Here is a 144,179-nt window from a genome sequence, read left to right on the forward strand (position 1 = left end):
TTGCAAACGCTGGTCTGACGGCTTGCAAAATTGTAGCGGTGAATGGGCCTGGCCTGGACGCGAAGAGTGGGTTTGGGGCTGGCGCCGGGGTGCCTGCCTCTGCCAGGATTAGTCTCCGTTCTAATTGCTGCATCCTCTCCAAAATTTGGGTGGTTGCGTCGCCGGCGGGGCCCGCTCGGGTGCTCCGCGGAACTAACCCCCGCCCGGGAATGGGTAGATTGCCCTCAGTCCTTACTCTAGTCCTCGAGCGGTGGGTGCGCAGCGATGACTCCGCCTCCTGTTCCAACAGTTGTGGGACAGGGGGTGGTCCCATTCCCGCCAGCTCAGGTGGGTTTGGTGGTACCTGCATTTGCACGATGGGTCCTATACCAGCGGTAGGCCGGCTGTGTCTGGTGCTGTGTGAATGCTCACTTCGTGCGGGGTTGGCGTTTGCGTCCAGCGTCCGCCTTAGCTCGTCGAAACGTGTCATCAGTGTGGCCACCTGGTGTTGGGCTTCCGCCTTCTCCTTGCGTTCCTGCTCGCGTTCCCTGTTTGCTTTGTGGAGGTCCGCGAGCGCCAGCTCATACAAGGCGGTGAGGTCCTGACCTGGGGGACGGCTGCTGCTTGGATTTGTTTCACCGCCTGGGTTGACCGGGGTGTTGAATAGTGCGCGGTTGATGTTTACCGCTGGGTGGGCGGGTTGGGGAACGGCGGACTGGTCTGCCTGCTCTTCGACATTTCCCCCGCTGCCGTTAGTCATGGTAATTGTGATGGGATGACCTTCTGTTCAAGGATTCCCACAGACGGCGCCAATGTTAATGTCTAAAAGTCTAGCGGTAGCAGGACTTTAGCTAACGCTGATCCGATGGGCGGATCGATACTTGTGTTGTTGTAGTTCCCGTTACCTGTCAAGTGAAATACAAAGGGGCGTCAGAGGGAGACCGCGCTGGGCGGTCTTCAGCTCTCCGATGCCTAAGTTAGTCGATGTATTTATGTTGACAAAGTAACAGTAAGCAAGTATTGAATGCGTAATAAATGAGGAGAGAGGAGAGGACCTTTTATAGGTGAGGAAGAGGATGATCTTCTCCTTGTTTTCGATGTGGGACTGATGTGCTTCAGTTCCCAGTTTCAGTAGCTTCTGATGCTAACTTGACACGGCGCGTGGCGGCGCGTCTGCGGTGCTTTGGGGTTGCTCCGGGGCTCAGGCGGTAACCTGGCTAGCTGTCTTTACGCCAGTCACTTATATGGTGGGCGTTGGTACCCCTGGCGGTACAATGAGCGTGGCTCATTATAGCTAATTATGCTTGCAAATGCACATGTATGTACACAGAGTTGGTTTAAACATGAAGCAATCGATCGCCACCCTCAAGTTGTAATCCCATTCTGAATTGTCACTTACCTTTAGTTTTCGTTCATATTTACATTCTTATTACTACCCATTTCTTAAGTTTTGTTTTCCACATTTGTTAGAAACCATATACATGCTCACAATATATGCACACAATCATAAAAGGGATTAAGGCTTACCTTCAGCAATCACTGGCATGGATTCCATCTTATGCTGCAAACACGAACACTGAATATGGCCTTCTGTTACTTATCAACTTGCTTCTCAATGGACAGAACAATATGCAAAACGTCGGTAGTAATCAGGGACCAATTCATCTGTATATGTAGGAGACTTAACCCTCAAGAAGCTTCCCATTAAAGCTATCCATATCGGTTTAGGTTTCCTAGTTAGATTCTTAATGTAACACTTCATTGTAATCTTTCTTGCAGACTAAGAATAGGATTACTTACCTTAATGAATAGATACACTGCTTCATTAAGTTACAAGTATTGATTTACTGTTTGTATCCATGTTAAACTAGGATTGATATTAAGCTAATCATCAATTACTTTATGATGATATGTGTTATGTCCATATTTGATCTTACAATCTCCCCCTTGGACTCACACATATCATGCTCGATGATTTGCACCAGAGAACATCAAAACCTACTTAACTTACTGAAGTGCGCGCCAGATAACAAACTTAAATCGAAAATCCATTCCAACATGGTCAGATCACAGTTACTTATGCAGAGCAAGAAACAGTATACATTTTAACAAAAATGCAGAGTTTCAAAACCACAAACACAAGCTCCTGCAATCCACATATGTCAAACCAGAAGTGATACAATATATGTTAATGTGTATCAACAAGTAAACATATATTAGGTCCTACTTTATGTTTCTAAAACCAAAAACTCAAGCAAATTTACTGAACACTGATGGCTTAAAGATATTGCTTGAACCTTAACATCATGCTTCACAAGATTTTAGCCATCTGATAGCAAGTATAACTTTAAACACAAAATCGATAATTTTCAGAACATTCAACAAAAACTGCAGTAATAACCAAAATCTGAAAATACCTCAAAATTTATTAATAATAAAATCTGTCATTACAAACAAGTTCTGATAAACAAAATAAAAGATCACAACTAAAACACAAGAAGTCAAAAAACCTTAGAATTTTAAATGCTCCAATTGGACTAACTCTCTACTGAACCTAAGCATCTAAATTAGCTAAAATTCCAATGCTTGCTATATGTTTCTGGAATGCTGCTACTGACAATGCCTTGGTGAAAGGATCTGCTAGCTGTGAATTTGTGTCAATACTCAAAACAGCTATTTCACCATGCTTTACTCTTTCTCTAACACTATAATACTTTAGACCAATATGCTTGGAATTATTTGACCTTTTACTGTTCTTGCTAAAGAAAACTGCAGCCTCATTGTCACAATAAATTACAAGTGTTCCAGCCACAATGTGACTCAATACTTTGGTCTGCATGAGAAAATTCCTAATCCAAAGTCCTTCACACACAGTTTCATATACTGCAATAAATTCAGCTTGCATAGTAGAAGTTGAAACAAGTGTTTGTTTCATGGTTTTCTAAGCAATAGCACCTCCTGCAAGCAAGAACACATATCCACAAGTGGACTTCTTGGAGTCTGGATAATTCCCTGCAAAATCCGAGTCTGAGAATCCAATGAGTTTCAGATCCTCCACTTGCCTATAAACTAGCATGTGGTTCTTAGTTCTTTGCAGGTATCTCAACACTTTCTTCCCAGCTACCCAATGTTCATGGCCTGGATTAGATTGGAATCTTGACAAAATCCCTACTGCAAAAGACAAATCCGGCCTAGTGCAGACTTGTGCATACATGAGACTTCCTACAAGTCTGGCATAAGGCTTTGACTCCATATTTTCTTTCTCAACATCACTATTGGGACTTTGCTTCTTGGTTAACTTATCTCCTTTGGACATGGGAACTTCTCCAGCTGCACACTTCTCCATACCAAATCTCTTTAAAATTTTGGTAACATAATTCTGTTGAGACAAACCAAGTAGTCTCTGTGCCCTATCTCTTTTAATCTCAATACCTAGTACATAGGATGCTTCTCCTAAGTCTTTCATGTCAAAATTCCTTGACAGAAAACTCTTGGTATCTTTAAGCAATTTAATGTTACTGCTAGCCAAAAGTATATCATCCACATAGAGTACCAGAAAAATAAAATTGTTCCCAACAGTCTTCAAATAAACACACTCATCAACAAGATTTTCTGTAAATCCAAAAGTAGAAATCACAGAATCAAATTTCTTGTACCACTATCTAAAAGCTTGTTTTAGGCCATAAATTGATTTTCTTAACTTACACACTAAGTTTTCACTTCCAGCTTGTACAAACCCTTCTAGCTACCTCATATAAATCACTTCATCTAGTTCACCATTCAAGAAAGCTGTTTTAACATCCATCTGGTGCAGCTCCATATCAAAATGAGCCACCAAAGCCATGATTATCCTAAACGAGTCTTTTGTAGAAACTGGAGAAAAAGTCTCAGTAAAATCAATGCCCTCCTTCTATGTAAAACCTTTGGCAACTAATCTTGCTTTATGTCTCTCTACGTTGCCATTTGCATCTCTTTTGGTTTTGAAAACCCATTTACAACCTATAGGCTTCTGGTTGGGGTCAGGTTCAACTAATTCCCAAACTGCATTTTGACTCATGGAATTAATTTCTGCTTCCATTGCTTGCTGCCATTGATGAGATTCACTACTTTCAATGGCCTGATTAAATGTAGTTGGATCATTGTCATCTGCACAGTCCATTTCAATTTCTGCTTCTTGCAGATAAACAATGTAGTCACTCTCTTCCCCCCATAAGTTGGTTTTCTTGCTCTCTGTGATCTTCTAGGCTGAGCCACTGGAGGATGGTGAGGTTCAGTTACTTGACCAGTTACGTGGTCAGTTACTTGACCAGGGACAGTTACTTGGTCAGTTACATGGTCAGTGACATGGGCAGTGACTTGACCAGGCACAGTTACTTGGTCAATGACATGGGCAGTGACTTGATCAGTGACATGGTCAGTTACTTGGCCAGTTACTCGACCAGGTACAGTTACTTGGTCAGTGACATGGTCAGTTACGTGACCAGTGACATGATCAGTTACATCTTGTTCTAAAGGCAATGCTACACTTATATTCTCATCTGACACAATTTCCTCAAAATCTGAGGTTAAATCCTCAAGGTTTGTATTGTGAACTTTTTCACTTAGAAACTTTACTTGATGTGTTTCAAAAATTCTAGGTGAATGATGAGCTGAATATAATTTATAGCCTTTAGATTTATCTGGATAACCTATAAAATAACAACTAACAGTTTTGGGGTCAAGTTTATTCAAGCTTGGATTATAAATCCTAGCTTCTGCATGACTTCCCCAAACATGACAGTGATGAAGACTAGGTTTCCTGCCACACCAAAGCTCAAAAGCAGTATTTTCTATGGCTTTGCTAGGTGTCCTATTGCAAATATAATTTGCAGTTTTTAAAGCCTCACCCCACAGAAATTTAGGCAAACCAGTTGTACACATCATACATCTAACCATGTTCAAAAGAGTCCTATTCTTTCTCTCTGCAACACCATTCTGTTGTGGATTATAGGGTGTTGTGTATTGAGCTTTAATTCCATTGTCTTGCAAAAACAAGGCAAATTGACCCTTTTGTTGGCCGGATTCAGTGTACTTTCCATAGAACTCTCCCCCTCTATCTGACCTCACTGTTTTGATTTTCTTTTCCAGTTGATTTTTTACCTCAGACTTAAAGATTTGAAAGGCTTTCAATGCTTGTGCCTTTTCTGAAAGTAGATAAATATAACTGTATCTAGAAAAGTCATCAATGAATGTGATAAAATACACATTCCCACAGATAGTTTGATGCCTAAATGGTCCACATATATCAGTGTGTATGAGTTCTAATAAATTTTGGCTTCTATATGCAGTCTTCTTTCTAGTATTAGTTATTTTTCCCTTAAAGCATTCAACACAGTCTGTTAGATCAGAAAAATCAAGTTCATTTAGGATGTTGTTTTTCACCAAAATTTTCAGTCTCTCTTTTGAAACATGGCCGAGTCTTCTATGCCATAAAAATGTAGACTTTTCATTTAGTTTGGTTCTTTTAACACCTGTTAAAGTGTTAGTACTGTTTGTGTTATTTTCAACAAGTAAAATTTCTTGTTGAGCCATTGAACAATTTAACTGTAAATAATCATTCATAATAACACCAGAACCAATTTGAACAGAATTTTTAGAAATAAGAATTCCATTACTATCCATAACAAGTCTACAACCAGATTTTACTAAAAGAGAAACCGAAACCAAATTCCTTCTCATGGAAGGTACATAAAAAACATTGTCCAAAACTAACAATTTTCCTAATCCTAAATCGAGCTTTAGGGTTCCAATAGCCTTGACTGCCACTCTCATGCCATTGCCTACACACAGGTTCACTTCATCACTTTTTGGGATTCTCCTACTTATGAATCCCTGCAAAGAATTAGTAATATGAATAGGTGAGCCTGAATCTATCCACCAAGACTGTGGTTCAACATTTATAAGATTAATTTCTAAAGAAAAAACTGTATTAGAAAAAATCTTACCCTTTTTGGCTAACCAATTTTTATAGCCAGTGCAGTCCTTTTTCATGTGTCCTACTCTTTTGCAAAAGTAGTACTTGAACCTAAATGGCCTATTTTCCTTGGCCACTGCAGCTGTTGAACTCTTAGTTATGGCTTTGATAGGCTTGAGCTTATTTTGGGGCTTTTTCCTTTTAGGCTTCTCAATGAGGTTAATGGTTGTAGCAGGTTCCTTTTCTTCCTTGATCCTAGATTCTTCATCCACACAGATGGATATAAGTTCATCTAGAGTCCAGTTTCCCTTTTGAGAGTTGTAACTGGTCCTAAGATGACTAAAACTGTTAGGCAAGGAATGTAGTGCATAATGCACTACCTGCTCATCCCTAACCCCCATCAAGAGCTCCCTGAGTCTGCCATTTATATTGATCATCTTCATAATATGCTCTCTAACTCCCCCTGAACCCATGTACTTCAAATCATGAAACTCCTTGGTTAGCCTAGCAGCTTCTGCCTTTTCACTTTCTTTAAACTTAGCACCTATGAGTTCCAAAAAATCTGATGCTAGCTCAGGTTCTTCTATACTTCCTCTGACAGTCTTGGACATAGAGGTACGAATGAGGTTCTTAGCCATTCTATTGGATCTATGCCACTTCTTGTAAAGATCAGTTTCCTTCTTAGTGCTCTTTTCAGTTAACTCTTCAGGTTTGTCCTCAGTGAAGCAATAGTCTATGTTCTCATACATTCTCATATAGTTCTCTACAGAATCTAGCCAAGCTCTATAGTTGGTTCCAGTTAGCATCAAGACACTGTTCAAGTTCATGTAAGAGTTACCTAAGGAGCAAAACAAAAATTCGTGTGAGTTCTCAATTTGTAAAGAAAATAACTTTAAGTTTTCTGTGTTTTATTTAGCTTTAAGCAACCAAAACAAGAACATACAGAAAACCTAAACAATCCATACTTGCATTCATATCAGTCCATAACCAAAAATAATGTTAAGCAACACTTTTGAGCAGAAGCATAACATCCTGGAGTTCTTTATCAATATACCATGTTCAATGAAAACAAGTTATCCAAAGAAATTTATCCACATCTTTAGACAGAAGAAAAATTTCTAAGTATCCGTATTTATTTTCATCAAGCACGCATATTGCTGTTTTGTATTCTAAAACCATACTTGACCACTTCTTTGGAAGATAAAACTGAAGCATAGTTTTAAAACACAAAACACAATTTCAGTTTTGTTACTCGATCAATTACATGGTCAGTGACCTGACCAGTTACGTGGTTAGTGACCTGACCAGTTACGTGGTTAGTGACCTGACCAGTTACGTGGTTAGTGACCTGACCAGTTACGTGGTCAGTGACATGACCAGTTACATGGTCAGTGACCTGACCAGTTACATAGTCAGTGACCTGATCATTGTTTTCTGCCAATATCAATGAAGAATGCTTTGTGCATCATAATCACTTATGCCAACAGAAAACCACAAAACTCATGAGCTTTTAACTTTATATTCTACCCAGATTCATCCTTGTAAGAAAATTAAGCTCTCGTATCTATCAATTTTAATTGTGTAAACAAATTCTGGGAGATTTTTTGTTCTTCATGCAATTTTACACAATCACAGATACAATACCATATCATCAATCAATTCATCATGCATATTCAAGCACAATCAAAAGTGTTTCGATTCCAAGAAACCACAGAACAATCAAGAAATTGTAAATTTCATCCGGTCACCATCTACTCTAACCTAACGCACGCCGGGAATGCAACTAGTGTTCTTGAGCACAATCAAAATTCAATTATCATGCTATGAATCAAAATCAATTTCCATAGAAAAACCTGTTTTTGCTTTTTCCCCAATTTGCTGCTAAAAATCACAGCGGAAGCGTGAATTTGATAATTAACCAGATGCAGCAATCGACTTAAGTAACTTACTTTGATAAGTTACATGACCAGTTACATGGTCAGTGACTTGGTCAGTTACTTGACCCGCAAAGCAAAAAACTTTTTTTTTTTTTTTTTTTGTATTTGTTTTGCAAAACCCTAAAACGATTTTGATATATGTGAGCCTATGCTCTGATACCAATTGTTAGAAACCATATACATGCTCACAATATATGCACACAATCATAAAAGGGATTAAGGCTTACTTTCAGCAATCACTGGCATGGATTCCATCTTATGCTGCAAACACGAACATTGAATATGGCCTTCTGTTACTTACCAACTTGCTTCTCAATGGACAGAACAATATGCAAAACGTCGGTAGTAATCAGGGACCAATTCATCTGTATATGTAGGAGACTTAACCCTCAAGAAGCTTCCCATTAAAGCTATCCATATCGGTTTAGGTTTCCTAGTTAGATTCTTAATGTAACACTTCATTGTAATCTTTTTTGCAGACTAAAAATAGGATTACTTACCTTAATGAATAGATACACAGCTTCATTCAGTTACAAGTATTGATTTACTGTTTGTATCCATGTTAAACTAGGATTGATATTAAGCTAATCATCAATTACTTTATGATGATATGTGTTATGTCCATATTTGATCTTACAACATTTTCTGTGATACTTCGCCTTGAACATGTATTATTCTAACAATGTAGAAATAATATTTCAAGCCAACTCTGGTAATTATAGAAGTGGAAAAGTTAGGAGTTTGCTTATACTAGTACTATCCGTTTTACCATTCATTTTTCCATTGCTATCCGTTTTACAGTTGGTTTCACTGCTCTGTTACTAGTAAATACACTAATACACCAGTCAGTTATGTTTAACTTTCTGTAAGATTACAAAATATAAGCATCAATTACGAGGGACCTTTTGTTCAAAGAGGATCAACTATGATGAATGCTGCAATATCGATACAGTAAATTGGAACCGATGAAAGCAAAATTTTGGGAAATTAACATTACTTCAAGGTCTTGCTTTCCCTACAAAACATTTGAGGGCAACTATAATTTTATTTCCTGGATATAGTTTATTAATTGAACTTCGGATGACGGTTGGGTCATAGCTCAGTGGTAGAGAGCATTTGACTGCAAATCAAGAGGTCACCGGTTTGAACCCGGTTAGGCCCTTAATATTTTTGTGTTCTTTTTAACTATTTTTACAGCAATATCTCCTTTTTGGCAAAACTAAAATGGATTTACTTTAATATCTACAAATCATAATGCACGTACAAGGCATGTTCAAGATTGTCAAAGACTTATTCAAAGTCATTATGGACTAGATTTTGTTCACCAAAATGACTCCAGTTGTTGGAGAGGATGATTTGTGTGATAAGACTATTAAAATATTAAAAATATTTAACCCCAACTCTACCCTCGTATAAATATATGCAGAAAAAGCAAAATAAACATAAATAAATAGGGTTAATTGCACATAAGCCCATTTTTGAATATGTTTTTAGCCGTTGGTGGCCCTATTTTTTTTGCCCCCTTATAGTGCATTTTTTTTTTTAAAGAATTTTGTGAAGCACATGTACAAAGTTAATTTGGATTTGACTTTTTAACCAACTTGGATCGGGAAACCATAATTCACAAGGCATGTTCAAGAATGTCAAAAGCTTATTCAAAGTCAATATGGACTAGGTTTTTTTCACCAAAATGACTCAAGTTAATTGGTGGAGAGGAGGATTTGTGTGATTAGACTATATAAATACAAGAAAATCTCATTGTAAACACACACCCTTCACCTTATCTTCTCTCTTGTTCATCTGCCATCATCTTCTTCTTCTTCTTCTTCCTTTCCAATCTCTTTGAAAGCTAAAAGATGGCTATTGTACCCTTCACCTTCTCTTCTCTCTTGTTCATCACCATCATGCATGCTTGGAACTATGGCAACTGCATCATCCCACATTACGCAAAAGTTTGAAGAGTGGATGGCAAAGCATAACCGCGTCTACTCCAATAATTTAGAAAAGGAGAGGCGTTACAAAATTTTCAAGGAAAACTTTAAGCAAAGGCGAGCCAGGTATAACACTGAACCTAAGCTGAATATATTTGGTGATCAAACCGATGATGAACTCCCCAAAGGCTGCGTGAGACTACCCTTAGAACCACTGGAGATTTCCTACAATCCTATTTTCTATGATGAATTTGCTCCTGACAACAAAAATTGGGCATATGAAGGAGTTGTCACTGAAGTTAGACGCCAGCAGGGCGGTAAGAATTATAATTATGTCGCAACTACACAGCTTAAAAAATAAATGATCAGATAGACAAATAATTTCCACCCACAAAAATTTGTTTTGTTTCTTTTGTGCTTCTAATAAATTTATTTTCCCAAAGGAAAAAAAAAAATCAAATAGATAAATAGTTTTGAATTTACTCCTAACAGCTACTGACGTATATTTCTTCTGAATTTTTTTTTTCATCACATATATGCACGTGCAGATACTTGTTGGGCTTTTACAGCAGCAGCTGCAATCGAAGGAATTGTAAAAATTAAAAAAGGCGAATTAGTTACATTGTCTCCTCAACAAATTGTAGACTGTACTCTGGCCCGAGAAAAGTATAGAGAGCACTACGGACTCAAGGGCACAATTGGCGGTGGTCACCCAGAAGCGGGGTTTGAATATGCAGCGGACTATGGAATCAACCGAGAGATCACTTATCCATTCATCGGGCGGGACCAACCATGCAACGCCAAATTGGAAAGATATCCTTATACAAAGATAAGTGGTTACTTAGGCATACCTCCAAATGTTGAAAATCTTATGAAGAAATATGTGGCTAGCCAACCGATTGCAGCCGTAATGGAAATCACTAGGACATTCCATCGTTACATAGATGGTGTATACCAAGATGAATTTGGGGAATGTGGAAGGTTACCAATGAGAAACCGTAGCTATCACGCTGTTACAGTTGTTGGGTACGGGACAGATGAAGATGACATGGACTACTGGTTAGTGAAGAATTCTTGGGGCCCGGATTGGGGTGAAGAAGATGGATATTTTCGAATTCAAAGAAATGTGTATCGGCGATTTATAATGTGGTCTTACACTTGACATCAGAATCAGTAGTAAAAATTAACTTCCATATCGTGATTTATAATCGTGATTTATAATCGTAGCAAAAATTAACTTCCATATCAATTACGATATTTTATAATGTGGTCTTACACTTGACATCAGAAGTCCTAGAGATCTCAGAATCAAAAGCCCTGAAAATAGTTGGAACCAAAAACAAGAATTGGAACACCATTTGAAGTAGAAAGTTATGAGAAAAAGAAAAAAAGCTGAAGCTTAAAGCAAGGAAAATATTTTGCATTACATTATCAGCTTAAAAGGTTGTTGCAGCGCAATTCTTTTTTCTTTCTTTTTCCTTGAGGTGTTAAAAACATATCAAATGGTGTCCATTCTTAGAAGTTTAAATCAAGTCTGCTACTTAACCTCTCCAATAGAGAAAATCGGAATTCATGAGTCATGCTCCGACTGAAGCTACTCAGAATTTAGATTATAATCAATTTCAGCAACTATGTAACATTATACAAGCCAAACAACCATGTAGTAATGCAGAATATAGTTCTCATCTGAGATCCCTGATAATTTATTGCAACAGTAGCTGATATAACTGAAGTCCGAAAACCATTAAAATGGAGAACTGGTAGAAAAGACGTCCCTATTGAAATTTCACAGATCATAGGAAAACTTCCCCTACATTCACTTAACCATCTCAAACACATTCGTCATACACACTCCTTGTAGGAGTCCACCTAGTATGTAGCAATTGTATCAAAAGGTAGCTTTGTTGCTTTAAATACAGATTTCATTTTTATCAAGCTTGAAACCATGGAATGTGCACAACACGTACACCTTGTAGGAGTCCACCTAGTATGTAGCAATTGTACCAAAAGGTAGCTTTGTTGCTTTAAATACAGATTTCATTTTTATCAAGCTTGAAACCATGGAATGTGCACAGGGTAAATACACCTATTTGGCTCGTTTTAACAGCTAAAGAAAACATGGCCTGGGCATAAATACCAAACATCAGGCAAAGGCAGACTTGGTCATATTTCAGATCCAAAAACTACTAAACTTCAACTATCATCACACTAGTGAAACAGTACTCAGAAACTAAAATTGCAATCCACAATAAGAATTCTAGGTGTTAGGGCTTTCTCCTAATTAAGAGTCTAAACTACATATGTTGGCTACTGCTGTTGTGGTGACTCGATCAACTTGTCTGCATCAAAATACAAGGCATTACCAATTGCAAAGTTGTATTATTCATGTAAACTCTAATGATCAATAGATCAATTTGCAATCTGGGAAGTGCAATTCATTGGAAGGAGTACTAAACCTCCAAATGCATTATGATCTGGTTTAAACATCTCAAATCAAACGTCCTAAAAATTGCAAATCAAATGCCCATAGAATATGCATAAACCTAGGAATAAAAAAAATGAAGGAAAAAAAAATGCAGAAAGTTGGGAAGACAGTTGATAAATAGGCTTGAAGCAATGAAGTCCAGCAATTTAAGCTATTACATTCAACAATTGTTACATAGTCAGGTATCTACTCTACTGCTTCATTTCCCGCCTAACAGAACATTGTCATTCATAACTTCAGAATTTCTAAGCCAGTACTAATGCAGAATAGAATTCTTATCTCAAAAAAACTCTGCATTCAAGTACTAATGCAGAATAGACTATTTTATGCAGAAATAGTCTCTCAAATCTGAAAACCATCAAAACTACACACCAAGGGACTTATATCATGTACAATTTAATTTTAGAAATTTTAGAAAAAGCATACTGGGTTTCCTCCAGTATACTATGAAATTCCTAAACAGCAGTGTATAGTAGTCAATTTAATAAATTGGAATCTTAGAATAAAAATTCCATTAATACAGAACCTAATGCACCAGTTCCCCTTTCCATTATTCACTACTAGAGAAAACCCATTTGGAGACAAATCTTTTCGGGACGGACCAATTTTTCGTCTCCCAAACACATGATTAGAGACGAAAAAATTTGTTTTGTCCCTAAAAATTTTGTTTTCAAAACTCTCAATTTGACACTATTTAGAGGCAAATAAGTTTCAATTACAGACAAAAAAATATCTGTCCCAAAATTTAATTGGGGACGAAATTTAATTTTGTCTCCTATGCATTTTAGATTTTGTAAATAATTGGTAAAATTTAAGCGGTTAGTTCAGCTGAATTTCAAATTTTGGACGAAAAAAATTAGGAGCAAAAACTTTCGCCCCTAATTTTGTTTGCACTATTTTTTTTTTGTTTCTTTTTTAACTTTTCATCTGGGCGGGGTTTGGCAAAAATAAAGAGTGTGTAGCGACTGATTGTGATGGAAATGATCTAGTTTCAATCTCACATATAAATAGCCTCTCCATTTATTTTTCTTCTCCCCTAATCTACGTTCTTCGAACTATATGACAACCATTGCTTTGCGACTTCCCCATACGAACCTCTGAACACCAACACCTCCCAACAGCGGGGTCTCTGTTATACCATCCCTCTCATCTATCTCGCCTCTCTGATTTTCTATCTCCTCATTTAGTACCCTAAATCTCTAATTAGGGTTTTCAATGTTGCAGAATTTCATTCTTTTTTTAGCTTGGTATTGCTTAATTTTGTTTTTTGATGTTAGAGAGGCGACTAGAAGACAATTGCATTGCTGACTGCTACTAAGAACCTAAGAGAACTTTTTTGAAAGTCCGGATTCTAGATAATCTTATATGTGAAAAGAGATTAGTGTATTAGGATTCTTTTATATGAATATTAAGTAAAAATATATTAATCGACAACGGGGTGAATATGCTCATTCACCCTGGGGGTGAATCTAAGAATTGTTCATAGCGTATTAGGATTCTTTTATTTTAATTAATTAATTTATTAAAATAAAAAGGTTTGTTAGCCAAAATAAAGTTTTTTTTACGTAAATACCCCTTATAGAGATACTATGAAAATCATGTTAATGAAAAAAGATAAACAAGTAAAATTACAAATCACAAAAAAAAAAATAATCCTTTGATCTTGTATTAAAGGTATTGAGGATAGAAATCTCTTTTAGGCTAACCAAAAAAACAGATATTAGAGAAGAAGGCGAAAAAAAGAGCTCTGCTAGGGTTTTGTCTTCTTGCCGCCTTCGTCATCAAATGGAAAGATCCAAGGGGAGGATTCGATCAATTTTATTGCCAAGAACCGCAGTCTCTTTGATTTGTCATTGTCAATTAGGTACGCGCTCTGAGCCTTTTTACTTTATTTGGTTGCTGATAGGAGCATTTTAATGCGACGTTTTACTTGTTTTTCCCTGCATTTTCTGCGTCATTTCCTTAATAAAACCCTGTTTAGGAAAGTTTCCATTCTTTGATTGGGAAAGTTCCTATTTGTAGAAAGTTTCTATTCTTGTAGTTTCTATTTATCATTTTTAGTAAGTTTCCATTTTCGGTAGTTTCTATTTTTCATTTTTAGAAAGTTTCCCATTTTCAGTTTAGGAAAGTTTCTATTTTTCTTACTAGTTTCTATTTTCAGGACCTCCGAGCTAGAAAGTGGAAATGAACTCATAAATGGAAAGAGGAGCTTGCGAACTACAAGGGGAGCAAAGATGAAGAACAATGAGCCACAGAAATGAGCAGAAATGAAGAGAAGAAGTTTTCCTGGTCCAACCAGGAAACCCTGCGGAAAGGAGGAAAGCCCACCTATGAAGTTTCCAACGTTACTATGAAAAAGAAATGGAAAAATAAAGTGTTGTGACGTTGGAAGATGACATGGCATAGAAGTGACGCATGGAGGCCCAAAAACTATCAAGACTTGTTGGATTTTCGGCTAATTGGATAAAAGCCACAAAAGCCCATGGAACTAGGGTTTGTGACGCAAACCCTAGTCCTAAAGATGTTATGCCGTGAATTTGCAAGAGAGAAACAAGGAAGAGGCGTCCAAGAAAATCAAAAATTAAAAGGAGACTTTCTAGGGCTATTTTTTATGGAAATAAATCAAGGGATAAACCCTAGAAGACTCCTAGCCGTCCAAGCCAAGAGAAAAAGGAGGGATTGCCGTGCAAACCCTAGGGAATTCGGCCAAGGGATAATGAAGAAAGAAACTAGGGTTTTGCCGTGGGGAAAAATCAGAAAATAAAAGAGATTTCGTGGAGATTTCTTAGGGAGCTTTTAAAGGAAAGAGAATATGTGTTGAACACAAAAAGCTCTAAAAGGAGTCTAGATTCATCCCCCTTTAATCCCTAAATATATTGTTGCCGAAATTGGTGTATAAAATCAGAAATTATCTTTTTATTTCGGCAAGAATTATTTAGGGAATTAATATTGGAATTTTGTGATTGGTTGCACCACTTCATAGGGCTTATGTGGCAAGAATTCATTGGAGGAAAATATGTGGATAAAGCAAGCAATAGCCGTGAGCTTTTCTAGGGTTTTTGACGGCATGGAGACCTAGGGGACGTCCCCTATATAATCTCCCCTCTTCTCAACGTTTTGGAGTTCCCACTTTTGCGTTTACACTTTGAAAAAAATCAGAAAACTCTCTCTAGCCTAGCCGTGTTCTTCTCCATCCTCTAGGGCAACCACGAAGTTCAAGCAAGGCCAAGGAAGAAGAAGCCAAGCCGTGCACATCATCCATCCTCCACCTTGAAGATTGCTTTCGAAATTCAAGAGACCACATCATCACTTCATTCATCTCACCTTCATCACGGTGTAATCCGATTCTCCTTGTAACTTTGCTTTGTAATTTCGTTGGTTATGCCCTAGTTGACACACATGTTTGAACAAGTGTTGATTTCTGCAATTTTATGATTAATTGTTAATTTTCAGATTCATATATTGTGATTTATGGTTGCTTTTGTGTGAGTGTTTGATTAAATTTGCATGATAGAAATCTTTTGTATGATAATCTTGAATGGTTCGAAACATTTAGGGTTTTTATGTGAATGTTGCTACGAATTTGAGAACATGGATCAACTTTTTGGTTATGTGTTCTTGAATCGTTAAGTAGTAAAGGTTTTGTACAAAGACCGAATTTAATCAAAGAAGATTGCAATTAGGTGGACTTTTTCATACTAAGTTGCACATTCGAGTTGATAGTCTTTCTAGGTGCTTAATGCGTTAAACATGACATGATTGACTAGCTTTCTAGGGTTTGATTGCATGTTTGATAGGATTAGTCTAGGTGCTTTCGCTTAGGTTAATTAGCATTGAAAGTAAAATATGGGAAATTGTTTGCTTTTGAACGTTTCACATGATCAACTCCTCTTGCATGACTATGATGAACAATGATGAACTTGAATCAATTTTAATCATGAGTTTCGACTTTGATCCTTGTACTCACATCCCATTTGTGTTTTTATGTTTTTACATTTTAATTATGTAGTTAACTTAGTATTTATTTTCGGCAAAAGAAAAACCAAAATCTCCCCTATTTTCGTAAATAATGTTTATACTTGTGAATATCTTTGTGAATATTATACTTTGTTTTAATTTTAATTGTTTAATTGTTTGAAAATGACAGGTGTACCCTCAATCCCCGGAATAGAACGATCCCTACTTACTTTATACTACTAATGACATTTCAGGGTTAAATTGGTCGCTCAACAAAAGCGACATCAATTTTTGGCGCCGTTGCCGGGGATTGAAAAATCATTTGTTGCTTTGTGAATAATATGTGTTTTGTTTATTATTGTGACCAAAAAAAAAAAAAAAAAAAATTGCATTGTTAATTATTTTGTAATTGTCGAAAATTAGTTACTTAGGTTGTTGTTTATATTGTTGAATACGAATTTTTATTGTAAGTTGTAAATTAAAGAAGGAATAGGTGAAGTCGTGTTTATTAATATTGGCCTAAACCCCTTATTGGTACCTAGTCCAGGTCCCTTAAGGTTGAGGGCGGCCTTTATTAACATTCATTGAACTGTCTTCACACTTAGGACCTTTTATATCCAAGTAAGTATAGCCTATGTGGGATGGTGTCTAGGAAGGGGACAACGCTCATGACTGGTTCTTGAATTCAGAAGTGCGTGCAAATGAGCCTAAACCACAATGTGGGAGTAGCTCATGCCAAAATGGATTCTACCTCTCGTGGTCGCCCTCCCCTACCTGGCCATTTCAGTAAGGTTGCCCAAAGGATGTAGGAGGGACTTTGTGTCTAGACGAATATACTTGGGCCGCACGTCCTCTTGATTTACCGCTTAGAATTGAATTTGAAATCAATGATATATATAACAAATGAAAATATTGTGATTCACTAAGGTATATTGGATTAAACATAGTCTTGAAAAGGGTAGCTGTTTCAGTCCCATTGCACATCGAGACTCCCTGTTCCCGTACCTAAGTGTTGAAAATAATTGTAAAGAAAAAGAAAGAATGTAAATAATTGTACTTAATTTCGTGAAAAAAAAAAAAAAATGTGTGACGTTTGTTTGTTGTCTTGTTTGAAAGTTTTGTGTAAAATGTGTCTAATCTTGTAAACAAAAGAAAAGAATTAATTGTAAATATCGTTAAATTCTTGATTGTTATAAGTGTGTAAAATCGTATGAGTAGATAAGGGCCCTTTTGTTAATATTGGCCTTAACCCTTCATTAGTGCCTTTCTAAGGTCTTATGAGGTTGTGGGCGGCTTTTATTAGCATTTGGAGAACTGTCTAACACATGAGTTCTTTTCAAGCTGAGTAAGGGGCATATAGGTGGTGTCTTAGGTTGAGACCCTGGGTGATGGGTTCAAATTGGATCTCAGAGACACTATAGACTGTGCGTAAACCACAATGTGGGAGTAGCCAATAGGGGCCTAAACCTCAATGAGGGAGTAGCCTCCGTAGTGTCACCAAAATGAGTCCTCCCTCTCACTTATCTCTTAATCTGGCCATCTAGCCTTCTGAAACAAAGGAAAGCTACTTATGTCTAGGCGACTATCCCTAGATCGTATCTCACCAATGGTAGTGGTTTCTATTGGGCTCGACTTACAACTTGTAATCAATTAAGATATTAACTTTATTTTGTAAAGATAATAAGATACTTGAACATAACCTCCACTTGTAAATTGTGTTGTTTTGTACATTTTATACTTGTATAAACTTCTTACGTGGTTGATTTGTGAAAAGATTGTGGATAGTTTGTAATTTATACTTCTCTTTATACTTGTATAAATCATAAATAGTAAATTCGTGAATAGGAACTTGTGAATAGTGACTCGTGAATAGTAAAGTTGATGTATAAATCACTAATTTGTAATTAACTCACTTTATACTTTGCTAACTTCTTTGAATTTTGATGATGTTCAGGATTTCTATGAATGACCGAGCCTTTTGGACCCTCTACACTAAAGGAAATTGAAGCAAGGCTCGCTCGTTTGAAGGGTCCTTCACTCCTTGAGTTCACAAGCCCTTCTCCTTCAACATACAAAGAGTACACATTTAACGAGCAAGGGAAGAGGACCTACTGTTCTGAGGAGTCTACATCACCTACACCAAGTCCATCTCCTCCTTCACGTTCACCTTCACCTGTGGTTTCGTCCAACTCTACACCACCTTCACCACCACCTGAAGAAGTCGAAGAAGAGAGAATGGCATCTATTAGGGAACTCTCCACCGCAACTGTTGAAGGAGGACCCCCTACAGGCATAGTATACCCTGCCCCTGCAGCTGGAAGACAGGCAGAGTTCGAGCTTAAGAGTGGATTGTTGCACAAGCTCCCTATCTTCCATGGACTTAATATGGAGGATGCTAACAAGCACGTACGAGAATTCCAATCTGTTTGTGCAAACATGCAACCACAAGGAGCAGATGAGAACCTTCTTAAGATGAGAGCATTTCCATTCTCTCTAGCTGATAGAGCCAAGGATTGGCTATATGAACTTCCTGCAGGACGTATCACGTCATGGGAAACAATGAGAAAGGCCTTCTTGGAAAAATACTTCCCAGCTTCTAAGGTCATCACACTCAGAAAGAAGCTCAGTGGAATAGAGCAAGCTCATGATGAGTCCTATGCTGCCTACTACGAGAGGTTCAACTCCCTACTTGCACAATGTCCTCAACATCAAATGAAGGATGAGACCCTACTTACATGCTTTTACGAAGGACTCTTACCCTTGGAAAGGCAAATGTTGGATGCTGCAGCTGGTGGAGCTTTTGTGGATAAGTCACCTGCGGTTGGGAGGGAACTTATAGCTAATCGTGCCCTAAACTCCCAACAGTATGAGGGTGTGAGACAACCCACTCGTAGGGTAAATGAGGTGAGCACTAGTCCTGCCATTGCGGATCAATTGAGCAAACTCACCCTTCTTGTGAACAAGGTGGCGACTACTCAAGGCCATGGAGGACCCTCTGCTTGTGGGGTATGCTTTACTCAAGGACATCCTACGGATCAATGTCCTCAACTGAGTGAGAATGGTGGTTGGGAATCTGTGAATGCTATAGGAGGCTATCAAGGGAACCAAGGGGGTCCCCCACGTCCAAGGTATGATCCATATTCGAATACCTATAACCCTGGATGGAGGGACCACCCCAACTTCAAGTGGACCAACAATGAAAATGTTCAGAACCCTCTTGGTGGCAATTTCCAACGTCCTCAAGGACCTCCCTATCAAAGACCTTACATGCCTCCTCAACACAACGTAGGGAATTCCAATTCTCACTATGATAAGACGATAGAGGCATTGACTAATTCTACTCAGGCATTGACTAGTGCCACACAGACTTTGCTTCAAGGACAACAGACCAATGCCAAGGACATTGCAGAGCTCAAGAAGCAAATGGGACAAGTGGTGGACTTCATGACCAAGTTTCATGAGAGTGGTAAGCTTCCGAGCAACACAATTCCAAACCCAAAGGGAGGCTTTGAAGGTTCCACCAACTGAGGAGAAGAGGAAACCATGTCTAGGCTGAGAAGACGTTAAAACCAAGCGCTACTTGGGAGGCAACCCATGCAAATCAGATTTGCTTTCTTTATCCTTATCTTTTATTTTTCGTTTTTGCTTTTTGAATTTAGTATTATTTTCGTAAATTTCATCCCTATATGCTTAAGTGTTTCATTGCATGCTTTTAATTGATTACATTGAGGACAATGCAATACTTAAGTGTGGGGGAAGGGATTTATATTGAGTCATATATTGAAAAATACAAAAAAATTGAAAAATGTCAAAAATTTAAAAAATTTCGTTGCTTTTGTTTTTGTTTTGAGTCTTAGGATGCCCTTTCAACTGTCTAGGATGATTCTATATCTCTGAAATCATGACTAAAAGAGGATCACAAAATTGAGATGACTTTAAAATGGTATTCTTTGGTTAATTGAGATATATGAAAAATATATGCATGTGTAGTGGATATGGATTTCGTGACCTTGGTACAGAATATGAGCATGTTAGGATGAGTTTTGATTCATAAAAACCCATGTGAGATATTTGAGCCATGTCCCTTTTTCTTGGAGTGATGAATGAAAAATATATTCTTAATTTCTTGGCGATGTTTTGATGATCTCATTATTCTTTCATCTTGATTGACTACTTGCCATAGATTAAGTTTGATGGACTAGAGAATGCTAGAATTCACTCTTGTGCTTGTTGAAACGTTATATCAATACATGGCCCTGATTCTGGAAGGGATAGAGGCACCCTAGGAATTACCACCATTGCCAAATAAACTTGTGTCCCCATTCGTGCCCGTCGTGGGACTCCCCTAGAATAGCCCCTTTGAGCCTACATTAAGCCTTTTCGTTCATCACCCTAAAATCCTTAACCATGAAGCTTAGTATAGTTACAACCCTACCCTTTGTTCTAGAACTTAGTGGAGCTATCTTTTGAGACATACTACATGGGTTTGGTGCTAAGGATGAAAATTGAGAAGAGGTGAAAGTTCAAGTGTGGGGGTAGACTTGTCCATAAAAAAATATGTGAAAGCCGTGAAAAATGAAAAGAAAAAAAAAATTGTGTACGGCTAGAAAGAAAAGAAAGAAATAGTTATGGATTTTAGTCCCCCATACTAAGTGATTTCGGAGTTTACTTTGAAATGAAGGCCTATTAAAGAAAAATTTGGCCTTTGTCCATTCACTATAGTTCAGGGGAAGTTTACAATGAAGATTGGGCCCAACATGAAGATATTAGGCCCCTTTTATGTCACCTCTAGGGGAAGTGACGTTTTTGCAAGGCCTTGGTGGATTTCTTGAGGTCTCTACATCTACATATGCTCTACTAGGTTTTTAGGACACTTTGATAAATCCTTACCCTTCATTTCTTAAAACCTTGAGCCTTGGCCCCATTACAACCTTTAAGAAGACCTTCTTGATCCTTAAGATGGGACAGCCCTTGATGTGGAGATGAGTTACAAGAGTTGAACCTATGGCTTGGGTCCATCTGTGCAAGTAGTTGGTATCCTTCATGAGATCTTTAAAGAAAATTATACATGTGCTTTCGTTTCTTGAATTATGTGATATACTTGCTATCTTTCACATATACTTGAGTGTATAAGCTTTTAAGCATTGCCATGATCTGAGAGAAGAAAGAGTGGATATAACTTGTGAGGATTTGAATCATACTTGTTTGAAGCATGCTTAACAGAAACCATCACCATTGTGCCAACCAAGTCCTGCTTGTGTATATGTAACTTATGTGTTTTAATTAACTCTCGAATGCCTAAACATTTATTCTTGGTGAAGTGCTAATCTTGGTGTTGTGAAAGTAAGAGATTGCTGAGACAAAAAGTTGAAGGGCTATAGAGTCTTTGTATGTTTAGAGTCTTTAATTTCTGTTGAGTCTTAGTGTGATTTTGCTAAGGGACTAGCAAAAGCTAAGTGTGGGGGAATTTGATAGGAGCATTTTAATGCGACGTTTTACTTGTTTTTCCCTGCATTTTCTGCGTCATTTCCTTAATAAAACCCTGTTTAGGAAAGTTTCCATTCTTTGATTGGGAAAGTTCCTATTTGTAGAAAGTTTCTATTCTTGTAGTTTCTATTTATCATTTTTAGTAAGTTTCCATTTTCGGTAGTTTCTATTTTTCATTTTTAGAAAGTTTCCCATTTTCAGTTTAGGAAAGTTTCTATTTTTCTTACTAGTTTCTATTTTCAGGACCTCCGAGCTAGAAAGTGGAAATGAACTCATAAATGGAAAGAGGAGCTTGCGAACTACAAGGGGAGCAAAGATGAAGAACAATGAGCCACAGAAATGAGCAGAAATGAAGAGAAGAAGTTTTCCTGGTCCAACCAGGAAACCCTGCGGAAAGGAGGAAAGCCCACCTATGAAGTTTCCAACGTTACTATGAAAAAGAAATGGAAAAATAAAGTGTTGTGACGTTGGAAGATGACATGGCATAGAAGTGACGCATGGAGGCCCAAAAACTATCAAGACTTGTTGGATTTTCGGCTAATTGGATAAAAGCCACAAAAGCCCATGGAACTAGGGTTTGTGACGCAAACCCTAGTCCTAAAGATGTTATGCCGTGAATTTGCAAGAGAGAAACAAGGAAGAGGCGTCCAAGAAAATCAAAAATTAAAAGGAGACTTTCTAGGGCTATTTTTTATGGAAATAAATCAAGGGATAAACCCTAGAAGACTCCTAGCCGTCCAAGCCAAGAGAAAAAGGAGGGATTGCCGTGCAAACCCTAGGGAATTCGGCCAAGGGATAATGAAGAAAGAAACTAGGGTTTTGCCGTGGGGAAAAATCAGAAAATAAAAGAGATTTCGTGGAGATTTCTTAGGGAGCTTTTAAAGGAAAGAGAATATGTGTTGAACACAAAAAGCTCTAAAAGGAGTCTAGATTCATCCCCCTTTAATCCCTAAATATATTGTTGCCGAAATTGGTGTATAAAATCAGAAATTATCTTTTTATTTCGGCAAGAATTATTTAGGGAATTAATATTGGAATTTTGTGATTGGTTGCACCACTTCATAGGGCTTATGTGGCAAGAATTCATTGGAGGAAAATATGTGGATAAAGCAAGCAATAGCCGTGAGCTTTTCTAGGGTTTTTGACGGCATGGAGACCTAGGGGACGTCCCCTATATAATCTCCCCTCTTCTCAACGTTTTGGAGTTCCCACTTTTGCGTTTACACTTTGAAAAAAATCAGAAAACTCTCTCTAGCCTAGCCGTGTTCTTCTCCATCCTCTAGGGCAACCACGAAGTTCAAGCAAGGCCAAGGAAGAAGAAGCCAAGCCGTGCACATCATCCATCCTCCACCTTGAAGATTGCTTTCGAAATTCAAGAGACCACATCATCACTTCATTCATCTCACCTTCATCACGGTGTAATCCGATTCTCCTTGTAACTTTGCTTTGTAATTTCGTTGGTTATGCCCTAGTTGACACACATGTTTGAACAAGTGTTGATTTCTGCAATTTTATGATTAATTGTTAATTTTCAGATTCATATATTGTGATTTATGGTTGCTTTTGTGTGAGTGTTTGATTAAATTTGCATGATAGAAATCTTTTGTATGATAATCTTGAATGGTTCGAAACATTTAGGGTTTTTATGTGAATGTTGCTACGAATTTGAGAACATGGATCAACTTTTTGGTTATGTGTTCTTGAATCGTTAAGTAGTAAAGGTTTTGTACAAAGACCGAATTTAATCAAAGAAGATTGCAATTAGGTGGACTTTTTCATACTAAGTTGCACATTCGAGTTGATAGTCTTTCTAGGTGCTTAATGCGTTAAACATGACATGATTGACTAGCTTTCTAGGGTTTGATTGCATGTTTGATAGGATTAGTCTAGGTGCTTTCGCTTAGGTTAATTAGCATTGAAAGTAAAATATGGGAAATTGTTTGCTTTTGAACGTTTCACATGATCAACTCCTCTTGCATGACTATGATGAACAATGATGAACTTGAATCAATTTTAATCATGAGTTTCGACTTTGATCCTTGTACTCACATCCCATTTGTGTTTTTATGTTTTTACATTTTAATTATGTAGTTAACTTAGTATTTATTTTCGGCAAAAGAAAAACCAAAAATCTCCCCTATTTTCGTAAATAATGTTTATACTTGTGAATATCTTTGTGAATATTATACTTTGTTTTAATTTTAATTGTTTAATTGTTTGAAAATGACAGGTGTACCCTCAATCCCCGGAATAGAACGATCCCTACTTACTTTATACTACTAATGACATTTCAGGGTTAAATTGGTCGCTCAACAAAAGCGACATCAATTTTTGAAACTAGCAATTCACGCTTTCAATTGATAGTCAATTAATCTTACTTGATGGGTTAATTTCATCTTTCTCTGTTTATGGGTTCTATTTGGCTACTTTGATTAATGATGGGTTCTCCAGTTCTCCTTCAATATGGTGTTGTATGATATTGCGTTTGTGAGCAACTATTTTGCATTTTTGCATAATGATTTTGGCAAAACTATTTACTTTGTGGACTACTGTAATGCTGTTTTGAGTTATGGTATTAATTATTACTGTTTTCAATTCTTGACTAACCTTATTGATTGGTGTTTGAAGGAAGGTTGCTGGTTGCCCACATAACTATTCTATATTCTGGATTACCAACCCTAAGATGATCATGAAATTAACTCTAGTGGAATCTTTTTGTTGTGAAATAAGAAGTTTAATATTTGGGTTATAACAAGGCATTCTAGCTAGATATATATATATATATATTGTTCTATTCACGAGGCTAATACTAATAGTGCTTGGCTTATTACTTTTCTTTATTTGTTTCCTCATAAAGCTTATGATGTAACTGATCCCTCCTTCCATAGTCCTAGGAAGAAAGGCATAGACTATTTGTTACTAGTACAAATTAAATATTCTGATTTGAAAAGCTTAACTGCAGTTTGGTACTATACAAGTTATTTTTGCGGTGTCATTTAGATTTCGAAATGAAATTGCTTATAATAGCTGTTTTCTTTAATGGTCATTTGACATGAGAAAAAGCTTAACTTAGCTTTCTATTTGTGGCCCTTATGTATTTGCAGGTTAGAGTATCTGATATCTCAGAGTATCTTTTTTTTTTTTTGCTGTGATTGTAGACATCTTGGAGATAACTTAGGTAAGAATGCTTTAGGTGAATATAATGAGTGTTTCCTAGTAGTTATATAATGAGTATCTCCTACTTACTTTTTTCTTCCTTCTTCTCTATGTATTTTATGTTTCAGAATTACAGGAACTATTTGTCTTCTAAAACCTAGCATAATTATAAAATAAATATCTATTTTTGTATGGGATGTTTCATTGCAGGTAGCAAATTAGTGTTGCTTTAAGTCCTACTAACACATCAATTGTACAATGGAACGGTAGAGTTTTCATTTACAGGTTTTACTTTTTTATGGCATAATTTTTCTTTGTAATACATTTTATGGCATATCTTTGAATATATGAATGTGTTAGTTGGTATTTCACTATATGCATCCTAAGTTGTAAAAAAAATAGATAGATATAGTACGTTACTCAATTTTTTGTATTGATATTCATTCTTGATGTCCACTGTACATATTCTTCTTTAGATTAATATTGTGACAGTTATTAATACTTAGTGCATTATTTTCTTGTTTTTTATTGCTGGTTAGTAGGATGTTGACAAGAAGAGGAAATCATCAATGGCAAGTCAGCCACAACCAGACTCTCAGCCACGCACTATGGGGTAAAAGACAAATGGCAGAATGGGAGTTTTTATGTGATTAGTTATTTACGAGGAGAGGATTATCATGTATATTAGTTATTACCTGATATATAGCATAGCAGCAAACATTTGAACATATATATATTTGCATTTTTATAAACTCATGTTAGCTGGTGTAGTGGAAAAAAATTGATATTATGCCTTTGTTTATCACTAGCAGATTATCCATAATAATTGAATTTTTTTGTTAAAAAAAGTTCTATTTAATTTCCTCAAAAAATAAAAGTTCTATTTAATAGGCGACAAACTAGATTTGTTGCCTGTTATTATTCAATAATTTATTGAAAATTAAAATTAAATTTGAATAAATTTAAAATTTAAAAATAAAAGGAGACGGACTGAATTTTGTCCCCTATTCCTCTCATTGCGCTATTTATAGTTAACTTTCCCGCCAATCTCAGAAATTCAGGGATGAAATTTCATTGAATAGGGGACAATATTAATTTCTTCTCCAAATCCAATAGGAGACGGAATTTATCAGCCGTTGCCTTTAATAATTTGGGACGACCATTAGGAGACGACTTTTGCCACAAAACGGTTATGTCTCTAATTTTTTTGGGGGACGAATTCTCAACTTTTGGAGACAAACTGATTTTGTCCCTGAATGGGTTTTCTCTAGTAGTGATTGCTCCTTCTCTATTAACCACTTGACATTGAGTCTGAAAACTAAAATCTAAACCCTAAACATTACCACCAAGGGAACGACTTCTATAAACTCATACCACAAACTTTGACAGAACAAAAAATCTCGAATAATACAGAATGTATAATATGGGTATTATAGAAAAAGTTGCAAAAATAAAAAGGGTTAATAATGATGAGTAGAAACTACCTCAAACCCTATTCCTTTTGAACTAAAGCAAAGTTACTATCAACCATCAAGGTGCAACCGGATAGTAATTATGACACATGGTTCGAATTCTAGCTCTTCCAGAGTGGTAATAAAAAGGGATAGTAATGACTAAAAAAACTGCAAGCAAACCCTATTACATTTGAACTCAAGAAAAGTTATGTATTGACCATCAAGAAACAGGAAGATGTGATATCAAAAGAATCTAGAAGTTATTACGCAAATACAACAGGGAAAAACAAATCAGAACCCATTGTAATTCGAACGATAATTAAAGGAAACTTTCATCATCAAAATCATTTGATCTATAATATTCATGCCAACAAATAAAGAGTAAATGAGTAATAATAGAGCAACATTTTCTAGCAGGATACCTTGTAAAATTCCACATCCATTTTTCATTGCTACAATCTCATAAAATAACTAAACCTAGCCTGGAAAAGACAAGTCAGACCTATTGTCTATTATTTTCAGCTGCACTCTCTTCCTTGCCAAGGGCAACAACCGCCTTCTTCAAGATAGCTTCAGTTGGTTGGTGAGAGTTCTCCACTGCCTTTGAAATAGGTTTCCATTTTTCACCATGCTTTGGTTCTGCAGCAATGCATCTTTTCAGTACATCCTTCTGGTCCTCGTCAGTCCCATTCTGAAGTTCAAATTTGTAGTATAAAGCCCAGAAATCTCCAATATCTAGGGCAAGTGTCACTGCCCTGTTGAGCCAAGTCCTAGCCTTGTCAACCTTCCTGTAAAGCCATAATAACTTGGCCATAGCAGCAATGACATGGGGATCGTGATCACATTTCTTGAGAGCATCCATACTTTTGGTCTTCCTTTGGGGACGGGGTACCATCTCAATAGAAGCTGCCCACAAGATACCACTATTGGAACACTCCTGCAAGGCCTTTGCCATCAAAATATCAGCTTCCCTCTTATTACCATTCCTCAATTCAGCTCGAACAGCAGCAAGCCACAGTTCAGGATTCTGAGGATTTTTCTTCCTGGCCATCGAAAGAACTGCACGAGCTTTAGTCAGCCCATTCATCTTCTCTTCAAGATTTGCAAGAGAAAGCCAGAGTGGTATAGACTTGGAGCAGTGCTTAAGACCCGAGTCATAAGCCTCCTTGGCTTTTTCCAAATGGGTAAGCCATTCCTCTAGCTGTACAAGCATCAACCACAATTTAAAGAACGAAGGGAAGCCCTTCAATCCTTCAGCAAGCAACTTCCTCTCCTCATCGAGGTTCCCTAATTCTCTTTCAACTATTGCTGATTTCATCCATACTCTCTCTGTTCCTCCCCTTTCTCGGGCTTTGGCAAGAAGCATCCTAGCTCTCTCAGGTTCATGATTCTCAAATTCAAGCTTAAACGTAGCAATCCAAATTTCTTCAGAATTCGGAATGGCAGCATAAGCTTCTTGGAGGATTGCACGGGCAGCAAGGACGTCCCCAGCAAGCCACTTCTCCTTAGCACCCATAAGCCATAAGACTTCAGCCTGTAGTCGGTAGGTAACCGCTTTACGAAGCAGCGCATCTTGAGATTCCCTTGTCCCATGGCTCTTTTCAAGCTGTGCTGCTTTAAGCCATATGCTCTTCTTAGTCAAGAAGACAGTGAGTGCATGCGCATAGATAGCTCTGGCTGTTTCAATGACGTAGTCAGAATAGTAACCTAGGTTTACAAGCAATAAACCAAAACAAAGGGTTCTGGAGTCCACCAGAGATAAAAGAGAAAATTCTCTATTTGATTGATAAAAAGATAATAGATAGGTTCTGCAGCTGCTTATATATGAGAAAAGAAACCCTAGGGCAACTAACAATGAAACCCTAAAGCCCACGGGTAAAAATAAAACAAATCCAAAACAAACTAGGAAATCGAAAATTCTGAAAAACAGTCAATTGCAGTTTTGAGGCCCTAAACGACCCCGAAAGCCCGAAAAATTTGACACATCGTGGCATAGCAACGAATTTTGTTCCTAGCGTGATTCCCTTTCGGGAAAGCTATGGCACTCTCGAATCGGACACCAAATGCAAAAGTTGCAATAGTAACTTGGGTTTTCCTCCTTTTCCACGAATTAACTGTTCTTCGATTCCTCTCGCCAACCATTCTACATCAGTCTCCTCCACCTCCGAAGAAACCTCATCTTCACGAAACTCATGCAGGTCAGCAACATTAAAAGTGTTAGAAATGCCCATCGAATCTGGAAGTGCAGCAACATAAGCATTATCATTGATCTTCTTCACCACTTTAAAAGGACCATATTTTCTGAGTTTCAGCTTGTTGTAAGTACCAACAGGAAACCTCTCATTCCTCAGGAACACCATCACGTCATCACCCTCTTGGAACACTTTAACTCTTCAATGCCGGTCTGCTGCAGCTTTATACTTGGCATTAGTTTCTTCCAACTTGGCCTTAACTTCTTCTCTAACAGCCTGCACATCTCTAGCCATGACCTCAGCAGCAACACTAACACCAGGAACCTTAGGAAGCCTCACCAAATTAACCACATGTCGAGGAATAGCAGTGTAAACTAATGAGAATAGTGATTTCCCTGTTGCGTTATGCACAACATTGTTATAAGCAAACTCCACCTGTGGCAAAGCATAATCCCACTGTTTGGGTCGATCTCCACAAACACTCCTGACTATGTTGCCCAAAGTTCTGTTAGTAACCTCTATCTGCCCATCAGTTTGAGGATGAGCTGTGCTGCTACGGTTCAAAGCTATTCCAAACATCCTCCACAAAGTAATCCAGAAGTGACTAAGGAACTTCGTGTCTCTATCAGAAGTAATGGACTTGGGTACTCCATGCAAGCGAACCACCTCCTTGAAAAATAGTTTCGCTATATTGGAAGCATCAGCAGTCTTCCTACACGCTATAAAGTGCGCCATCTTGGAGAACCTGTCAACTACCATGAATACAGAATCCACACCTCTTTAGGTATGGGGTAATCCCAACACAAAGTCCATAGTAAGATCCTGCCAAATATCTTCAGGAACAGGTAAAGATAGATAAAGACCTGTATTTTGGGACTGATCCTTAGAGACCTGGCAGGTGTAGCACTTCCTCACAATAGCTCCTACATCCTTCTTCAACTATGGCCAGAAATACCTCTCCACAAGGCTAGCAATAGTTTTGTCTATGCCCAAGTGTCCACTCAAACCCCCTCCATGCAGATCTCTGATCAGTTTCTCCCTCAATGATGAACTAGGGATACATAGCCGATTGCCCTTAAATAAATAACCTTCATTCACATAAAAATCTGCAACTGCATTATTGCTACTGCACTTGGCCCAAATCTCCTTAAAATTAACATCTTCCTCATACAGCTCTTTCAAGAGATCAAACCCCACAATCTCCTGAGCTAAGTTGACCAGCAAGGAAGCCCTCCTACTCAAAGCATCTGCCACCCTATTAAGAGTACCAGATTTATGCTGAATCACAAAAGGAAATTTCTGCATAAAACTCACCCACCTTGCATGCATCTTATTCACAGTTTTTTTACTATTAAGGTACTTCAAGGCCTGATGATCGGTGAACAATACAAACTCTCATTGAATCAGGTAGTGCTCCCATTGCTTCAATGCCTGGAACACTGCATAAAATTCCTGATCATAAGTACTCCACTTCTGACGAGCTTCACTCAACTTTTCACTAAAGAATGCTACTGGTTTCTTCTCTTGTGACAACATAGCACCTACTCCCACGCCACTAGCATCACATTCCACCTCAAACACCTTGTCAAAATTAGGAAGAGCAAGAACTGGTGCAGTACAAAGTTTCTCGTTGATCAAAGCAAAGCTCTTCTCTTGTTCTTCTCCCCACTGGAATTTGCCTTTCTTCAAACACTCAGTAATAGGAGCAGTAATGGTACTGAAATTTCTTACAAATCTCCTGTAGAAAGTAGCTAAACCATGAAAGCTCCGCACCTCAAAAATTGTTTTTGGAGCAGGCCATTCTCTTATAGCTCGTACCTTCTCTTCATCAACCTGAATGTCTTCTTCTCCAACCACAAAACCTAGAAATAATAGCTTGTTGGTACAGAAAGTACACTTCCTCAGGTTAATGTACAATTTATTTTCCTGTAAAGCTCCCAAAACCAGCCTCAAATGTACCAGACGTTCTTCTTTGGTCCTGCTATAGATCAATATATCATCAAAATACACCACGACAAAAGAGCCAATAAAAGGACGAATAACCTGGTTCATAAGCCTCATAAAGGTGCTGGGTGCATTAGACAACCCGAATGGCATGACCATCCACTCGTATAAGCCATCCTTGCTCTTAAAAGCTGTCTTCCACTCATCTCCTGGCTTAATTCGAATCTGGTGGTAACCACTTCGATGATCTATCTTGGTAAACACCTTAGAACCCTCCAGCTCATCAAGCATGTCCTCCAAACGAGGAATAGGAAATCTGTACTTCACAGTTATCTTATTTATGACCCTGCTATCAACACACATCCGCCATTGATTGCCCTTCTTAGGAACAAGGAGGACTGGAACTGCACAAGGACTCATACTTTCACGAATGAACCCTTTTTTCAGCAAGTCTTCAATCTGCTCCCTCAAAATCTCATTCTCCTTGAGACTTTGCGGTAATGGGGCAGATTTGGTAAACTAGCTCCAGGCACCAAATCAATCTGATGCTGAATGTCCCTCATAGGTGGTAGCTCGTTGGGCAACTCATATGAAATCAGCTCTTCAAACTCTCCCAACATATTCTGCACTTCCTTAGGGATCACCATAACTTCCTTTTCTGCAGCCAACAACCCTTTAATCACCACTGGACAGAAAACTTCAGATTCTTTAAAAGCTTCCTCCATCTCAAATTCACTGCTAGACAAGGTCAGAAAACTCTCCCCTTTCTTTGCACTAGATTTCTCAAATTGGCACACAGGAGCCATATCAATTTTATGACTATTCCACATAAACATCATCCACATCATATTGCCAAGGTCGCCCAAATAAAATATGACAAGCATCCATATCAATAATATCACATAGAACGTCATCTTTATAATGCTTACCAATGGATACATGTACTTTGCAGGACTCAGCAACTCGAACCTGTGGACCTTTCTTGACCCACCCAAGGGAATAAGGTGCTTCATGAGGATGTGTAGGTAACTGCAAATATTCCACCAGCTTCTTGGCCACAAAATTTTCACAGCTCCCATTTTCCACAATCAAATTGCACACTTTGTTATTAATGGAACAAAGTGACCTGAAAATATTGCGTCGCTGCCTATCTTCTTTAGGAGATAATAAAACCCTCTGCAATACAATATTAACCTTTTCAGGAGACTCCTCCACCGCAAACTCAGCCCCGTCGTAATCATACTCACCTATAAGGGCAGCTTGCCTCCTCTCAGGACACACATTAGACCTATGCCCTGGTTTGTTGCATCTATAGCAAAGTTCTGTTGTAGGTCTAGCATAAGGATTATTAGGCTTTTTATTTGGGGCTCTATTTTGAACACCACTAGAATTGCTAGAACTGCCAGTCCCGTTAGAAGGAGGATTGGAAGCCCTAAAAGCACTTCCTGTATTCTGCTGTAAGGCTTTACCCTTGTCAGTTGAGGCATTTACCAAACCTGTGCTCCTTTGATAGTTATACCTCTGGAAAGATGAAGCTCGCGAAGGCTTCTCTAACAATTCTTCCTTCAATGCTAGGCTTGAAGCCTCTGCCATAGTCCACACAGTTTGTAACCCAATTTTCTCCTGAATGAAAGGTTTCAGCCCACTGATATAGCGAGCCATCTTCTGACCTTCTGTTTCTTCTAATTCATTATGCTCTGAATAGCGTAAGAACTTAGCAGTGTACTCAGCCACTGACCTAGTTCCCTGGACACATTCAATATACAACCTGTACAGAATCTGTTCATTATCATCTGGCAAGAATCTCTCCATCATCAGCTGTTTCATTCTTCGCCATGTTTTAACGCCCTGCTTCCTCTGCTTCTTTCGAGTATTCTGCAACTTATCCCACCGAACTGTAGCAGTACTCTTCAAACACCAGGCAACATGCTTAACCTGCTTGTGTTCAGGCACCTCCATAATCTCAAAGAATCTGTCCACCTGAAGTTGCCAATCCAGATAATCTTCCACACCCGAGTTGCCCGAAAAGAAAGGAATTTCGGCCTTGACTTTGTAATCTTGATCAACTTGTACTGGTTGTTCAGGTTGTACAATTTCTTCTTCAGAATCAGATTCTGAACTATTAACAACAACTTCACCACATGGAGCCCTAGCTAGCTCGCTGGCCTCCTTCCTCGCCTCTATTCGGATTGTTGTTGTTGTTGTTTCTTTCTCCCAACAGTCCATGAATTTCTCCAATCTGATTGTTCATGGTGTTGATGGCAGCGATAGACGTTGTTGTAAGAGAAGCGATAAGAGTATCAAGATCTGCTTTCGCAACTTCACCCATTGCTACCAAGGTAAATAGGAGAGACAGGGAAGACTTGCTCTGATACCACCTGATGCAGTCGGAATAGTAACCTAGGTTTACAAGCAATAAACCTAAACAAAGGGTTCTGGAGTCCACCAGAGATAAAAGAGAAAATTCTCTATTTGATTGATAAAAAGATAATAGATAGGTTTTGCAGCTGCTTATATATGAGAAAAGAAACCCTAGGGCGACTAACAATGAAACCCTAAAGCCCACGGGTAAAAATAAAACAAATCCAAAACAAACTAAGAAACCGAAAATTCTGAAAAACAGTCAATTGCAGTTTTGAGGCCCTAAACGACCCCGAAAGCCTGAAAAATCCCACACGTAGTGGCATAGCGACGAGTTTTGTTCCTGGCGCGATTCCCTTTTAGGAAAGCTATGGCACGCTCAAATCGGACACTAAATGCGAAAGTTGCAATAGTAACTTGGGTTTTCCTCCTTTTGCACGATCTAACTGTTCTTCGATTCCTCTCGCCAACCGTTCTACATCATTCAATGGAACCACGTTTCTTGCACTCCTCTGCATCAGCAACCCATGTCTTCTTCCTATCTTCTTCCTCCACACCAATCCCAATTGTGTTCCGAATAATGGCTTGGCAAGTTGCCACAGACCCTGCTCGCTCGGCAGCTTCAGCCTCCTTCATCCATGCTTCTCTATCAATCACCAACCCCTCTCTTTGCAAAGCCCTTATACTCTTTTCAATAATCTTCCTAACTGTTGATGTGTTCCCATTAGCTTTTTCCAACTTTGCTGCAGTAATACAAATGGCAGGCTCCTTCGAAAGCTTCTCGCGGGCCTTGTTAAGGACCTTCCTGGCATTTTCATAAGTTTCCAATCTCGCTAGTGCAAGCCACAACTCAATGTGCAAGGGACAACACTCCACAGCCCTTTGAAGCAAAAGTCTGGCATCCTCCTCATTTGCCAGCTCCACCATCGCCTTCCACAGCCTAATAGAATCAGGAATGTGTTCCAACCCTTTCCTCAACACCCTACTCTTATTCGAGTCATCATGCTCTAATTTCGCCGCCTGCATCCACAGCTTGACTGAATTGGGTATCGACTTGACTCTAGCAACAACCACAGCCTTGGTTCCATCAGGACTGGCAAGCCTACATGCCTCCAACCACACATCCTCACTCTTGGGACATTCCTCACACCCTTTCTGGATCAATTGCCTTGCTACCTGAATCTTCCCTGCCACTTCCTCCAACCTCGCAGCTACAATCCAACCAGGTGGATGCTTCAGATTAGTCTGTGTCACACTCTTTAACAACAATCTAGTCTTCTTTATATCTGAAATCTCCGCATCACTGGTGATCTTCATACTCTTAAGATTAGTGAGATATCCCTTAGGGTCCATAACTATCAACCCAGAAACAGAATCCGAAAGCATATCTAACTTCAAAGACAACACAGTACTTCTACCATCCCCCACTGCAGTCAAATATGTAACCGGCGTTTGCGACCACGGCGTCTCTGTACCAGTCGCGGCCCTACTCTTGGGGTCCAATGCAGTAACATGCTCTTGTTCCTGCCTAGCCTTCTCGAAGAAAGTATCTGGCACCGGCACAAAGCTCTCAAACTTCCTCTTCTTATTCTTGGCTGAGTAATCCCCAATGTCCGGTATGCGATCGCATTCCTCAGCCGTAACTGTATACAGCTGCCTCTTGAGATTCGCAAACTGCTTTGTGATTTTCGGATTCGAAACTCTGTACTTCTCAATCTCTTGTTTCAACCTAGCCTCTCTCCTATCCTTTCTCCTCGAGTCCATTCTCTGCTCAATGGCTTCCCACACCCCATCGGCCTCTTTATCCTCGTCGCCATACTCCGCCGACGCGAACAAACTGACGTCGTTTCCTTTGAACTCATAGAATTTCTGATTCTCATCGTAACCCTTCTCCTCGCCGTGGTCTTCCTCCGGCTTCCCGCGCTCGCAGCCCACCCCAGGCGGGGTCGCCCCACCGATAGTGGTCGCCTACAGATGGGGCAAGTTGGGAGCGGCACGGGCAGATCTGATATCGGACCGCGTGGTGAATCTGGTGGCGCCACGGCCGAGGCAGACGACATAATTGGCGGGAGGCTTGGAGTTGAGGAAGTCGAGGCGGGGTTTGGAACGGCGAGGGGTTGGGTGCCGCCGAATAAAGGGATGTGGAGGGTTAGGGTAAAGAAGGGGGAGATGCCGAGGTTGGAGAGGAGGGTGGAGTCGGTTTGGGTTAGGATTTGGAGGCTTTGGGAGATGAAGAGGCGCTGGTGGGAGATGGGGATGTGGGAAGTTTGCTGGATTTGGAGCTTAAGGGTGGTGGTTTTTGGGTTGAGATTCAGGTTTAGGGTTCTGTGGTTCGGAGATGTGATGAACACCATTTTTGTGCTCTCTCTCTCTCTGATCCTCAGCGAGGGAGAAAACTAGGGTTTGAGAATTGAGAGGGAACAGTTTTTATCGTCTTTGTTCAGTCGGTTCTCGCTTTTTTTTTTGTTCATTTTTTTTTATCAAATATTTTTTTATTAAATAGGAGTCTTCATTAGAAAAACAACTAGTCCGAAATATAACTAGTGGAACCTCCGTGTATATTTGAAATTATTATATGAAAAAATAAATAGATATGAAAAGGTTTATAAGAAGAGTTATTCATTTCTTCTCTGCAGAAGGAACGCTTGGGTCTTTAGATTCAATGACACATCAAAATTGAAAGTTTTGTAATGAAATTGAAATAAAAAAACACAATCAACTCTGAGAGGCATGAATATAGATAAAAACACAATTTACAATCTAACAGTTTTCGGCTCTGAAATTTCAATATCTGAAGTACTATAAATTTTTTGCTCCGATTGAGTTTTATTACTTCATGTTCAAATGTGATGTTGTACTTTGTCGTTTAAATTAGATCTTCATGGCGGTAAAATGAGGAGGAGTTTACAATGGTCAGTGCAGTGAGATTTGTGGAACTAATCATACTTTTACGCCTATCCTCATAAAAGCTGTTCCTAGAAAAAATGATGGTTCTCGAGTATCTAATCAATTAATCCCCAAAACTAGCGAAGCTTAAGCGGAAATGCAGGAGTAGGGTGAACTGTGAAGCGTTGGGAGAAGCCATTAAAATGAAGGTATCACTCTCTCGAACACTCAATTTGTGAACTACGAGAGGAACGCATAAGCCCTTTTGAGGCAGGGGAGAGTATGAAATGAGCCTCGGCTACGAAGGTCGAACCCAAAACACTTTGTGCTTTCAATCTCATAATGTTCAAAGTCCTAACCCAATTCCAAAGTCCCTGTCGATATCATCATCCCCGGATAGCTTCAACTGTATCAATGGAAGAAGTCATATTCCACAAAGAGCTCGAGTTCTAACCCGAAACATCACGCTTCTTCTATGGGTATATAGCAGGGCCGGTCCTGAGATTCTAAAGGTCTGAGGGGAAGAATTAAAATGTGGCCCCCTATATATATATATATATATATACATACTAGTCTGCGAAAAATTTTAATTGTAAAAAAAAAGAAAAGTTATTTACAAAAGAAATAGATTCAATGAGTAGTTATTGCAGAGAGAAAAGTGAGGGTTGTGGAATCATTTCTTTTCAATTTTCTTAATAAAATCTATTTTATAATTGTCCTATTTATCCTTGTGCTTTAATTTATTGTCAAATTTTTTTAATCGTTTAGGGTTAAATCTTTCAAAATTTTCAGTTTTGAGTAACAGAGTCTTTTCTCTTAATAATAGTGTGTGTGTGTGTGTATATATATATATATATATATATATATATGCACACGCCAAATAACAATATAAAATCATGTATTTTGAATAAAAGTAAATATGAAATTTTAAGTATATAAATATTTATTCCTACATAAATTTCAGAAATAAAAAACTAGTTAAACATAAGTGATTGAAAAAGGAGAGAAAAAAAAAACATATGTGATATAGGAAAAAAAAACTGAATGGGTGAGCAAGCTTTCGATTTGGGCCCAAGAATTGACATTGATTTAAGTCACTTAAATGATTGAAAAATAGATAGAAAAAGTAAAGAGGGAGACTCGAACCTCCGTATGCTAAGGTCACTCCCGCTGGAGCAACACTTCTTTCGGTGTCAATAAAAGCAAAACATCTTTATATACCTATTATGTATCATATATACAGAACTTCCGAGGCCCCCCGGAGCCGGTGGCCTGAGGCGGCAGCCCTCAGGGCCGGCCCTGGTATATAGGATGCGATTGCAATGTCCAGATAGACATATTTAGTGTGCGCATGTTAATTTAAGCCATGATGAGTTGCTGCAACGAGCAAAAGTTTCAGCAATTCTTTTGACTAATGATCACAAAAACTCGTTCATTCTTTTCCTCATTCGATATCCTTAAACACCTCATCCCCTAACGTAAAAGAAACTAAATACAGTAATCAACAGCAAACCGAGTATAAATTAACATTTTCTCAAACTCAATGTGCAGTCAATGACAAGGATTTGATGATTTCTCTTCACGATCTAAAATGTTATGAACATAACAAGTCAAATGGGAATACCTACCATAACATATGCTCGCAAGAAATTCTCCATATAGTAAGCAATGGACACCGAGATATAAAATATACATCCTTAACTGGTTGGTGTCTTCCTCTGCTTCACTTCCAGAAAAACTCCTTTTATTCCCACGGTTAGTACCAGTAGACTGAGTAAGAACTTCACATTCACTTGAATATTTTGAAGTGTCAAGCCAGCAAAAATCTATAGGATTCTTACATAGTCCCAGATAGCGGCAACCTTGAACCAGAAAATACCAAACTTTTTGTGTTAAGTTAGTGACACAATCAAGAAACTCCCTCGATGCATGTTCAAAATCTGCATGCTTCACTGGATCATGAAATGAATAAGTTTCGAATTTATCCATCAATGAGCACTTTGGACATTTGTATTTTGCAATACGGTATAGTTCCAAGTGGTCTGACACGGGCAAATCCCATCTGTTTATCTCACTCCAGAGTGAGCTCTTAGCAAGATTTAGCAAGGAATCCCCAGCGATCGTCCAGAAATGTGCAACATTTACAACTAGGGAAGATTCAGAGTTAAAGAGATGGTGAGCTGCGCCTGCGAGCAACAATGAGTATGCTGCGCTTGTCCTGCTCAAGCCAAAAGCTTTCATTACATGATTGCCTATTGACTCCATTGAAGAAGATAAAGTTAATAGGTCATCTGCAAGGATTTTATATGCTGAAGCCAATGTGGTGTACGCATTTAGAGAGAGGTGATGCAATGGGTTCAACCAGTAAGTCAACTCTGATTTTTCTTCATTTCCCTCTTGCTGGTTATCAGAAAGACCTTGTGTGAGTACCTGCTCAAGCCTCTGACAAGAAGATTCAGGATTACCAATTGACAGATAGTCAGCTATAGCATCATCAATGTAATCAGTCAATCTTTCAGTTGCCTTGTCTCTATTGAAGCTAATATCTGAACTCAATCTGGAAGAGTTGAAATTGACTGCATAGATATCCTGGAGGATTGCAAATGAACGTTAATACTCGTTCAAGATATCCAATTTTGCAAATGAAGTTGCGAGAGGTATAATGGGAAAAAAAGAAGAAAAGAATTGTTAAGATTGTAGTTCTTGGTTCAAAGTTGAAGAGGTGCTTTTCTTCAAAGATACTGGATCGTTTGTACACACACACACACACACACACTAAAGTACTAGTAGCAAGAAATTTCTAAAAATTATACCATAAGGTCTTTCCAAATAGTAATGAATGAAATTAGGGAAGAATGCCAAACAGACTTTTAAGAATCAGCAAGTACAAAAAATATTAATAAGATATGAGGAACATAGGACATTTCAATGATGTAAATCTTCACTTTACAGGGCCACTGCCACAGATATGGAACTCATAGACGTGTTTAGATCTTTGAAAAGACCGTGGATGGATCACGCTTAGATTAGTAAAATAACATTACATCCATAAATAATATAGAACCAAAAGATTACTAGGTTTTTCAGCACGCAGACAACCTGGTTGCAGAATGGTGGAATCATCAAAGACTGAAACAATACAAAGGAACAAAGCAGGCTCACTGCTGATAGTTAAAAGAATAAAAAATAAAAAAAAATGAGGGCATGCATGAAATGATCTGGACTATATAAATTGATAAATAAGTGTTACAACATTTGATTATGAAGTATTAAACCGATGCACATAACTAAAAACAGTAACAAAAAAGATATAGATCATTAGCAGTTGCAAGTACAACCTTATATTTAAACCCGGTAGTTTAGAAAAAGTACACAAAGACCAATAAGATTTCATACCTCCAAAGCACGGTCAACATAAGTTAAGGGTGATGCACTACATCTCTTACATGAGCACACAAACCGATACCTTGACCATAATTCAGACTGCCTCATAGCCTGGAATTAATACAAGAAAGATATAGGATCATAATGAAATACCTCATTAATCAAATGAAGAACATAAACATGACACGAATTCAGCCACTGAGAAAGGGTTCCTGTAAGCCTCGTAATGAAATGAAGCCTTGGACAGGGTTCTTAAACATAGAATGTCAGCAGCTGATTCTCATATCATTATTTGCCAATAAGTGATCTAACATAAGATTGAGTTGATGATGGGTGGAGAATCATGGATACCTTTGGTTGCAACAAGTCAGTGTATGTAATAGTGACTTCCTCCCCCCTACTGATTTTCTTGATGCTCCTAACTATCACTCTTGGACCACATTTCCCGCATTCTACATTCGAAAATAAGCTTAAGTTCAAATTCGAAATTCGTAATCTAAAAAATCAAATAAAACGAATCGAAATTGAGGACCATAATACCTTTTGTTAACAAATTCTTGGTACAAACACCACTCTCAATCTGCAACAAACGTGGATGTCAAAACTCGTAATTTTATTGCACTATAAAATGAAGAACAAGTAAATATATGGTAACTTATGACGTTACTTGGCCGGCGGGGACAATACGCAGCCGCGTCTCGGCGCACTGCGGCGGTGACGGCGAGGACAGCAGAAAGCGGTAGCAGGCATTGGGAGAACAGCTGTGGTTGATCCAAGAGAAGCAGGAGTCGTACACTGCAATTCCGAGGGTGCGGCCGGTGTTATCCTGGACCTCGACGGCGTTGGTCAGGACCAGGCACAGCACAGCCTCCTCCAAAACGGCGTCGTCGTCCTGAGCGTCCCGCATTGTCCTGGCGAGAAACATAGCCCTGGCGCCGTCGCGAATTCTGAGGTCACCGTCGTGGCCAATGAGTCTAAGGCGGTTGGTCAGGAGGCCGGAGATGCGGGGAAGAGCCGGGGGAGAGGTGGCGGGAAGGGAGTGGAGGAGGCGGAGGGCGGCGCGGAGGTCGGAGGAGTCGCCGTGGGGGTAGGTGGAGGGGTGGGAATGGAGGAGGCGGAGAAGGCGAGGCTCGGCGCTGGAGAGGTGGAGGGGAGAATCGGAGGCGGAGCAGAGTGGGGAGCAGTAGTGGACATGGTGGGAATTGTTGGGAAAGGGAGGGGTATGGAGAGGAGGAAAAGGTTGAGGAGGGAGGGGAGAGAAGCAGGAAGAGCAGTGAGAGGAGAGAAGGGAGTCGTGGAGAGCGAAAGAGAGAGGAGGGAGTGATGGGGTTAAGTCTTGTCCTACTTCTATCTCCTCTTCGGCTCTCATCTCCATCTCCATGAGCAGCTACAGTAAATACCCCCCTGCAAATTTAAGCTTTTTAAATTTTTTTTTTTTTTTTTTACCATTTAATTTATGCAGCAAATGCGATATAATTTTTTTTTTTTGGAATAGAATATTTTATTACCAGAGGTTAATCCTCAAAGGTAAATATACAACGGATATAAGTATGGTAGAAGATCATTGTGGTTCATCTACACAAACATGAAGTTGGGAATCATAAGCGCATTCCTACAAATGTCGTGGTGCACTGCCCAAACAATCATGTAAAATAAAATACATATACCCTAATATATTGAAGAAGTGGAAAAGGGTCCTCACTTCTCCTAAAAATTCTAAAAAGGTGAATTATGATACCAAACAAATTTGGATTTATCCAAAAGAGTTTGGAACTTGCATGAATAACCGTCAAAACCAGAGTGCAACTAGCTGTCTTCAAGTAGAACTGCCTCTAATTTGAAATGCAACCATGGATAGGTAATCGATCTTATCCCAAAAGACTCGTAGCAATCTAACTGCTTTGGCTTCCGCAGCCCACAAGATACTCCAAACACAGAACCAACCAAAAGCAACATGAAAATAAACACAAAGAATCATTAGAATCAGTGGAGCAAGAAAAAAACTAAATCAAATAGTAACCATAAAATATATAAATCAGAATTCAATGCCAAGAACCACAATTTGATCATGTATCATTAAATAATAGAGCTTATAGCACTCCTTCTGAACGTGGAACAAAGGCCATGCTACGACAACCACACCTACAAAATCTGATGAAATTCATGAACTAGTCGTACAAAACAACAGAGAACATATAGCCTGACGGCAAAGAAATGAGATACCCCAGAAACACAATTTGATCCCTTCAAATGAAAAAGTTGAGATGCTGAAATTAAAGCATCAAATACCAAGAAAATTATGCAAGAAATTAACTAAAGAAATAAAGAAGACAATAATCCCAAATGGTTGTGCATAACACCACAAAGAGTGCCAAGGCACGAATCCAAGACACTATCAAAACAGAACCAGGGATTAAAGAGGCCGGTCACAACTCACAATCCACAACTAGTAGAACAAAACTTGATAAACAGGTACCAAGTTGAACTACAAGAATTACCTGCTATGACATTCCAAAGAAACCTCAAATTCCAAATGACAAAATCAATGAGAAACCTGATCATTCAATTTTGGAGACGATAAACCACAGATTTGGACAAATGGTCAACAAACAGGTTGAAAGACTGTACGTTAATGTCCTTCAGCTGCTTAATTCCATATGGACCAAACTTGGTTGAGAACTACATCCAAATGGCTCCAAATCAAAATCACCATGGATATCGGAGCTAAAATTTGACAATGATCAAAGTTAATGGCGATTTGACGATGGTGGTGAGCCGTAAATGCGATATTCTAAGTTCGACTCATTAACAAATTGTTATATATAATAAATATTAAATAAAATCATGAAAGAAAATAAATATATTTTTGGTGAACAAGAAAATAAATCTATTATATCAAGCAAATTGTTGGGAATGATGGTTAAATTTTTGAAACTCCTATTATGTCCTTTATTGATTGAATTGTTTAAAAAATAAAAATGATATTACAAGGCTAAAATAGTAAATAAACAAAATCAGTTTTTTCTTTTCAAGAAATTACAAACAAAAAATAAGGAAAAAAAAAACCCCACGTTTGTAACTGTCAGTGGTAATTTGCTGCGTTTAATTTTTTTTTTCAAAGATTCCCACAGATGGCGCCAATTTTAGTGCTCAAGATTCATGGTGTTGTTGAATCTTGTTAATGCTAACACAGGTCTGAAGTCTCAGCTGATTTAGAGAGGGAATGCAATAGTGTCACCTATCAAGTAAATTACCCTAGCGTCAAGAGTGAGACCTCGGTTGGCGCTCTTCATTCCTCTGATGCCTAAGTCAATGAATGTATTTATGTTAACAGAGTAACGTTAGGTTAGTAATAAATGTGTGTCTTAATAGAGAGAGAGAGAGAGAGAGAGACCTTTTATAGCCGAGTGGAAGGAGGAGTTCCATTTTGTCTTTGATGTGGGACTTATATGCATCAGTTTTCAGCTTTTGGACCCTCCTGAGTGGTCATGTTTTTGACACTCGTGAGGACTCATCATGAAGTTTTCAGGCCTGAACTTGACTCAAGCTACAGTCCTACTTCCTGTGTTGCCAGAGGTAACACTGGTAAGGCTTTTGGACGTTCAGAGGTTGCTCCAAGTCCTAGCTGTATTATATTAAGCAAATTCTTACTTCGCATGGTTAAATATTTGAAACTCCTATTATGTCCTTTGTTAATTGAATTGTTTAGAAAATAAAAATTATATTAGAAGGCTAAAATATAAATAAATCAAACCAATTATTTTCCCAAGAAATGATAGACAAAAGATAAGGAATGATAATCGAACGAGTTAACGTCCTAATTGGATGGTAATCGAACGAAATGATCTATTGGATGAGAACTGATAGTGCATGGGTGTTTTTGATGAAATTAGAAGTTCATGGACTGAATCGATTTTGCACCTAAAGTACGAGGTAGTAACCAATATTTAGCCCTTAAAAATTTAAATGAAGTATTGGTTTGGAAATTTAGTATTTTGGTTACCTTATAGTTTATCGTTCTAGGAAATATTTTGGTTATGGAATTCAATTTTTGGGGATATTATTTAAAATTTAAAAATATTCGTTATTATAAACGGATCAGATTAGAGAATCGCGTATCTATTAATTCGCCAGATACGAATTTAAATTGAGCTATTAACTATCCGTCGAGTTATCGGATCGGGCCAATTTTTTTTTAATTTTTTTTTATAAGTTTTTTTTTTTTTTTGAAATACGGCTGCCCTTAGGCCATGATCATTGATGAAGGGAGATGCTCCTCTCCTAAGCTTCTTATCTACCTTAACCTGCCTAAGCTTTTAATGGAAAATTGATGCGTGTATAAAGGCAAATCTAAAGGCTGATATTGATTTGCCCACTATACTTTCAATCCTTCCTCTATACTTTCAATCTCTATTCGCGACCAAGTCTGAAACTCTTCACTAAAGACTTTCTTCGCATCCACAGCCACCTCTGGTGACGGCACCAACGGGCTTTATCAATGCCTCGAAGACCTCTCCCCTTCCTAGTGCAACACCTGCATAAGCAAGATTTCCCCTTTAGTCAGCCAACTCTGCTGAAAACCTCCACCGACCAATTAGCCCTCTGCTTTTCCCTCTCTTATCATTCATTTCTCCTCCTCTAATAAATCAGGGGATCTTGGATAGAACTAAAGGTTGGTAGAATTGAAGATTTCAAGCAAATTTCCTTCCATGAGAGAGAGAAGATCTGGAAACTGTGGCAAAGAAGAAGTCAAGAAACCGGGTGTATTTGTTGAACTTGTATCTTAACATTTCACCAAATTAATGATCAACGGGCAATGATAGAGGGCCTCAATGAGGCCTAAGATTTATGGCCTCAAATCCTGTGTGTCATGCCATGTAAGCAAATACAAATTTTATTTTCAATTCCACATAATATATCTTGCCACATCATACTATTACAACACCAACTTTGCCCTTTTATATTTCCTTTTAAGGTGTTAGAGGGTGAATCAATTATATTAATGAATTTAATTAAGTGACGAAAAAAAACAAGCTATTAATTATGTATTAATTTAAGAGATATGTCTACAAAGACCAATACTTTTCTACTTAACATCAAGGGTCGTTAAAATCAAGTAGAGCCGCCTCCCTTTCTCTCTACTAGGGTTAGGGTTAGGGTTCTTTGCTTCTCTCTTTCAGTGTAACCATGAGTTCCGTTGATGCCATGGCCGCAAGGCTAGCTTCATCTCTCGCAATTGCTGAAGGAAAGAAACAGATTGACCTCCGTCCTACGCAAGGTCAGGGTTTGCGTCAGTCGGAGGTTTTCATGGTGGGGAAGTTGCTCACTGCTCTGGATTATAAGATCCGATCCTTCCTTGGGATGTTCCGCAATGCATGGCGGATCAATGGATCCTTGCGTGTGGAGGAGACGGATAGTCAGAGGGTTCTTTTCATTTTGTCTGATCCTTCGGATCGAGTTCGTATCTGGAAGGGCGCCCCATGGGGGTACAATCATGCACTAGTGGCGCTGGCATGTTATGATGGTGTGACGCCCGTGGAAAAGGTTCCTCTGACCATGGCCTCATATTGGATAACACTGCAAGGTATTCCTCCTGCGTTTCGGTCTGAAAGAGTGATGACTATGATTGGTTACACACTTGGGGATTTTCAGGAGATCGATAAGACGGGGAAGAAGGCCGGAAAGCTCCGCATTCGGGTGGAAATCCCGCTGAACAAGCTGATACCATTTAAAAGATGGTATTGGGTGGAAGACGAGGTTGAATTCCTCTGCAAATTCAAGTATGACAGACTGTTTGGCTGATGCTCCATCTGTGGATTGGTGACACATGTAGGCTTGCCTTGCTCGGGGCCGGCGTTGGAGGAAGATGATGACGGGGCTTAGAGGACGGTGTTGGGATCGCAAAGTGCACCTGCACCGCCAGTGACTTTGATTGGAGGTATGCAGATGCAGCCGGGAGCTTCAGCTTCGAGTTCGGGGACGAAAGGAGGCAGCAACTCACTTTTGAATGCTCGGGTTTTGATTCATGGAAAAACCCTAGTTTTTAAGACCCCTATCCCTCAGCCGGTTGTGGAACCTCCTCTGAGCTCTTTCTTGACCAAACCTCGACGACAAGTGGTGATCAGAGAGCTCCAGGAAACTGCTATGACACCGGAGAGAATAACCGGTAAGTGTAGAGGTCGATCTGAGGAGGGCGTGACTATCTCCCCCAAGAAGTTAAAGCTTAGCTTGGCTGTAGGCAAGCGTAATCTGCATTTGGAGCCGGAAAACCTAGGGTTGGTATCATTGCCGGAGGAGGGCAAGTCTAGTAGTGGAAAGAGGAAGCGAGGTCGTCCGGTTGGTAGTAGGAATAAGCTGCCATCTGGGGAGAAGAAAAAGCAAGGTGCAGCAAATGAGGCTGGGCAAGTGCAGAAGACTCCCAAGACGAATAAGGTGAAGACTACATCTGCTGGTATGAGCTCCAACTCAAAAGGGAAGGAGCTAGTTATTTACTAATTTTATTTCAGTTGGGTATGAGCCTGTGTGAGATGGGACAAGATTCTATGAGTCTTCTATGACATTTCTAGTTTTTCAGTTTGTACCACAATTGCGTGATTGGCAAACTAGGGCTAGTTGAATGATTTCCTTTCCGTAGGAGGCGAGGTTTGTCTTTTTCTTATTTAGGCTCGCTTAAATGTGAGCGTCCCAGAGATTCTTAAGAGTTTGCTTTGATTTAGATAGGTAGTTCGGATTTTCTTGCCGGATGGCTTATGTAAACTTTGTAGACTTTAGCTTTTGGCTGTTGATCTAATGCATTCAACTTCTATTTCAAAAAAAAAAAAAAAAAGACCAATACTTTTCTACATTTAATTAAATTCTTTTCTATAATTTTTCTTTCCAAATAGCATTAATATATTGAATTAGGTGTCAAAAAATAGGCATTAACTTTTCTTTCCAAATATTGATTAATTTCGCCAAAAAAAATAGCACTAATAAATTGAATTGGGAAAATACGTGTTTCTAAATTAAGAGGTAAGAAAAAAATTTCATGTTAGTAGTAGTCATTAATTATCATCCACAACCTAAATATAAGACAAAAAACAAACAAAAAATAATTAATTCAAATATAGTGTTTAAACCCTAGATAAATAGAAAAAAAATGAACAAAAGAATATATATAATCATACAAATATGTACTTTTCACTAGGGCTGTCAATGGGTTGTGTTAAGTTGGGTTCGTGTCGGGTCAAGATATTTGTCGTGTCGTAAAATACAAACCCAAACCCAACCCATTTAATAATCGTGTCAAAAATTTAAACTCAAACCCAACCTACTTATTAAACGGGTTACCTGTTTCCAACCCGCTTAACCCATTTAACAAATATATCTGTTGTGTTAGATAAAATGACCTAATTTAAGGGTTAACAATGCGACCCGTTTAACTAAAAAAATGCATAAATTGATTAAATTCACTAAAAACTCTACAAGATGAAGAATATAAGTAATTATATATATTTATAAATAATTAAATCCAATAATTATAAACCAAAATATTTCAAACTGTCTAATCCTATGATCAAATACTTCAAACATCCAAAATTTCAAGAAGAAGTATAGCATAATCGGGTTATACGGGTTCACTTCGAGTTGGCGGGTTGACCCGTGGCCGACCCATTTATTAAATGGGTCATGGCGGGTTGACCCACGGCTGACCCGCTTTTTAATCGTGCGGGTTCAACCCGCTTTATTTCGTGCGGGTTTCGAGTCGTGTTATCGGGTCATGTCAGAATTGACAGCCCTACTTTTCACATTATATTTTTAAAATTTACATGAACCCAATAAAGGTTGAATTCATATACATGTGTTATGCAAATCTATTAATCGAATGTATGTGCAAATCTATTGACTGAATTACATGAAATTTTTTTATTCATGATTGAAGAAAAAAAAATTGTTGTTTAAATCTAAGCATGAGTGTAATGAAAAGAAAAAATGAAGGAAAAAAAAAACCAAAATAATTTTTTCTTTTTAGAAGAAAGCTAAAATAACTTGGAGTCATTAGATTATGGAAGGATAAGATGGTCTTTTTCTTAAGAATTACATGACATGATTTGACACTTAAGTGATGTATGTAGGTGACATGACATAACACATAAAATTGAGGCCACAAATCTTAAGCCTCATTGAGGCCGCAAATTATTTTCCATGATCAACAATCACATGCCGCATGAAATATGAAAGGTTGGTAGGAGTTAAGGATCTAATTATCATGAATAAAATCTTTAGTCCAGAATTAATTATCTTATTTAATTAAGGCTATAGGTATTTGGTATGCGTTCGTATTTACTATGTGGTCAAATTAAGCCTAACATGATTGAATCTGACCAATAATGCGTTCTACCTAACACGATTGAATCTGACCAATAATGCATTCTACCTAACATAACCCATATCTTTATTGTACAAAGTCGAGTCTGGCGGCCCCTTAGGCCTATCATCACATGTGGACGTCGATCGACCTAATTACCAAGTAATGATATATACATCACATATGTATGAAAACAGTTCTTACTCTTAGCTACTTTGATCGGTCTCCCCTTCTTTCCACTACAAGTCGATCAATTTCTGATGGCTGAAGCACTCATTTCCGTTCTCCTAGAACAATTGGCTTCAATCACCCGTCAACAGGTACAACTACAAGTGAAATTGGTAGTTGATGTTAAGAAAGAAGTTGAAAATCTCTGCCACAATTTCCAAGCTATAGAAGCCGTGCTCAAAGATGCAGAGGAGAGGCAAGTGAAGGAGGCTTCTGTTAAATTATGGCTGGATGATTTAAAGGATGTGTCCAACGAGATGGAGGACGTGATGGATGATTGGAACACTGAAATTCTGAGGCTACAAATTGAGAAACAAGAGAAAGCAGCGGGAAATGCTCTTGAAACGACTAAGAAGAAGGTATGTCTATGCATTCCTACTACTTTCTTTTGTTTTGGCCAAGTTAGTAGAGTTATTTTTCGTCGCGACATTGCTCAAAAGATTAAAGATCTCAGTGAAAGGTTAGCAACAATTGCTAATATGAGGCAAAATTTTAACTTTCAGTACACAAAAAGTGGTATTGAACATATTGAGCGACAAAAGACCACTTCTTTTGTCGATCAAACATTTGGTCGGGTAGATGAAAAAATTTCTTGGTGGGCATGTTGTTGAGTGAGAGTAATCTTGAAGGGCAAAACCTCACTGTCATCCCAATTGTAGGGATGGGTGGAATTGGTAAAACAACCCTTTCGCAACTAGCATATAATGACGAAAAAGTGAAGGCTAATTTCACAAAAAGAATATGGGTTTGTGTCTCAGACCCATTTGATGAGCTCAACATAGCCAAAGCCATCATTGGAGCCCTTGATGGAAATGTCAATTCCATTTCGAATGACCTAGAAGCTTTCTTCCAATGTGTGCACAAGTCTATCGAGGGGAAAAAGTTTCTCCTTGTCTTAGATGATGTGTGGAACCAAGACTATAGGAAGTGGGAAAATTTGAAGCTACCTTTACATAATGGTGCTGTAGGTAGTAAAATAATAGTCACTACACGAAAAGAAGAAGTAGCTAGGATGATGGGAGCACCCGATAACACAATCAATTTGAAGGTGTTAAGTGAAGAAAATTGTTGGTCACTGTTCACTAGAATTGCCTTTACCAACAGAAACCAAGATGATTGTCAAATTTTGGAACCTATTGGTAAGGAAATTGTAAAGAAGTGCAAAGGGTTGCCACTTATTGCCAAGACTTTAGGTGGTCTCATGCGTTGTAAGAAAACAAAGAAAGAATGGCAAGATGTTTTGAATAGTGAGATATGGGAGTTAGACATAGTGGAGCAACAAGTTTTCCAACCGTTGTTACTAAGTTATTATGATTTAACTTCAATAATCAAGCGTTGTCTCTTATATTGTGTTACCTTCCCAAAAAATCATATAATTGAAAAAGAAATTTTGATTGAGTTGTGGATGTCACAAGGTTTTCTTGGTTCATTTGGGAACAAAGAAAAGACAATGATAAACATTGGAGAATCATATTTCGATAACTTGGTAATGCGATTTTTCTTCCAAAATTTGAAGAAAGATGAATTTGGAGATATTGAACATTGCCAAATGCATGATATTGTGCACGACTTTCTCCAATATTTAACCAAAAATGAATGTTTAATCGTTGAGAAAAAAGGTGCTGAGGAGAGAATAGAATTTCCAGCAGACAATAAGCTCCGTCATTTGACCATAATGTTTGCACCGATAGGACGTTTTACCCTTTCTTTTGACCATTGCCAACGTCTGCGGACCATTACAACATTTAATTGTAAAATTACAAGTTTTACGCGAGAGTTGATTTTACAATTAAAATGCGTGAGGACGTTGAATTTGAGTGACAACTATATTGAAGAAATTCCGGACGAGGTTGGCGGGTTGGTGCACTTGAGGTATTTGGATTTATCTCGTAATCGGAAGCTGAAGAAATTACCTGATAGTTTGTGTAATTTAGTCAATTTGCAAACCTTGCGAGTTGATTGGTGCATTAGCCTTGAAAAGTTCCCCGAGGCCATGGGAAAGTTGACCAGCTTGCAGCATCTTCATGCTAATCTTGGTTTTTGCGACATTGATAAACTACTGAAGCTGCCCAAATCAATTGCGATGTTGAAAAGTCTACGGACGCTAGATGTTGAACCTGTGTTATTAATTGAAGGTGAAGGTGAAGGTGGAGATGAAGAACGATTGAGGTTAAATGATTTGAGAGACATGGACGAGCTTCAGGGGAAACTTTGGATCGTATTAAAGGGCAAATTGAAAGATAGTGCGGCGTGTGATGTGGAGAATGGCCTATTGGTGAATAAGAAACACCTTCTTCATTTGAAACTAGGGTTCGCCTGTGAAAGCGAGGGCAACCAGAGTACCATCGAGGAAGCAGTATTGAATGTCTTACAACCAAATTCAAATCTTGAATCCTTATGGATCAGAGGTTACGATGGCAGAACCCTGTACCCCAGTTGGACCTCCTCTTTAATTAACTTGAAAAGCCTAACCTTCTCTTGGTGCTTGGTTTGTAACTATGTGCCTCTTTCGGTTTTGGGCAACTTGGGGTCCCTTGAGAGACTCAGATTTGATGTCATGCCACAAGTGAAAAAGGTTGGATTTGAGTACTCACTTGATCATCAAGTTATATTGTTCCCCAATCTGAAACAGCTCGAGTTCGCTGAAATGCCGGAGTGGGAAGAATGGGATTATCATGAGAATGATGCTACTTCATCGTCACCAACTTTTTTCATGCCACGCCTTTCTACTTTATCCATTGAATGGTGCTATAAGCTGAAGACATTGCCAGACTTCCTTACAAGGAAGACGCCGCTGCTTCAGAAGTTGATCATCAACGATTGTCCCATTGTCTCCAAAAGTTGCAAAGACAGGCAAGGCCCGGTGTGTTCCAAGATTTCTCACATCCCAAACATCCATATTGAATGGAAAACTATACAAAAAGATGGAGTTTGGATCAAACAGTAGGATTGATCAACAATGTCATCCATCCAATTCCTTGGTACGTAATTAGTTCACCAATGTTTTTTTTTTTTTTGTTAATTTCCAATTTTCACAATGATCTACTGCACACACACTATGCCAAAAAACGAATTAGACGACAGTTTTTAACTGTCGTCTGATAGTGAAAATTGATGTTGTTAATACTCCTGTCATCTGATGCAGGTATCAGACGACATCGTGAAACTATTGTCTGAATCCAATTTGGACAAGCACCGACATTAATATGCATGTTGTCTGAATACCATAAAGGACGACATACAGTATTCTGTTGTGCAAGTCATATTAAGTCGACAGCAATCTCATGGAAAGTAACTTTTGAAGCAAAGTTTGACAAGATCAGTTGTGTAGAAACTGTTGTCCCTTAAATGTTCTACATCAATTTTTTGAGATATGGCAGTTGTGTGAATTGAAGCAAAACAACGTAAGCTTGTAAAAAGCATTGTGTGTTTGGGTTTGATACTACAGAACATGGTACTTTATTATTGTGTTTTTTCTAGTTGGGCAATTAAAATTGTTTGAAAAGTATTGTAGTTAGACTGTTCATACAACAGTTTTTGAATACCATTTTATAATGTTCCATTGTCAAACAAATGTTAGAAAATAGTTTTCATTTGGAATGAAATGATTACGAAAGAGAGCCGCAAGACATATTATGCACCTAGCATTTAGCCAAAACTAATTGACCAACATTCAAAAACATATCCATTGATTAAACCTTCAAAACCTATTCATTCCATCATCACCCCAACATTAACATACTAACCCTACCTAAACATAAAGCCCAAAAACATCAAGCCAGAAACATATTGTACTAGTCCACTTCCTTGTCTTCATCAACTTCCAAACTCTATACCATTCCTTCCTCTTCCTTCTCAGCAAACAATATATCCAAAGTAGAACCCAACACCAAACATGCTAACATCAGCTCCAGCAGCCTAGACTTCCATCAATTCCTTGGTGCTAGACCTTGCAATGGCACCAAGGTTATTGACCAAATCTGAAAACACAAATAGAGCAAACTCATTAAGTACCATATATAACATCGATTTCAATATTGCAATACAGAAAAAGGGCAACTAAATGGTACATCATTTTGCTTCCCTGTACCCTTTCTTTTTAGTGTCATTTGTCTTTGATTCTAGATTGAAGAAGGCTCTGAAACCTCATAAAAGCTAGTACCTAACTCGACAAAACACATAATTTACTCACTAAGCTCTGAAACCATATTCAATGGTGTATCAGGTTTAAAATTTGAAGGGTTATAGGGCTCTGCCTTTTGGCTGAAGTTGGAAGCAGAAATTTCTGTGACCGACTTCAGAATTCAGAAATTCATAACTAATTCCAGCAAAATTTCATTTTGGGGTAATTCTAGTTCTAAATGACTCTTTAAGATGTGTACTAAAGAACTTTAGAAGAAGCCAAGATCAAATTCCCAGTAGATCAGTACAGTTTGACAAAAGAAAATGACTGGGTCGAAATTCCAGAAATATGAAAATGGCTAAAATCCCTTTCTTTGGTGAAATAGATGCTTACTTTCAAGAATGTCTTCATATGTGACATTGGCATATATGAGATGTGCATTCATGCTGTCACTAGGATCTTCCATTATGGCTCTAAAAACCTAAGAAAAATAACTATAAAAGCATATGTGGAGCTATGTGCAAAGCTCAGACTCCATCATACCTGGAACATTGGAGTGATGCCAGTGCCTCCAGCTAGCATCTGAAAAGCTCTAACTTGGTTAGGCTGATACTTGAATCGACCCTAGAGGCATATATTTAAACACTATTAAGTGTTGGTAATGACATATAGGCAGACCCAACACTGAAACCAATCCAACAACATACTATTCGTAAAGTGCATATTATATTTAAAACATTAATATAAATATCAGTTTTCTGCAATTAGCTATGTTAAATGCCTTTACAAAATGGAAAGAGCAAGCTTATCGCTCCATATATAAAGGACACAAAACTCAATTCTGCATCAAGGGCAATCTGGATATACACACAGTTTACCATCATAGAGGTAATGCTATAGCTGAGAAGATACTTACCCATAGTTGAGGAGATTCATGCTGGTAATGTTTGGTATTGGGCCAACCGACTGATTGTTAGACAAGTACTTGAACAGATGATCAATAGGTTACATTACTAAATTGGATTTCAAACATACGAAGGTACAATTTAACTTTGGATTGTCTCGCTCTTCAATGCTAAACAAAGACAAGGAAAGAAAACTAGATCAGTCCATATTGGTTTCATAAATGACAGAACATAGCCTCTGAACCCTCGGTGATCCACATTCTTTTGCACGAGAACAGCCTGCAAGAATAAGCAAGTAATACGTAAGAGAGAGGGGAAAAAAAAGGATGTGATACTCATCATTTGTTGAATGAGATTAGTTCACATTGAAGCTAAAACTCTACATATAGGCATAAACATGCGAACCAAAAGATAGACCAATGATTTATATAGTCTACTAAAACGCAGCTAATATCATCAATGTAGGGTTGCCATCCCATGTAGCTAGAAAAGGTTTCTATTGATGAGTAATATCATTGACTAACCAAAACTGAGCGCAAGTCATAACATAGCATACCAAAATTATCAGATCATACCACACTGAGCACTATCATTAACTAACCAAAACTGATGCAATTTCATAATCTTGTATTGCCAGTATTGGTATCAGATACATAATTTCATCTTCAACAGTATTCATTGGCATTTCAAAATTAAACAGATACACAAGTAAAATATCAAAGCTTTCTGAATGATTACTGAAAATTGAAAGCAATTGAGACTTAATCTTCCAATCCTAATTAAAAGAAACATTAAGCCAAATATTCCAGTTTCTCAGCAGCTAAATAGAGATTGAGCTCAACCCCGATTCGATGCAGATAAAAAAAAAATTTCAACTTGAACCTGAGACAATGAAAGGCGGTGGCGAGAGTCTACCTCTTTGAATAAGTTGCAATGAACCTGAAGCCAACTCCAGTTGGAAGAGGTCACAGAGAAAGCGAGATTGGTGATGTACGAGACCGCTGGTGGACCTACGCGAGACAGCTTTCGATCCTTGGATCGTGAGATAGCTTATCAGTTCTTGATCTTGGGGAGAAGAAGAAGAAGAAGAAGAACCGCAGATCACTATCACAATGAAGAAGAAGAAGAAGAACAAGGAGAGAGAGAACCGCAGATCGCTTTCTCCGATTTTCTATCTGTTTATGTAATTGATGACCGGAGTTGATGGTTTTGTGATTCAGGAGATGGAGAAGCCGCTAAGGAGAGAGATCGGAGATCTGAAAACGGAGGTTGTGAGGGAGCATCTGAGGAGCAAGAGGATCAGGCTCTGTGGATTGATGGAGCTCTTTCTTGAGGTTGCGGTGCTTTTCGTTCTTTGTGGTTTCTTGTTCACGATCAATAAATGGGTGGTTTCTTGAAGGTCCGGCGTTTGTGTGTGTGTGTGTGTGAGAGAGAGAGAGAGAGAGAGCGCGTTGGGGAGCTGGGCATCCGAGAGAAGATAGAGAGGTTTAGTCTGAACATCTATTTTTGCTTTCCCAAAATAAAACGATTAGTTTTGTGAAAAGCCTGGAGTTTAAATTTTGGTCAAAAAATGGGCGGGCAAAGTCGAAACAGGGAGTCAAAAAATTTGAGTTTTGGCCAAGTGTGGAACTCAGACAACATAAATTTATAGTCATTGTCTAAAGTAGAGTTACACAACAGAATAAAGCAGCAAAAAATAACTATTGTCTGAATTAGATTGGTCAGACAACATCAAAATACCACAATTATCTGAATAGTAATTGCACAACAATCAATGTAATAACTGTTGTCTGAAAAAACTCACTCAGACAACATCAAAATATAACCATTGTCTGAATGAAAATTGAACAACAGCAATGTAATAACTGTTGACTGAATCGAAAATTTGGACAATAGAATAATTCTTGCTGTCGTCTGATTATATCAGACGACAGTTAAAAATTTCGCTGTTGTTGGAAATGTGTCGTCTGATTCGTTTTTTTGGCATAGTGGCATAACTTGATATCCTCTACATCTTGATCAATGAATTAAAAAGCGCACCTCCTGAGGCTCAAAAAGCAGAAATCATGCCTGAAATTGAGTGTGTTTTGATGGTTAGGCGACGAGGCGGATGAGGCGGTTGAGGCATCGACCAAGCGTGAAAAGTGACGCCAAAGGCGTCAAAGGCGCAGGCCCAGCAACAAAAGAAAAATGATGTCGTTTTGAAACAGATCATGTTTTAAAGCCTTTAGGTCGCAGCTGTTCTGCTGTGAGTATTGGAGAGCCCATTTCAGCCCCCTCTCTTACAAGAGGCAGCAAGTTCGATCCCTAACCCAGAGTTCGATTTAGGAGTACGATTTCGATTCGCAGCAGTCAATTTGAACTTTGAAGGTATTATTGGAGTTCGATTTGCAGTAGGCCATTTGAAGGAATTGGAGTTCAATTCGCAGCTGTCCATTTGAAGGTATGATTCCAATTGATTCCGTTATAAATCATGAAAATAGTATCTGCGTTTGAGTTGTTCCCAGGGCGGATTCAGGTGGTGGCGAGTTTGTGCAGTTGCCCAACCTCGAATTTTTTAGATAGTTAAAAAGTTTAAGGCTGTGAAATCCATTCAATCTGTAAAAATGGCAGAACTGGGCAGCTGCCTCCATACGACGTCGTATATCTATCTGTAATATATTACATGTAATGTTTATTCACGATTGCATATTCACACCCCCAGCTTTTCTGTTTTGTATTTGATTTTTTTTTTTTTTTTTATATCTGTTCTCTAACATCAAGAAGCAACTCTTGCTAGGTTTTTCACCGGATGATGCATTTCCATTAGGAGCTCCGTGTGTATGGTAATGCATCAGAATTGCCTTTGTTCTCTTTTTTATATCTGTTACCATTTCTTTATTTCCTCTTCCTTGCAAGTGGCCATGGGTAGGGGCCTTTATCAATGCATTTAGGCTTCTTCTTTTTTATCTAATCTAGTGGCCGTGTGTATGGTAATGCATCAGAATTGTTTCTTGTGCTAATAGGCCAAGTAGTATATGATTGTCTCGAGTTAATTGTTTTTGAACAAATCCAAATAGGGCAACTATCATTCGTCGAAAGCTAGAAATGACCATTACATATCCTCCCTCTACCATCAAGGGGTAGATAAAGAGTTTGTGGTAGTAGCACAGTGATACATAGATTAGGTCCAATCATTTGACAGTTTCATGCTCCGAAAGGAAGCCTATAAACTATTAACTACTACATAGTATATAGACCGAGTAAACTAGACTCAATGACACTCACTAAAAAAAATAGAAGCATAGGTCCCTAACAAAGTAGGGAATTATTTTAATCAAAGACTAAATTAAAAGAGGGTCTAGACCAAAATCCAGCCCAACTAGCAGCCCAGCAGCCAAAAACTTAAAGGCCAACTGGGGCATCCACCAAAGAAAGTCCACACAAGCCCATCAGCAAGGTCAAGGTCTAGTCCACCTGCTTGTCCCCTCCCCGTCGTACGAAACAGCCAGGCAGAGCTTCGTCCACTGCATGCCGCCACGATCTGCGCCACCTCGATCCCTGCCGCCACAACCACGGCCCAAACCTCCGCGAAATCAAACCATCACGGCCCATGCTAGCACAGAAAACCAATCCCCAATCAGGTCTTTGACCCGCACACGACCACCTAGTCAGATCTGCAGCGCCGCCAACCAAAAACCTTCATTAAGGATCAATCGCCTGTCCTGTTTGCACAACCCTCCGCCTCGCACCAGCTCAGCCAAAACCAGCCAACAAGCCCCCAGCAGCACCTCCTTCGGCGGAACCCCACAAGCAATAGCGGTCAAAACCCATCCGACAGCAGACCTCAGGATGTCAGCGCAGCCGGAGGCCATCCCAGACGCCAGGGGGCCGCCGGACGAGCTCGAAATCGCACCCAGAAAAAACCGGCTTTTAGGGTTTAGAGAGAGAAAAAAGAACGAGTGAATGTCTTGAGTTAATTGTTATGACAACATAATTGTTTACAATTGTATAATACTAATTGTATAATATTCGTACCATATTCCACAGTAATTGAGTGTTAATTGATATGCTGCCCGAACTAGTCATGCTTTGATTTTTGGCAGATTGGATGATTTTGTGTAGGACTAAATATTGTTTAGTCATTGAGTTTTTGACCATAAAACACTTCAATCCCTGACCTTCTAATTTCACACGTTTAGTCGCTGTACTTCAAAATTTCAGACCAATAGATCCTTGCCGTCTAAAAGTCGTGGCGAAATATCTAGTATGCCCTCAGTTTTTTTTTTTTATAATAAATTTATTCCTTTCTCTTTTTTTATTTATTCTTTTTCTTTATTTTATTCTTTTTTTCAAATAGAAGGAAAGAAAGGAAAAAAAAACAGAACAAAAATAAACAGAAAGAAAGAAAGGGACAATAAATAATTAATTAATAAAAAAAAAAGAACTGAGGGCATAATAGACATTTCCCTGCGACTTTTAGACGGCAAGGACCTATTGATCGGAAATTTTGAAGTACAAGGACTAAACGTGTGAAATTAGAAGGTCAGGGACTGAAGTGTTTTATGGTAAAAAGCTCAAGGACTAAACAATATTTAGTCCTTTTGTGTAATAGCAATTGTATATTATATGTAATTAATAGGATGCTATGTTTAGTGCAGGTAACAATTGTTTTTCATCTTTGGTCTTTCAACTTTAGATCTTTGATTTCATTTTGTGTTGGTGATTTTGTTGAATCATATGGAGATGAGAGCTGTAGGGGAGATAGGAACTAGGACAAGACTTAACCCTTGTTGATCAAAACCCTTATTGTTGGTACCCTTCTTGAAAGTATCCATATACACGAAGAGATCCGTCAGACCGCAGTATAAGGCGATCTTAGGAGTCTTGGCGTAGGCTAGTCTTCTCGTCTGTAAGATTTTGTAAGCAAATGGGCCAAGGCGTGAGGAAAATAATGTGTTTGCCGCTGGCACTAGGGGCGACTGCCTCTGCTCGTAGCAATCTCTCTTCCAATTCTAGCATTTTATCCAGAATTAAGGATGTTGCATCAACAGTAGGTCGAGGTTGAGCCTAGTTGATGATGGGGGACAGTTGCTGGAGCGGTGGGATCTAGTTGGTTGCCATCATGCATTGCCCAACACTGAAGGAGTTGATGTTAGGGTGTGAATTAGCTACTTGCTTGTTGATTTTCCTTGGGCGCAATGCTCTTCCAAGTCCTTCAAGTTTAGAAGGCTGAGTGAAACGCCCATGTGCACTACTCGGTTTGCTGGAATTGCGCCAACCTTCGGTGTTATGCCATCTCTGACTCTTATGCCTTCATCTTGCCCTGCGCTATGTGAATATGCACTTCTCGGGGGGTGGATGCTCTTCCAAAGCCTTCTTTAGTTCGTCAAACTTTGCCAGCAACTTAGTAACCTAATGTTGGGACAATGTCTTTTCTTTGAGCTGCTGTTCACTCTCCCTGTTGGAGCAGTACAGGTCCGCCAATGCCATTTCTAGATTGGCTTTGAGATCCTAACTAGAGATTCGCTGCCGGCTTTTGCTAGGGTCGTTCTCCACTACGAAATAGGGTATTATCTGGAGTGATGATTTGACGTTGAGCATTAGGGTTTTGCAGAGTTTCAAACTCTAGCGCGTGCTACGAACGCCTAAGGGTGGGCCGGTTCAGGGTTGGTGCGCTGTTTTGACTTATCGGTTGCATCGTGAGTGGCCTTTTGATCAAAGATTCCCACAGACGGTGCCAATGTTAATGCTCAAGATTCATGGTGTTATTGAATCTTGTTAATGCTAACACGGGTCTGAAGTCTCAGCTAATTTAGAGAGGGAATGCAATAGTGTCACCTATCAAGTAAATTACACTAACGTCAAGAGTGAGACCGCGGTTGGCGCTCTTCTTTCCTCTGATGCCTAAGTCAATGAATGTATTTATGTTAACAGAGTAATGTTAATAGAGTAATGTTAGTAATAAATGTGTGTCTTAATAGAGAGAGAGAGAGAGAGAGAGAGAGAGAGAGAGAGAAAGGAACCTTTTATAGCCGAGTGGAAGGAAGAGTTCCATTTTGTCTTTGATGTGCATCAGTTTTCAGCTTTTGGACCCTCCTGAGTGGTCATGTTTTTGACACGCGTGACGAAGCATCATGTAGTTTTCAGGCCTGAGCTTGACTCAAGCTACAATCCTACTTCCTGTGTTGCTAGAGGTAACAATGGTAAGGCTTTTGGACGTCGGAGGTTGCTCCAAGTCCTAGCTGAGTATGGTTGGCAACATGGTACATGTACATTGTCCATGTATAATATATCGGTCACTCAAAAAAGAGATATATCAATAAATATTTCAAACATTGTTCACAACTATAATCACAATCAAAGCTTAGTTTAATCTGTAAGTCACACCTATAACACAATTTGTATTTGCTTCCTTATCAAAATATACTAGCCTCTTGGCATGCACTCCTTCCCCTCATCTCTATTTTCTGCAATGACCCAAATGATCTCACTATGAGAGGGATTTCCTAAAGGAGGATCAGAAAAAAAGTGTGTTCAAATCAGCATTAATTACTTATTAGGTAGTGTATAATCATATTAAAAACGAGCGTGCAGAAGGTCTGCGCTCATGCGTGCATAGTATTTTGTTTTATATTGTTTTACATGTGTAGTTGTAATTTTGTTACCATTAATACATCATATTTGACCATAGTTAATAGTCTGTTTTCGTATCTCTTTACACACATTGACAGACGATAGACGATCACAGACTTATGTTATACGACTTTCGCTGTGAAATTAGCATTACATCATATGCAGCTTGTTTCAATTCATTTGCTTATGGGGGATATATTAGCCCTTAAGCTATAAATCCATAATAACTCTAAGTACCTTCCCTACTCATTGTCAATGTCAATTTCTTAATTACTACCGCTAACAGTACTTTAGTTGGTTAGTGGTCCGTCTTTTCATCTATGTGTGTGAAGACATACCATCAAATATTCCTCATAGAAAATGTCGAAAAGAAAGACAATGTACCTCCTTCTCTATAGCATCTACTCCGTCAAGTAGAGAGAATTCAATAATATCTTTCACAATTAAATTGTAACATCTCAAACACTTTTAATTTCTCAAACTACCAAAAACAAAATCAAGGCCAGCCCTCAATTAACTTTGCAAATACTTGATCCTCCTGAGATCTTCATTTTAACTTTGTGTTTGGCCTTTCACTCAGACCACTGCACCATTGGCTATATGCTTGAGCCTTTCTCGTCATATTCAACTCCGAATAAGAAAGGAGAAGAGACACATAACAGCTTATTTGTTATTAAAAGAAGCAAACCAGCAAAATAGTAAAGGAAAAAATAGTCGAGCAAAATAAAAATTTATTCAATAAACTAATCATAGAGAAAGAATAAATAACTTACAAAACCAAACTCAATGAACCTTATGCTTCAGTTTCAATAAGTTCCTAGGATAACTGGATTCATATTTGAATTGATATCACTACTTGCATGGAGGAAAACTCCACCCTAGCAGCCTCTTTACCTATTGCAGTCGACATTGGGAACAAAGCCAGTGACTGAGCCTGCCTCCTTCTGAATGACTGAAAGTGGAAAACTAGTTTTCAAACTTCCCACAGGTGGGATATCATTCAAAACCAGATCCAACAAAATAGGGTTTAGACTTCATGAAACCATTAGTTGTCAACGTTGCATGGCCTCCCTTTCCAACGAGCAAAGCCTCTGCACCATTCCCAGAGGAACCCGATTCAAGTTCCATGCGAACCAAATCGGTGCTACCCATCCCCAAACCTTTGTCTGTCACAGAAGGACCATCCTCTATCCCCGAGGTAAAAGATAATCCTGCCATGGCCATCGTCGGTGGCTTCGCCTGAACCTCCTCCTTCTCTTTGATCAATAACTTATCATAACCTAGGGCATCATGGAAGAACAGTCCACATTCATGACAAAATCCCTTAACTTTCTCATAGATGAAAGTTAACTCTGGTCTCACAATTGGAGAAAACTCAAAAACCTTCTAGACACGAATTTGGCGGCGAACATCAATATTTTGAGTCTTCGTTCTTCTTCTTTCCTTTTCAAAGCATTCTGATCCACCCCCATCACCATTCCTAGTGACGCACCCACCATAGCCAGAGCCGTCTTATTTCTCAGAGCAAAAGGAAGACCCTTCACGACTACCTGTTGGAGTTTGAATAGAGATCTGTCTCAAAGGGATCAGTCTAAGATTTTCTTCCTCACTCAGATCCGTCTCAAGGGGAGGTACCTCTCCAAGATCTGTCTAGAAGAGATTTCTCCATCTCAAAGGGATATTACCTCTCCAAGATCTGACTGGAGGAGATTTCACCTCACTTGAATCTTCCTCAAAGAGATTTCTTCTCACTTAGATTTAGCTCAAGGAGATTTCCAAACGCTGCTGGATATCTAAGTCAGTTATATTAGAGTTTGAATAGAATTTCAGTTTTTGTAATTTGGAATCAAAAGGACAAGTCTGATCAACTTACCTTTTGAGTTTGAACTAAAGAGGCTATTGAAAGGATAAGTCTAAACAACTTACCTCTTCAATTTAAACTGAAGTAGTGTCTCAAACTTTATATAAACCCAACAGGCCTTCCTCTCCACAAAACACAACAACGTATTTCCTTTTGAAAGAACGTATTTCCTTCATTTCTTTTAGAGAGAAAAAACACTGAGTACGTTTGCTAGAATTCAAGGTCTGGTGCTAGGCTCTTGGATTATCGATAGTTGTATCCTGGTAGTCAAAAGCCTAACGAACTACAAGCACTGAGTATGGGTGAAATTCTGTCTAAAGGACATTGCCAATTTGCAAGCCTCTATCAAATCACAAGGCAGTTCTCTTGCAATTACAATTCCTTTATCTCAAATACATGTTGTGTATTGTAATCTATATACTATTATATACATTATTGCTATAATTACTTATATATATTGTAGAAGCGTATTTTCAATTCATTGATACAAATCCAACAATCTTTAGACAGAATGTATGGATCAAGTATCAGTGAATGGCGTCAAAACTCATGTTGAAAAACCAGAAAAATTCAAGGGCGTGGACTTTAAACGCTGGCAACAAAAAATGTTGTTTTATCTGACAACATTGAACCTTGCTCATGTTGTGAAGGAAGAAGTTCCAAAGGCAGAATGAGATGACGTGACTGCAGAACAATTGAATGCAATTGATGCCTGGAAACATTGTGAGTTTCTCTGCAGGAACTATATTCTCAATGGTCTGGATGATACTTTGTATGATGTATATAGGTCATACACCACTGCAAAGGAACTTTGGAATTCTTTGAAGAAAAAATACAAAGTTGATGACGCAGTTTCAAAGAAGTTCATTATTGGAAAATTTCTGAACTATAAGATGGTGGACAACAAGACTGTTGTTAGTCAAGTTGATGAACTCCAAATCATTCATGAACTTCATGCTGAAGGTATGGTGATTAATGAAAGCTTTCAAGTTGGTTCTGTTATAGAAAAATTACCACCTTCTTGGAAGGATTTCAAAGTGCATTTGAAGCACAAGAAGAGTGAAATAACCATGGAGGATCTGGTTTTGAAACTACGAGTTCAAGAAGACCACCTGAAAAGTGAGAAGCAGCCCGATGGATCTGTCATCGAAGCTAAAGCAAATATGGTTGAGGGAGAAACTTCTAAACTAAAATTCAAAGGCAATAAACATGTTGTCAAATACGCAACAAAAACTAAGAATTTCAAGAAAATTAAAGGTGGTTGCTGGGTGTGTGGAAAGCCTGGACACAAGGCACAAGAATGTCGTCACAAGAAAAATGCGCCTACTGCCATTAGGAATAACTACAACAACAACAACCAAGCAAATGTGGCTGTGGCTGTGGCTATGGAGGATTTTGTGGCTGTTGTTTCTGAAGTCAACTTGGTGAATGACAATAAGGACTGGTTGATTGATACCGGTGCGACAAGGCACATTTGTGGAGATAGAAATCTGTTTACCACCTATCAACCACTTGATGGTGAGGAGCAATTGTTCATGGGAAATGCATCTGCATCAAGTGTTGCTGGAAAGGGTAATGTGGTTTTGACATTCAATTCTGGAAAAAAAACTCACTCTAACTGAGGTGTTACTTGTTCCTGAAATTAGGAAGAATCTTGTGTCTGGTCCTTTGTTGAGCAACAAAGGATTTAAGCTTGTTTTTTAATCTGACAAGTTCGTTCTCACTAAGGGAGGAACTTTTGTAGGAAAGGGCTACCTGGCAGAGGTGCTCTTCAAACTCAATCTATATGTATATGATGTTGCTAATAATAATATATATAATGCTTCTACTTACTTGCTCGAGTCTTCTAATTTATCGCATGCTAGATTAGGACATGTTAACTTTCGTTCTTTACATAGAATGATTAATCTTGGTTTGCTGCCAAAATGCACAATAGATGCTGCACATAAATGTGAAACTTGCACAGAATCAAAATTTGCAAGGCAAACTTTTATATCACTTTTTGGTAGATCAAATGAGGTGTTGGGATTGATTCATAGTGATTTATGTGACTTTAAATCCACACCAACTCGTGGGGAAAAGAACTATTACGTTACTTTCATAGACGATTGCAGTAAGTACTGCTATGTTTATCTAATACATAGCAAAGATGAAGCTTTGAATATGTTTAAGACATATAAAGCTGAAGTTGAGAATCAACTCGATAAGAAAATTAAAATTCTACAATCAGATAGAGGAGGTGAATATGAGTCCAACGCATTTGCAGAATTTTGCTCCTTACATGGCATTATTCATCAAACAACTATACCATATTCCCTGCAACAAAATGGAGTTGCTGAAAGAAAGAACAGAACATTTAAAGATATGATAAACTCCATGTTAAATAGCTCTGGACTTCCTCACAATTTGTGGGGTGAAGCATTACTTACTGCTAATGCAATCTTGAATAAAATCCCACATAAGGGAACCAACAAGTCTCCATATGAAATATGGAAAGGAAGAATACCTACGTATAAAACATTAAAAGTGTGGGGGTGCCTTGCTAAGGTTCAAATTCCTTTTCCAAAGAGGAGCAAATTATTAGGACCAAAAACAATTGATTGTGTGTTTATTGGATTTGCCAATAATAGTGCAACATATAGATTCGTAGTATTTAAATCAGAAGTGACTGATATATATGTAAATACTATTATAGAATCTGTGGATGCAGAGTTTTTTGATCGAAGATATATTTCCATACAAAACTAGAGTATCTTCAAATAAAAGGAAACATGATTCAAGTCATATTGATAACGCTACATCATCTGGTGTCCAAGGAAATGACCTGGAACCAAATGCTATCAATAATGACGATTAAGAATCAGACTTGGAACCAAGAAGGAGTAAGAGAATCAAAATTTCCAAGGACTTTGGACCCGAATTTCTCACTTATATAATTGAGTTGGAACCACAAACATACAAAGATGCAATGACATCTCCAGATGCTCCTTTTTGGAAGGAAGCAATTAATAGTGAAGTTGAATCCATTTTGCAAAACAACACTTGGAATTGGTTGACTTACCTCCTGGTAATAAACCAATTGGATATAAATGGATTTTCAAAAAGAAATTGAAACCAAATGGTACCATAGACAAGTATAAAGCTCGTCTAGTTGCAAAAGGATATCGTCAAAAAGAAGGGTTGGATTTCTTTGACATTTATTCACCGGTCACAAGAATTACATCTATAAGGATGCTAATTGCAATTGCATCGGTGTACAATCTGGAAGTTCACCAAATGGATGTGAAGACTGCATTTTTAAATGGTGAATTAGATGAAGAAATATATATGGAACAACCGGAAGGGTTTGTGGTAAAATGTCAAGAAAAGAAGATTTGTAGACTTGTTAAATCCTTATATGGACTTAAACAAACTCCCAAACAATGGCATGAAAAGTTTGATCACACAATGACTACACATGCTTTTAAGATCAATGCATGTGACAAATGTGTTTACATAAAATTTTTTAAAAATTCTTGTGTCATTATATGTTTATATGTAGATGACATGCTCATCTTGCAATCCAACTTAGATGTCATAAATTCCACAAAGAAAATGTTGAACTTTAAGTTTGATATGGAAGATATGGGAAGAGCTGATGTGATTCTTGGCATTCGCATTCAAAGGAGTGCAAATGGATATGTTTTAACTCAATCCCACTATTGGAAAAAGTACTCAAGAAATTTGGTCACTTTGATAGCAATCCTGCCGTAACTCCTTTTGATGCCAATTGCAAGTTAAAGAAAAATGTTGGTGAAGGTGTATCACAATTGGAGTATTCCCAAGTAATTTGGATGTTTAATGTACATTATGAATAGTATTAGGCCGGATATAGCTTATTCCATAAGTAGGCTTAGTAGATACATCAACAATCCTGGAAAAGATCATTGGGAGACTTTAATAAGAGTACTAAGGTACTTAAAGTATACCATTGATTATGGGTTGCACTACATAAGATACCCTCCTGTATTGGAACGCTATATTGATGCTAATTGGATTTCAGATTGCAATGAATCTAAATCCACAAGTAGATATGTCTTCACTCTAGGAGGAGCAATAGTATCTTGGAAATCATCAAAGCAAACTTGTATAGCACGATCTACAATGGAATATGAATTTATAGCCTTAGATAAAGCTGGAGAAGAAGCAGAATGGCTTCACAATTTCTTAGATAATATTCCATTGTGGCCTAAGCCTCTTACAGCTATTTACATACATTGTGACTACATGTCAGAAATAGCTAGAGCAAAAAGCCATATATATAATGGTAAATCGAGGCACATAAGACGTAGGCATAATACAATTAAGGAAATGCTCAAAAATGGAACTATTTCCGTTGACTATGTTAAATCAAAAGAGAATATTGCAAATCCTCTTACAAAGGGTATACCTAGAGAGCAAGTAAAGTATACATCGAAGGGAATGGGTTTAAAGCCAATTCAATGAATCAAACTTGGCGGAAACCTAACCTAGTTGATTGGAGATCCCATGGTCTAGGTTCAATAGGCAAACTAGTTGAGTGAGATTCAAAACTTTGAACACACAACATAACTCATTCCTAAGATGGAAAAGTGTGTTACCTGTGACGAAGTGAAAGATTGAATTCAATATTCTTAATGACACTAATATGTTACATTTCAAGAGGAATACAGCAGGATATTCATAAATTAGGTGTCACCTATACGAGAGTAAATGTGGGGTTGCATTTATGAGAATTACATGATTAAATTCTCTAAAGCTCTCATGAATCCGGGATTTGTTCAGGACCAAAAAGAACACAAACGTATGAACTTAAAAGTGTCGGAAGTGATACGTGTGATGCTTGTTGTCTTGGCCTACTGCAACGGCGAATAGTTCAAGATTTTATATCCACTGCGTCACCAAGTATGTCCGATAAGTATTCACTAAGGTAGGTTCAAGTCCAAAAGACACCTCTCCTGATGCGTATCAATTCCAAGTTTCTCTCAAAATATTTCATCATTAGTACAATTCTACCATATTTCCTTATTTTCATCTTTCTATTCAAATGGGGGGGGACTATTGGAGTTTGAATAAAGATTTGTCTCAAAGGGATCCGTCTAAGATTTTCTACCTGAATCGGATCCGTCTCAAGGGGAAGTACCTCTCCAAGATCTATCTAGAAGAGATTTCTCCGTCTCAAAGGGATATTACCTCTCCAAGATCTGACTGAAGGAGATTTCACCTCATTTGAATCTTCCTCAAAGAGATTTCTTCTCACTCGGATTTAGCTCAAAGAGATTTCCAAACGCTGCTGGATATAACGTTGCTGGATATCTAAGTTAGTTATATTAGAGTTTGAATAGAGTTTCTGTTATTGTAATTTGAAATCAAAAGGACAATGATCAACTTACCTTTTGAGTTTGAACTAAAGAGGTTATTGAAAGGATAAGTCTAAACAACTTACCTTTTCAATTTAAACTGAAGTGGTGTCTCAAACTCTATATAAACCCAACAGGCCTTCCTTTCCACACAACACAACAACGTATTTCCTTATGAAAGAACGTATTTCCTTCCTTTCTTTCAGAGAGAAAAAACACTGAGTACGTTTGCCAGAATTTAAGGTCTGGTGCTAGGCTCTTGGATTATTGATAGTTGTATCCTGGTGGTCAGAAGCCTAACGAACTACAAGCACTAAGTAGGGGTGAAATTCTGTCTAAAGGACATTGCCAATCTGCAAGGCTCTATCGAATCACAATTTAATTCTCTTGCAATTACAATTCCTTTATCTCAGATACATGTTGTGTATTGTAATCTATATACTATTGTATACATTATTGCTGTAATTACGTGTGTATATATATATATATATATATATATATATATTGTAGAAGCATATTTTCAATTCATTGATATAAATCTAACACTACCCAGATCTCCATCATATTCAGCGGCACTTCCTCCACAAGACTAAATCTGTCGTATTCTCCCACCACCAAGATGGTATTACGATAGAACCAAAAGCCTCCATGCAAAATTCGATTACGGACAGCCTCATTCTCAAATTGAAACACAAACCGATCCCCTACATCCTGAACGGTAAGACCCGATCTAAGATGTCAGATAGTGGGGATGGTACCTTTGAATCCCGAAATCTTTGCTTTCGGCGCCACCAATCGACCAACCATATACCAAAGGCCATCCTGAAATGCATCAGCCCTTGCAGCCCCCAACGCAACCAGGGTCAAATCTGCATGGATCAGTGCCGCCTCAGTTTCATGCCCAATATCCGCCATCGAATAGAGACAGGTCAGATGGAGAAAGATGAGTTTTTGAAGTTTTTATCGATGTAGAGTTACAACGAGAAACCCTAGTAGAAACGGCTAGGTCAAGAAAAATAATATCGCAATGGGAATTTTTGCTAGTTTAATCTTTTGACTTCATCTCAACCTCTATATATAGTGACTGACTGACATATAATATATATATATATATATATATAGAAAAATTATCTTATATTTCTCCTGTTTTGGTGAAATTTCTCCGATATCATTAAATTATCCTCATGTCAGATTTTTGAGATATATTCTAATAAAATAAAGAAATATAAGTAAATTTGACAAGAGAAAAAAAAATCAAATGTAACTTAATTATTCACAGATAAACATCTATGACGAGGTTTTTTTTTTTTTTTTTTTTTTTTCTAATAATAAGAGAGAGAGAGAAGAGGAATGATCCTCTCTATCAATCCATGAGCTAAAAGGAAAAAAGAATACAAAGGAGGGGGACCAAAAACCAAAACCTCCCAATCTAAAATACATGCATAATGAATTTTTTTTTAAAAAAAACATGCATAATGAAAGTCTAGCTAGTTAACGAAAATGAAATTGAGGAAGACCCAACTGATCATTCCTATAATGCAAAAGGATAAATGGAGGAGGTGAATCCCACCACACCATTCCAGAAGAAGATGAGCTATAGTTTGATAAAAGCCTAAAACATTTGCAACTCTATTCTCTTTAGGGAAGATGTGAGAAGACCGAAATTCATCATAGAGATTTTGAACAAACAATTATTCCACTGAATCGAAGATTCCACCGCACAAGAAAAGGATTACGAAAATAATGATGGCTTAAGGACGATTTCTAGTCAGGGATGACTTAATAGATCCCCTTAAACGAGACTTGGGTGAGAAGAAATTCTCTCAAGGCAAATCGAAGTGAGAAGAAAATCCCCTCAAACTGAATTTGGGTGAGTAGTAATTCCCTCAAGGTGAATCTGGTGAGAAAAAAATTCCTCAATGTGAATCTGAGTGAGGGGAAATCATGATAAAGCAATTTCAGTTAAAGAAAACAAATCTGATTGAACTATGTTTCAAAAATTAAGTCACGCACCTTATCTTTCTCAATTATATGAACTGACCTCAATAATATAAAAGTTTCACAAAGAAAGAGAGACATGATGGATGTTTCCAACATTGAAAATTTTTGTATGAGTTGCCAGCATTGCTTATATTATTGTAAGTTGTCACCTGTATTCATTTTCTCTTCCTGAGAGCTCCTTACAATAAACCCTAGTGAATTGGGTTGTCCAGATGTACCATTTCAGCACTAAACCCATCCTGAATGAAAATTCCTTTCTTTAGTTTCAAAGAACCCAAAATAATATTTTCATTTGGAATTTCAACTCTCATTTGCTACTTGGTGATTACTTTCACACCTCATTTATTCGTTTAATCATTTAGTTGGTGATTACTCATTTTATCATCATCAGGATCAAGCTTGCAAGATCGATCAATCTCTGCCGTCTGATCAAGCTCCAGATTTGTTGTGCACCGCTGATCTTCAAACCTTGATTTTTCACTCCACACACAAAATCGTCCTTCAAGGCGGGTATGGGCGTGATCTAGAGGAGGAGGAGATTCCAGAACTGGGAAGGATCGGTCGAGGAGTCGCTAGAAATGGAAAATCTAACCCGGTTAATCCGTTGCCATTGTTTCGGCTTTCGATCTCTGTTTGAGGCGCTCTACCGGTGAAACTACTGCCAGGGATCGACGGAGGAGGGTTGGACAAGTCGATCTGGGCCGGGTTCGCAGTTGTACGGCGCCTAAAAATGGCGATGGGTCAGGGATGGGTCGGCTGGACTTTGTCGGGTCTGAGGAGAGAGAACATAGAGAAGTTGGGAGAGGAAAATGGAAAAACAGGAAATTCTGGGATTTATGAAAAAAATTCTGAATTTTTCCTATTTATAGAATTTTCCCCAATCTTCAATTGCAAATAACTTTCTCACACAAACTCCGATTGACGCGTACCGCATGTCCACGAACTTGTATTGACGCGCTCTACGACTTTTGTGAAAGAAGTTTTTGGAGAATCCCAACGTATAAAAAGTCAACATTTTGAACAAACAATTATTCCACTGAATCGAAGATTCCACCGCACAAGAAAAGGATTACGAAAATAATGATGGCTTAAGGACGATTTCTAGTCAGGGATGACTTAATAGATCCCTTAAACGAGACTTGGGTGAGAAGAAATTCTCTCAAGGCAAATCGAAGTGAGAAGAAAATCCCCTCAAACTGAATTTGGGTGAGTAGTAATTCCCTCAAGGTGAATCTGGTGAGAAAAAAATTCCTCAATGTGAATCTGAGTGAGGGGAAATCATGATAAAGCAATTTCAGTTAAAGAAAACAAATCTGATTGAACTATGTTTCAAAAATTAAGTCACGCACCTTATCTTTCTCAATTATATGAACTGACCTCAATAATATAAAAGTTTCACAAAGAAAGAGAGACATGATGGATGTTTCCAACATTGAAAATTTTTGTATGAGTTGCCAGCATTGCTTATATTATTGTAAGTTGTCACCTGTATTCATTTTCTCTTCCTGAGAGCTCCTTACAATAAACCCTAGTGAATTGGGTTGTCCAGATGTACCATTTCAGCACTAAACCCATCCTGAATGAAAATTCCTTTCTTTAGTTTCAAAGAACCCAAAATAATATTTTCATTTGGAATTTCAACTCTCATTTGCTACTTGGTGATTACTTTCACACCTCATTTATTCGTTTAATCATTTAGTTGGTGATTACTCATTTTATCATCATCAGGATCAAGCTTGCAAGATCGATCAATCTCTGCCGTCTGATCAAGCTCCAGATTTGTTGTGCACCGCTGATCTTCAAACCTTGATTTTTCACTCCACACACAAAATCGTCCTTCAAGGCGGGTATGGGCGTGATCTAGAGGAGGAGGAGATTCCAGAACTGGGAAGGATCGGTCGAGGAGTCGCTAGAAATGGAAAATCTAACCCGGTTAATCCGTTGCCATTGTTTCGGCTTTCGATCTCTGTTTGAGGCGCTCTACCGGTGAAACTACTGCCAGGGATCGACGGAGGAGGGTTGGACAAGTCGATCTGGGCCGGGTTCGCAGTTGTACGGCGCCTAAAAATGGCGATGGGTCAGGGATGGGTCGGCTGGACTTTGTCGGGTCTGAGGAGAGAGAACATAGAGAAGTTGGGAGAGGAAAATGGAAAAACAGGAAATTCTGGGATTTATGAAAAAAATTCTGAATTTTTCCTATTTATAGAATTTTCCCCAATCTTCAATTGCAAATAACTTTCTCACACAAACTCCGATTGACGCGTACCGCATGTCCACGAACTTGTATTGACGCGCTCTACGACTTTTGTGAAAGAAGTTTTTGGAGAATCCCAACGTATAAAAAGTCAACATTTTGAACAAACAATTATTCCACTGAATCGAAGATTCCACCGCACAAGAAAAGGATTACGAAATAATGATGGCTTAAGGACGATTTCTAGTCAGGGATGACTTAATAGATCCCTTAAACGAGACTTGGGTGAGAAGAAATTCTCTCAAGGCAAATCGAAGTGAGAAGAAAATCCCCTCAAACTGAATTTGGGTGAGTAGTAATTCCTCAAGGTGAATCTGGTGAGAAAAAAATTCCTCAATGTGAATCTGAGTGAGGGGAAATCATGATAAAGCAATTTCAGTTAAAGAAAACAAATCTGATTGAACTATGTTTCAAAAATTAAGTCACGCACCTTATCTTTCTCAATTATATGAACTGACCTCAATAATATAAAAGTTTCACAAAGAAAGAGAGACATGATGGATGTTTCCAACATTGAAAATTTTTGTATGAGTTGCCAGATTGCTTATATTATTGTAAGTTGTCACTGTATTCATTTTCTTCCTGAGAGTCTTAAATAAACCTAGTGAATGGGTTGTCCAGATGTACCATTTCAGCACTAACCCATCCTGAATGAAATTCCTTTCTTTAGTTTCAAAGAACCCAAATAATATTTTCATTTGGAATTTCAACTCTCATTTGCTACTTGGTGATTACTTTCACACCTCATTTATTCGTTTAATCATTTAGTTGGTGATTACTCATTTTATCATCATCAGGATCAAGCTTGCAAGATCGATCAATCTCTGCCGTCTGATCAAGCTCCAGATTTGTTGTGCACCGCTGATCTTCAAACCTTGATTTTTCACTCCACACACAAAATCGTCCTTCAAGGCGGGTATGGGCGTGATCTAGAGGAGGAGGAGATTCCAGAACTGGGAAGGATCGGTCGAGGAGTCGCTAGAAATGGAAAATCTAACCCTGTTTCGGCTTTCGATCTCTGTTTGAGGCGCTCTACCGGTGAACTATGCAGGGATCGACGGAGGAGGGTTGGACAAGTCGATCTGGGCCGGGTTCGCAGTTGTACGGCGCTAAAAATGGCGTGGTCAGGGATGGTCGGCTGGATTTGTCGGGTCTGAGGAAGAGAACATAGAGAATTGGAGGGAAATGGAAAACAGGAATTCTGGATTTATGAAAAAATTCTGATTTTTCCTATTTATAGAATTTCCCAATTTAATTGAATAATTTCTCAACAAATCGATTGACGCGTACCGCATGTCAACTGTATTGACGGTCTACGACTATCAAAAACGATTTACTCAATAACCAATAGCCTTCACACGAACAAAAAATTTCAGAAAACGATTCCTCTCAAGACATTTGTGATTATTTGATATTTGATCCTGTGAAACTCGATAGTGGGGAAATTCCTAAAACAGCAATTCAGTTACGAAACAATTATTCTGATACATTTTTCTCAGATAATTTGTAGTACTATATATTTTCATTATTGTGAATCGTGAAATAATATATAATATTAAAAAATAATGAGAAGATATTTCAACTTGAAAAATCAAATCAGATTCATATACGGCATTCCAAGATAAATTGCGTATTCTCCCACCCAGATGTATACGATAGACCAAAGCCTCCATGAATTCGATTACGACAGTTCTCAATGAAACAAACCGATACATCTGAAGGTCGATCTTGTCAGATTGATGTATTTGAATCCAAATCTTTGCTTTGGTGCACAATCGACAACATTTACCAACCATCCTGAATGATAGTTTGCACCAGCAACCAGGTCAAATCTGCATGGATCATGCGCTCATTTCATGCCAATATCCGCCATCGATAGACAGGTCAGATGGAGAAGATGATTTTGAGTTTTATCGATGTGAGTTCAACGAGAAACCCTAGTGAAACGGCTAGGTCAAGAAAAAATATATGCAATGGAATTTTGCTAGTTAATCTTTTGACTTCATCTCAACCTTTATATAGTGATGACTGACATATAATATAATATATTATAATTAGAAAATTATCTATATTCTCCTGTTTGGTGAAATTCTCCGATATCATAAATATCCTCATGTCAGATTTTGAGATATATTCTAATAAAAAAGAAAATAAGTAAATTGAAAGAGAAAAAAAAAATCAAATTAACTTAATTATCACAGAAAACATCTATGACGAGGTTTTTTTTTTTTTTTTTTTTTTTTCTAATAATAAAGAGAGAGAGAAGAGGAATTCCTCTCTATCAATCCATGAGCTAAAAGAAAAAGAATACAAAGGAGGGGACCAAAAACAAAACTCCAATCTAAAATACATGTATGAATTTTTTTTAAAAAAACATGCATAATGAAAGTCTAGCTAGTTAACGAAATGAAATTGAGGAAGACCCAACTGTCATTCCTATAATGCAAAGGATAATGGAGGAGGTGATCCCACACACCATTCAGAGAATTTATGAGAATCCCAAGAAAAAAAAAAAAATGAACAAACAATTATTCCACTGAATCGAAGATTCCACCGCACAAGAAAAGGATTACGAAAATAATGATGGCTTAAGGACGATTTCTAGTCAGGGATGACTTAATAGATCCCTTAAACGAGACTTGGGTGAGAAGAAATTCTCTCAAGGCAAATCGAAGTGAGAAGAAAATCCCCTCAAACTGAATTTGGGTGAGTAGTAATTCCCTCAAGGTGAATCTGGTGAGAAAAAAATTCCTCAATGTGAATCTGAGTGAGGGGAAATCATGATAAAGCAATTTCAGTTAAAGAAAACAAATCTGATTGAACTATGTTTCAAAAATTAAGTCACGCACCTTATCTTTCTCAATTATATGAACTGACCTCAATAATATAAAAGTTTCACAAAGAAAGAGAGACATGATGGATGTTTCCAACATTGAAAATTTTTGTATGAGTTGCCAGCATTGCTTATATTATTGTAAGTTGTCACCTGTATTCATTTTCTCTTCCTGAGAGCTCCTTACAATAAACCCTAGTGAATTGGGTTGTCCAGATGTACCATTTCAGCACTAAACCCATCCTGAATGAAAATTCCTTTCTTTAGTTTCAAAGAACCCAAAATAATATTTTCATTTGGAATTTCAACTCTCATTTGCTACTTGGTGATTACTTTCACACCTCATTTATTCGTTTAATCATTTAGTTGGTGATTACTCATTTTATCATCATCAGGATCAAGCTTGCAAGATCGATCAATCTCTGCCGTCTGATCAAGCTCCAGATTTGTTGTGCACCGCTGATCTTCAAACCTTGATTTTTCACTCCACACACAAAATCGTCCTTCAAGGCGGGTATGGGCGTGATCTAGAGGAGGAGGAGATTCCAGAACTGGGAAGGATCGGTCGAGGAGTCGCTAGAAATGGAAAATCTAACCCGGTTAATCCGTTGCCATTGTTTCGGCTTTCGATCTCTGTTTGAGGCGCTCTACCGGTGAAACTACTGCCAGGGATCGACGGAGGAGGGTTGGACAAGTCGATCTGGGCCGGGTTCGCAGTTGTACGGCGCCTAAAAATGGCGATGGGTCAGGGATGGGTCGGCTGGACTTTGTCGGGTCTGAGGAGAGAGAACATAGAGAAGTTGGGAGAGGAAAATGGAAAAACAGGAAATTCTGGGATTTATGAAAAAATTCTGAATTTTTCCTATTTATAGAATTTTCCCCAATCTTCAATTGCAAATAACTTTCTCACACAAACTCCGATTGACGCGTACCGCATGTCCACGAACTTGTATTGACGCGCTCTACGACTTTTGTGAAAGAAGTTTTTGGAGAATCCCAACGTATAAAAAGTCAACATTTTGAACAAACAATTATTCCACTGAATCGAAGATTCCACCGCACAAGAAAAGGATTACGAAAATAATGATGGCTTAAGGACGATTTCTAGTCAGGGATGACTTAATAGATCCCCTTAAACGAGACTTGGGTGAGAAGAAATTCTCTCAAGGCAAATCGAAGTGAGAAGAAAATCCCCTCAAACTGAATTTGGGTGAGTAGTAATTCCCTCAAGGTGAATCTGGTGAGAAAAAAATTCCTCAATGTGAATCTGAGTGAGGGGAAATCATGATAAAGCAATTTCAGTTAAAGAAAACAAATCTGATTGAACTATGTTTCAAAAATTAAGTCACGCACCTTATCTTTCTCAATTATATGAACTGACCTCAATAATATAAAAGTTTCACAAAGAAAGAGAGACATGATGGATGTTTCCAACATTGAAAATTTTTGTATGAGTTGCCAGCATTGCTTATATTATTGTAAGTTGTCACCTGTATTCATTTTCTCTTCCTGAGAGCTCCTTACAATAAACCCTAGTGAATTGGGTTGTCCAGATGTACCATTTCAGCACTAAACCCATCCTGAATGAAAATTCCTTTCTTTAGTTTCAAAGAACCCAAAATAATATTTTCATTTGGAATTTCAACTCTCATTTGCTACTTGGTGATTACTTTCACACCTCATTTATTCGTTTAATCATTTAGTTGGTGATTACTCATTTTATCATCATCAGGATCAAGCTTGCAAGATCGATCAATCTCTGCCGTCTGATCAAGCTCCAGATTTGTTGTGCACCGCTGATCTTCAAACCTTGATTTTTCACTCCACACACAAAATCGTCCTTCAAGGCGGGTATGGGCGTGATCTAGAGGAGGAGGAGATTCCAGAACTGGGAAGGATCGGTCGAGGAGTCGCTAGAAATGGAAAATCTAACCCGGTTAATCCGTTGCCATTGTTTCGGCTTTCGATCTCTGTTTGAGGCGCTCTACCGGTGAAACTACTGCCAGGGATCGACGGAGGAGGGTTGGACAAGTCGATCTGGGCCGGGTTCGCAGTTGTACGGCGCCTAAAAATGGCGATGGGTCAGGGATGGGTCGGCTGGACTTTGTCGGGTCTGAGGAGAGAGAACATAGAGAAGTTGGGAGAGGAAAATGGAAAAACAGGAAATTCTGGGATTTATGAAAAAAATTCTGAATTTTTCCTATTTATAGAATTTTCCCCAATCTTCAATTGCAAATAACTTTCTCACACAAACTCCGATTGACGCGTACCGCATGTCCACGAACTTGTATTGACGCGCTCTACGACTTTTGTGAAAGAAGTTTTTGGAGAATCCCAACGTATAAAAAGTCAACATTTTGAACAAACAATTATTCCACTGAATCGAAGATTCCACCGCACAAGAAAAGGATTACGAAAATAATGATGGCTTAAGGACGATTTCTAGTCAGGGATGACTTAATAGATCCCCTTAAACGAGACTTGGGTGAGAAGAAATTCTCTCAAGGCAAATCGAAGTGAGAAGAAAATCCCCTCAAACTGAATTTGGGTGAGTAGTAATTCCCTCAAGGTGAATCTGGTGAGAAAAAAATTCCTCAATGTGAATCTGAGTGAGGGGAAATCATGATAAAGCAATTTCAGTTAAAGAAAACAAATCTGATTGAACTATGTTTCAAAAATTAAGTCACGCACCTTATCTTTCTCAATTATATGAACTGACCTCAATAATATAAAAGTTTCACAAAGAAAGAGAGACATGATGGATGTTTCCAACATTGAAAATTTTTGTATGAGTTGCCAGCATTGCTTATATTATTGTAAGTTGTCACCTGTATTCATTTTCTCTTCCTGAGAGCTCCTTACAATAAACCCTAGTGAATTGGGTTGTCCAGATGTACCATTTCAGCACTAAACCCATCCTGAATGAAAATTCCTTTCTTTAGTTTCAAAGAACCCAAAATAATATTTTCATTTGGAATTTCAACTCTCATTTGCTACTTGGTGATTACTTTCACACCTCATTTATTCGTTTAATCATTTAGTTGGTGATTACTCATTTTATCATCATCAGGATCAAGCTTGCAAGATCGATCAATCTCTGCCGTCTGATCAAGCTCCAGATTTGTTGTGCACCGCTGATCTTCAAACCTTGATTTTTCACTCCACACACAAAATCGTCCTTCAAGGCGGGTATGGGCGTGATCTAGAGGAGGAGGAGATTCCAGAACTGGGAAGGATCGGTCGAGGAGTCGCTAGAAATGGAAAATCTAACCCGGTTAATCCGTTGCCATTGTTTCGGCTTTCGATCTCTGTTTGAGGCGCTCTACCGGTGAAACTACTGCCAGGGATCGACGGAGGAGGGTTGGACAAGTCGATCTGGGCCGGGTTCGCAGTTGTACGGCGCCTAAAAATGGCGATGGGTCAGGGATGGGTCGGCTGGACTTTGTCGGGTCTGAGGAGAGAGAACATAGAGAAGTTGGGAGAGGAAAATGGAAAAACAGGAAATTCTGGGATTTATGAAAAAAATTCTGAATTTTTCCTATTTATAGAATTTTCCCCAATCTTCAATTGCAAATAACTTTCTCACACAAACTCCGATTGACGCGTACCGCATGTCCACGAACTTGTATTGACGCGCTCTACGACTTTTGTGAAAGAAGTTTTTGGAGAATCCCAACGTATAAAAAGTCAACATTTTGAACAAACAATTATTCCACTGAATCGAAGATTCCACCGCACAAGAAAAGGATTACGAAAATAATGATGGCTTAAGGACGATTTCTAGTCAGGGATGACTTAATAGATCCCCTTAAACGAGACTTGGGTGAGAAGAAATTCTCTCAAGGCAAATCGAAGTGAGAAGAAAATCCCCTCAAACTGAATTTGGGTGAGTAGTAATTCCCTCAAGGTGAATCTGGTGAGAAAAAAATTCCTCAATGTGAATCTGAGTGAGGGGAAATCATGATAAAGCAATTTCAGTTAAAGAAAACAAATCTGATTGAACTATGTTTCAAAAATTAAGTCACGCACCTTATCTTTCTCAATTATATGAACTGACCTCAATAATATAAAAGTTTCACAAAGAAAGAGAGACATGATGGATGTTTCCAACATTGAAAATTTTTGTATGAGTTGCCAGCATTGCTTATATTATTGTAAGTTGTCACCTGTATTCATTTTCTCTTCCTGAGAGCTCCTTACAATAAACCCTAGTGAATTGGGTTGTCCAGATGTACCATTTCAGCACTAAACCCATCCTGAATGAAAATTCCTTTCTTTAGTTTCAAAGAACCCAAAATAATATTTTCATTTGGAATTTCAACTCTCATTTGCTACTTGGTGATTACTTTCACACCTCATTTATTCGTTTAATCATTTAGTTGGTGATTACTCATTTTATCATCATCAGGATCAAGCTTGCAAGATCGATCAATCTCTGCCGTCTGATCAAGCTCCAGATTTGTTGTGCACCGCTGATCTTCAAACCTTGATTTTTCACTCCACACACAAAATCGTCCTTCAAGGCGGGTATGGGCGTGATCTAGAGGAGGAGGAGATTCCAGAACTGGGAAGGATCGGTCGAGGAGTCGCTAGAAATGGAAAATCTAACCCGGTTAATCCGTTGCCATTGTTTCGGCTTTCGATCTCTGTTTGAGGCGCTCTACCGGTGAAACTACTGCCAGGGATCGACGGAGGAGGGTTGGACAAGTCGATCTGGGCCGGGTTCGCAGTTGTACGGCGCCTAAAAATGGCGATGGGTCAGGGATGGGTCGGCTGGACTTTGTCGGGTCTGAGGAGAGAGAACATAGAGAAGTTGGGAGAGGAAAATGGAAAAACAGGAAATTCTGGGATTTATGAAAAAAATTCTGAATTTTTCCTATTTATAGAATTTTCCCCAATCTTCAATTGCAAATAACTTTCTCACACAAACTCCGATTGACGCGTACCGCATGTCCACGAACTTGTATTGACGCGCTCTACGACTTTTGTGAAAGAAGTTTTTGGAGAATCCCAACGTATAAAAAGTCAACATTTTGAACAAACAATTATTCCACTGAATCGAAGATTCCACCGCACAAGAAAAGGATTACGAAAATAATGATGGCTTAAGGACGATTTCTAGTCAGGGATGACTTAATAGATCCCCTTAAACGAGACTTGGGTGAGAAGAAATTCTCTCAAGGCAAATCGAAGTGAGAAGAAAATCCCCTCAAACTGAATTTGGGTGAGTAGTAATTCCCTCAAGGTGAATCTGGTGAGAAAAAAATTCCTCAATGTGAATCTGAGTGAGGGGAAATCATGATAAAGCAATTTCAGTTAAAGAAAACAAATCTGATTGAACTATGTTTCAAAAATTAAGTCACGCACCTTATCTTTCTCAATTATATGAACTGACCTCAATAATATAAAAGTTTCACAAAGAAAGAGAGACATGATGGATGTTTCCAACATTGAAAATTTTTGTATGAGTTGCCAGCATTGCTTATATTATTGTAAGTTGTCACCTGTATTCATTTTCTCTTCCTGAGAGCTCCTTACAATAAACCCTAGTGAATTGGGTTGTCCAGATGTACCATTTCAGCACTAAACCCATCCTGAATGAAAATTCCTTTCTTTAGTTTCAAAGAACCCAAAATAATATTTTCATTTGGAATTTCAACTCTCATTTGCTACTTGGTGATTACTTTCACACCTCATTTATTCGTTTAATCATTTAGTTGGTGATTACTCATTTTATCATCATCAGGATCAAGCTTGCAAGATCGATCAATCTCTGCCGTCTGATCAAGCTCCAGATTTGTTGTGCACCGCTGATCTTCAAACCTTGATTTTTCACTCCACACACAAAATCGTCCTTCAAGGCGGGTATGGGCGTGATCTAGAGGAGGAGGAGATTCCAGAACTGGGAAGGATCGGTCGAGGAGTCGCTAGAAATGGAAAATCTAACCCGGTTAATCCGTTGCCATTGTTTCGTGATCTCTGTTTGAGGCGCTCTACCGGTGAAACTACTGCCAGGGATCGACGGAGGAGGGTTGGACAAGTCGATCTGGGCCGGGTTCGCAGTTGTACGGCGCCTAAAAATGGCGATGGGTCAGGGATGGGTCGGCTGGACTTTGTCGGGTCTGAGGAGAGAGAACATAGAGAAGTTGGGAGAGGAAAATGGAAAAACAGGAAATTCTGGGATTTATGAAAAAAATTCTGAATTTTTCCTATTTATAGAATTTTCCCCAATCTTCAATTGCAAATAACTTTCTCACACAAACTCCGATTGACGCGTACCGCATGTCCACGAACTTGTATTGACGCGCTCTACGACTTTTGTGAAAGAAGTTTTTGGAGAATCCCAACGTATAAAAAGTCAACATTTTGAACAAACAATTATTCCACTGAATCGAAGATTCCACCGCACAAGAAAAGGATTACGAAAATAATGATGGCTTAAGGACGATTTCTAGTCAGGGATGACTTAATAGATCCCCTTAAACGAGACTTGGGTGAGAAGAAATTCTCTCAAGGCAAATCGAAGTGAGAAGAAAATCCCCTCAAACTGAATTTGGGTGAGTAGTAATTCCCTCAAGGTGAATCTGGTGAGAAAAAAATTCCTCAATGTGAATCTGAGTGAGGGGAAATCATGATAAAGCAATTTCAGTTAAAGAAAACAAATCTGATTGAACTATGTTTCAAAAATTAAGTCACGCACCTTATCTTTCTCAATTATATGAACTGACCTCAATAATATAAAAGTTTCACAAAGAAAGAGAGACATGATGGATGTTTCCAACATTGAAAATTTTTGTATGAGTTGCCAGCATTGCTTATATTATTGTAAGTTGTCACCTGTATTCATTTTCTCTTCCTGAGAGCTCCTTACAATAAACCCTAGTGAATTGGGTTGTCCAGATGTACCATTTCAGCACTAAACCCATCCTGAATGAAAATTCCTTTCTTTAGTTTCAAAGAACCCAAAATAATATTTTCATTTGGAATTTCAACTCTCATTTGCTACTTGGTGATTACTTTCACACCTCATTTATTCGTTTAATCATTTAGTTGGTGATTACTCATTTTATCATCATCAGGATCAAGCTTGCAAGATCGATCAATCTCTGCCGTCTGATCAAGCTCCAGATTTGTTGTGCACCGCTGATCTTCAAACCTTGATTTTTCACTCCACACACAAAATCGTCCTTCAAGGCGGGTATGGGCGTGATCTAGAGGAGGAGGAGATTCCAGAACTGGGAAGGATCGGTCGAGGAGTCGCTAGAAATGGAAAATCTAACCCGGTTAATCCGTTGCCATTGTTTCGGCTTTCGATCTCTGTTTGAGGCGCTCTACCGGTGAAACTACTGCCAGGGATCGACGGAGGAGGGTTGGACAAGTCGATCTGGGCCGGGTTCGCAGTTGTACGGCGCCTAAAAATGGCGATGGGTCAGGGATGGGTCGGCTGGACTTTGTCGGGTCTGAGGAGAGAGAACATAGAGAAGTTGGGAGAGGAAAATGGAAAAACAGGAAATTCTGGGATTTATGAAAAAAATTCTGAATTTTTCCTATTTATAGAATTTTCCCCAATCTTCAATTGCAAATAACTTTCTCACACAAACTCCGATTGACGCGTACCGCATGTCCACGAACTTGTATTGACGCGCTCTACGACTTTTGTGAAAGAAGTTTTTGGAGAATCCCAACGTATAAAAAGTCAACATTTTGAACAAACAATTATTCCACTGAATCGAAGATTCCACCGCACAAGAAAAGGATTACGAAAATAATGATGGCTTAAGGACGATTTCTAGTCAGGGATGACTTAATAGATCCCCTTAAACGAGACTTGGGTGAGAAGAAATTCTCTCAAGGCAAATCGAAGTGAGAAGAAAATCCCCTCAAACTGAATTTGGGTGAGTAGTAATTCCCTCAAGGTGAATCTGGTGAGAAAAAAATTCCTCAATGTGAATCTGAGTGAGGGGAAATCATGATAAAGCAATTTCAGTTAAAGAAAACAAATCTGATTGAACTATGTTTCAAAAATTAAGTCACGCACCTTATCTTTCTCAATTATATGAACTGACCTCAATAATATAAAAGTTTCACAAAGAAAGAGAGACATGATGGATGTTTCCAACATTGAAAATTTTTGTATGAGTTGCCAGCATTGCTTATATTATTGTAAGTTGTCACCTGTATTCATTTTCTCTTCCTGAGAGCTCCTTACAATAAACCCTAGTGAATTGGGTTGTCCAGATGTACCATTTCAGCACTAAACCCATCCTGAATGAAAATTCCTTTCTTTAGTTTCAAAGAACCCAAAATAATATTTTCATTTGGAATTTCAACTCTCATTTGCTACTTGGTGATTACTTTCACACCTCATTTATTCGTTTAATCATTTAGTTGGTGATTACTCATTTTATCATCATCAGGATCAAGCTTGCAAGATCGATCAATCTCTGCCGTCTGATCAAGCTCCAGATTTGTTGTGCACCGCTGATCTTCAAACCTTGATTTTTCACTCCACACACAAAATCGTCCTTCAAGGCGGGTATGGGCGTGATCTAGAGGAGGAGGAGATTCCAGAACTGGGAAGGATCGGTCGAGGAGTCGCTAGAAATGGAAAATCTAACCCGGTTAATCCGTTGCCATTGTTTCGGCTTTCGATCTCTGTTTGAGGCGCTCTACCGGTGAAACTACTGCCAGGGATCGACGGAGGAGGGTTGGACAAGTCGATCTGGGCCGGGTTCGCAGTTGTACGGCGCCTAAAAATGGCGATGGGTCAGGGATGGGTCGGCTGGACTTTGTCGGGTCTGAGGAGAGAGAACATAGAGAAGTTGGGAGAGGAAAATGGAAAAACAGGAAATTCTGGGATTTATGAAAAAAATTCTGAATTTTTCCTATTTATAGAATTTTCCCCAATCTTCAATTGCAAATAACTTTCTCACACAAACTCCGATTGACGCGTACCGCATGTCCACGAACTTGTATTGACGCGCTCTACGACTTTTGTGAAAGAAGTTTTTGGAGAATCCCAACGTATAAAAAGTCAACATTTTGAACAAACAATTATTCCACTGAATCGAAGATTCCACCGCACAAGAAAAGGATTACGAAAATAATGATGGCTTAAGGACGATTTCTAGTCAGGGATGACTTAATAGATCCCCTTAAACGAGACTTGGGTGAGAAGAAATTCTCTCAAGGCAAATCGAAGTGAGAAGAAAATCCCCTCAAACTGAATTTGGGTGAGTAGTAATTCCCTCAAGGTGAATCTGGTGAGAAAAAAATTCCTCAATGTGAATCTGAGTGAGGGGAAATCATGATAAAGCAATTTCAGTTAAAGAAAACAAATCTGATTGAACTATGTTTCAAAAATTAAGTCACGCACCTTATCTTTCTCAATTATATGAACTGACCTCAATAATATAAAAGTTTCACAAAGAAAGAGAGACATGATGGATGTTTCCAACATTGAAAATTTTTGTATGAGTTGCCAGCATTGCTTATATTATTGTAAGTTGTCACCTGTATTCATTTTCTCTTCCTGAGAGCTCCTTACAATAAACCCTAGTGAATTGGGTTGTCCAGATGTACCATTTCAGCACTAAACCCATCCTGAATGAAAATTCCTTTCTTTAGTTTCAAAGAACCCAAAATAATATTTTCATTTGGAATTTCAACTCTCATTTGCTACTTGGTGATTACTTTCACACCTCATTTATTCGTTTAATCATTTAGTTGGTGATTACTCATTTTATCATCATCAGGATCAAGCTTGCAAGATCGATCAATCTCTGCCGTCTGATCAAGCTCCAGATTTGTTGTGCACCGCTGATCTTCAAACCTTGATTTTTCACTCCACACACAAAATCGTCCTTCAAGGCGGGTATGGGCGTGATCTAGAGGAGGAGGAGATTCCAGAACTGGGAAGGATCGGTCGAGGAGTCGCTAGAAATGGAAAATCTAACCCGGTTAATCCGTTGCCATTGTTTCGGCTTTCGATCTCTGTTTGAGGCGCTCTACCGGTGAAACTACTGCCAGGGATCGACGGAGGAGGGTTGGACAAGTCGATCTGGGCCGGGTTCGCAGTTGTACGGCGCCTAAAAATGGCGATGGGTCAGGGATGGGTCGGCTGGACTTTGTCGGGTCTGAGGAGAGAGAACATAGAGAAGTTGGGAGAGGAAAATGGAAAAACAGGAAATTCTGGGATTTATGAAAAAAATTCTGAATTTTTCCTATTTATAGAATTTTCCCCAATCTTCAATTGCAAATAACTTTCTCACACAAACTCCGATTGACGCGTACCGCATGTCCACGAACTTGTATTGACGCGCTCTACGACTTTTGTGAAAGAAGTTTTTGGAGAATCCCAACGTATAAAAAGTCAACATTTGTCCCCCCCCCCCCCCCCCCCGGTTCTCTTTTTTGAAAGAAGTTTTGTTATTGAGTATGAGTAACGTCGTACATAAGGGCATCCAGTATCAAATCTGGAGCGTTTACAAACCACTCAAGTTAAACATTTGGTTCAAAGCTAAAACCTGCCAACCTATGAGCTACAACATTAGCTTGTCTAGGGGCAAATGTAATACAAAGATCAACACTGGAGTCCAGTGGACTTTTAACATCAGCTATCAAGGCTCGCAAAGGAGATAAATCACAACTCAACAAGTTAAGGGCCTGTACAGCCATCAAGCAGTCAGTTTCCACCATAGCGTTAGTAACATCCATGGCTTGTAGCAGTTCTAAACCATTCCTTAAGGCCAACAACTCAGCATGTAATGGAGAGCTTACAAAGTTCATTCAACGCAAAAAGGCAGCAAGAAACTGACCTTGAGCATTGCGGAGAACTCCACTTGTACTCCAAATTGTACATTAGGTAGAAAAGCACCATCCGCATTCAATTTCAAAGTCTCTCCCGTAGGGGCTATCCACAGTTTATTGGCATTTTACCGAGCAGATATGGACTTATGGAGAGGTTTATTAGCCTGCAAATATTCCTCATATCAGGCCATAGATGATGCCACTAAACTCCGACTAGTTTGAGATCGATTCCTCCAGAATTTATCATTCCGGTATTTCCAAAAGCTCCATAACAAAATCAACAGCTTATCAAATACACTAGTAGAGAGAATAGAAGCTCGGTCTAAAAGCCACTCCTTCCAAGACAGGGAGGATGATGGTAAGGAGAATGGAGGAGCACCCAGAATATCTTTGGCAATACTACATTCTCGAAATATATGTTCAAGAGTTTCCACGGATTCAGAGCAAACATGACAGTTTAATTCACCTGAATAGCCTTTAGATGTCAATGCAGTTTGATTAGGAAGCAAGTTGTGAGCAGCTCTCCAACCGAAAATGGCCACTTTGTTTAGAACATTGGCTCTCCACAAAGCATTCCAAAGCTGTGCATAAGGATCACCAAGAGAAGTTGAAGCAAACACATTACCAATAGAAAAGTCACGAGCAATGACATAGGCTGATCGAAAAGAAACCACGTTTATCCAGTTTCCATGCAGCTCTATCAATCCCCACACTTCTGCTCAATGGAATAGACAAAACCTGGATCAGGATCAAAGCAAGCATGAACAGTAGGGATATCCCAGGTATAGTCCTGCATGTTAATCAAATCAGAGACCAATTCAAACACTATATCTGTCGGTTTCTCTAGGGAATGAAATGATACATTAGGTATCCAATCATCCTCCGAGATCTTCACCAACCTACCATTGCCAATCCTCCAAAATAAACTAGCTTGTAACACCGAACGAGCTTCTATTATACTTCTCCATGAATAAGATGGTCTGTCATCCATGTCAGCAGTAAGAAAAGAGCCCCATGGATGATACACAGCTTTAAAAACCAGTGCAACTAGTGAATCTGGGTTTGAGAGAAGCCGCCAACCTTGTTTAGCTAGCATAGCCAAATTATGAGTATGGAGATTCTTAAACCCCATGCCACCAGCATCTTTAGGGATACACATCCTTTCCTAGGACTGCCAATGTATCTTCCTCTTCTCATCTATACTTCCCCAAAAAAATTGAGAACAAAGTTGTTGAAGGTCATCGCACAAAGACTTGGGTAGTAAGTAGTAGTTCATAACATAATTAGGTAGAGTTTGAGCCACAACTTTTATTAATAACTCCTTACCACCTGTATTGAGGATCCTGGATCGCCACCTGATTAGCTTTTTGGTAAGTCATTCTTTCAGATAAGCAAAAATAGCCTTCTTATTGTGACCTACATGAATGGGAAGCCCCAAGTAAAAGCCATGTTCCTTGACGCATGTCACACCAAGAATCGAAGAAAGATGATTTCTAACTTCTCGGCTGACATTACCACTAAAAACAACGCTGGACTTTTGCAAATTGATCATATGTCTGAAAGCCCTAGCATAGATAGCTAACAAGTTCTTGAAAGCTTGACATTCTCTAACAGAAGCTTCCCCGAAAAGAAAGTTATCATCAGCTAAGAGTAAGTGATGAATTACAGCAGCAGTTGGTGACAATAGTAAGCCTTTGATGGTACCATTCTGAACAGAAGAAGAAATTAATGAGGAAAGACCTTCCGCGCACAAAATAAAGAGGTAAGGTGACAAAGGGTCACCCTACCGAATACTTCGTGTTGGAAAAATGAAGCCCATTGGGTTGCCATTCATAAGAATAGAATAATTGACCGATTTAATAGTAGCTAGCACAAGATCGACCCATTTTCTACAAAATCCAAGTTTGAGTAAAACTGCTTCCACATACTACCATTCTAACCTATCATAGGCTTTTGAGATATCAAGTTTCAAGGAGAAGAAGCCCTCTGACTGCCTTTTAAGTTTCTTCATGAAGTGTGCTACTTTTGTAGCCATTAAAGTATTATCTGAGATGAGTCTTCCGAGAACAAAGGCACTTTGGAGTGGAGAGACAATCTGAGGAAGAATTCTTTTCAACCTGTTAGCCAAAACCTTAGAGGCAATCTTGTACACAACATTGCATAGTGCAATGGGTCTTAAATCAGATGGTAACTTTGGCTCTTTGATTTTCAGAATAAGCGTCAAATGAGTGAAATTAGATTCCTGAGCAGCCTGACCTGTAAGAAGCACTACCCTAACAGCCATGCAAACATCATGTCCAACAACATTCCAGAATTTCTGAAAAAAAAAAAAAATGAAAAAAAAAAAGGAGAAATACCATCAGGATCGGGAGATTTTGAAGGATGCATTTGGAATAACGCTTTCTTTATTTCAGAATCTATATAAGGAGCTAAGAGATCAACATTCATCTCATCAGTAATTTTGGTTTGCATGGAGTCAAGAATAAGAGCCTGGGCCTCACTATCCACATGCTCAGAGTGAAAGATATTATCATAGTAATTAATAAGAATGTCAGCCACCTCATTAGGTTGAGATGTCCACTGCCCACGGTCATTAACCAAACCCTTCACTCTGTTCCGACATCACCGATTAGATGCTCTTCTATGAAAGAAAGAGGTGTTATGATCACCTTCTCGTAGCCATTGAATCTGGGATTGTTGACTCCAATACGTCTCGTTAAGGGAGAGTAACTCATTCAATCTAAACTGTAGTGCCTTCTGTTCCTCAAAGTGAGTTACCTCATAATCCTTGCTCATAAGATCATCTAATTTTCCCTGAATGAGCTTCATCCCAGTTTGACGCTGTTGGAATACACCAGAATGCCAACGTTGTAAAAGATCACCAGTATGCTTGATTTTCCGACCAACTTGATCCATGAGATCACCAGTTACTGGAATCATCCAACCTTGTGCGATCACATTATCACAACCAGAATGCTTCAACGACATCTCTTCAAAGTGGAATCGCTTTGGGGTCCTAATTGAGGAGACCAGTTCTGGATTCACTTCAATGAGAAGAGGACAGTGATCTGATCTGCTCAAGGGCAACGTAATAACTCTAGAGAAGGGATATAATTCCCTCCAATGCACGTTCTGAAAAGCCCGATCAAGCCTCTCTTTGGTGAATCGATTGGACCAAGTATATCGAGAACCAACAAATCCCATATCCATCAGATAACAGTCCACCAAGGCCTGCCGAAAACAGTTCATCTGAGCTGCATTCCTTGGTAGACCGCCAGACTTGTCTACAAGGCAGAGAATCTCATTGAAGTCCCCTGCTACAATCCAAGGCATGTTAACCTGGGCTGCTAGGGTTCGCAGAAAGTTCCGGGTAGTCATACGATCTGCAGTAGCAACTACTCCATACACCCCTGTAAATCGAAAAACTCCTTCTGAACCAATAGTACCAACTTCAACATCAATATGATTAGAGGAGTAGTTCCAGAGTCGCACTAGGATTTCATTGCGCCAGAAAAGAGCGAGACCACGACAATCGTCACTACAAGGGGAACAGATGACGCCACCGAATCCCAGATTTCTCTTGACATCAGAAAGAAGGTCTGGTGAAGCTAGCGTTTCGGAAAGGAAGATAATACCCGGGTTGCGCTGGAGAACAAGATTGACAAGGGCACCCTGAGTCTCGGTGTTGTTGAGGCCCCTACAGTTCCAAATGAGGATCTTGAAGGGCAACATGGAGGAAGGATGACAGAGATTGTCATTTGAAGGAAGATCAGAAGAGTCGATCTAGGGTTTGCTAGGGTTTACTAGGGTCAAGAGGGAAACTCTCTCTCAGATTATTTTTTTACCACATTTGGAGTGTTTTGAAGTGTTCTTGCGGCCCCCTTAAAACTATAATTTTCGAATAAATATTCATTGGAAACACTTCCGCCTTATCCATGAACCACGAAATCGTCCAACAACCACTAATTAAATTCTGAAAAATCTTCCAAAAATAATAATGAATTTCCCGGGTACTATAGGGAAGGAGAATCTAATTTAAGTTTTTGCACTTTGCTTATTTATATGCAAATGCTTGGTCATAGTATAGTAGACTGGCTTATAGTGAGCATTGGATGTCTAACGAGTAGACCCATCCCTATGTACCACATTTTCATGTTATGTTTGTAGATGACAGCGAAATGGTATGTAATGACCATTCTAACTTAAGATCAATGAAATACTAAAAAAAAAAAAAAGGGAGGTAGCCATAATATTTGATCTTACCGTCAGTTCAACATCCAATTCAAAATTTTCAAATTTTAAAGAGGATTAATTCTTGTTTACCTATCTGAACTTTCACTCATTCTTCATGTTAGTCTCTGAACTTCTAATTTCATCAAGATTACCCCTGAACTCCCAATTTTCATCAACCGTGTCCAATTTTCAAAGCTCCATCCAATTTGAATGTTAAGTGATGATGTCGCAGGAGATGGAATTGCTAAATTCCTATACTACCCCTTGTCAAACCTAAATGAGAAAAAAAATGAAAAAAAAAAATCCTTTAATTTTCTCTGTTTCACCAACCATGTCCAAGTCGCACAATCTTATGTACATATACAATTGCACAACCTTCAATTTGGAGTCCCGCTTCCTTATCCGCTGCCTCACGTAGACTCGATTCAAACGACCATAGTTTCAAAACACAAATTCTCAATGGCCAAATTTTAGAATTCCACCCAGTTCTTGTTGTCGTCAACACAACTTCTCGATTTAAACAACAGGAGAGATAATTGTCGGAAATTGGCAACAGAACTTCAAAATCACCACATTTCACCAAAGCACATTGCTCGAACAAACCCAACAAAAGACTTTCTGCAAATCTAGTATCTAAGAGCCAAATCATGTTCTATGATCCATAAGTCATCGGAAATTAACCAAGCAAAGTCGGAGAATCACCATGAATAGTGAAACTCTTTTTTTTTTTTGAGAAAAACCATGAATAGTGAAACTCGAAAGAACAAAATATCCCAAAATTGCAATTCCTTGAATCTTAACCAAAACTGTAAATTGATTATACCATCTTGTAGAGCTCGACAAGGCGATGAAGTTTGATACCGAGTTCGAAGCCTAGAGTCACCGGAAAACATGGAAAATCACCGGGAAACTCAAAAAAGTTCTCTTCTTCGATTCTCCCTCAAAACTTGTTATTTGGACAAACGAACACCATGGATTAGTTGGCGAGGATGATAGGAAGCTTCTGACACCAGTGAGCCGCCACGATTTCACCGGAATCGAAAAACCCATCGGTGAACCCAGAAATATTTCGGGCTTCGATTTCTCTCACCAGAGCTTGTATGAAGAAAAAGAGACCACAAGGAGGACGGTGACGTCAAGACGACGCCAACACCACCTGTCCGCCTTCGATTCGTGGCCAGAGTACGGAGAAATGGTCGAGTCTCCGTCACGGGTATTCGGGTCGGTGGAGACTCGGTATGGGCTTCGACCTCATGTAGCCCGCCTCGCCATTTTGGGTTTGAAGTTTTTCGGTGAGGGAATGGAGGGAGGTGAAATGAAAATTGAGGTTAGATCAGGTCAAAGAGGAGAGAGAAGACGTCGGAGTGGGATTGAAGGAAGAAGAAGAAATATTTTTTGTTCAGATTTTTTTTTTGTCTTGAAATACCATTTTAGTGCTTACAGTGGGCCCTGAATGTCAGATTTAACTTCCAAATTGGATGGAACTTAAGAAATTAGACACGGCTAATGAAAATTGAGAGTTCAGGGGTGTTGTTGATGAAACTAGTTCAGAGACTAACATGAAAAATGAGTGAAAGTTTAGATAGGCAAACTGGAATTAATCATTTTAAAGATCAAATCTTATGGATTTTGAAATTTAGTCTAAGCCATGGGCAAAGTATCATATATAGGTTTAGGACTGCTTTTGTATTCCTAATGGGTGTAAGCATCATAGACTTGATTAGAAAACAAATTTAGTTTGGAATGACATTAATTGGATGGTGGAGGAGGCACTGCTCATAGTCGACCAGTCCGGTATTGATAGCAGTAGCTCCTATTTCACCTGCTGCTAGAGAACAAAACTGAGGATAAACATGCAGTTCAAAATTATAAAAACATGTATGACAAGTTCAAGAACAGTTTAAACAAGACAAAAACATTTATTTTTTTATTTTTGGTTATAAAGAATCTCTGTTACTTACACTGATGGCCAAATTAATAATACCCTTGGTGTTTGTACAGTTTGGTCATGAAGAAGCTTGAAATAGAATTAGAAATGGAGCGGATTTACATTTATGTATCGCTAGTATGCTGGCAAATTTCCCATGGAAGGAAGGCATATTTGTGCAATGAGAAATGTCATACAAACCCGGAAAGTCTTCTTCCTCTTGACCCTTTTTGAACCGTAAATAGGATTCCTGTAGGAAAGGAAAGGGCATAGACAATTATTTATTTGATAAGTATATAACACACACACACACACTATAATACAGATCATTATAAGTATTCTACGGCTCATCTTTTAGGCGCATCTCTGTTTGTCTTCTTCATGTTTTTCCACCATCATTTCCCATAATTGAATCTTTTATCCGTAAAACACTTGAATAGGCCAAGTTGGCAGCCCTAACTAAATAGGGTTTGGGGCTCCATGAATAAAATTTACAGACAAAACAAAGGTGCCTAAAGTCATCTCTACATAATCCTCCAACACTACGATTGTAGTCTTGTCTGTTTTTGGTTTGCTGGGTTAGTCAACTATTATTACTGTAAGTGTTTTTAGAATGCATATTCAACTATGAGCCATGACAATAAAATTTAAAAATAGTGGTGATGAAGAGATTTTCATATATCTATTTCTAGGAAAAATGATATTAATACCGACACATAAAATAACAATCACAATATGGCTTTAGTGAATGAGGTACAAACCCCGCAGAACGTGAGAGAGGAAAACAACCCTAGTTTTCAAAACCCTAGCTTGGACATGGATGCTGTGTACGCCTGGCGGTCTCGTTGGGGTTGGCAGATGGCCGTAAGCTGGCGGATCTCAGGCCATCGATCGAAGGGGGAAGGACTGTGTAGGTCGCAGACTATTTTGGTTTGAAAATTGTTGACTGCTCGTGCTTTTAACAAGTAATCTTTCATGGGCATGTTCCGGCGAGCTAGCATGGAGGCTCAATGACCGGTATACGGCCCAGGCGCACGGAGACCGGTTTCTCTTCACTCTAACGAACCCTTTTGACCGTAACCGCATTCTCCGGGGCGAGCCGTGGGGCTTTGATCGAGCACCAGTGGTCTTGGCTCCTTATGATGGAATCGGGGATCTGATGCATGTACCATTATCTTCTTTGGAGCTTTGGATCAAGGTGAGGGGCCTTCCACCGGCATACCATTCTGATCAGTGTTTGAGGCAGCTTGGAAGTGCCCTAGGTCGGTTTATACAGAAAAATACTACCGAGTTCGATGCTGGTCGGATCTGGATTAGGGTTGAGGTTGACTTGCTACAACCGATGGTGCTCCATCGGAGTTTCACGTGGATGATGGGATAGCGGTGGATCTGGATTTCTTATTTGAAAACCTTTATGGGAGATGTTCAGAGTGTGGTATTTTGACTCATGTTGGCTTGCCTTGTGTTGGACCACCATTACCGGCAGTTTTGAACAATGCAGCGCCATCGGCGAGGCGAAACCTGGAACGCGTCTTGACTCTGGTAGAAGCGACATCGACTCTAGGGCAAGATCTGGTGTTTGGAGCCCAAGCTCAAAGTTCAGAACAGTCGAGGTTAGCAAGGTTTGCAAGTTTACATGTGCATAAACCTAAACCCCGACGTGAAATTCAGATTTGTGCTAGGCGTGCAAAGAAGAATGCTGATAAATAGGGAACAGCAGGGGGTTGGGGTTGCACCGAAAACTGGAGAGCAATAGGGGGTTGTGGTTTTGCAGGAGACCGGGCTACTTAGGAGGTTGTACTGCCAGTAGGGAAAGACCTTGTCCCAGTTGCGGATAGAGTGGCTCAAGCAATTGAAGCTAATAAGGTGTTGGATGCCGTGGATAGCATGTCCCTGGAGGAGTCTGCTGCTGCAGGGACAGAGCAGGTTCTGAAGCCGGTGATTTATTGCCGCCGGAAAAGGGTCGATGACGATGGAGTGTCGCCCAAGAAACCGAGGTTGAGTTTGGCTGTGGGAAGAACAAACATGGATGTTGATTCCATAGGCTTGACTACTTTATTGAAAAAGGTGTTGGAGACGGCGAGGAAAAGAGGCAGACCAAGAGGAGCCAAGAATAAGGCTAAGACTGAGGGTAAGGTTGTAAAAAAGTCCTAAAAGAAGAAAGCAAAGTCTTCAAGGAAGACAGAGAAGCTGGTTAATGGCCTACCGCCTACCCCAGTTTAGCATGCCAACTGAGGGTACTAGCTCTACTCCTGCCAAGGGAAAGGAGCTTTCTGTTGCTTAGTTTTCTTGCTTTAGTTAGAATAATGTCTATGAGACTTTGTAGAAATACTTAATTCCAATGTACCATAATTGCGTTCTCAGCGTTTGAAATTGGTAAGAAATAGTGCCTACGAGGTGAGGTGTTTTTGTTAGTATAGACTACTCTGACCTATCAATGTCTAAACAGAGTAGTCAAATTTCTTTTGTACTATTTCTCATCTATGAATTAGGGTCATAGGATTGGTATGAACTCTTTTTTTTTTTTTTTTTAAAAGATATACCGACACGTATATAAATACTGTGTCAGATGACTCATTAAGAGCAATATCTATAAGGTTCTCGTTCGAGTAAAGTAGGTATATAACTAGAAAAAAAAAATCATCATTAAGATAATTAAGGTCTTCGTTAGAGTAAAGTATCATAAGTAAGTCTTAAAAATGATAATTGTAGTAGATTTTCATATTTAATTACATGTATAATATATATATATATATATATATATATATTACTTTTCTATGTGTCTTGCTGCTTTCATCCTTCAAACCCCTCACCCTCTGGTTAATATTTTTAACTTCTAATTTTTTATTTATTTTTCCCCTTGATGATGTTTGTTTATGTCTTGCTATAACCCAACATTTTTAATGTATAACTTGTTTGACAATCAAAATAATGGAGTGTAGTTAGTAAGAAATATATATATTTTAATTTTTAGACATCGGTGCATGACTTAATTAAACTTCAAGCTTACGAAATATGAGCCTGTACCTCACTAACAATTTGCATGATTTTTGGTACATATGTGGCAGAAGATAATTGAATATTCTGATTTATTTTGGTGAATATACTCCTTGCTCCTCATAATGCAGATTATTGAACACAAATTATAAATGATGATCCATGCATGGTCGACTATCTGGCACAACCTTTGAATGCAATGCATATGTACAGTAATTACAGAATCACAGCCTTTGAAAATGATTTGATCATTTGCACAATAAAGGTCCTTATAATACTTACTTTGTTTTTCTAGTTTCATCTTCATTTTACTTGATAACAACACATCATACTACAAGAATAAGAATAATAAGATATGAAGAAAACGAGAGAAATGAAAGAAAAAAAAACTAATGACTCTCTCTCTCTCTCTCTCTCTCTTTTCTAACAACTCCTACCAACGCCCCCTTCATATGGAGTTGCCGATCAAGGAGGCGATGCTAGTTGTTGTCCTGGCAAAGGTTTCGCTACCCTTTAGCAGTAGCCCTTTTGTGGCTTTTGGTCTTTTTTTTATTCCTTCTTTGCACCAATCTCATCAGAGGAGTTGCGATTCCACTTGCTACTGATGTGGTCTATCATTGTGACGATGCAATTAGGGTTTGATCCTTAGATCATCCTTTGTTGGAAGATTGGGGTGGAGACTTTCTAACTCATCGTGCACTATATCAATGGTTTACATGCAGCGGTGATAAAAAGATCTCACTTCATTCATCTTTAAGAGATTCAAGTGGAGGTTTACGACCTAAATTGGGTTGTAGAGTTTGATCACGGCGATACCAAGTCTATAACTATAGACAAGGAGGAGATCACGGTCAGCTAGTTAGGATGTGGCCAATGGTGGCAGTGCCTTCAAATGGGATTGTGCTAGAACTAGAACTGGTGAGGCGATTCCTTTCTCAAAAAAGATATCACTACTAGAAAAACAGGGTCTTTCACACGGATGCTATTGTCACAGAGCTTCACACGGACGAATATGCGTGTATAAAGTGTTATAGTACACACGGAAATCCGTGTGTAAATATTTTTCACACTGACTATTGTGGCCACATAGGGTTCAGATTGGGACCCAATATTTTATAAGTTAATTTACACACGGAGTCCGTGTGAAATAAAGTTAAATTTAGAAATTCCTATAAGGTTGTCAGATGGTAAATTAAAAATTCAAACAGTTTTCAGTGTGAAATATTAGTTCACACAGATGTCTGTGTAAAAATATAAATAAATATTATAATATCCTCTTAATTTCACACGGATATTTGTGTAAAGACATAAATAAATATTATAATACCCATTTAATTTCACACAGATATCTGTGTACAAAAATATAAATAATAAAATTTTAATACCAGCTTAATATTTCACACAGATATTTGTGTAAAAATATAAATAATAAAATTCTAATTCTTCATCTCCGATCGAAAGGGTAAAGACTCTATTTTCTCCATCTCCCTCATTCTCATCTCTCTATGATTTTCTCTCTCAAGTACCCAGACACCTAGTCAAGCCGCCTCCTCCTCCTCCAGACCCTTGTCTCGAGCTCCCAAATCTGAGCATGGAATTGACTGTGAAGCACACCCTGGTGGTGAAGGTGATGGGCCGGACCGGATCTAGAGGTCAAGTGACCCAAGTCTGAGTCAAGTTTCTCGACGACCAGAACCGGCTCATCATGAGAAATGTCAAGGGTCCTGTCCGGGAGGGCGACATCCTCACCCTGCTAGAGTCCGATAGACAGCAAGAAGGCAACCGATCTCTGGTCTCCGTCTCCAGCCTTTCAGGCCCCACCGGCCACCGCTGAACTTGGGGTTGGAGACTTGGAGCACTTCCGAGTCCGAAACACGGAACACAGCGAGCAACCTGCAAGGCAGCAACCAGCAACCGCTCTCCGTCTTCTTCTCCTCCTCGGCTTCTCCAGTCCTCCTCTTCTTCTCTTCTGAGTTTCTGATGGGTTCAATTTCAAATGGCTTTGATTTCCTTTTGATGTTGATCTTGATTTTAATTAAGGTAATGATACTGATTGATTGATTGGGTAGTTAGAAATGGGTTCAATTTCCTTTTCAATATTTTATCTTGATAACTTGATGTTGATTTTAATTGAGGTAATGATACTGATTGGGTAGTTAGATATGGATTTGATAACTTGATTTCCATTTAATGTTGATTTCATCTTCAATTGCAGTTTGTAGCTTTGTATGATTCATGATTGTATCTTTTGAAAAATTATGGTTTTGTGCATGAGATAGGGTGTATTGACGAAGTAGTTGGATGTGTTAGACGCGAAGAGTTAGCTGGTTGGGAGATGGTACCTGAAGCCTTGAAGGGGTGGGTATAATTACTTAGTGAAGCCATTAAATTTCTTAATGTAGTAAGCTAATGATTTCAGGGGTGCCAAAAGTGTGCTGACTAACCTTGGACTGTTTGGTTACATATACAGGTGCGGCTAGAAGCACATACCTATATCTGTTGGCTTTGCGAGCAGCCACAGGTGTGTAACTTGAAGGATAAACTATATGGCTACTGTTTGATTTGAAGGATAAATTGTGTTTGTGCTAGTTTTGGTTAATGCAGAAATTATTAATGTGGTTCGACTTGGAAAAGAATGTGCATATTGTGTGCAAAAATTTGCTCCCTCTCTGTTTCTGGGTGCTTATTTTGTACTGGACCCAACTTATTTACATGTTTCAGATATATGAAGCTGCTATTAGAGGTCTCACCCCGGTTGAAGTTCCTCTCCCGTTTAAATTTCCACTTCCAAATCCACAAGATCCATTTTCCTTGAAGCCGGGGTCTATATCTGCAAACGTTGATCAATCTAGAACATCTGAAGCGGGAAGATGTTCGAGTCTCAATGCAGCCATAGCTGGTGCACAAGCAGCTGCTACACAGTTCTCCAAAAAAGCTCAAACTAGGCCGGCCTATTTTTTTCTTCCTTCACTTTGTTAAGAAGTCCAAGCCCCACCGAACTTGGAATCCTGGATCCGCCCTTGGAAAAATTCCCAGATTTGCAAAATCTAAATGAAGAACGATGAAGGAAAGATCTCCAGATTTGCAAAACTTCAATGAAGGACCTAAAACAACATGAAAATAAATGGAGGACCTAAAAATAAATATCTAATATTTGAATAATTTGGAAATTACAAAAATTTAAATGTTTGTAAATTTGGAAGTTAATATAATTGGGATTCATACGGGACCCACCTAATATAGCTCACACAAACGAGCTTTCCGTGTGAAAGTGATTTAGCAACGCTCGCAACACATACAAATTCTGAATCCGTGACTGTACTGTGTGAAGTTAATGTATAAGAAGACTAGAGTTGTGAAGAAACAAGGTTTTGGTCCTTTGCATTGGACTTATAACTCACCTTGGAGGATGGTTATGCTTGCCCTAACTCTAAAGGGCAAAGAAAAAGTTTAATTTTTGAAGTTTAATTTATGCCTACAAGATGGACCTCAACCATCTAGTCAACCTGATTCTAAGTTTGGGGAGTTAGGTTTTACTTGATTTTGTTATGTTTGTAGGCTCATTTTGAATAAGCGCTTTTTTTTAGACAAAATGATCGCTATTTGTCAAGTCTTTTATTTAGATGGATCTCTGAGACAAGTTCTGAATGCATGGAGTTAATGTATACGCTATTTTGGCTTTGTAATCAATGATATTATCTCTCTTTTTTTTTTCTTTTTTTTTAAATGGTAGATGTACAGTACCTGATTAGGACAATGTATGATCAAATTTTGAAAATATCTTGCGCGGCCGAACTGTAAGAAAACAGTCAAGACCTAAAACCCTAATCGTTCATTGTGCCCTAAATCCTAATATATTCCAAGTCTCTCTCTCTCTCTCTCTCTCTCTCTCTCTCTACTCTCTACCAAATCTTAATCCTTCTCTCATTCAAGTGATAATGTACATTTTCTTTTGCACCACTCCCAAAACATACCCACCACTTCCACCTCGGTAACCAAATCACTGCACCCTACTTAATTTCACCCTACCACATTAACCAGCAGTAAAAAAATGTTATACCAGTATGCTCCAATAAAAGTTCCTCTGTTTCCACGCTACCCTTAAACCCTAATCCTTATAACTCCAAGACCACGTTTGATGGCTCATAGTTTATGCAAGAAGAAAGACATTGAAATTGGTTTGCTTGCTTATTATAAACCCTTTTTTACCTTTCACAATCTTCCATGCATGCTGCCTCAGACTAACTCCAATATTATCATCAAAGCCTTTCTCTTCCCTAGGCAGCAGTGCAGTCTCACTGTGCAACCCCCATGCCCTAGACTCTGAATTTTTTGATTCTGTCTCGATCTTAATGTAATTACTATAAATTACCATTCATTATTTTTGTTAGGACGATTGGATGCTGTGCAGGGAGTTTTGGTCACTTGCTAGGTTTACCATGCTACTAATAGGTTATCTAGTTTAGACTAATCTGGATCGTTGGTTGCCCCTTCATTATTGGTGTGTTATATGATTTTCAGCATTTAGTTATTAGAATTTGTTTGTTTAATTTTCTGTGCAGACAGTCGAGTACTAATACAATGCTTTCTATGGTACCACACTCGGAAAGTCCAAATTTTGATGTTTTTGCAAATGTCTTGTATGATGGTTATATGATTAAAAGAAGTCTAAACAATAACTTGGTAATGGATTATCAAGTATGCAAAAAAATTTAGAGAAAATTTTTCAAATAGTACCCGAACTTAGGCCGATTCCTAACTTCAGTACCCCATTATGTAAAACTATCACTTTGGTACCCCAAGTTTGATGACCAACCCAAGAATGGTATTGTTAAGAGCCCAACCACGTGGCATATTTTGAGGGGTAATTCGGTCCCGTCACTGCTTAAACTACTCCCCAGCACTTGATCACTTGCTTTGATTTGTCAATCCATAATCTTCATTTCCAACCAAAACCCAGTTCAATAAACATGTCAATCATCCCAATCAACGAGCGACGAAGTAGTGACTTTGATCCCTGAGCTCTCGACCATATAACACAAGCCATATTCAACAAAAAATCAACAACTTACACAGATAAGCAATATGAGGCTCCTTGCTTTCGATCAAATTCGGAACCCGAAGAAAGCTTTGGATTTTTTAGGCCAAAGTGGCAGGCAATCTCTCGCTTTCAAATGGCTCGAGAACATGATTGTGATCACTCCTACTGCCCATAGTGAGATACCTTGTAATGGGTCTTTTTTCCTCTGTTCCACAATCATAGATGGGCTCTGCATTCACAATCTCAGACATCGGTAGTGTGAGCACAAAGAGAAGAATGATGGGACTGTGAACAAGGGAACATGTGAGTTGGGTTTTCGGTGGAGCTAATCTTCAAGGAGAGGATTTTGCTGAATCATGGTAGGTTTTTGGTGCCGGTTGCTTGTTTCGGTTGACGATTTTGGCTCAGGAGTGTACTAGGTTGGTGAAGCTTGAGCTTTCTGGGTGTGAGGCAAGCAGAGAAGATAACCTGAGTTTTGGAAAATCGCCGTAAGCAGAAGCAGAGAAGACATCGATTATAGGGACCTCAACAGCGATGTCAGAAGGGTTTTGGTCAAGGGGTTTTGAGTCCGAGGATGACGATGAGACTATCTCTATCTCAAAAGAAACCATTTCACCACATAAAGATCCGGGTTTGGGGATCCGGGTAGGGTAATTTTAAGCTTATGTGGTAATGATAATGCCCCTATGTTGGAGGATTTGAGTTTATGTGATCATAGGATGGATGGTGGGTGGTTGACTGACTTTGTATTGTGAGAATTTGAAGACTGTGAGGTTTCAATCTGTAGTTTTCATATGGTGGGTGGTTCTCCTACACTCTCGAATCATATTCTCTATTCTCATAATATGAAATGGACACCTGCACCAAATCTCTTCTTCCCTTAAGCATCATCGGAACCAGTTTGGGAAAGAAAGGCAGTAGATTTTTCAGAAAAAGTAGAGACTTGAAGTTTCTGATTGATGCTCCTTGATCTTATGCACACCTGATTCGCGTCAAAGCTGCTATTAATCTTCACGTTTCTAAATGTTTCTCTAATTGTTGTGTAGAATTTTCCTAATTTTCAAGGTTAGGGAAACAACAGAGGCTCAAATCGAATAAAGCACTCAAATCCATATTCCAATCACAACCTAACAAAACCCAGATGAAGAAGAAAGGATCTGCAAATATAAGGGAAGAAGAAGAGGAGGGGATCTAGAAATGATAAGGTATGGGTGACAAAATGACTCAAATACCCCTCCAAATTTAGCATGTGGATTGTTAGTTAACGCCGTCCATGCGTGTACGAATGTTGGGTCGGGCGCCAAACTTAGGGTACCAAAGTGATAGTTTTACATAGTTGGGTACTGAAGTTAGGAGTCGGCCTAAGTTCGGATACTGTTTGAAAAATTTTCTCAAAAATTTATTCACACTTAACGTAAAGAATCATGACTTTTTTTTAATTTCTTCGATGGTTAAATTGAAAAAACTTGTTGCATTCTTAAATATGATAGTCAAACATAATGTGAACTTGGTGAGAAAAAAAATGGGTGGTTCTAGTTGGACCTCCAAATTTGATGTTTGGACCTCCAACTTTTTTCAATTATTAATAGATTTTGTCAAGTTATATGAAAAGACAAATAAGGACACATAGAGAAAAATAGAAAAATAGAAAAATAAATAAATAAATACTCTTCTTACCTACTCCAACCAAATATAATATTCAATTAAATTAATTTTTTTCCCGAAATTTCCTTATATAGTTTCAATTAAGTAAAAATAATAATTTCTAAACATGCCTCATCATTTAATTTGATACAAAAGCACATTCAAAGCAATCAGATTTGGAAATTTCTTAAACTAAATTAATTGAATATTATGATATAGTTATTACTCGATTGTCCAACCCAAAACCTTTGAAATCCTTCTTTTAGCAAATTCAAAGGGATTCCAACAACATATCAAGATCGAGAACCAACTCTCTGATTAATTTTGGTGGACAGACCTACTCATAAGAGAGCAATATCATGTAATTTTGATTCATTCTTCTTCTCATGGTTGAAGATAAAGATAAAAAGTAGAGTAACAGATTATTGTATTTCATGTTCAAGGACGTTTTGGTAAAAATAAGGAGGTCTACTTAGCTTTTTAAGTATTCTAAAAATTAAATTAGAGGTATACTAAGCATGAGAGGTCCAAATAGCAAATTTGGAGGTCCAACTAGAACCACAAAAAAAAATAGAATGAGAGAAACAAAAGTACAAAATCTTGAATATCAAATTTATGAGAGAGAAAATGGAACAGGGAACGTTAAACCATACTGAAATACAAAGACAAACGAGAAGAGTAAACCCTAGTGCAGTCTATCTCGGAATTGCCCCCAGAGATTAGTTAAGAATTGAGAACCCCGCCGCTGCTTCCTTTACTGGCCTCAGAGGGTAATTTCGACAATCTATCTAGTCAATTAGTAGACTCGGAAAAGCTTAAATTAGTAGAGTGATATTTTAAATGCAGATAGTGGATTTCGAAGTCTCGGAAACATAACACAAGCAAAGAGAAAAAGAGCTCTAGCTCCCTTAGACCTCAAAGCTTATACTAACCACCGCCACCGGCCACCACCATCACCATTAGAAAATCTTGAAAGCCATTCAAACACATGGGTTCTGGTTCTGTGTACACCACAAGAGCTCAGGTTTAACCTTTTCTTCATCATCATCATTGTCTCCATCGCCGCCAGAGGAGTTTTCAGAAGAAGAGAGAAGCTTTAGGACCAGAGAGCATTTTCCGGTAAGATAAGATTTTCATCACACTCCACCATTGCTTTGACTTAGTTGAAGTTAAACACTGTGTGACACAGGCTCTTTTGTTCACATGCACGGGTTTCAGCTTGAACAAACAACAACAATAACAACACCTTGTTGTGAAATTCAAGCATTCTCTCACAGAATACTTCCTTCACATGCATGTTGTCTCCTAGAGTAGACTTTCACCACCATAATCACCAACCTCAAGAACCCATTTCTTAACCATCTCCATCAATCCCCTTTCCTCAGCTACCCAAATGGAAAACCAAAGACTCAGCAGTACTACTTTTTCCTTCACATTGTTCATCATTTTCATAACAATGTCCAAACTAACCTTGGTCTCCTCTCTGTCCCCTGATGGCCAAGCTCTTCTCTCCCTTCTTCCTGCTAAGCAATCTTCCTCTGTACTCTCCTCATGGAACCCATCAAACCAGACACCATGTTCATGGCAAGGAATCACATGCTCACCACAAAACAGAGTCATCTCCCTCTCTCTCCCCAACGTTTTCCTCAATCTCTCCTCTTTACCCCCACAGCTCTCCTCTCTCTCATCTCTCCAGCTTCTCAATCTCTCCTCCACCAACATTTCAGGCACTATCCCACCTTCCTTTGGACAACTTACTCATCTTCGCCTCCTCGACCTCTCCTCCAATTCTCTGTTTGGTCCGATTCCTCCAGAACTAGGCGCTCTCTCTGCTCTCCAGTTCCTCTTCATGAACTCAAACAGATTGTCAGATAAAATCCCTCAACAACTTGCCAACCTCACTTCACTTCAAGTCCTTTGTCTCCAAGACAATCTCATCAACGGCTCGATACCCTCCCAACTCGGTTCTTTGGCTTCCCTCCAACAGTTTCGTGTTGGTGGGAATCCATATATAACCGGAGAAATTCCTTCCCAGTTGGGACTACTCACCAATCTCACCACATTCGGAGCTGCGGCTACTGGACTTTCCGGGACTATTCCACCCACATTTGGAAACTTGATCAATCTTCAGACACTGGCGCTCTATGATACTGAAATAGTTGGTTCAATACCACCCGAAATCGGGCTTTGTTCTGAGCTGAGGAACTTGTACCTGCACATGAACAAGCTCACTGGCTCCATTCCTCCACAATTAGGTAAGCTGCGAAAGCTCACCAGCCTGCTTGTTTGGGGAAATGACTTATCAGGATCAATCCCCGCTGAGATTTCCAACTGTTCCTCACTTGTTGTTCTCGATGCTTCTGCAAATGATCTCACTGGAGAGATTCCAAGAGACTTGGGGAAGCTGGTGCTCCTTGAACAGCTTCACCTATCGGATAACTCGCTTACAGGGTCGATTCCATCGCAGCTCAGCAACTGTAGCAGCCTTACAGCTCTCCAGCTCGACAAGAATCAGTTATCAGGGACAATTCCATGGCAGGTTGGTAATCTGAAATACTTGCAGAGTTTCTTCTTGTGGGGCAATGCAGTGTCTGGAACTATTCCTGCCTCGTTTGGGAACTGCACTGAACTGTATGCACTTGATCTTTCGAGAAACAAGCTCACCGGGTCAATCCCAGAAGAGATTTTCGGTTTGAAGAAACTGAGCAAGCTTTTGCTTCTGGGAAATTCTTTATCCGGCAGGTTGCCACCTAGTGTAGCAAAATGTCAATCTCTAGTGCGGCTGAGACTCGGTGAGAACCAGCTTTCAGGACAAATTCCAAAGGAGATAGGCCAACTGCAAAACCTTGTGTTCCTTGACTTGTACATGAATCATTTCTCTGGAGGCCTTCCCATTGAGATTGCCAACATCACAGTTCTTGAGCTACTGGATGTGCACAATAACTACATTGGTGGCGAAATCCCATCTCAGTTTGGGGAGCTTGTAAATTTGGAGCAGCTTGATCTGAGCCGAAACAGCTTCAAGGGTGAGATTCCTTGGAGCTTTGGGAACTTGAGTTACTTGAACAAGCTCATCATCAACAACAATCTTCTCACAGGTTCAATACCAAAGTCTTTTCGAAATTTGCAGAAGCTGACGTTGTTGGATTTGAGCTTCAACAGCCTCTCTGGTGCAATCCCATCTGAAATCGGTCATGTGACAAGCTTGCAAATCAGTTTGGACTTGAGTTCCAATGGTTTTACAGGAGAACTTCCGGAGACCATGGCGGCTTTGACACAGTTACAGTGTCTGGATCTTTCCCATAACATGCTCTTTGGGAAAATTAAGGTTCTTGGTTCTCTAACTAGTCTCGCTTCCCTTAATATCTCCTGCAATGATTTCTCAGGTGCTATCCCAATAACCACCCCGTTCTTCAGAACTCTCTCCTCAAATTCTTACCTTCAAAATCCACATATTTGTGAGTCTAATGATGGCTCTACTTGCTCTTCAAGTCTAATGAGGAAGAATGGTTTGAAATCTTCGAAAACTATTGCTTTAATTTCTGTGATTCTCTCTTCCGTAACCATAGCAGTTGTTGCTTCATGGATTCTTGTGATGCGAAATCATAGATATATGGTAGAGAAATCTTTAGGAGCATTAGCATCCTCGTCGGGGGCAGAAGATTTCTCCTATCCGTGGACTTTCATCCCATTCCAGAAGTTCAATTTCACTATTGACAACATCTTGGATTGTTTGAAAGAAGAAAATGTGATTGGAAAAGGATGTTCTGGGGTCGTCTACAAGGCAGAAATGCAAACCGGAGAGCTAATTGCGGTGAAAAAGTTGTGGAAGACAAAGCGAGAGGAAGAACCAATAGACTCTTTCGCTGCAGAGATTCAAATTCTTGGACACATTCGCCACAGGAACATTGTGAAGCTCCTAGGGTACTGTTCAAATAGAAGCGTCAAGCTACTTCTTTACAATTTCATTCCCAATGGCAATCTACAACAACTATTGCAAGACAATAGGAACTTGGACTGGGAAACTAGGTACAAGATTGCTATTGGGTCAGCTCAGGGTCTGGCATACCTTCATCATGATTGTGTCCCAGCAATTCTTCACAGGGATGTGAAGTGCAATAACATATTACTAGATTCCAAGTGCGAAGCTTATCTTGCAGATTTTGGTCTTGCGAAATTGATGAACTCCCCAACTTACCATCATGCTATGTCCAGAGTTGCTGGCTCTTATGGTTACATTGCACCAGGTAAAGCTATTTCATTTCAGCATTTTTGATGATTCATGTTTTATATCTTATTAATCAGTACATATGCTTAAAAAGTTCCATTTATGAATGCAGAGTATGGATACACAATGAACATAACAGAGAAGAGTGATGTCTACAGCTATGGTGTGGTTTTGCTAGAGATCCTAAGTGGACGTAATGCCGTTCAGCCCCAGATTGGTGATGGACTACACATTGTTGAATGGGTGAAGAAGAAGATGGGAAGTTTCGAACCAGCTTTATCAGTACTAGATACAAAGCTCCAAGGCCTGCCAGATCAAATGGTTCAAGAGATGCTGCAAACACTTGGAATAGCAATGTTTTGTGTCAACTCTTCGCCGGCAGAACGACCCACCATGAAGGAAGTGGTGGCATTGCTAATGGAGGTTAAGAGCCAACCTGAAGAATGGGGAAAAACTTCTCAACCCCTAATAAAGCAGTCTTCAAATCAAAGTTAATTTTTTTTTTCCCTTTTATCCTTTGTTTTTCTTTTAGCTTGCAAGGACATCAGCTATTTATTCTTCTATCCCAATATAAGAGAAGGTTTGAGTAGTTAAATTCGTCCATTTGGATGCTAAGGCTAGTAGTCTTTAGGTTTCTTGTACAGTTTTGAGACATCAGTATGTTGAAATTGCCCCTAGTCAATCTCTTGTTTCCAGTTTGAATGCTTTCGTGATTATTGCTATATGGTCTAGGAACAATGCATATGGTGAAACAGATTCTAAACTTGTAACTAGATTAAAGAAAAGTTATGATATCCTCAACGAAAATCTCAAACAACATCTGAAGTTTTGGAAGCTAGTACTTGAAGAGAGAAACAAAAGAGGTGGGGGATGGAGTTGTCTCTGTATTAAAGTGAAAAAAGCAGAGACAGAAGCAGGGCATGCTTCCCTCTCCCTTCCCCACATGCTTAGCAGACACAATATTGGTCTCCCATGTCTCCCAACTCTATTCACTTTGTTAGGTTCATGCGCTTCTAAATCTTTTAGAACTCTTGTTTTTAAGCAGAATATTCAATCTGATATAACACAACATTTCAATAGAAAAGAAACTCATTTAATTAGAACATGGCATATGTCACATAGAGATACTTTAATTATTCTAATAAACTTCTCTTTTTGTTTCTTTGATGGTCAAGTCAATCCTGATATTCCGGCAAATTTCAACCCAGAAAAAAAGGTGAAGGCAGAGCCTATGTTCATAGTGCCTCCTTAGACTGTTTCCAAATGGCGTTTGATGGTCCCCATAGACTCTACTTCCAAGTAGCGTTTGAAATATTTGTCTCCCGATATATCACTTTTTTGAGTGACCGATATATCATACATGGAAAATATCTTATATTCCTTTGTTTGGGCGAAATTTTTCTGATATTGTAAAATATCCCTGATATATCAGATTTTTGGGATATATGCTGACAAAATGAAGAAATATTTGTAAAATCAGACAAGAGAAAAAAAAAAATCAAAAGGTAACTTAATTATTCACAGAGAAACATACATAATGGAAATTTTGTGGGGTGTAAAATTTTAAAAACAATTTCTAGTTAAGAAATGGCATAATAGATCCCCTCAAGGTAAATCTGAGTGAGGAGAAATCCCCTTAAGGAAAATATGGGTGAGGAGAAATCTTCTCAAGGTGAATATAGGGTGAAGAGAAATCTTCTCAAGGCGAATCTAGGTGAGAAGAAATCTCCTCAAGACGAATCTGGGGTTAGGAAAAATCCTCTTAAGGTGAATTTGGGTAAAGAGAAATCCCCTCAAAGTGAATCTGGGTGAGGAAAAATCATGATGGAGCAATTTCAGCAAAAGAAAACAAACCTGAGTAACTCACTCACCTTATCTTTCTCAATTATATGGACTGGCCTCAATTATATGAAGGTTTCAGAAAGAAAAGAGACTAGATGGACATTTCAAATAGTAAGAACTATAAGTTGACCTCTGTTTAAGCATAGAGTGTAGTGAGACCTCATGAAGTTAGCAGTCAATTTGGCTATAACACTTAGGGATATTGGAGGCAACTCTATGCTTAACCTCTGTTTAAGCATAGAGTGTAGTGAGACCTCATGAAGTTAGCAGTCAATTTGGCTATAACACTTCGCGATATAATTAATATAGAGAAGTACATGATCAGTCATCCAATTGGAGTCATTCTTATAGTTGGCAACTCAAAGACTATCATATTTATCACTACAATTCATACTATATCAATATGGGCCATATGTATTAGTTTGATTATTATTCTTTCGTAGACCAATAAATGTCCTTTAAACCACTTGAATTTTTTTTTCTAATGTAGATAAAGTTGACATTTATATTGATTTATATGTAAATTTAATAAATTAAATATTTCAATAAAAAAATTTATTTCATAAAATCCCCAATATATCTCCTTATATTCCATCTTTTGTTAAAGGAAAAACACATTATGTGCCTTCGTCAAAGTGATTGACAGAGAGGGAATCAAGTAATTAGCAATCACCATCAATCAACATGGACTTGTAGTTAATGTCATCATTGTAATTGATATTCTCCTTGTAATTCTCTCCCTATATAAAAGGGCTATGAAATGAAATGAGTAGACCAATTCTAATCTCAATTTTACTTTTACATCTTTTTTCTTTTCTTTTCAAAATTTCGATAGATATGTATCTGCCGACATTTTAATCCTTGATTGTGAACAAACTAACAAAGCAATCCAAAGTTAAGCTCTAACGCTTCAGCTCGATGCTCAGTAGCATACTAATGGGAAAGAATCCGGCTACCCTTGGTCTCTCGTATACAAAACCACCAATCGCTTGATGAACATGCGATTGAAAAGTAATCTAACTTGCTTGAATCTAAAGCAACTGTGTTTGTGCAACTCCCCAATAATCCAAAGAGATTTGTCGACAGAAAATCATCTTTTCTAGCTTCATCCGCACAATCCAGAAATGGAATGAAGAAATCTATCATGATATTTTTGGTACAACACTTGATACAAACAAAAAATAAGCAAAGGAACATCTAATGATGACGGATCTTTCCATGCATTCTTAATCAGATCCATATTTCTTTCTTTCCTTCAAGACTGAATAGAGCAACCAGTATTCTACTCCTTTTATGCAATTACTCCATGTAACTTTCTTAATTCCTCCCTAGGTGAACTTGAGCGGCTGAACAATAAAAGAAGAACTAAGAAAAACTAAGAAAAATGAATGTTCATATAAGTTAAGTCGCATTGGGGTATAAAACTCACTGATTTATTGCTTCACTTTCAAAGCAGTTTCAATTCGTTCGATAAGCTGATCAGCATTCAAAGCACCCTCCTGCAAGTTAGCAAAGAAAACTCATAATTGATTTTTAAAATTGACAGAATCATAAACCTGTTGGCACTAAATGCTACAGAAACTTATAGATTAAAAGAGAAATGAAATTAAAATTATAAAGTAACAAGGATGGACAAGCCATTAATAAACTTATATTTAGCAGTGTGGCTTTTAATGCATATGGCATAAACACCATGAAATCTTGATAATATATTAGCACACCCGGACAGAAAAAAATGCCAAGCAAAACAGACCCCGAAGAAATTGGATAAGTCAATGTATGTGTACATGTATCATTATGGTTAACCGCCAGTGCTTTGACACACAAAACAGTGAGGCAATATTCAGTTCCGCCATTCATAATGTGCAGCCAAAAGCAGCACTTGCAGTTGACTGTGGCAGAGAGCCCTTGTGCATATGCATATTAAATCCTTATGTAATCTAAAATGTATAATTAACATCATTTGATAACAACTATATCCATCTATTTTGTTCGATTTAATGGGCGCAAGAATTATATGTGCAAACTAATCATTCAAAGATGTAAATGGGACTTGGCAGGAAGGAACTCAAATTTCACTTACAAAGCGGTCATATGGTTTTCCATCCTTAAATATAATGAAAGTAGGCAATGCCTGTATTCCATACTTGTCAGCAATGCTGGGGTATTTCTCAGTGTCAATTTTCACCACCTGGATCTTGTCATTCAGAGTAATACTGACTTCATTGAGGATAGGAGCCATAAATTGACAAGGACCACACCTGTCAACCACAGATTGATCTACTTAAATGTTCAGATTAAGTTTGAAAAATTGGTTCAACATATTTGACAGATGACGACAAACAGTGGGGAAGGGGGAACTATTAGGTGAATGAGTATCATCTTGTTTTGCAAGTAAAGGTGTTACTACCAAGGTACTAATATTACAAAGTTACAAAGGGGAGGTAGTTGAAACTAACTGATTCTGCACCATTGATTAATTAAGGGGATTATACAGGCTCACAACATTTACGAACCATACCTATGCATGGTCTCTTATAGATTATAGAAAATAAATAAGGAAATGAAATAACAAAGAGGAGCTTACCAAGTCGCATAGAAGTCAACCAGGACAGGTCTATCAGAATTAGCCAGCAAATCATCAAAGTTGGAAAATGTTTGCTTCTTTGCTTCAACCTACAAAAACTAACATTTTTAAATACAAATGTAATTACCGTACTACCAGTGCAGTCAAAGTACTTTAAATTTCAGCCACATAGGCTAAATATCAATAAAAAAAGAAAACTAAAAAGAGCCATTCTAAGTACTCACAAGACTGTCCATATGGAACTGCCTAGTTAAGTTCCATTAAGCCCCAAAACAGTTACAAGGAATACTTTTGACAGATTGAGAGAAAGGTATGAATTTCAGACTCGTAGCATATGTTAAAGGTCAAGACCGTGAATGGATTCTTCTTATAACATGAGGTATCACATTATAATGATAGCAGGACCAATTCTGAGTAGACAAGTAAAAAACATGCAACTCAATGCCTGAAGTGCCAACATGCAACTTTCATCACTATCAGCTACCAGAAAATCTTGAGAAGATATTTACAATCCAATATCCTCAATTCAGATCTATAACATCCATCCCATGTTAAAGTGTAAAGTTCCTACAAACTTCCTTCTCAATATTTAGCCAAAATGGTCGACAGAAAGTGTATAATTTGGAGCCAAGAAGGTGGATAGAATTGTGATGTTCTAGTTCGCATTGACCAATGACCATCATGATTACCCCAAATAAGGTGACATTATTAGGATCCAGAGGTTTACTAACAGAGTAGTTCATTGATAAGGAAATTCACTGAGTGGCCAAAAGCTAAGCTCATTAACATTTGAAAGGGATCAATGGAACTAAAAGAGTTATGAAGATAATGAAGGTCATGTTTCTCTTTATCTTTTGGTCACCAGAACAATAGAACATAGAGGGTGCCCTTGGCCCTTGCTAATCCCACCGCAATGCAAACCAAGCCAAGGCAAACAACAATAACTTGTTGGGATAGAAGTTGTAACTGTAAAGATCATCATAATGATTACACAAGGTCATTAATAACAAGAGTTCCGATTTGGCCTCTGGCACCACCATTCTATATCTGAACCGTGAGTAGCCTAACAGCATAGCAGGTAAGACAGGGAGGGGGAGGGATTAAGGCTACATCACATATAGCCAATGCCAATGGTGTGGATTACGGAAAACTAATATAGTAAAACTTGTGATTTATCTGTACATTGCCATTAAAGTAAACCGCTGATAATTTTCATTCAGATGGCAATGCAAAATGCAGCCACAGTCAAGCCTATTTCCCGAACTAAGTTTCGGACATGATTACACATTTACACAATGTCACTAACCCTTAGACCAAAATACGGACTATCTAATGATAATTCATTTCATATCTTTTTTTTATAAAAAAAAGTATCTGGCCAAGAATTATCATCATCATAGTCTTTGTCCAAGAAAGACTTAAACCTGAACCTCAATTTGATTTTCTGCGAAACTGAAACCTATCATCAATCCTAACCGTATGTTGAAATCAGTTTATCAAACAGAGAAACTAAAAGGAAAAAAAAAAAATTACTAGGATTTTCCACAATTTTCTACAGAAACAAACAAAAACAAACAAAGTATGATACTAAATAGTTATAAAATAAAATAAAAAAATTATAAAAAATGGTTACCGGAGGAAGAATTCGAGGCCGAGAAGGAGCGGAGACTCCATATGTTGGAATCCGAAGGCGTCGGAGGTGTAGGGGGAATTGCAGAGAAGAAGAGGAAGATAGATTCGAGGATGAAGAAGCCAGGCGAGTGGTGCGGTCAGAGCAGAGAGAAGGAATTGACGATGCTGCAACGGAAACCGCCATTTGCTCCGAGAAAGAGATAGAGAGACGAATTTTCTGCCCTCCAGCCGCTTTGTTTGTTTTGGTTGGAATGTTGGATAATCAATCCAATTGCGAACTCACAGGTGCGGTAAATAACAGGGTGCGGCTACAGGTGGATGACGCCTTTCATTTTGGACCGTTGATGGTCGGAATAATCAGAGTGACTGAATTGGAAGGCTAGGGATTGTTGACTTTGTGGGTGGTTGTTGACTCGCTGATTTGGTTTGTTGGTTCCATTTTTCTTGGCACCTTATTGAAGATTTGGTCACCTACAGCGGCTGCTACCCGCCTACCCTATAAAAGAAGATTTGGCTACCCTATACACTAGTTACAGATCCCGCGCTTTGCTGCAGGTAGCATAATTGCATTCAAGTCGTATAACAGTTTTTTTTTTTAACGGAATTAACAATTAACAAAAGAGAAGTTTTAAATACACACCCCTAATTACTTAATACACACTCCATACTTAATACACCATCCATTTAATTTTTCATTATAATATTTTACTAAATACACAACCCAAAGTACCTAAAATATCCTTAATCTAAAAAATCATGAAATATCCTACTTTTTTACTATATTAGGATTACTATTTAATACGATTAGTATATTCTATTATATTGACGTTTTGTAAATGACAATATTGATTACTTGTGTTTGTTATTGAAAAATACATAAAGATATATTTATTATTATTCCCTTTAAATAGATGCATATAAATAGGTTTTGTGTTATTTGAGCTCACATCCACCAAACACCATGTTTATCAAGTATAAAATTATGAGTTGAACATTCAACCAAAACTATATCAGTAGTTTCTCACTTTCTCCATAGTAGTGGAATTAAAAAGTTGTCATTAGAGGGATCAAACAAATTAACAGTTACAAAGTTTTTTCACATGTGATGTTTTATATTAGAAAATAAATTGATTAATCATAACTCTTAGAACAAAAAATGAAATTAACTAAAAAATGGGAGATAAAGTGATAAATTTAATGCCATTGATTTTGAAATTCTAAATATTATGGTTTCTAACCTCATTTAATTACAATTTATTTATGGAAAAATTAAATTAGATAGTTTCTAACTATTCTTGTATTAAATTGGGAGGTCATGTATAGAAATTTTTTGTGTTTATCTAATCATTTATACATAAATATTTAAATAGAATAATATAAGGAAAATATGACTATTTTTTTTCTTCTAGAATGCATAGATGTCTATTTTTGTCATTTAACCTACCTACAAAATCTAATTTGAAATATAAAATAATAGGGATGTGTATTAAGTGATTAGGGGTGTGTATTTAAAATTTCTCTTAACAAAAATCAAATGAAGTTCACAGTTTCATTACAAAAAGGATCCAAATGGCAAAAATTCACAGGTCAAGTATTCTCCTTAACTCCTAGATTACTGGCCCTCTCACTTCACACTCACACCTTAATACCAACAGTAACAAAGTTAGAAGTTTTAGAAGAGTCATATCACTTAATGTTCTACTTGTCTTCCCATAGAAAGCCCAATGCTATGATCTGTGGAACAATTTCATGATCATTGAGGACTCTCCTGATCCATCCTCTGGAAAGTAGAAAAGGCTAATCTTTGTATATCCCCTAGCTCATTCAGTAAGTCGAGCTCAGCAACATCTTCATCAAAGGCTAATAATACTTGGAAAGATTCACAGACCCCTTTTGTTTTTTTTTTTGGTCAAATAGTTCATTCATTACCAGATTACTTACTACAAATGTAGATGTGCATAAGGAAGCAAGAGTCCTACGCCTAGAAGCCCAATAGACAAAAGCTTAATTAACCTACATCTTACAGAAAATAATAAACAGAGGCTCAAAAGCCCAACAACAATCAAAACAACCCTAGATCTAAAACCACAAAGGACTGCCTCCAATAGACCAGCCGCCGCCATGGCTGCTGCCCACCAAGCTGCAGAGAGAGTAACATTGACCAAAGCTTCAGTTCCGGATGCTAAAGATTTGTCCACCATATATCATTCTCCATATCCAAACAGTCTGCCCAAAGAGGATAAAGGTACCCAAAGACATAAAAACGGCTGTCATGGTGGTGGAGACCACCAAGCAACACAACGCCATTGGTCTGGCGACGTCCACACACGTCAGTGGAGTGCCGGTTCGGCAGCTATTTCCAGGTGTAGAGTTAGGTGTATAAACCCAGGTCGAGCACAAGTGTGGTGGTAGAATTGTGGAAAAAGAAAAAAATGGGGTAGAGGATGAGAAAGGGAGCTGTATGAGGATGAGAAAAGTGAAAATAAATCTGGGCATTTGGAGAGAAATTGGGCTGGAGCAAAGAAAAAGATAAAGAAAATGAGACAAAGAGTCTCAGATCTAAGAAAAAGCTTAGGGAAAACTCACCACAAAGAAGGGTGGAGACACACCACAGAGGGTGGAGGCGCTGATGACTCTCAAACCAGCAAAGAGAAAAGCTGAAGAGAGAGCCAACAGAAAGATCCACAGACCCTGAAAAGTAGTATTCATTAAAAACAACTATATTATTATAAGAAACATCAACACTAATAAAAAAATTAAACATCTCATATAATAGAACACAGAGAAGTTTAAAGCCAAACACAAATATATCTGTAGGAGCTAGGAGGCAACTCGGCCCCAGCAATAGTGATGTTTTTTTTTTTTTTTTTTAGAAAAAAGATAACTATTCAAGTAAATCCAGAATATGTGTCTGGCCCAAACTCGAGGTTACTTGCTCTAATTGAAATAAAGTTTATATTAGAGATATTCTCGGAGAATCTTAGGAGATATCTAATCAATGTACGATTATATTTTCATTTACAACTCTATCTCTATGCTTGTAATCCTCTATATAAAGAGGCCCCTATTATCAATGAAAGTACGACTCAATTCTCTCCCAATTCAGTTTTCTTGAAACACGTTATCAACACGAAGCCCTAACCCTGAAATCTAAAAACTAAAATCCAAAAAACTCAGAAAAATCTCAACCTTTCCACCAACGCTCCTAGCCCATGCTAGTTTTGCTACCACCATTGCACGAGCACCAACAGCCTCTTGCGACTGCCCTACTACCCAGCGACTGCCCAGTGCCTCCACTGCACCCATCAATTAGCCGGTTAGCCTTTGCCAGCGAAACGAAAAAAAAAAACCAGAAAATAGAAGGAGGAAGAAGAAGATGCGTAGCAGAAGAAAGGAAAGAGAAGAAAAAGAAGGAGAAAGAGAGAATGGGCCCAGGAGAAGAAGAAAAGAATGCAAAAAAAAAAGGAGGGGAACGGCCCCAGAAGAAGAAAAGGGGAACGGCCAAGAAGAAAAGAAAGAGAAGAAGAAGAGAGACAAAAAAAGGGAGAGGTACGGGCCCAGAAGAAAAAAGAAAAAGAAAAAAAAGGGGAAGTACGGCGCCCAGCAGAAGAAGAAGGAAAAGAAAGAGAGCGCCCCGCGACCCACCTGCCACCAGAAAAAGAAGAAAGAAAAAGGGACCAGCCCAGAGAAAAAAAAAGGAAGGCCCACGGCCTAAAGAAGAAAAAAAAAAAAAAGGAGGGGAGCAGCCCATCAGTCAACCCTTCCGGTCAACCATGCGGTCAACAACTTTTCCGGCTAGATTTCCGGCGAATTTTCAGCCAAACTTTTCCAGCGACCTATTTCGAGGTATTATTTACTAAAAGTTCCCGTTTTTATCCATTTTCTCTTCTTTTTCTTGGGGACTTGCAACCTCCCTTCTTTTCCCCCCATAATTAAGCTGAACTGTAGGGGTTCGTGCTCACTCCAAGCTTGGAGTTTGTTGAGATCTCCAAACTTAGAGTTTGTAGAGAATTTATGATCGACCACTTACGTCATTGTTTCGATCTAATCCAATACATCTAGGAATCGAATTTCTTTGAAACGACTACGCTCGAAAATTCCTAATTTCTTGGAAGCAACTACGCTAAGAAATTTTATATGTTTTCGTGGTAGCTTTTTACGCTCCGAAACTAACTCTAATTTCTTGTTCTCTTTCAGGATAAGTAACCTGAACAAATTGGACTTTGCTCCATTGGGAACAACTGGCTCTAGATATCATAGATGAGTTCATGATGTCCGTCAGCATCTCAAGGCCGATGGAATCCTAGATACGATTCTCGAGCCTAGCCAGGACGTGCTAACTGTTGAGCAAGCTCAAGCTTTAGAAGCCAATAGAGCAGCCTTAGAGGCAAATAAGGCGAAAGTCATCATCCTAATGACTCGTCATATGGATGATCCGCTCCAGTACGAGTGTATGAATGAAGAAGACCCCAGAAGGCTGTGGGTCTCACTCGATGAAAGATTTGGCAACGTCCGTGACTCCCTGCTTCCTGACCTAGAAGTGAGATGGCATTGCCTCCGCTTCTGCGATTTCAAGTCAGTTCTTGACTACAACTTGGAAGCACTTTGCATTAAATCCTTAATGGAATTCTGTGGTAAAGAGATCACAAATGAGATATTGATTGAGAAGACTCTCTCTACCTTCCCCGTCTCTGCATTGATGGTTGCTAAGAACTATCGAATCAATGTTACTGCAAGATGAATCACAAGGTTTCATGAGCTCATTGGAGCTATGAATGTCGCTGAAAAGCATGACAATATCCTTGTGAAGAACTATAATTCGAGATCCGTGGGAACATAGCATATTCAGAAATCCAATTATAGTCGCGCCCCAAAGAGAGGGCGCCAAGAGCGAAACCCTAATCTTAGGAATACATTTTGGACGTTCTGGTCCATATAATCGCTCTGCTTGGGAAGGTAATCGCCAAAATAGGCAAACACGGAACCGAAGAGGTCAACGTGGAAAGAGAGAGGGAGGCAACGCCTCTGGCCATGTTGGCGGCGCCACCAACACTAACAGCCATCTAAATGACGCTTTCAAAGTGCCTCAATCAATGGAGTTTGAGCAAAGAGATGTATGTTCTCGATGTGGAGTGTCTGATAATTGGGCACACATTTGTAGAGCTCGTGAAGAAATTGTCACCTCCTACAAAGCATATTGTGAAGCAAGAGAAGCTCACTATGTGGAACAAGAAGATCAAGAAGATGATCTAGAGTGAAGGGTTGAAGACTACAAATCTGGCTAGGATCAATAGATCGTCAATTCTGTTTAAGTCTTTTTATTTTCCAAGAGATGTAATAGGCAACTGCCATATATTTTTGTAGTAGATGCCAATGGTTTAGTCTTTCTTCAAAATAGGCTCACCCCAAAGTAAGTGTGATGTCTAGGAAGGGTCTAGGAAGGTTCTGAGATTAGTGGTACTTAAGCGAGCCTTGCTTCACTAACATCTCTTTACTCACCTGGTCACATTCATTTTGGAATTACCAAAAGAAGTTAGACGACTACCGTTATTTTGCATTAGCTAGCATTTTGGATTAGATTTTTTTTGGTCAAAGAGACAATAATGTGACTCCGTTGGCTTATGAATAAAATTTTGAGTTCTTTTCATTATGACTCAATTTTGATTATGAGCATATTACTTTGTGACTACAATGCCTGGGTTATCAGTATTAATTCAAGGACATGGAATAGCCCAAGTTCCACTTGCCAAATGGCACCTTGATTACTGTCACAGAAACTCTCTATGCTTCTAGGGCTAATCGCACCTATGAATAGCCAACGGATTCCATGCGAAAACGCATGTAGAGAACGGAAATGAGTTCCTTTGCACTACCTCTAATGATTGTGAACAAAGGTGCATCTTAGAGAAGTTTATGTGTCTCTCTAGTGGACTTTATGTCACTATTCGAGCTATTAAATCCAATAAAGTTACGAGAGAAGATCTCTTGGATTTAGACACATATTGGCTTTGTCACGACATGATAGATCATCCTAGTCATGATATGATGATCCTTCTACTAAACACTTCACATGGACATTATTTCTTTCGAGCGAAACGAAGCATGAATCAAAAGTTGATTTCTGGACTAAGTGTGACCGACACAGCTGCCTAGGGCACTGCCTCCGTCCATCACCAGCCTAGGGCTGGCGTAGTCCCTATCCATGACGCCATGGATGGCGTCCATCATGGTGATGGCGCCCTAGGTGATGCTACAATCACCAACTTGCTTCAAATAGCGTTTCAGACGCTCAGGCCCAACCAAAATTCTCATTGCTTGCTGTTAAAGCCTTTCGCTCGTTTTACAAATCCCGTTCCTTGGGGAAATTAGGACTGAGACCGTCTTATGCAAAGGATATGAAAATACTTATTTTGTTCCTACATAGATTCCATGGGGATTCTGTGGACTGATTCAACCGACCTGCGGACGTTTAAATATCTCATAATATTGGTTGATACGCAAACACGCTGGTCATGTGTTTTGCCATTATCCACTTGTAATGATGCTTATGCTACACTCCTAGCAAATATCATATGACAACGGGCTCACTCCCTGAATCATCCTATTCAGTCAATTGGAGTTGACTATGTTAGAGAGTTTACATCAAAGACTTTCGATGGTTATTGCATTGGGACTGATGTTGGACATCACATTCCTATGAACACACCCAAATGGTCTCGCGGAAATGTCTACGATGGTAGTCCGAACATTGGTAATGCGCCCCAATCTCCTTATATCCGCTTGGGGTGATGCAATATCGCATGCAACTATGCTAATTCGTCTACGACCCACCGCCACTCAATCTACCTTTGCGTTACAGCTAGTGACTGGGTACAAGTATCGTACTTACGCATCTTTGAGTATGCCATTTATGTGCCAATTACGCCGCCATAGCGCTCTATGATGGGTCCGTACAGACGAATAGGCAACTACGTTGGATTTGAGACTTCAACAATCGTCCGACACCTAATGCCCTTGCAAGGTGATCTCCTTACCGCTAGATTTGCGGGTTGTCACTTTGATGAGACAGTCTTCCCTTCGTTAGGGGGAGATAAGAACACAGATGTTCAGTAGGAACGACAAGAATTGTCGTGGTCTGTCCCCACTATGTCTCATCTCGATCCCTACTAAAGTGATGAGATCATACATCTGCTACAAATATGCCTGCAAGGAAGTACATCCCTACAAGAGGACGTAGCGCCACCCTACACGGAGGTAGGCATGGCGCCAACGCCAAAGAGAGTGGCACTCTGGCGTTACAGGCCATGGCCCAGCTAGGATGCATGGGAGGCCGGTGGGCTCAAATGATGCTTTGGCACACTCTAATCCTTTGATCATCAACACTCAAAATCCGTCTCATGAGAATCTTCCGGGTTATGGTTATTGTTGGGGGACGCCTCAACGTCATAACCTATTCCTGAGAATATAGAGCTCTTTGAAAATTACACAAGTGTACATGAGACGTGGGATAGAAACTCCATCATAATTGATGATGCAGCTGTGCATTTCGTTGCGCATGAGTTTGTTGAGTCCGATGATATCGAACCACGCTCCGTTGATGAATGAATGCCAACGTAGAGAAATCTGGCCTAAATGGAAAGATGCGATCCAGGTTAAGATGGATTCTCTAACGAAGAGGAAAGTTTATGAGCTAGTGATGCTAACACCTCCTAACATAAAACATGTTGACTAATGGGTTTTCGTTAGAAAGCGTGATGAGAAAAAGAGATGGCAATCTCGCCTTATGGTGCAAGGCTTCTCACAAAACGCCCTGGAAATGACTACGATGAGACATATTCTCTCGTAATAGATGTCATTGCACACCACTACCCTGTCAGTTTGGTAGTTTCCAAAGAACTGAACATGCAGCTTACGAATGTGGTCACTACGTATCTATATGGGGAACTAGATATGAAATATGCATGAAGGTTCATGGTGAACTTCATTTACCCAAGTCAAGTGGCTCTAGACCACGGAGCGCGTTTACAAAAAGGTTGAAACGCTCACTAAAGTGACTACTTGATTGGGAAGGGATATGCCCACATGTTTCCATAACAAGTTTCGGATTCTATCGCGGTTCATGTTGGACATGATCTACATTAGAAGCCCTTAAAGAGTTAAGGGAAACCGCTGAACACTTGAAATCCGATTTTGAGATGAAGGATTATGGGAGAACACGATTATGTCTCTGTTTGGAACTTGAGCATCGTGTCGATTGATTTTGATAAGGTCAGACCCTCAAGCACCCCCATGATCGTCTGTAGTCTTGATCCTGAAAAGGATCCTCTTCGTCTGAAGGATGATGATGAAGATGTGCTAGAGGCAAAAGTGGCTTACTTGAGTACAATAGGCGCATTATTGTACTTAGCTCAATGCACAAGACTAGACATCTCATTTGCAGTGAACTTGTTAGCTAAGATATAGTTCTGCGCCAACGCGACGCTATTTGATTGGTGTAAAAGATATCTTTCGGTACTTAAGATGTACGATTGATATGGGCTCGTTCTATCCTTATAGAGAGATGATGGATTTAGACCCATCACACACCAAGAACGCTGCCAACACTGGCCTGCGTCCACTATCCCATCCCAAAACGACATATGTTTTGGAAGGTTTTGCTGATGTTGGGTATCTCTCTGACCCATATAAAGGTCATTCCCAAAATGGTTAAGTGTTCACCATGGGTAAAGACCGTGATATCTTGGAGGTCTACAGAAATAGACCCTAGTCGCTATATCTTCAAACAATGCAGAGATTATTCCTCTTCACAAAGTGGTTCGTGAATGTATATGGATTGGATCCACAATTACGCATGTTCAAACAATTGTGGTTTGAAGTCTGCCACAGATGAGCCTACGAGCATTTAAGATAATGCTGCTTGTTTTGAATAAAGAAGCAAATGCTATATCAAAAGCGACAACGCCAAGCATAATCAGCAACAACAAACTCTCCTCAAGATCAAAGTGAACTAGGTTCGATCTGAGGACAGTGCGGCAGACTTGCTCACTAAGTCATTGCCTAAATTCCACTTTCGAGAAACATGTTGGTAGCATCTTTTGCGGAAGTTATCCGAACTCCCATGACCGTTGTCATCAGGGGGAGATGTCTACATGTATGGTCTCGAAACGTGAAGGGTGTGTTGTGCTCTTTTTCCCCTTCGACCGAGGTTATTTTTGTCCCACAGGGTTTTTGTTACTCGGCAAGGTTTTTAATGAGGCAACGAGAGAACCACCACATTTGGGCGACAAAAGGGGGAGTGCTCAAGTAAATCCAGAATATGTGTCTAGCCTAAACTCGAGGTTACTTGCTCTAGTTGAAATAGGGTTTATATTAGAGATATTCTCAGAGAATCTTAGGAGATATCCAATCAATGTACGATTATGTTTCCATGTACAACTCTATCTCTATGTTTGTAATCCTCTATATAAAGAGGCCCCTATTATCAATGAAAGTACGACTCAATTCTCTTCCAATTCAGTTTTCCTGAAACAATAACTTCATTCATTTATCCATGGCCAGAAGGCTCGTACATCAAATGCTGTCTTACACCAAAATCATAAATGGTATAAGCTACCAGACAAAGGACAGGTGACCCTGACTGTTAACACATTCGCTCACTTATTTAGCCTAACCACAAGAAAGAAAATTCTCCCTACCAACTTCCCATGGAATAATAACCTAGCCACCTAGAGAGCTCAATTGGTGTACAACTAGAGAAATTAAGATGAAAGTAGTAGAAGACTCAAATTCTAGTATTAGGCAAGGAAACCTTGAAAAGCCTAAAGCTTTCCCTTGCTCTTGTCGCTAGGGCTAGGATCAATGCCAGTAACTGCAAGGTAAGAGAGTCATAAAGCAGCGACATTCGACTTCTTGCTAGGGCGTTGATTCTTGTTTCTACTCCCAAGTAGCTTGCCTGACTTCTTCCTCAACATCACCAGAGTGACATCCATCTAGGTACAAAGGAGGTGAGCCTTGAAGGCTGTAGGGTTGACCGGTCGGTAGGTCAGAGGCTTCCCAATTAGAAAATATTTGGAAGACCGATGAACAGGGCCGCCACCAATTCTCCCCAGATCAGGCGCACTACCTTCCTCTGCAAGCGCAAGGGAGGTAGCACAACTAGCAGTGATAGCATCAATGGAGGCCATGTGGATGAGTGAGGGTTGAGGGTGAGAGACGTAGAGAAGAAATCTAGGATAAAAGGAGGCAAGGGCTTTGTAGAGAGCTAGGGTGAGAGAGAAAATCTCTCCTAGCAGCAATAGTGATGCTTATATGCAAATATATTAACTTTATGAGAGGCCACCCAACAGTTCTTCGTCTTCCTTGATAAATCAAATCAAATAGACAATCGATCTATGGTAGCAGTTAATCATGAATAAACCATAACCCATCAAGATTTAACTTTATCTTTTGTCCCTTCAACTAAAATTTTATTATCAAATTTCATAATCATGTTATACCCACTTAAACATTAATAATACATAGGTCATGGGAGGAAACCTCTAACCTTTTGAAGGAGGATTGGAATTCTCTAAGATGCCCCGGTGCTTCAGATGATGTCGATCTGTAATTATCTCCAATTATTGTATGTGTCTATGACGGGAGATTCAAGAGTTCTTCACATACGTACATAGGCTAAAAGAGATCCCTTTTCAAGTTTACCACAAATTTGTGTTTCAGCTAAAAAGGTTTATGAAGGAACAATGAACAATGAAAGCTTTGAAGGGTTACAGACAAAGAAAGAAGGGGCCAAACCTGTGTTCTTTGATTGGTGCCTTCAAGTTGTAGCTTTTGGGCTTTCTTCATAAACCAACTGAAATTTGAAAGATTCGTACAATTTCAGAGTGAGGAGAGTGGGGGAGAGAGAGAGAGAGAGAGAGAGAGAGAGAGAGAGCAGAAAAATATGGTTTTGCCATTTAGGAGGAAGAGAGAGGAAAAATTTTGAGGAAGGGAGAAATAGGAGAATGGCAGAGTTGTAGAAAAATCTAACATGGCGACAAAATCGTCATTCCAAAATGACGGCTCGGCGCGAGCCGATACAAAACAGCTTAGTAACAGTAACCGGAAACTCAACTTTAATATATAGTATAATAGTGATGATCTATGGCCCAATCCCAAGTTTTTGGAGGGATGTCCACAAACCCTTTTTTTTTTTTTAGATAGAAAATAGCGTAATCAGTTACATGCATATCATTTCTAATATAATTTGCAATTAAAGTCTTTAATTAACCACTGCAAGTGGCTTAGTGGTTCTTGCCTAGTTTGGTGTGCTCCCCAACCTAGATTCGAACCCCGAAGCTGTCAAAATGGCCAGACACTGTGCTGCAATGCATAGTTGGAGCATTTCACATGCGCTGAAGAGGTTTATCTTGGGCCTAGAAAGCCTTTTGGTTTCCCTTGACAAAGTAAAAAAAAAAAAAAAAATTTAAGTCTCTAATCATAAAAATTTTCTGAGCTATAGATTGAGCAAAGAAACTACCATTCCACATTTTCTATAGGCAGTAAGAAAAACTACGCCTTGAGAAGTAAACTGCTATTTCACTTCTTCCACATGAATCTCTTCATTTATAAAATATATTTAGTCACTGTAAACTAAATTAGTAGTCGCCTTAAAATTTAGTTTTACCCACAACACAACAACAAGCTTCTCCAAAGCCAATTTTCAGACCCTTCAAGGGTTAGCTTCCCTCTTGGACACTCCACATATATAAACATCCCTAGGAACCTTGAATCAAAGCCCATATTCCATAATTTCTAGTGCATGACTGTCCCACTGTTAGCGTGAGTCATAGGATAATATTAGGGATAGAATATATTGTAATTATTTTGTAGTTAGTACTTACCTATTCTTTGTGTGGTAGAGGGTAGAGACTTAAGTCAATTGTATACTTGTAATCTCCTTTATATACCTCCATTGTGAGATGAATAAGATTATCAGAAAATTCATTCTCTCAATCTTGTCTTATTTGACTTGGTATCAGAGCAAGGATCCGAAAAGGACTTTGTCTCTTTATTCTTTCTTTGTTTTTCTCTTAATTAGAGGAGAATAGTTTTACAACCCCATTTGTTAGGGTGTTACCTCTAGCTGACATCAGCCTTCATCTTTTCGAGATCGGCTTTGTCCTCTGTCTCTTTCAAGGTCGTCTGTCCTTTTCAAGGTTGACTTCACCTCATTGATCTTTCAAGGTTGACCTCACATCAGCTTCATCTGCCCTCGTTAGCCACCATCTCTCCAGAACGAATCCTTCAGTTCCCGATGTCATTACATTCCACCCAGACCGATTGGATTCCTCTTCCAGATCGTATCCAGATCGTCGCTGCCCAATTCCGGCGTTGTTGCACCACACCGGCATCTTCAATTCACCCAGATGGCTCCATTGCGTCAAACCCAATGCTGTGATTTCAGATCGGCGTGAAATCAGTGTTGTCCAGATCCGCGTCAAACCCGACGCTGCTCATCCTCAGACCGGCTCCTCGTGATCGATCATCCTCTGACCAGCCACAGTCGGTCAACTCGATCACTCTAACAGGTTACCAATTATATGTTCACTAAGAGGTTGTCTAAGTCATATGAATAATTTGTGAATCAAATATATGTTGTATCAGTACCTAACAGAGTGCAGGATGCATTGGGGGATACAAAGTGGAGGAAGGCAATGGAAGAAGAGATGGAGGCATTGCAAAAGAACAATACTTGGCAACTTGTGCCTCCACCACAAGGCAAGAAAGCTGTAGGTTATCGTTGGGTGTTTACCGTGAAACATAATGCAGATGGATCAGTGAATCGGTACAAAGCACCCTTGTAGCAAAGGGGTTTACTCAGACGTATAGTATAGACTATGATGAAGCGTTTGCTCCCGTTGCCAAGATGAACACTATTCTGGTTCTGCTCTCGTTCGCTGCTAGTTTAAACTAGCCACTCCGATAGTTTGATGTCAAGAATGCATTTCTTCATGGAGAGTTAGCTGAGGAATTGTATATGAGCCTTCCACTTGGGTCTGTAGTTGCTTATCTTGGTGATTTTGTATGCAAATTGAGAAAATCACTGCATGGTCTCAAACAGTCACCTCGTGCTTGGTTTGGAAGATTTTCACAGTTCATGCAGAAGGTTGGTTACAGACAAAGCAACTCAGGCCATACCTTATTCCTTAAGCATCAACAAGGCAATGTAACAGCTCTAATTATTTATGTGGATGGTATTTTAATCACTGGCAATGTTACTGTTGAGATGGATAGACTGCAGAGACAGTTGGCCTCTAAGTTTGAGACGAAGGACTTGGGTGAACTTAAGTACTTCTTAGGAATTGAGGTAGCCATGGGGAGAGAAGGGATTTACCTGTGCCAGAGGAAGTATGTTCTTGACTTGCTGACAGAGACAGGTTTGTTGGATTGCAGACCTATTGATACTCCTATTGAGCAGAACCATGGTTTAGCTGAGTATCCAGATCAGGTACCTACTGATCGAGCCAGCTATTAGAGGTTGGTTGGGCGCTTGATTTATTTGGCTCATACTAGACCAGATGTTGCATATGCATTAAGTGTGGTGAGTCAGTTCATGCATAACCCAAGTGAGAGTCACATGGATGTTGTTATGCCAATTTTAAAGTTCTTGAAGTCAGCCCCAGGAAGGGGAGTACTGTTTTCTAAACACAACAACATTCTGGAGGTTTGTGGCTTCACAGATGCAGATTGGGCTGGAAATATTACAGACAGAAGGTCGACATCAGGTTACTTTACCTTTGTGGGAGGTAATTTGGTTACATGGAAGAGCAAGAAACAGAAAGTTGTGGCATAGTTTAGTGCTGAGGCCGAGTATAGAGGTATGGCTCATGGAGTGTGTGAATTGCTGTGGCTGAGAAATCTGTTACGTGATCTGGGTTTCAAACTCAAAAATACTATGCAGTTGTATTGTGACAACAAGGCAGCGATTGACATATCACAGAATCCAGTACAGCATGATCGTACTAAGTATGTGGAGGTGGATCATCACTTTATAAAGGAGAAACTAGATGCTAAAATTATTAGCTTTCCTTTCGTCCCAACTGAAGAGCAACTTGCAGATATACTTACCAAAGGAGTTTCCAGAAAGGTATTTTATGACTCACTAAGAAAGTTGGGCATGGTTGATGTGTATGCGCCAACTTGAGGGGGAGTGTTAGCGTGAGTCATAAGATCGATAATATTAAGAATAGAATATATTGTAATTATTTTGTAGTTAGTACTTACCTATTCTTTGTGTGGTAGAGGGTAGAGACGTAAGTCAATTGTATACTTGTAATCTCTTTTATATACCTCCATTGTGAGATGAATAAGATTATCAGAAAATTAATTCTCTCAATCTTGTCTTATTTGACTGTCCCACTTCTACTGATTTGTTTTTTTGGTCTACCAGGCTTACGCCCTCCTCAATTTTAGTTACCCAAGCCTTGGGTAAGCATTTGGGCTCAGACCATCTACTCTCCCCTCAATATTAGTTACCCAAGCCCGCTGTTTGGAAGGCGCAACATTCTGACAGGTAAGGTTACTCCGATCATTTTCAGGTCAGACTTGGCTGAATCTTCAGTTAGGAAGAAGAAGAGGAACTGGTAATTTGGTGGTAATATGAAATCCAAGGGAGCTCCAAGCTCTAAGCTGAAGACTCATATTTCTTTTGCGGGGAAGAAATCTTCACCTGCGCGGAAGGAGTCATCCCCTGCCAAAAAAGAAGTCATCTCTTGCGGGGAGGTACTCATCCCCTAATAGTAAAAAACAACAAAGAGGGTGAGGATAAATGCTACTCTACAACTGACTCTATTGGATAGGCTAAATGAGGACTCATTCAGAAGTCTTCATGTAGTAATCGTGACCACACAATTAGATAGAAATAGAGGAATTTCTTTGTTTTAGTTTTCTCTGTACTCTGTAGGTGTAGTATTATGTGTAAGAAACTTATATTTATAGGCCACTACGTTGCATGTCTCTTCACAATGTTACCACATTATCAATGAATTTATCGTTTTTACTTTAAAAAAAATATGTTAAGTTTCATTTCACAATTCACATGTTTTGAATAGTCTGTTTTTAGGGGTAATTTTGTTAAAAGTTTGGTACAATTTTTCTTAAGATAGACCCACATGACCACTTCAAATTTTGGGGTAAAATATGGGGAAAATGATCGTTTACCCAAATTTAGGATTAATTAACCCCACTTACCCAAATACTTTAAAAGTCAGACCACTTAAACAACAAGTTACATTTTTTAAACCCAATTGCCCAACTCTTTCTCTGTGGACCTATTTTTTTCAAAATTTTTGACAGTTTTTCCCTTTTTTAACTGTCAAGATTCAAATCTTTAACGAAATGAGATATAGAGAGAGAAGTCCCTGATTTTAGAGAGAGAATCTCCCGATTTTAGAGAGAGAGAGAGGATCGACATGATTTCTAGAGAGAGAAACTCTTCATTTTTGAGAGAGAACCTCTGCCATTTTAGAGAAAGAGAGGAGTTGTGTGATTTCTAGAGCGAGAAACTCTGTGATTTATGGTGAGAGAAGCTCTGCGATTTCTGGAGAGAGAAGCTCTACTGTGATTAACAACATGGACATAGATCGAGCTCTTGTTTGTGCTCCTTCATCGTAGTTTGCATCGATCTCTAATTGTTTGATTTTAGCATGGTTTAATCTGTTTGATTTGAATTTCTAGGTCTTTTTATGTACATTGTGTTAGTTTTGAATTGTTGTGTTAACTTCAAACTGATTTTGGTGAATCTAAGCTTCGTGTTAAGTTTGAACTAGTTGTGAAGTGTTTTTGTAGTTCTGATTTGAATTTCTAGGTCTTTCTGTGTACATTGTGTTAGTTTTGAATTTATGTGTTAACTTTGAACTAATTTTGGTGAAACTAAGGTTCGTGTTAACTTTGAGCTGGTTGTGAAGTGTTTTTGTAGTTCTGACTATATTATTAAGGGGCAATAATCTATCTATTGGGGGGGCAATAATGTGGTTTAATTGTTATTCAGTCTCTATAATTGTTGTTTAGTGATTTTTTACTTTGTGTTCAGAGCAATTTGTTACAGTTTTTGAAGTGTTTTGGTAGTTCTAACTACCTTATTGGGGGCAATAATCTGTTTATTGGGGCAGTTAGTAATGTGTCTCAAGTGTTATGAAGTCTCTATAATTGTTGTTCAGTGATCTGTTCCTTTGTGTTCAAAGTAATTTGGTACTGCTGTGATGTGTTTTGGTGGTTTTGATCATTTTTTTTTGTTTTGGGGGGGGGGCGCAATAATATCTTTGTTTTGTTATTTTTTGCATTAATATGGGTGATCCTTTGGTTGCTAGGTTCATTTATTCTGGCAAAGGTTATATAGTTTCTCTGAATCAATGTATGAGGTATTCTGACTTGTATGAAGACATTTTCCATATGTTCCAGTTTTTGCCAAGTGATGTTATTGAGTTTCAGTATTCAGTTCCTTGTTGTGAAGTTTGTTTTCTTCATTCCGATCGTGATTTCCAGATGCTGTTCTACAGTGCTAGAGTATATAAGTTAGATTGTGTTGAGATTTCTGTTTCAAAGATTGGTGGAAGTTGCAGCAAAACTTGTTCAGTGGATAGCATATTTGTCTGATAAGTGGAGTTCATATATCCATCATGTTGTAAACTAATTTGAAACCCAAATTGAGTTACTTTTGATCATCTTTATAAAGATCATTGGGGGGCAATAAACTTGTTATGACCCCCCAATAAACCTGATTATTTTGGGGAATGAATCTATCAGAAACTTTTTGAAAAGGACGTCTTGTAATAATTTGAAGGAAACAGAAGTATATCAAATCATCCAAATTCATTTCACCATTATTGGAAAATAAGTTCAATATGAGAATGTACAATCCCTACTTTTGGAATTTCTAAGTTAAATTCCTACTTTCAAAATAAAGATCCTACTTTATAGTACATTAAAAGTTAGCTATCATGTTCAGGATTTCAATCTTCACTTCCTTGCTTGATTCATCAAGAGTCATGATTCTCTCTAGAATTCTTTTCCTCATGTTGTGCCCAGCTTCCTTGCTTGGTTCCTCTTTAAAATCGCTCAATAGGTTGAATCTTGGTCTTGCCATTCTGTGCGCAAACAAAACCAAAATTATTATTTCTGTGCATTTCCCCTCAATAAACCATTTTAGACTTTCAAAATCAAAGTTTCTAACATTACTGACCCCCAATAAAGACATTATTGAGGGGCAATAATCTATCTATTCACCCTCAATAGACCACCAAATAAGCTCCATTTTCAATCAATAACAGATTAGTGTACTTTAATAAATACAAAGCAACATAAGACTTTACAAAGCCCTAATTTTAGTGATTAATGAACCACAATTAAGATATTATTGGGGGGCAATAATCTGTCTATTGCCCCCAATAAACCACTAAAAATGCACTCAATTTTTAACCAATAACATATTAGTGTACTTTAATAAACAGTGTAGTGATTATTTCCCCCAAATAGACATATTATTGGGGGGCAATAATCTTTTTTTTTTTTTTTTTTTGTGTTTTGACTCCACAATAGGCTTTCAATGAGTCTCCATTTTTATTGAATTAACAGTTTATAATCAAAAAACAACATTCACAACAGTATTTCACACGTATGAACCAGAAACCCTAGATTTCACAAATTTTTGCATATGCAAAGTCTATTTCACAGATATGAACCATATTTAAGCCATCAACAAGCTTAAATCGAAGATTTATGTAATCGATTTCGCTAAAAGTGAATAGGAACACTACTACAAAAAGTTAATCACACAACACTAATCACACAACAGTACAAAAATCGTCTGTTGTGTGTTTAAGTAAACTCTATTATACAACAGTATTAGTGATGTTCTGTTGTGTGAATGTCAACAAAATGATAATTTTTTTTTTCAGAACTACATTGCACAACACAATTATATATTATCCGTTGTCTGAGTCTTAAAAATTTAGCTGCAGATTTCGCTTCATTCTCGAGTCTTTGTTGCCTCTTGAAATCTGAAATTTGGGCTACTTGGTACAATGGTGCCTGAGATTTTCCGTTGTGTGATTGAAAACTTAATGCCAAAGTTTGAGGAAGCTTGCTTGAATGTCTTCTACAAGGTAAATCTACTGCAAGCTATAGAAATTAGACAACAAAAGTTATATTCTTCTGTTGTGTGAAGTGGAAACATAGACTGCAATATTTTGAGCCAAAATGCTGTAGGTGGCATATTTCCCTCCATGTTTTGGCATTTTGATTTTATGTAGTGCGCTCTTACAATAGTTTGTTAGATTTCTATTGTGTGAGCGACTTTAAAATTTATTGAAATTTAATTATACCTCCCACCCAGCCCTAGCCGCATCGTGTTTGAAAGAAAAATTAAAAACCTCTCTCGGTCGTGAAAACCCCCCTCCCCCTCTCTCCCCCTCCCTCCCTTCCATGAAACCCCTCTCTCTCTCGTGAAACCTCTCTTTAGCCTCTTCATTGTGCTTCGATGTCCTTAACCTCTTCACTCGGCGTTGGCAACACAATCAAGATTAGTTTATGCACCTCTTGCTCTTACAAGTAATTCTCTAATTGCTGGGTTCTTCTATTTGGTTTCTTGAGTTTCTGCTCATTGATACACAAGTGTTTGTGTTTGTACCTAGGTTTCGGTTCCTTTAGATTGTTCATCTTTCTCTGGGATTTAGGGTTTGTGAGTACTGAATTTCCGATTCAGAGTTCTGCATCTGCTTATACTGGGTTTGTTTTAGTAATCAAATTTCTAATTTTACTTCATTGATTTCTACATCTGCCTTGTGATTTCTGTACAGTGGACTGAAAAGATGTAGGGGAAATGCATACCAAGCCTTTCTTGAAAGCGTGCGAGAGGAGCACAGACAGAAGAGGACTCCCTCGTCTGACAAGCCTTAATCAATGGGCATTGCCGCTAAATCATGGAGGGAGGAATATGCCCCTAAAACAGATAACCATCCTCTCTCAAATCCTTATCCTTTCAATTTGATGTTTCAAACATCAATTGGTCCATCTGGTTCGAGCACTGGGTGAGCATTTGAACCATTAAAGAAGTTTAGAGCTAGCTGTTTCTTTTTCCTTCAAATATTTATATATTACATCATACTTGCAGTTTCTTTCGCCCAGAAACTGCACAAGGCATATTTGTGAATTTTATGGACATTTACTTTGACAATGGGTACAAGCTGCCTTTTGCTGTTGCTCAAGTTGGCCAGGCCTTTGGAAACGAGGTCATAATTTTCTGTTATATATATATATATATATTTGTTTTTATCTATTATTACTTTTTATTTATTTATGTTTTTGTTAAGAGATAAGAAGGGATTTGGTGGGGTTTTTTTGATGGGGTGGTGGATGGGGTTTCTGAAGAAAGGAAGAGAGGAGGAGACGGGAAGGAAAGAGAAGAAGAAAAGGAAAGATGAAAAAGAAGAAAACAGGAGGAGAAGACAACGTATAGAGGAGAAGCAGAAAGAAAAAGGTTGCGAGAGGAAAGGAGATAGAGGGAAGAAAGAGAGTGAAGGGGGAAGGAAGAACAAGTCTAGAGGAAGAAAAAAAAAGAGAGGGAGAAAGAAGAACGAGAGAGAGAGAGAGAGAGAGAGAGAGAGAGAGAGAGAGAGAGAGAGAGAGAGAGAGAGAGAGAGAGAGAGAGAGAGTTGGAGAGTCTGGGCTTTTACCAAAGGCTGCGAATTGGGTATTTCTGGATTTGAAGGGAGAAGCTTGAGGGTTTAGATTGATTTTCAGTAGCAAAGGTGAAGATTTGAGAGTTTGGTTTCTACTTGTGATCAAATTTGTAGAAAGGCAAAAGGGGGGAAATTTTCTGAAGTGGAGGATTTTGCTTTGGGTTGTTTACTGTCTTTGTTTACCTTGCCTTACTATGAGTGACTTCTCTACTTTGCTAGCTGTTTTATTTTCATTATGTCCACTGCCTTGCTGATGTTAACATGGAATGTGAGAGTTTGGTTTTGATAAACGGTTATGTTGGGTGTTTGATGTTATGTGAACTTACCGATGTTGTTGATTTTTGTTTAGGTGCTCTTTGTACGATGCTTATCAGTTATATTGTATTGGTACTTATTGTTTGTGCTCTATATCAATTGAACGGTTTGGTTTTGGTTTCGGTATAATGATTGTTCGCTTGGGTTTATTTCTAGCTTTTGAAATCAGTCTCGAACTTCTATTGAAAACCAAATTTTGTAACTATCTTTTAAGTTTATGTTAACAATTTTCTTTCTGGTGGGTTAATTGTTCAATTTATATGGTCACTACCAGCATCAACATGGTATAAATATATGGGAGGATCATACCAAGTCAATTGTAGAATTAAGAAACTGATTATTTCATATGAATTCTTGGGTATCTTGCAAAAATTTCAATGGTAGATTTAGAGTTTTGTTTGGGGATTATATATGTTGAGTTAAAAATCATCTGTCTGCTTCCTCTGCCCCTTGCTAGTTGATAGGAGCATAAATGCGACAAATATAATGTGCAATCATCTATACTTTTCTTAGCTATTTCCTTTAAAAAGCCAGTTTTAATTTTGTTTTTCTTTTAGGTAGTTCGTGAAGTAGTTCAAGAGAAATAAGAGCTGAAAGGGAGCAAAGAAGCCATGGATCATGAAGTACTGATGCAGAGGACTAAGTTTGACCAACATTTTGGCCAGAAATTACAAGGGAAGTCCACGGAAAAAGTTGTGCAAAACAGTTGCTGCAAAGCAGAAAACTGCAGTTTAAGAATCAGCTTTCTGGGAACGGTTTTGAGGATCAATTCTTGCATTCTTCCAGTTGCACCTTCGCAGAAAGGGCCAGCTAACTTTAAATAAATGATGTTATACTTCAACAAGAGCCAAAGAACTGGTTAGAAGTGTCTGGTCAGAAGTGTCAATGAGGCAGTAGGAAATCAAATTCGAAGTGAGCTTCCCGATAAGGCGGAAACTGTCAGCTTTTCACGAAGCTTTTTGGGAGATCTTTTCGGGGGACTTTCTTGGAGTTTTTCCAGAAGGTTATTGATCATTCTAGAATATGTGATGTCATAGAACACGTGGGAGTCAAGAAACATCCAGAAACTTGGCAAAACGAGGTCGTTCCTTGTCCAAGAAAGGAGCTTCAGAGACATAAATGGAATCCTAGTCAAAACAGGGCATTTTGGCCGAGACTCTTCTTTGGACGGATTTCTTGGGCGTTTTTGGAAGGTTATTGCTGCTGCAAATATGAAGGTGATGCGCTAAAAGCAAGCGCATAATTTAACCCTGAAATTATCGTTAGTAGTATAAGCAAATAGGGATCGTTCTATTCCGGGGATTGAGGGTACACCTGTCATTGGCAAACAATTAAACAATTAAAATTAAAACAAAGTATAATATTCACAAAGATATTCACAACTATAAACATTGTACACGAAAAGGGGGGATTTTGTTTTTGGTTTTTCGAAAATAAAACTAAGTTAACAAAACAATTAAAATGCAAAAACATAAAAATACGAATGGAATGAGAGAACAAAGATCAAAATCGAAACATATGAATAAAATTGACTCAAACCCTAATATTGTTCATCTAAGTCATGAGAAAGGAGTTGATCATGTGAAACGTTCGAAAGCAAATGAATTCCCATTTTTTACTTTTCAATGCTAATTAACCTAAGCGAAAGCACCTAGATTAATCCTATCAAACATGCAATCAAACCCTAGAAAGCTAGTCAATCATGTCATGTTTAACGCATTACACATAGAGAAAGGCTATCAACTCAAGTGTACAACTTAGTATGGAAAAGTCCACCTAATTGCAATCCTCGTTAATTAAATTCGATCTTTGTACAAAACCTTTACTACTTTGATTCAAGTTTACACAAAACGAAAAGTCGATTTCATGTTCTTAAACCTAGCACCAATTATATCGAAACCCTAAGTGTTTGCAACCACATAAGATTAAAATACAAAAGTTATCTATAACGCAAATTTAATTAAACAAACCCACATAAGCAACTCTCGAATCACAATAATATGAATCTGAAAATTCTCAATTAATCATAAAAATTCCAGAAATTAATATTTGTTCAAACACATATGTCAACTAGTTCATAACCAACGAAATTCAAAGCAAAGGTTACAAAGGAGAATCGGATTACACCGTGAGATGGGGATGGTGATGAACGATTGATGTGGTGGTCTCTTGAATCTCGAAAGCAAGCTTCAAGGTTGGAGAAGGATGATGGATGCTCACGGCTATGCTTCTTCTCCCTTGGCCTTGCTTGAACTCGTGGAGATGACTAGAGGATGGAGAAACTCACAGCTATGTTAAGAAGATTTTCTGATTTTTTTCTAAAGTGTAAATTGTATGGGTGAGAGGAACCTCTCTCAACGTCAAAGAGGTGGGTATATATAGGAGCATGGCTAGGATTCACAAAGCAATCAGAAATTTCCACATAGCTTCCATCAATAGGAATTCGCCAAGTAAGCTTTGTGATGTGGTCCAACCAATCATAGAATGCCAAGTAAGCCTTGTGATGTGTTCCAACCAATCATAATTCTCTAAAATACCTCCCTAATATTTAATTGCCGAATTTCCTTGAAATTATTCTGATTTTCTTCATGAATTTCGGCCAACATTCCTTTAGGGAATTTAGGGATGAATCTAGACGCCTTTTTAGCTTTTCCTTGGTGCACACATATTTTCCTTCCATAAATATCTCCCTTGAATCTCTCTTGGCGTCATCTCCTTGATAATTTCTGATTTTCACGTTGGCAATCACACCAAATTATTCCTCCAACAATATTTCTTTCCATAAAAGTCTCCCAAGAAAATCTCTCCTTGAAATCCTCAATCAATCATCTTCAATTCCCACGTTGTCACCTTGTTTTTCCTTAAGTATTACACGGCAAATTTAATCCCCAAGGAAAATATATTTTCCTTTTTTAAAAAAACTCTTCCTTGATTCTCTCCTTGCCATGTCATCTTCATGAAACTTCTCGTTCCATTTATGAACTCAATTCAGCTTATTTATTCCAAAAACCTGAAAATAGAAGCTTTCTAAAATAAGAAATTGAAACTTTCTTAAACTAAAATGGAAACTTTCTAAAAATGGAAAATAGAAACTATAAAACGGAAACTTTCTACAATTAGGAACTTTCCCATTCGAAGAATGGAAACTTTCCTAAACAGAGTTTTATTAAGGAAATAACGCAGAAAATATAGGGAAATAACAGTTAAAACGTCGCATTAAAATGCTCCTATCAGAAGGAGAGCCCTAGAATGATTCCTCAAGATTTTGGGAAGATTATTAAGGCTTGAAAATCATTTAATTATGCACCAATTAGAGTAATCCTCAAGCAACTAGGGGAGGCTTTCAAAGCAGAATTGGAAAAGGAAACTTGGGCTGTGTATTCTACATATATAGAGGCTCTGAACACGTTGAAAATAACCCATCTACAGAGCCATCTTCTGCCCTACAAAACCCTAGTTCACAAAGTCTAAACTTCCTCAACTTCAAGAAGCAAAAACCGTGCACACCATCATCCACCTTCATCAAGCTTTGCCGTGTTCTTCATCTTGAAGGAGTTCTTGCGTCCAAGGCTGCCTAAAAGTGAATTCGTGGCTTTCATCTTCTTCCTTTTACGGTTTTTACTAAGGGACATGATCTGCTCCGACTTGTTTCTTGGTTGATTTCTATTCACACCTTAGTAATTGAAACTAGGTTAACTTAACATTGTTCGAAAGTAATTGGTGGTGGATTTCCAAGTCTCTAACATGTTCTCCATCTTATTTTCTCAAAACCAAAAATCAAAATTGTTTTCCTTTTGTTTTCTCTTTTATTTTCGTAAAAACCAAAATCCCCAAAATATTTGTTCTTGTTTAGGATTGCAACGCACCTTTCTATCCCCTTCTGTTTCCTGCCATATTTTTCTCTCTTTTCTAGTGTTTGACGTTTTTGTTTTGTTTAGTTTCAGATTTTGGTTGTTTGATTTGTGTTTTAGTTAGTTTAAATTAGTTTGTTTTTATTTTGTGTGATTAATTTGTTACCATCAATCTCCGGCTTGAACGATCCCTGCTTACTCTATATTGCTAACGACTACATCTTGCAGGGTTAAATTGCGCGCTTGTTTTTAGCGTGTCACTAGTGAAACTACTCATTCTAGAAAACATCTTATGATATAGTATGGATTAAAGTATCTATATGGTGGTTAAACAAAATGGAGCCTCGAGTAAAGAGCAGAGAGCCATGAGGTTGCTTCTTCTCATAGTGCTCCATGCATTGACTGCCTTGGCATTTTAGAGAGAGAGTTTGGTTCCATTTTTTCCTAAATATTGTATTGGCATACAAGTAAGTTGATAACTCTGCTACCGTGCTATTATAGCCTGGGTTATTGTGCATTTTCGGTTCTTGTGGAAGTGTTTATTATTGCTTTGATGACACATTTCTATGAAAATCTTGTTTGGTATAGTCATGTTAGTTATTGCAGGAGAGTAATCGATGTGTCAGGTAGTTATAAAGGTTCCAGATTTAAGCCCAGAAAGTACTGTAATGCTTATATATAACAATGCTATAGGAACAAGTTAACATATTTTCAGAGTTTCACAATTAGAGTAATGTATCTAAATATTTTTAAATAATAAAATCTTCAAAACAAGCAAATAGAATCTGTACATGTACTTATATGCCAGTGAAGGTCGTTTACTTGTTATAAGGGTCTATTTCTATTGGGTGTTTGGGACTGAATGCAATGTATGAATTTGTTTGACTCCGCTGAAATTTCTTGACCCATGGGCTTACAGGCACAAATGTCTTGCTTGTTACAAGCAATATAAGAAGAAAGAACATCTCATTGAGCACAAGAAGGTTGCTTTCCACTCAGCTCATGATCCTATTTGTGGAGTGTGCAGAAAGCCCTGCAAAACTTTTGAGTCATTGAGGGGTCATTTTACTGGTGAGATGTAATTGCAAGTTCATTTTAGCTGATAAGATCATTGGGTAGCTTTCATGTTTCATTGTTTGAAACTGCTTCTTATTTGATTTCTCTTTTGTGGCTCCTATTATGGATCTTGATTGATTGAGGGTAGTGCTTATTGGCTTATTCTAAATAGCTTTTCATTTCTCAGTGTTTTCGTAGCTCCAGGTCTTCTCTTGCTTTGCATGTCATATAAACCGCTTCTAATTTATATAGTACACTATGACAGAACAAATGGAGGACTCTTAAGATTTCAAACCACTGAATTCCTCTCTATTTTGCATCAGTGTCAGAATCTTTCTTATACACTACTTTTGGTAAGAACACCTACTTTCTGTTAAATCTCTGTTCTTAAATCTATTCAAGGTTGTTGTGGAATGCACTTTTGATTATTATCTAGCTATGATGAATCCATTAGGATGTTTAAGACTGGAAAGGATCAAGTTTAATTACTGCACACCATGTGTTCAAAGTTATGCCTCAAAGACAACACCCAAACTGAACCAGTGGGCTATTCCATGATTTTCGAAAAACCTATACTCCTTTTTTCACTTTCATTCTTTGACAGGTTAAAATAGACTCTTCAATGATCATTTTGGACTTGGTTTCATGAAAAACGGAGTTAAAATGAGATACTTATGCTATTTTGAAGTTACTTCACTGTTTCAGGATTTATACAGAATTCAGCTTTCCTGTCATTTCAGATTCTTGTTTCACCAATCATTTGAACTGCGAATAACATGAAACTTTGCAAAATAGTAGCTTTGCATGTCTACTTTAAATATAGAGAGTTGTGATTAAAATCATTGAAAGGATGATTGTTGGTGAATTTTTTTATTTCTTGTTACCAGTTTTCTGAGAACTTTTCACCTTGAAGCTTTTGGTACAAGGTTATTAATTTGAGAAACTTTTACTCTCTTGTCAGTCCTCAAACTTTAGTACGTTGGACTAGACATGCAAAGCATTCCTTGAGTCTTAAATTTTAGTTCAAAAGAACATTGCAACTGATGATGGTTTACATGTTCATAATAGGATCAAGGCGTCAAGTGGACTAAAGATTGGTCCTTTGGTACTTGTTGGGAGTTGCACATCAAGGATTCCAGGTAGGGGGTCTTCACTAGTTAGAGCTTTTCTCGAAAAGATTTCTATGTTTTTATGCATAAACATTAAGTTGTAAGTATGAGTATAATGTTTAAATGTACCTCTCTGTCTTAGCTTATACAATCATCAGTCTGACTTATCTATGTTTGTGGATATCGAATTATTATGACTTGTATTGGTAATTCAGTATTTGATAAGTGATGGGAAACCTATCAGACATAACAGTTTCCATGGTAATTCAATATTGGAAACCTGTTCTCTGTAAAACAAAGAATTGTCTGTTGTGTTTAAGTGAACTCTATTATTGTAGGCATGTTTGTTATCTCTTGTATGTGTGTTTAAGTGAACTCTATTGTAGGCATATCTGTTTATCTGTTATCTCTTAATCTGTCATGCCTGACAGTTTCCATGGTAATTCAGTATTGGAAACCTGTCAGACATAACAGTATTTGTGAGGTATGTGATGGCTTTCCTGTCATGGCCAATCAATTCTCTGTAAAATCCTGCTCTTTATCTGTTTACTTTTTGCTTGTTCAAGACATATGTGCTACTCATCTGTTGATATTATCTGTTATCTTAAGTGCCGTATTGAATTATTCGTTGGTACATAATCATGTATTTCTGGTTTTTTCTGCAATGCAACTTCATAGTGATAATTTATTATATATAGTATTATGTAGAACATGTATTATGCAACTTCTGGTTTGTATTTTCTGTTACATTCGATATATGTTCTTTGGAGGTTCACTATGTGCACATTAATTATATATGTCTATAGGATCGATCATCAATGTGGAGAAAATGATTTGTTTCCTGGAGAAATTGACAGGTTGTGTTGAATATGTGAACTTGACAATGTGGTTATTTAATTGATTGTGGGTCTTACAATTGAATTTAAGTCTCACTTGTGTTAATGCTGCCATCCTTAGCACTCTTACTCTCCAAATTTGATTTGGATGTTAAATTATGGTAATAACTATGAGATAATACATGAGTTATTTTTGTAGCTTGCCCTATCTTAGCACCACTTCTACTTTGTTCTGTTTTGATAACTGAATTTTGATCATTGCATCTAAGTATATCTTATTTAGCAGCAACCTAAACAATCTGAGGTGGTTTCGGCCATAGAAAAAGAAGAAGTATTTTGTCATGAGTTAGGGTTTTGATTTTGTTGCTTGCGCTTCTGTTTGGTATTGTTGCTTGCAGTTTTGTTTGTTATTTTCTTCTGCTAATTACTTCATCTAAATATATTGCAGAGAAACTAGGGCCTTGTGTGTAATGAAGGAAGTTGATCTCATTCTTGATGATGCTAAATCTGCAGAAAGTATAAAGCAATTGGAGTCATGCCCTTCCAGGTTTTATTGAAGCCAAAGGCTGCTGAAGGCTAAGAGTCATATTCCATCGAGAATATGAATGTTTTTTATTTATGTATGTCTAGCTAGGAATGCTCGTGTTTGGTACATTATCTAGTTACTTGAATGTACAGATGTTTGAATAACGATAGTTGAATTATATGGATTAGAGTATTGTGTATATGGTAATTTATCGAGCATTATATCTGGACAAACGTTTATATGGATATTCTTCTTGTTTCCAAGGTTAAGTCATACAACACAATACAAAACAATGTGTTGTATGACTGTAAAAGAATTCAAAATTGAGGCTTCTCCTACAACAGTCGCTGGTTGTTATCCAATTTGATTACAATATTCACACCACAGCTAACCAAATATAGTTGTTGTGTGAACTAACAATCAACAACAAAATAAAACAAAATTTTGTTGTGTGAGATTCATAACACACAATAGAAATAAAATCATTTCTATTGTCTTAGTGAATCAACAGACAAGGGAGATAATTTCACTTTGGTTGTGTGTTACATATCTCAGACAACAAAGAATGAATTATATTTGTTGTGTATTATTAATCTCAGTCAACAAAGAATGAGCTATATCTATTGTGTGTTACATATCTCAGATAACAAAGAATGAGTAATTTTTGTTGTGTGTTAATGATCTCAAACAACAAAGAATGAATTATAGTTATTGTGTGTTATGAATCTCAGACAACAAAGAAACAGTTATGGCTGTTGTGTGTTATAAATCTCAGACAACAGCAAAAATTATCTTCTGTTGTCTGAATGGCCGAGGCATCCCTGTGCATGCCATGGCAGGCACCTGCTGCGCAGAATTCACACAACGGAAAAATAGCTATTATGTTGAGCCAACTACTGTCAAACAACGGTGGAATTACCGTTGTGTGATTTTTCAATCACACAACACTGATTTAGACAACAGTGGATTTGGTCATCAGACAACAGAATTCCACCGTTGTCTGATTAACTTTTTGTAGTAGTGGAAATTCAATTTTTACTTCTTTCGATATTTCCGAAGCCGGGGAAAATACAACTGCTACCAGACCTTGAATCTTAATCGCCGGTGTTCGGTGAGTATCGTGGTCGTTTACTCAGAGTTAGAGAGAGAGAGAGAGAGAGAGAGAGAGAGAGAGAGAGAGAGAGAGAGAGAGAGAGAGAGAGAGAGAGAGAGAGAGAGAGAGAGAGAGAGAGAGAGAGAGATGAAAAGGTAAGTGAATTGAGTCGTGCTGTTAGTGGGTAGGGGGGAGCGGCACGGTTTGTAATTTGTTCATTTTCGGAGCCCAGAAGTGTCGTTGCATTGTTAGTTTGGGTAAGTGGGCACAAATATCTCTTGGTGGAGTGTTTGGGTTTTTGTTTGGCCTAATTTGGGTAATTAGTCACAGCCCCTAAAATATGAGGTATGTTATGTAAAAAATCTAGGTGAAAAATTGAGAAAATGAACTAATCATAAATCTAATATAAATAATTTATTATATACACTTGTAATGAGAGTGAGTGTATCTTGCTCAAATACTAAGAAGGCTGCGATGAGAGCTTTTTTTATTTTTTAAATTCTGTTATCTTTTTTATTGTTTTTTTTTTTTTTGGAACATAATGAGAGAGTTGGGGAAAATCACCGTCCCCTTCTTTTTATTATACGGATAAACAAAATAACCGTATTTATTTTATGTCATCTCTAATTCTTTCGGTAGTTTTTTCTTTAAAATTTGTTCAAAATTAACAAATTAATTTGTTCAAAATTAACAAATCAATGACCCTAGCAACAAAATTTCTTTGGTGTGTGATAGTCTGTTGGGCAAGAAAAATGGCAACGGGCAATTTGAGAATTTTACAGAAGATATCAAAAGTAATGTAATAAGAAGAAGTCAGATGGCTAAATATAATTATAATAAGAAGATGTCTCTTGTTTTCTCTCTCGCGAACCCTGGTGCCGCCGTCACCGGTGTCGAACACGTTGCGTGCAATCTCAGTCGCGCTTCTACCATTCGTGATCACCCAAAAAGATCGCATGTGTTGACCTCTCTTTTCTGATGCATTCCTAATGCGTACGGATCTGCCATGGTAGCTTTCTATTGGCTGGCGAGGGCAGCTGAAGGGTGGCCTTCGGGTTCAATGTGGTGGATCTCAGAAGGACTGGTAGAGATGGATAGCAGTGCTTGTCTGGATTGTGAGGTCATTGGCGACCATTGGCTGGTTTCTTCTCTGGTGGGTGGCCTTGACCTCGGGGATCTATCTATTCTGGTCTTGGTCCCTCGAATTCTGGGTTTGGCCTCTTGGACTCTGGGCTGTGATGCTGATGGTGGTGTTTCAGGGCAGCAGAAGGTGCATGAAGTGGTGGTCGGTCGGGGCACAGGCGACGACTGCTTTTAACGGAGATAGGCTGCAGCATAAGGGTGCCCAACTTTGGGTATCCAGATCAGATCACTCTTTCACCTATGTGATCAACACACCATATCCAATATACACGGTGCATGTATTTTGTTACATATATGATTGAAGCTTGCAACAATCAGAGGAACATTCAAAATATGCTACCTAGGACATATGCGCATTGCAATCTTTTTCTCCTTCGACCAATGTTATTTTTGTCCCACTTGAGTTTTTGTTACCTGACAAGTTTTTTTGACAAGGAAACATTAAGCATGTCTAACACCATATCACAAATTGATGAACATCCAAGGGGAAGTGTTGTAAATATTATAAATATGTGGCTATCCACGTAAATTCTAATTTTTTATGTCCTTAAGATGTAAACTCAGCTCCTATATAAAATGGTCAATGAGAACGAATAATACACACTCTTACCTCTTCCTATATTCTGTTTTTCTATTCTATCTCTCTCTTATTCCTTAGTTTATAACATAAAGGAGTAAATTGACATAAGCGTAAGGTCATCTCCTAATTGACTAGTTATTTTAATAAAAAAGTTAAAAATTTAACCAATTTAAAGATAATTTACCACTCCAACAGACTACTTATATCAATTATATGAAAGTCAAATTTAACTTTTTGTTATTTTCTCTCTCGAGAAAGAAAATAACAACAAGTTAAACAGTTTCACGTTTAATTTTGTTTGTTTAATTTATAAACAGCAAAAATTATACAGTTTCATGTTTAATTTACACCGTTGGAATAAAAGTTAAATTAACTAACTATATTTAATTAAAAATAAATTAAGTAAAAAATAAAACTTTTAGTATTGGAGATGCTCAACGGCGTAGTAATTAGCCTGTTGTATTGTCTGAAAATGGCTTATTTGCAAGGCATGAAAGAAAAAACAAAAACAGGAAAAGTAACTTCGAACAAGAAAAAGTTGAAATTAAGGAGAAGAGTTGAAACAAAGAAAAATGGCCTACTTAATGTTGAAATTTCCGGGTACCAAGCTTCACCTCCTCCCAGTCTCCCTCAGACCAAATAAGACTACTGCTACTCTCTCTTCCTCCTCCTTCACCATGTGGCGGCTGCCGGCAGCTAGGTCCGGCGGGCTGGGCATCGCCGCCATTTCCTACGTGGCAGTCGACTACCTCCGCCACCTCTCCCCCACGTGGCACCGTCGTCTTATGCCGGCCCTCTGGACCGCCCTCGCTCTCGTCTCCGTCAGCCGCGTCCCGTTCTACAAGCACTGGAGCTCCGAGTTCCGGTCCGTCAAAGCCTTCGTTGCTTCCATGCTTTTTATGCTCCTCACTCTTCTCGTTGAAGCCGCCTGCGTTCGATTCGTCACCGCCGTCGTCGGCCTCGAATGGCACATGTATGTTCACTCTCCGATTTGATCTATCTGCATTTTAAGCTCGTTGAGCTTTGAATTCGCAGTTCTATATACTTTGCCTTGGGTTTTAATTTGCTTGATGCTTTGATTTTTTTTGCTTCGTTTTTGGAGTGGGTGGAATTGGAATTGCGTTGCTCTTGTTCTAATTAATGTCCTAATTGACTTACCGGATCCATCGATCTCCTGTAAGAATTAGGATCGAGGACTTACTGGATTTGATCAATGTCGTGTAAGAATTAATTAGTATCGATCCACTTACCTTATTTGATCTATGTCCTGTAAGAATTAGTAGCAACATTTAAAGGATCTAATCTTACATTTTTTTCGGAAGATTGTTAGATCAGAGATGCCAGATTTAAAATTAGTGCTCTAATAATTACAAATGTCAGGCTGAAATGTTCATTAATTATGAAAACAAAAATTCATTAATGATAAACTAGCCTCTTAACACACGCTTACGCGTGCGTCAATTGGCTTTGTTTTACGTTTTTAAAAAAAAAAAATATATTGGTTTAGATAATTTCTTTCTTCCTCAAACTGCAATAAAAAATAAAGAGTAATACAGTTGGTGGACTTGTGGTAAATAGCAATTGCTATTCCATTGCTCACACGTCTAGTAAAAGTCCTACGTTGAGATTAACAGTTTCTTCTCTCTCTCTCTCTCTTTTTCTTTTTCTCTTTCATATTTTTAATTTACTGTTTTATCCATTATCTAATAAAGTTTATAGTCTTGGAGTTTTAATTAACCAAGGGCAATTGCAGGGTTTTTGAAAATTTAACCTTAAGCCTTATTGGCTTAATTAATACTGATTAGTTAAAAAAAAAAATACACGAACTGGGTTTCTTTAAAGTTAAAACAGTAACTTCTTTGAAATTCCTTTATTTTGGTTTACGTTTAACATTTTCTTTGTAAAATAGAATTTAGATATAATTAGGATTTTAGCCTCTAACCCATATGCTTATTTGCAAAGTCTATGCTGCAGTTCTTCTTAACTTAATTTTTGTTAGGAATGTGATCGACTATTACTATGGATATGGCAATGCCACAGGTTGTTGTATGATTAAAATTTAGATAAATAAGGTAGTCTAAGGGGTTTACATCATAGTTGGCCTTATGGAAAATTTTCACAACAGTTCTTGCTAGGAACCAAAGAAACTAGGTTAGGGTAAACTGGTAGAGCGTTTTAGAATGACCTTTAATTTTCAGGTTGGGGTCCAGCTGCCTAACCCAAAGAAACTAGCTTGATATGTAACACAGCTTTATTTGTGGGTCACAAGCAAATGAGCTTGTAGTTGCGGATGGCATGCGGTCGTTGTTCTGCCCATGCAGTAGCCAGTACTTTTTGTTTATAAAAATATAAACATGAAAGTATGAAACTAAAAATAAGAATAATAATAACTAATTGCATTGAAGCTTTTCCAGCCTGGAGTTTTTCCCATGTGGTTTACCAAGGATTAATGAGGCCACCATATGTACACCCGTAGTTTCTTGTATCTTCATGGAGTGTTCTACTAATAATAATATTATGCTCTGATAAAAAGGAAAAAAAAAAATTTGCATTGAAGCTGAATGTATTGAAGTTCTTTTGCTTTGCGAGTAATGCTATGTGAACGTCTTTTTTGGGTTCCACTTTCATCCCACCTTATTTGGCAGTTGATGTGGCAGAAAGTTTAACTTATCACATAATTTCATTAAATGACATGCCTCTGCCACATAAGATGCTGCGCATGTGGTACCCGAAAAAGTGGTTCACATAGCATTATTTTTGCTGAATAGTAAATGGTAAAATTAGAAAATGAGAAAGTTTTGCATCTTTAGTGATTGATCAACGCACGACAGGGCCATAAAGCATTAATGTCCATGGTGTACGTCATATAGATATATGTATACTACATATACAGCAGTCCATAGAAACCTTAGTTCTGGACCCCACTTCTCACACAATGAGTATTAAATTGTGAAAGAGAGACAATAGGGCAAAGTATGAGTTCATCTTCCAAGTAAATTACATAAACTACTACTAGTCCTCATTTTCCTCTTAATTGTTTTAGATGAGGGATATGTTGTTAAGAAAATAGTTCATTCTATTGATTAAGTTATTTGAGAGCCATGCTGCTGTTGGTCTCAGTATGCTTCCCCCTAGATGAAGATAGTATAAGAGATGATGGAAAAAACTTGAGAAAATTGAGATCCTTACAGAGATATAAGGGTTTTGAAGGCTATTAAGGATGCTGATTAACAAGTTGTGTTTGTGTCCTATGAGTATATGGGTAACCCAGAACAATAACAATTGAGTTATATCAATGTTCTGACATCACATGATATGATTGAAATATAATTGTCTGATAAATCAAATGACATAAGATTTTCAG

General features: G+C 38.4%; 7 protein-coding genes, 3 long non-coding RNA genes, 1 other non-coding gene and 1 pseudogene across 15 annotated transcripts in view; 8 read left to right on the forward strand and 4 right to left on the reverse strand.

Moving 5' to 3' along the window:
• Window positions 1-8,958: 8,958 nt before the first annotated feature.
• TRNAC-GCA lies at window positions 8,959-9,031 on the forward strand. The gene has a single exon. It is a non-coding gene; the product is annotated as a tRNA-Cys (tRNA).
• A 758-nt stretch (window positions 9,032-9,789) lies between these two features.
• Window positions 9,790-10,962, forward strand: LOC112171261 (zingipain-2). Its single transcript, XM_024308470.1, has 2 exons — window positions 9,790-10,117; window positions 10,349-10,962. Exons 1-2 carry the CDS (start codon window positions 9,790-9,792, stop codon window positions 10,960-10,962), a joined length of 942 nt encoding a protein of 313 aa, XP_024164238.1.
• A 13,731-nt stretch (window positions 10,963-24,693) lies between these two features.
• LOC112174719 lies at window positions 24,694-25,693 on the forward strand. Its single transcript, XR_002926149.2, has 3 exons — window positions 24,694-24,907; window positions 25,096-25,151; window positions 25,428-25,693. It is a non-coding gene; the product is annotated as an uncharacterized LOC112174719 (long non-coding RNA).
• A 1,059-nt stretch (window positions 25,694-26,752) lies between these two features.
• On the reverse strand, window positions 26,753-35,190 carry LOC112174552 (annotated as a pseudogene).
• Window positions 35,191-37,237: 2,047 nt separating this feature from the next.
• LOC112169115 (protein SET DOMAIN GROUP 41) lies at window positions 37,238-40,492 on the reverse strand. The gene is made up of 5 exons (XM_024306065.2): window positions 39,774-40,492; window positions 39,647-39,686; window positions 39,458-39,558; window positions 39,119-39,217; window positions 37,238-38,311 (listed from the first exon to the last, which is right to left on the reverse strand). Exons 1-5 carry the CDS (start codon window positions 40,485-40,487, stop codon window positions 37,274-37,276), a joined length of 1,992 nt encoding a protein of 663 aa, XP_024161833.1. The 5' UTR covers window positions 40,488-40,492; the 3' UTR covers window positions 37,238-37,273.
• A 7,130-nt stretch (window positions 40,493-47,622) lies between these two features.
• LOC121048841 (putative disease resistance protein RGA3) lies at window positions 47,623-69,610 on the forward strand. Of its 5 annotated transcripts, XR_005801045.1 has the most exons (3): window positions 47,623-48,040; window positions 55,489-55,534; window positions 68,956-69,610. XR_005801045.1 is itself a non-coding variant. In XM_024306281.2 (2 exons), exons 1-2 carry the CDS (start codon window positions 47,714-47,716, stop codon window positions 69,199-69,201), a joined length of 573 nt encoding a protein of 190 aa, XP_024162049.1. In that variant the 5' UTR covers window positions 47,623-47,713; the 3' UTR covers window positions 69,202-69,610. The 5 variants fall into 5 exon arrangements, 4 of the variants coding, with proteins under 4 accessions (XP_024162049.1, XP_040363530.1, XP_040363528.1 ...); XM_024306281.2 differs by lacking the exon at window positions 55,489-55,534; XM_040507596.1 differs by lacking the exons at window positions 55,489-55,534; window positions 68,956-69,610 and adding an exon at window positions 67,117-67,566.
• Window positions 48,051-51,199, forward strand: LOC112169268 (putative disease resistance protein RGA3). The gene is made up of 2 exons (XM_024306280.2): window positions 48,051-50,662; window positions 50,827-51,199. The coding sequence occupies exon 1, from the start codon at window positions 48,283-48,285 to the stop codon at window positions 50,626-50,628; it is 2,346 nt and encodes a 781-aa protein (XP_024162048.1). The 5' UTR covers window positions 48,051-48,282; the 3' UTR covers window positions 50,629-50,662; window positions 50,827-51,199.
• LOC112169270 lies at window positions 51,331-54,168 on the reverse strand. The gene is made up of 4 exons (XR_002924604.2): window positions 53,625-54,168; window positions 52,721-52,988; window positions 52,348-52,428; window positions 51,331-51,661 (listed from the first exon to the last, which is right to left on the reverse strand). It is a non-coding gene; the product is annotated as an uncharacterized LOC112169270 (long non-coding RNA).
• A 31,486-nt stretch (window positions 69,611-101,096) lies between the features above and the next one.
• On the forward strand, window positions 101,097-105,261 carry LOC112173822 (LRR receptor-like serine/threonine-protein kinase RGI5). The gene is made up of 3 exons (XM_040508089.1): window positions 101,097-101,421; window positions 101,521-104,549; window positions 104,643-105,261. The coding sequence occupies exons 2-3, from the start codon at window positions 101,696-101,698 to the stop codon at window positions 105,023-105,025; spliced, it is 3,237 nt and encodes a 1,078-aa protein (XP_040364023.1). The 5' UTR covers window positions 101,097-101,421; window positions 101,521-101,695; the 3' UTR covers window positions 105,026-105,261.
• A 1,916-nt stretch (window positions 105,262-107,177) lies between these two features.
• LOC112173899 (thioredoxin Y1, chloroplastic) lies at window positions 107,178-110,872 on the reverse strand. The gene is made up of 5 exons (XM_024311593.2): window positions 110,593-110,872; window positions 108,960-109,048; window positions 108,456-108,633; window positions 107,802-107,871; window positions 107,178-107,718 (listed from the first exon to the last, which is right to left on the reverse strand). The coding sequence occupies exons 1-4, from the start codon at window positions 110,773-110,775 to the stop codon at window positions 107,806-107,808; spliced, it is 516 nt and encodes a 171-aa protein (XP_024167361.1). The 5' UTR covers window positions 110,776-110,872; the 3' UTR covers window positions 107,178-107,718; window positions 107,802-107,805.
• An 18,564-nt stretch (window positions 110,873-129,436) lies between these two features.
• On the forward strand, window positions 129,437-130,060 carry LOC121049677. Its single transcript, XR_005801033.1, has 2 exons — window positions 129,437-129,655; window positions 129,739-130,060. It is a non-coding gene; the product is annotated as an uncharacterized LOC121049677 (long non-coding RNA).
• Window positions 130,061-141,357: 11,297 nt separating this feature from the next.
• LOC112173550 overlaps window positions 141,358-144,179 on the forward strand; it is a 5,933-nt gene continuing 3,111 nt past the window's right edge. Inside the window, exon 1 of the mRNA XM_024311188.2 lies at window positions 141,358-141,788. Within this exon, the coding sequence (XP_024166956.1) occupies window positions 141,388-141,788 (401 nt within the window). The 5' untranslated portion in view covers window positions 141,358-141,387. The remainder of the gene's footprint in view (window positions 141,789-144,179) is intronic.

The sequence above is a fragment of the Rosa chinensis genome, chromosome 6, assembly GCF_002994745.2.
Source record: "Rosa chinensis cultivar Old Blush chromosome 6, RchiOBHm-V2, whole genome shotgun sequence".
Taxonomy (NCBI): domain Eukaryota; kingdom Viridiplantae; phylum Streptophyta; class Magnoliopsida; order Rosales; family Rosaceae; genus Rosa; species Rosa chinensis.

What these genes read in the sequence shown, in the direction of transcription:
- LOC112171261 (XM_024308470.1), top strand. Translation starts at nt 9,790, where the DNA reads ATGGCAACTGCATCATCCCACATTACGCAAAAGTTTGAAGAGTGGATG. An exon ending in AGTTAGACGCCAGCAGGGCG is followed by an intron (nt 10,118 to 10,348) that starts GTAAGAATTATA and finishes ATGCACGTGCAG; the next exon opens with ATACTTGTTGGGCTTTTACA.
- LOC112169115 (XM_024306065.2), bottom strand. Translation starts at nt 40,487, where the DNA reads ATGGAGATGGAGATGAGAGCCGAAGAGGAGATAGAAGTAGGACAAGAC. An exon ending in GTATTGTCCCCGCCGGCCAA is followed by an intron (nt 39,687 to 39,773) that starts GTAACGTCATAA and finishes CGTTTGTTGCAG; the next exon opens with ATTGAGAGTGGTGTTTGTAC. An exon ending in ATGTTGACCGTGCTTTGGAG is followed by an intron (nt 38,312 to 39,118) that starts GTATGAAATCTT and finishes GCAATCCTCCAG; the next exon opens with GATATCTATGCAGTCAATTT.
- LOC121048841 (XM_040507594.1), top strand. Translation starts at nt 47,714, where the DNA reads ATGGCTGAAGCACTCATTTCCGTTCTCCTAGAACAATTGGCTTCAATC. An exon ending in TTGAAACGACTAAGAAGAAG is followed by an intron (nt 48,041 to 67,133) that starts GTATGTCTATGC and finishes CATCATATTCAG; the next exon opens with CGGCACTTCCTCCACAAGAC.
- LOC112169268 (XM_024306280.2), top strand. Translation starts at nt 48,283, where the DNA reads ATGTTGTTGAGTGAGAGTAATCTTGAAGGGCAAAACCTCACTGTCATC.
- LOC112173822 (XM_040508089.1), top strand. Translation starts at nt 101,696, where the DNA reads ATGGAAAACCAAAGACTCAGCAGTACTACTTTTTCCTTCACATTGTTC. An exon ending in TTATGGTTACATTGCACCAG is followed by an intron (nt 104,550 to 104,642) that starts GTAAAGCTATTT and finishes TTATGAATGCAG; the next exon opens with AGTATGGATACACAATGAAC.
- LOC112173899 (XM_024311593.2), bottom strand. Translation starts at nt 110,775, where the DNA reads ATGGCGGTTTCCGTTGCAGCATCGTCAATTCCTTCTCTCTGCTCTGAC. An exon ending in GTTGACTTCTATGCGACTTG is followed by an intron (nt 108,634 to 108,959) that starts GTAAGCTCCTCT and finishes TGTGGTTGACAG; the next exon opens with GTGTGGTCCTTGTCAATTTA. An exon ending in GAAAACCATATGACCGCTTT is followed by an intron (nt 107,872 to 108,455) that starts GTAAGTGAAATT and finishes GCTAACTTGCAG; the next exon opens with GAGGGTGCTTTGAATGCTGA.